Raw genomic sequence first — 136,899 nt, 5'->3', positions numbered from 1 at the left:
ATTTCCTATTCCCTCCGTGAGCCTTTCCAATTATGTTTAAGTTTATATACTAAAATACTAATGAATTAAAACGCATATAGCCATTTATATATAAACATAAGTGAAATAGTTTATTAACGATTAAAAGATAATTTATGAATATAACTTGTATATAGTGTTTTTAGCAATATAAAAGTAAAGGCTGAAAAATAAATTACGACGAAAAAAATCTAAAATCAACTCTAAATTTAAGTTTACAAATTTAAATTTTGATTTATAAGCATAAGAAATTTTGGTTGCCCAAATAAACTTTACCATCTATTGGCAATGCCAAATTTTGGTCAGTCGAAGATACGTAGGCTATGTATAGTTTGATACTTTATCAATCTTTGGTTTTTTTTTTTTTTTGAGTATAGGTTCTTAGAATTACCAAATATTGGTAAGGTTATGATGGTAATTTTTTAATTTAATTTGTTACTTAGAAACATTTTGGGACCGTCAATAGATTTTGGTAACAAACTAAACATGCCTTAAAAATATACATTTATCCAATAATAAATTTAGATAAGACTAAAAAATCTTATAATATAAAATAGAACCGTAATTGATTTAGTAGTTCTCAAATCTCAGCTTCTCATGGTCAGATACTGAGAATTGAGAAGTGCACATACAAGTTGATGTCAGTTAACGATGCTTCAGGTCGCGTGATACATGCACAACACCAGTTTTTATATTAATCCACTGACTGATTGTTTGTGTTTTTTTTAGCTTTGCAATACAAGAGATGAAGATGGTGATCGTCCGAAGGTTCGAGGAAATTGAAGGTGATGAATTTTGGGAATTGATTTACGACGGCACAACTGCCTTAATTACCTGCAGTTAGCTTGTTTGTTTAATTAATGGCATGCCCATAGCATTAGCAGTTCCTCCTCAGCCTCCACGAAGACGCCATGATATTTCTTCTAAATTTAGCCATTTAGATTGCTATCAAGTTTAGTTGTCAACGAGAATATAGAGTGTAGCTAGCTTGCTTTGCTTGTCTTATTTTCGGTGTCTTACATATGTCTGCGTTTTGAAATAAAAAAAATGCATGTATTTGCACCCTGCACACCAGAACATGGTTCCACGCTTATCACCATGATCTGACCGTCCAAATTTTAATTGGAGCCGTCAACTGTTAGACAATGAACAGATTCAATTTCCAGTTGATTAATCTTAAGCATGTCTGCATGTCATTCATTTATACTACGCCGTCTGTCAAGTCAGCTGTAACGAAATTAATTAAGCCTTTTTTTAAAAAAAAAGTCAGCGGTCGCCGATCAGCCTTTTTTTTTAAAAAAAAAGTCAGCGGTCCCCGATCAGCATGCTTGTTCAATCGATCATCGCACGACATTGCAAGCCAAAGGATGATGCGTTTCCCATGAGATTTCAGCTCCAGTTTTTTTTTTTAAAAAAAAAAGCGAAACTAAAGCTATATGTAGGTGTCCCGATGGATCGAACAATACAATAAGTATACTTAGGCGACGTGTATACAGCTTAATTAACAGCTTGTAACATCTGAAAATTGCATAGCAATACCGCTTTTGACAAGTACTATCCCCGGTCAGTTTTATTTGACGTTGTGGGCAAACACTTTGATTTGTTTTCTGTGCAATTTGGATATGCTAATCGTTAGTTAATTGTGTCCGGAGGGAGTGATAATATATCTTTATGCGACCAAACAAGATTAGGAAATTGCCGGTATCTGTCTGGAACATAGGAAACTTCCTAGCAGTAGCAGGTGTTCTACAAGTGGTATGCACGTACATACATGATGTGTGCTAACCAGATCCACACTCCCATCTTTCCGCTTCTCCTTATTTTTATAAACCAAATTTAAATTTATAACTTTAAATTTAAAATTAATTTTGATTTTTTTTACCGAAGTTCCTTTTTCAACCTTTGGCTTTTATATCGCTAAAAATACGTACATAAAGGTTTTATTCATATTTTCTATTTGCAAATATGTCATTTGCTTTTTTCATAAAAAAACAAACAATCACCCCCAGATGCAGTATAATAAGCTAGTTTAGTAACTATAGTCAGCTACTATAATCAATCTAATAGCCTATACATATTATATTATAGTTACATACAAATATATAATAGGCTCAACTCTAAATAATAATTGGCTCAGCTCTCGTACATAGGTAACATATTAGAGCATGCATTACCGGCTTATTACAAATTTGCAATATGTATTTATTCTTTCTTTCATTTAAACATAAATATGATGTAATAATTTTTAAAACTCACTTTATAAGCTTACTTATAAAAGCAACTTCATCAAGTTACAAATTTGTAACATGCGTTGCTGTCAACCTACTTATTAGCAAGTTCATCATGAGCAGGAATGCTTGCTCGGTTCCAGAAGCAGGTCGAACGACGTTAGGGAGTAGGCGCCAACCGACACGTCCATCTGCTGATTGGCATTGTCCATTGGGGTCGACACCGGCGCCACCTATACCAAATACGCATTCAATATAAGTAACATGATAACATCTGTTTTAGTTTGTTTTGCAGGATAGGATACATCAGCTGTCAGTACAGTTTTTTCCTTAAATAATGAAAGTTTTATTGATCTCAGCCAAGCATACCAACCTTTTGTGGCTGCTGGAATGAGTTCTCATCAAGCGGCCCGCTGGACGTAAGCACCGTCTTCTTCGACCCTGAGCTCTTGATGCCCTCCTCCATCCCAGACACAGATATGCTGAGATTCACTGCTTTGTTGCCAAAGTTCACCACCTGCAAAGCAAAAAAGGATTTTGTTTGTTTTGTGCTCCGTTGGTCATTCCAGATTATAATTGCCTAGCACTCTGAAACAAAGGGCTAGCTAGCTTAACTCGCACCTTTATTTTCAGGTAAGTGCTCTTGTCTTTGCTACTCTGCCAAGTGATGGCAGATGCAACCAGCTGGTTGTAGCTGGAGATCTGGACGTTTGATGGGTGAAGCATTCCGCCGCTTGAATCCTTGAAGAAATGTAGCATCCAGTAGTTTGGGCATCCATAGTTCTGCCATGAGTTGAACACAATGGCATCTGGACTCCACCTATGGTACATATCAATTTTATTTGTATATTTTTTAGGGTTGTGCATTATCAGATATGATGCAAGGAAAATCAATTCTGAAGAAAAATGAACTCCTGTTCCGTTTGGGGTCCTTACCTGCGATCATTGTCATTTACAAAAAGTGGTGCGCAGCTTGCCATCTCTACCACGTCGCTGCAGGAAATCAAGGTGTAAAACATTTATGTTTGTAATGCAATCAACCAGTGATGCAAAGAGCCCGCAGACTGATGGTGGCCTGAAGCCCTCAATAAGGAGCATGACATTTGATGCCCAAAGCTAGCAGTATCAAATCGGTGGTTCACCATGATAGACAGCAATATTGGGGCCAATTGATGGGAACAAGGTGTTGTCTGCAATCTCTTTGTATGCTGACAATGCCATCATTTTCTTCAGACCCACAGAGCAAGAGACGCATGGACTGAAGGCAATTCTTGATCTTTTCGGATCTGCTACAGGCCTCTGGGCCCAATTCAATGCTCCCAGGAAGAGACTGAGCTGGTTCAGAATATCCTTGACTGCAAAATTGAGAACTTTCCTATAACATATCTGGGGCTGCCACTCTCCCTTCGGAAGCTAACTAAACCAGAGATTCAACCTTTGCTAGACCGGTTTTGAAAAAAATTCGCCGGGTGGAAACCGAAGTTTCTATCCATGGGTGACCGGCTGACTCTCATCAAGGCCATCCTGTTTGCTTTGCCCTTGCACCTGATGACAGTAATGGAGTTACCACGGTGGGCTCTGAAAGAAATCAACCGAAAATGCCACGCGTTTCTGTGGAAGGGACAGGAAGAAGTGAGTGGAGGTCACTGCTTGGTGGCATGGAAGTTGGTTTGCATGCCGACCGACAACGGTGGATTAGGAATAAAGGACCTCGACCTCTTTGGCAAGGCGCTGCGATTGAAATGGAAGGCGCTGCAGCAAGACCACAGAGACAGACCTTGGACGAAGTACCCAGTTAAGCAACCAAGACTGATGGAGAATCTATTTTACTCGGCAACAAAGTTTGTTGTTGGCAACGGTGGGGCTGTCAATTTCTGGAAAGCAGATTGGCTGCCCGGGGGAAGTATCATGCACTCCAAGAGCTGTCTGTACAGTCACATAGAAAGGGCCAACATAACGGTAGCAGAGGGCATCCGTAATAACAGATGGGTGCGCGATATAAAGGGCGCCCCATCGAACAGAGCAATTGCTGAATTCCTAGCGGTCTGGGACGAGGTGAGACAGATTGTGCTCTCCCCAGATCAGGAGGATGTAGCAGTATGGAAGACGGCGACCAAAGGAAGCTATACTGTCTCAGAAGCTTACAAATTCTTCTTTGCATCCAACACAAGGGCCGTCTGCTCAAAGCTCATTTGGAAATCACGCGCTCCAGCCAAGATCAAATTCTTCATGTGGTTGGCGGAGAAGGGGCGGTGCCTGACAGCCGACAACCTGGCGCAGCGAGGGTGGCAGCATCAGGCGGGGTGTAGGCTATGCCCAGCAATGCAAGAAAGTTGTGCGCACCTATTTGTGGAGTGCCGTTTCACAAATGAAGTTTGGGCAAGATTAAGGAATTGGGTACAAATTCATTTCACGCTACCGGGGGAGGAGGACCTCCCACTGGGGGAATGGTGGCTGGACACAAGAGCCCATTGCCGGAAGGGATACAGAAAAAATTTTGATGCCCTGGTACAGCTAACGTGCTGGATGGTGTGGAAGGAAAGAAACAACCGCGTTTTCAATCAGTCACACAATTCAATGGAAGGCGTGGTGCAGGGTATTAGGGATGAGATTGAAGTTTGGAAGGTCGCGGGCCTGTTGAAATCAATTAGTGAGTAGTCGGTATTAGTTTTTCTCCACCGGTTTGTCGGCTGTGACAAACTAGGCTCACATCGACAGCTTCTTGTCGATCTCTCTTGTAAACGAAACACAATTGTACATTCTCCCTCTTAATGAATTTGGCCACCCACTCTGCGGTTGGCCCCGCAAAAAAGAAAAATAAATAAAAGTATGATTATTAACCTGTTTCTTTCTAATCCAACCAGAAATGCTGCCTCTGCTAGTGCTGCTACCAGTGTTCCTTTGCCAGAATCACTTCCGGTCACAGCATACTCACTTACAATAGCCTGAAGAACCATAGAGCTTCACAAGTCATTTCTCAGCATGGAAACTGGAAATATATACATATCATACATCGGAATAGCGTTTAGGCATACCTTTGGCCCACTGCGTGGTGTGTTGTCAAACATACTAGTTCTGGAAAACATATCACTAGATGAGGTATAAACCTGGGGTAAAGATGATGTTTTTGTCATCCAAACATGAAACTATAATTTGGAAGAAAAAAGCAATACGAAATTGTGGAAGTAACAAGGAACGGAACGTAATGAATAGACATTACATGAACATCATATAGATCGGCAGAGTTGGATGGAGAAATAGTGGATTTATCACAACTCGATATGATGTTGATGTCTGGATAGGCAGCTTTAATTGCAGAATAGAATTTTTGGTAATTGCCTGTTAATTGAAAACACAGATAATATGAGTTTTCCCTGCTTATTCACAAGATATAAAAGGCCGTCGAAATTATTTTATACAGGACAAAAATGCTATTGAAAGCTGATGTATAAGGAAAAAAGAAACACTTGGTCTATCAACTGCAAGCACAAACATGCAATAATTCGATTAACAACAGTTTTCAAGATGAAGTACAGAAATGACATCCATAAAGTTTAAATATCACCTTCAGATGTACTGAAAATCAATTCTTGGTATGAAGTTAGGAAGGACATGTGACTGAAGAACTACAGACCTCTGTAATAGAGCATCCAGCATTCTTGATTCCCTATTGAAACATAGTCAAGGTTAAAGGGTTTTGGATGGCCCATTGCTGTACGAACTGAACCCCATGTAGTCTCGGGCCCTCCCCTGGCAAACTCGATGCCATCAACAACGTCCTGAATATTACAAGCATGAAGGAAATGCAGGAAAGGGTAGCAATGTATTGAAGTTAGAGATTGAATGTTTTATCAAAAGATTGAATATTTTGGAAGAGCATACCTTCACTAGTGATGCAATTGTTGCGGTAGACACCTCTTCATTTTGGCTTGCTCCTGAAATGTTGAAAACAGTTCATAACACAACACGAAACAAAGTGTTAGTCGAACCTAATAATCCATGGAGATTCGAATTACCATCATTGACCACCCATACTGGTGAAGCACCAAGGTCTTCAGCTAGCTGCAGTATATAAATATCAATACGAACTAATGAATATTTTAAATAAATATTAGTTTTGAAGTCAAGGACTATGTTCCAATTACCTGAAGGAACTCAAAGAATCCAAGCCCATCATCAGTCCAGTATCCCCAGGCATCATTGAAGTGTCCAGGTCTTTCCTCCCATGGACCCACAGTTTCACTCCACCGAAATGCATTCCGCAGATAATTTCCCATGGCATAGTTACCACCTAAGTAATTTGGTACATATTATCAAAACTAATCATAATAATTATACTTATCTTCAGATGAAATATTAAAAGTAAAGTCTTCAAACCTGGAAACTTGAGAAATTGAGGGTTTAGATTTGCCAACATAGAAGCGAGATCTTTCCTAAAACCGTGTCCCTAGTATGAAAACATGTAGATGGCAACTCAACATGAATTTCCCTTATGGGATAAGAGCTATACAAAAAATTGATGAGTAGCTCTTTAAAAAAAATCAATAGTTGGAGCTTACTGATGAATAAATAAAAGGTAAATGAAGTATACCATGTACGTATCCAATGGCATAACTGACACCTGGTCGAGCCAAATCACCCCACTTTTACTGGTTGTAAGCTGGAGCCTTGAATTAGTATTGGTTTGGCTGGATTTCAAATGAAACTCTATCTTTGTCCATTTAGCAAATTGTTTCTTGCTAGCCCTGAAAGCGCCATGGAAGTACATGCACTTATTACACAAAAATCTATGCAGCGTTCTGGTGATATTAATGGAAACGTGACATTACGTTATAGTGTGAGAGGCCAATCTCTGGAGACCGTCAGAGCTTGTCAAAGAAACAGTCAAGGATACTGCATCCAAAGATCTAATGTGCAGGGCCACCTTATAAACCTTTCTTCTTTCAATGTTCTGGAAAACGAGAGGCAATAGTATATAGTACATTCCACGATGTTTAACCATATAAATACATGGCAGATGAAATTAAAACTGTCACATAAGCTAATATAAACAAAAAAAAGGTTGTAAATGGATGGGTAAATAAATAAGAAACACAGCGTACCATGCCCCAGTAACCAGGATTGTAGACCCCTACACCTCCAGAAGGGCAGATACTGGTTCCTTTAGAATCACAAAAAATTTCCATCCGAAGGGCCACCAGATTTCGCTCAAACCAGGATGTCCTATCAGTCCCAACAATGATACTTGATTCATTCCCAATTATCAGCCATGGGTCGATGTTTGAAGGTGTATTAGGTCCACCAGCCTCAAAACCTGGAAGTGAATTTGTGATAGCTAGAAAAATTCAGCAAAAGTACAATATCCTGAACTCTGTTACTTCTATCATCTTACGATCTCTTCTGTAGCACATATATGTTTTTCCTTACCCCTGTTACTTACGAGCTCTGCCCACAATCCACCAGCCCCAGCATGGTTGATCTCCTACAAGTAGAACCACAAACATATTCAAGCGCCCAGCATGGTATAGAATTCGAAGCAACCTCATCTGGTATGCAGGCACTCCATAGGAAAATGTTCAACTCCTACAAATCAGGACAATTTACTGTGTTCCAAACAGTACGTACTCTAATCATACGAGATTCAGTTCACAAATAGAAATGCTATCTGAACACTATGGTCTACAACTAGGATAAATGTCTGTGCTGGCACCAAGTTATTATGGTTCCTTCTACTATGTATACCCGTTAGATCAAAGAGCAACAAACTAATGTAGTTAAATCTTCAGTTTCAATCTCACCTCGAAAAAGATACCGAACATCTTATCAGGGATCTTCCTTGCATTCTGCGACGAGGCATCCACGTTCAACTGACCAGTTTGACCCTCCACAACCACAAGACTCAGTGACAATGCCCAGCACAAGGCATAAACAAGAACCAGCGCATGGAGCCAAGAGCCAGCGTCCGCTCTCTGCACCGCCATTGTGCTCAGCAAGCTCGCAGCTCAGGCCAACACAATGCACTGTCCATATATATGCCCGGAAGGCCGAAAGGCAGTACAAGATGAGAAGACGATCGAAGCATATGCATCATCAAATTGTGCAAAAGCAGTTGCATGAGTGGAAGCAAAGCTAGGACAAGGAGGAGAGGAGGTGGGATAAGAACTGATGGGGACGTCATCAGCATTCTGTTTGAAGCTTACTTCTCCATCCCATTTCCATTGTTGCACGTCGCGGGGAAGCAACAAGTGCCGTCATTTTCCTCCTCCATAAGATGGCGCACGAAGAACTATTCTCAGAGGGGAAAAAAAATCAATTGCTTGATTGCTTCGCTTAATTGTAAAGAAAATCGGCCTGAATCTTATCAAGATAGTTTATTTGTTCGTGCCTAAATTTGCCGTACCTGAACTGGAATATCCTCCGCCACGATGGCGGAGTAGGGAGCAGCCGGCGAATCTCGCTGTCTCACACTCTCACCACCACTTCCTCCTCTCAATTCTTCCCGTCCCCAATGCGCCTCGCCGCCGCCGCAACCGCCGCCTCTGCACCGCCGGTTCGCCGCAGTTGCTTCCCTAGGCCTTCTTCTTGACCATGCCCGCCACGATGGCGGACGGGAGTAGTTGCCCATCTTGTCACCACCTTCTCTCAAGCCTCGGCCACCGCCGCCGCCGCCACCACTGCCGCTGCGCCTCGACGGCGCCGGAAGCGAGGATGTATAGTGACGGAGTGATTCTCGTGGGCTTACTGGGCCTAATCTACCTATGCTGTGGGCCTACTGGGCTCAACTCTACCGATTCAGGTTTTGACATTGGGCCTCAACTTTGGATATTTTGCTCCGATTCAGAGAGCGAAAAGGAATCGAGCAGATGTTGAATTTTTATTATTTTTTGGAACACTTTTTTAAAAAGAATTTAAATCTAAACTCTCCCAAAAATTTACAGATCTAAACTTGTTGATCATGCTACCACGTCTATTGTAATTGTGGTCAAATAACATCGTCTTTCTGTCATGCCATGATCATGAGTAGTCACTGTCTCCCTGATGTAAATTAACTGTCTTCCCCTTCATTATGTCATTGTGTAGGGAAAAGAAATCCTCTTTTCATCTCCAAAAGGAAGCTATGTCATTGCACCATGAAGCGATTGTGATATTAGTCAACATACGGCCGTCGTCGTGATGAAATGGATGCGTGCAGTCAATATGTCACCAAGTTTGTGTGTGAATACTACCTTTTGAAATTAGAGAGTGTGAGCACTACCTTTTCAAAAGTAAAGGGGGTGATTGTACGAGCTTTTTTAGGAAAAAGCCTAACTAAATCTTTTATATATGTATTCTTAACGAGATTTTTTTAAAAAAAACTATGATAAAAAACCCTAAAATATACTCTAAATTTAATATTAAAAATTTAAATTTTGACTTGCAAGCATAAGCTGAGGGAAAAAAGACTCAAAGTGTGTGGATACGAAATTCGGAGTACTATCTATGTAAGAAAATGACCGGTTTAGCAAGTTAGACATACATTAGTGGGGTTAATTAATCAGCTCTTGCTTTTCTGAAGGATTTTTTAAACATAAACTCGAATGATTATGAGTCTTTTGTTGTTTTAGATCTAAGGGATTTGATTTATTATACTACACCGGTAGTAGGTGTAGTGTAAATTTTATAGGGATAAAACTGAAACTTAAATATATAACATATAAATTTGTGTGTTATATATCATGCTAAAATAGATGAATTGGTAAATATATACAACTAAAGTTTCAAATAAAATATTTAATATACTTATTAAAAATACATAGTTAAATTTAAAATTACTACACTGCTACCGCTAGTAGTGAATGATACCGTAACATTTCCCTTTCTGAAATGCAAAATTAGTCACGGTGAAAGTCAGACAGAAAACATGTACAATACACGCCTAATGTGTATATAGGAATGTAAGCTACTAATTGTCTATCGCGTGCACGTCTGGAACTTTGACTGAACCAACTGAAGCTGCTAATTACTACTTCGCAAAGTTCCCTAATATAAATATTTCTAAAATATAATTTTAGACCATAATATAAATATTTCTACATTTACTCCCTTTGTTTTGGAAAAAAGGACCAATTTTAGGGACAAAGACGGGGTAATTTCTATGATTGATCGTATGCCGATAATTTTACAGCCAGTTAAGTACTCGGAGTCTATGTAATTTAAAAACTAAATTAAAGTTTAAAATTTGATCAATAAAGAGACTTAAAAAATCTTTTAATTAAATTTAATATTTGCATATTTTGGAACGGAGAGGCAGTACATATGGAGTACTATGAAGTATGAACTAGTGTGCAACTCTGCATTAATTGAATTCAACGAATGGGCATGAGCAAACAAAAGCCTTCATTTGAGGTAAACAAAAATGAAAGCAAAACATGAGCTATGTTCTTGTCCAAACAAATTACGAATCCTCAATCGATCTCTACACTGATGCACACAAATGCATGGAATTCCTGAAGCTATATTCTACTTTAATTTGGAGCTAGAAATATATTAATTCACAGTTTTAATTCACACATGAAATGATCAACCTACTTACCTAGTATTGAATTACTAACTGGATGTTCATCGAATTCTTTTATCTGTATAGACACACATATATACCACACCATGATAATGAACAGACAATCGAGCTAGCTCCCTAGCCCTTGGAATGGCCTCGATCGGCGGGCCGGCTCCGGCGCCGACGAGGAGAAGGATGATGGCTTGGTGTTCTGCTGCAGTAGGTGCAGATGCGGCAGGACCTCGTCGGGCATGGCGGGGCGGAGCTTGGGGTCGTGGTGGAGGCAGCGGAGCGCGAGCGCGGCCATGTCCTGCGCCTGCTTCTTGGGGTACTGCCCGCCGAGGCGCGTGTCCATGATGCGGTTCACCTTCCGGCGGTCGCCGAGGTGGGGCCTCGCCCAGTCGACGAGCATCTCCGCCGTGGCGCCGCGGGCGGCGTCCAGCGCCCGCCGCCCCGTGAGCAGCTCCAGCAGCACGACGCCGAAGCTGTAGACGTCGCTCTTCACCGACAGGTGGCCCGTGGCGACGTACTCCGGCGCGGCGTACCCCCGGGTGCCGACGACGCGGGTGGACACGTGGCTCTTGTCGCCGGTGGGCCCGTTGCGCGCCAGCCCGAAGTCCGACAGCTTCGCCCGGTAGTCGCCGGCGAGGAGGACGTTGGACGACTTGAGGTCGCGGAAGATGATCGGGTTCTCCAGCCCGTGCAAGAACGACAGCCCCCTCGCCACGTCCACCGCGATGTTCACCCGCATCGCCCACGACAGCGGCTGCGTCCCTCCTGCATCATGTGCATGCCCATGCCCAACCAATCAATCATCGTCTACACATCATTACTAGCTCCATTGCAGCAGCTGATGAGCTAGCTAGCTGATTCGATGATCACTAGTGTAGAAGTGTAGAGCGCTCACTTCTGAAGAGGTGGTTCTCGAGACTGCCTCTGAGCATGTACTCGTACACCAGCAGCTTGTTGCTGTCGGAATCCGAGCAGTAGCCGACCAGCTTCACCAGGTTCTCATGGTGCAGCTGCCCCAAGTAGGTAACCTCTGCCTGCCACCAATCAGATTAATTAGTAATTACTTCAAATGTTACTGTAATTAATTAATCGGTGGGTTTGATTAAGTAGTAGGTTAATTACCAGCCATTCCTTGTGGCCCTGGAAGCTCTCCTTCTTGAGCTTCTTGATGGCCACCATCTTGCCGACGCCGGGCTTGGTCGGGGCGAGGGTCAGCTCGTCGATCCAACCCTTGTACACGCACCCGAACCCGCCCTCGCCGAGGAACGAGTTGGAGCCGAAGTTCTTGGTGGCCGCGCGGAGGTCGCTCATGTTGAACGACTTGAGGGAGGACAGCGCCGCCGCCGACGACTCGTCGGAGGCTCGCGAGAACTGCCCCGACGAGAACACCGACGAGCTGCTCTTCGATGCCCTCGAGGTGTTGTCCGTCTTCGTCGTCGAGGTGCTGTTTCTCGTAACCACTGGATTGAAATCAGATTGCACCGACGATGATCAATCAGCATGGATGCTAAATTAATTGCTAGTAATTTCCTATCTTGAAGAACGAACGGAAAGAAGCAGCATCGCAACTCCGACAAGAGCAGAAATTGGAACAAGAATATTAGAAAAAAAATATATCTTTTGATAGCTTCTCCATCATCCTGTTTCTTGGCTAATCAAACAGCGATTGAACAGAGAGATGATGCATATAATATCTTACTTGATTCAAGTGGATTCGACGCACTGGCGCACTTGGAAGAGCCGCCCATGCAGTTCCCCATTGGTTGCTACCTCTTGCTTGATCACCTGCTCTCCAGATGACCAGCTGCTGCGAACTCCAGGATGGAGTATAGTCCTAGGCTCTGAAGGAGGCATGGAAGAATATAAGGACAGGAAGGCATCTATAGTCAGGTTCATGATCAGATTGTGTTCAAAGAATTCAAGGGAGAAAGATAGAGATGACTTTCTCAAGCTGTCAGTTGACTGACTACCTACATGTCTACATGCCTACTTGGAGGCTTCCTACCGTTAGCCAGTCAAGGACAGTGTTTGATTCATTAATTACCTTTACACAGATATTTCCTTCGCTGTTAAACACCGCCAATTGAATTGCTGTAGCCAAGGCAGTCACCACTAAACCTTAAAAGGTTCAGAAAGGGAACTGCGTTAGGTGCAAGTCTTTCACAGCCTCTAACTTTTGAACCTTTCGAGCAAAAGAAAGTTGCATGTGTTTGCAGCAGAAAAGATGGTTACCTTGGTTTCAGACAGAAATGGATTGGTCTGGGAAAAGGATTGCAGCTACTTAGCATCGCATACTTCCTCCGTATTTGAATAGATAATATTCTTGATTTTTTATCATGTGTTTGATCATTTATCTTATTTTTAAAAAAAATTTAATTATCATTTATTTTATTTTTATTGGATTTATTACTAACTATATTTTAGTTATAACTTAGATGTTCACATACTTGCATAATATTTTTATAAAATAAATGATCAAACGTGTAAGTAAAAGTCAACTGCATCACCTACTAAAATACAAATATAAAGAGAATACATCACTGCTCGCTAGCAGGATAAAGTGTCGAGGAGGGAAAGGCCACGGTAAAATAAGCTTACTGGGGCAAAATTGCTGCTTTGTCAACTGCAGGACAGGGTAAAGTGTTGGAAGAAACAGAAAGGTAACTCTGTTTGTAACAGCTTAAACTAGTACTGTATCAGAAACGACAAGAACAGAACAGTGTTTCCTCTGATAGCTATCAACATTAGTGTGAAAAGGTCAGTAACGTTAATATCACATCATTTTCAGATTGTAGAAAATCTGCCTGCTTGTAGCTATGAACTGTTACCTCCTTGAAAAAAAGTCTTCAATTTTTTGGCTCCTCCTGTTTGTCTTCTAAATATTTTATTTTTAAGCAATTATTACATTGAAGTTTAATAAATTAGAGGACAAAGTATTGAGATTTAAAAAATATGAGACAAATACATTGGGATTAAAAATGCGAAGGGCATTCATTGTTTGTAACTTTATATATATATATATATATATATGATATATATGAGGTATGTTAAAAATAGTCTTTTTAATACTGAGGAAGTAGCAAAAAAGTTGACCGTGTCCTGCATTCAGTTAATCCAGACTTCCAGAGAGGATCGCTTTTGAGTTTTGACAGTTTCAAACTGATAGATACTGCTCCCATCAGCAGATTGTTGGGCTTTGACCGTAGAATACAGAATTCAGGCCATTTTAATCTCACAAGTGATAAAATATATTATCAATAACCTGCATTCTTAATTCTTATGTTCGCGAAAACGAAAAACCTGCATTTCTGCAATCTCATAGTCAGAGGTACATGTGCATTGATATGAGCTCCTGCTCATCTTTCTTGACCTGATCAGCACATGTTTCCAATTGATATTTTCTTTTAGGTAGGTCTCTTCTCCAAGTATGAGTAATGGAAGCAAGCCTAGGACATTATGGGCAGGCACTGATCCACTGGTTTAATTAAAAAAACATTTTTTTAGCCAAACTGGATTGACTTCTTTTGTGCTGAATGGCTGAAGGGTTTCACAGATTGGCATCTGCAAGTCCTGTACGCACGGATCATCGTATCTTCGCTGCGTCAAATAATTGCAGTCAAATGAGAGCGATCTGACGGTTTTATTTATTTATATACATGCAACTAGCGACCAGGTATAGAACAAGATTATAAATCTGTTTTCCATGGTACGGATCAGGATTAACACGACATACATGAGCTGGGCGACATAAATCATATTCTGCAAGGCGGTGGCATTGACTATGGATTAACCAGAGAATCTCAAGCAGACCAAATCTTGAATACTTGGTTGCTACATCTGCTAATGAAGCTTTGTATGCATCATGATGTATTTGGGTTGATCACGATCTAGTCGGTCAAAGCATGGATAAACAGGGTGCGGCGGCAGCGGACTTAGCGAGTGGCCATCTCCAATTTGTCGTACAAGACTCGTAGCTCTGATGTCTCACCAACCTGAAGAAAGTCTGAAAGTTTAGTACAGTTCATGCCAAAATTTGTGTCAACGCGAAGCTGCTGCGAACGCTAGATATTATCAATCTTGAAACGCAAACTGTTTTGCTGTCCTGTCCTGGCCTGGGTGCCAACAGGTGTATTATCAATTGCTGTGCCTTCATTTCTCATCTCTTTCTGCGAGCAGGAATTGCTGCTGGTCACCAGTCACCACGTTGCTAAAGTTCTCAGAAGGCAGAGCAGATGCTTCCTGGAAGGAGGACAGGCAGAGACCATAAGCAGCGCCGTCATCACAGTGACATGGAGAAGCCCACCTCAGCAGCATGGCAGGCAAAACCATATTCTGATTGTCTCAGCAGGTCCTCTACGGTAAGAAGATTATCCACCAGACCTCTTGCTTCCTAATATTTTCACAGCTTGGCTACCATTTACATGCTGCAATCCTTGTTGCCTCAGGCAGCTGTCGCTCTCCCTGGCATTCTTAAGCACTTCCAACAAGTATTGTGCATCAGTCTTTCTCATGTCTAACAATTTCAGGGAATCACTTATGAACGGGAAAAATGCTTCAGGTCTTAAACAGAAGGGCCTAAAAATGTGGAGAAGGGATCTTGTATCGACTCTAAGCCGTATAACTCCTTGGTCAGAGAATTTTATTTCACCCCACCGTATGCTGCTGTACATGAAATAGTCGAGGCCCTCTGCTATACTCCTCCACAGATCAAGGAAATCTTTGGAATTAAGATGTAGCATCAGTTTGGTGGTTCTGTCTCTCAGAACTTCTAGACTGGCAACAAATCCAGGAGATACTCCTAGATTTTCCTCATCCAAGACCTCATCAACTGGATGGATCTGGTCATTGGACAACCCAATGCTTTGGACATAGTCCCAGGATAGATCTTCAAACTCAAGTAGAATGGAAGACATGATCTGTTCCAGATAATCAGTCCCCAATTTAGCTAAGAAGGCAATTTCGTCTGAAAAGAAAGAACATGTATGTTGGGTACTGTGTTTGTTGCCTTGTTCCTGGCTCTCACCATCATGGTTCCCGTGGGAACCCATCTCCAGGAAAACAATTTCGTCATCCCATTCCCGAAGAACATATTCACAATATCGAGCAGCATTGATTGCAAAAGAAGCTTTCTGTAAAGAACCATCTTCTAACGCTGTATTTGTCAGTTGTAAGGCTTCACATCGTTCACGTAAGAGAAGAAAGAAACCATTCAGGAACTGGACTGAAGAGGATCTGTGATACTGAATTCTTAAAATCCTATTTGGCAGAGCATGGCCTCTTTCAATCATGGCAGATGCAGTTTTGACCACAAATTCAGAGACTGGTGGTGCTTTGTAATCTTCTCTTGTAGACAGAAGAAAATTACTAGTGATATCTTGGTGACCAAGCTCTTTAATACTGTATGACCAATTTGTTTCATCCTCCATCTCAGATTTGAGCTTATGTTGTGCAGAATTAAGCTCTACACCAGCCCACATGTGAAGCCAGTCAGAATGGTCACTATATATGGAAAAGACAGACAAGGACCTGGACAGGCCTTCAGAAATTGATGATATCTTCTGAATCCCTGAATCTGCAAGCAACTGCATTCTTTTATCAAAAGTTATCATCAGGTCATTCAAGTGCATCCATGAGGAATGCACTTCAAGTTTGTCATCAGTAGTCTGATAAGAGGTGACAAGGACTGGGAAAATTTGCCTTTCAAGGTATCCTAAAAGCATTTTCACCATTCCAGTTACCCAAGATTCTTTTGCACTTAAGCCCACAAGTCTCGCTTGATCAATCAAAGGCTGCAATATATCATCCACACCACTCATAAAATCTCTTGCTATTTTATAAACAAGGGCAAAAATGAACTCTGGTTGTTCAGACCATTTAGCAAAATGATATTCCAACCTGGAGGCAATAGGTTGAACCAACTCATCAATTGCCCAAAGTCCATTATCAAAGTGTGCGGTTTTATCAGAGTATTTTGAATCTGACAGGCTAGGAGTTGCTCCTGTTGTTCGGTATTGACGTGCTTCACGGTTGGCTTGCGCATGTTGCAGAGCACACAGTGCTAGAAAGCTTTGCGAATACTTCTCTTTATTTGCCTCATTCATTAAGACAAGGGGATTTGGAATTTGAGAGTACTTATCCTTCTCTGCATCTGGTGAAGACAAGGAAGGTGGCCAGCCAAGCGATGCAAGTAGAGCTCGGTAATCAGTTAGTGCTTTAGGCCTCAAAATGACTAGGGTTCTGTCCACTCTAGAATCAACAGCCATGATAAGATTGGTCCACTGTGGCCTAATTGTGCTAATCCGTAGCAACTCTTGTTCAATATCCCTCATGGCAGCAACAGCCTGGAGCAACTTTTCTTGCTTCCATTCCATTTCCTACATTTGGGAAGGAAAAAAAAAACAATCAACGCATCAAACAAACATATCGCTAACAGACGTCACACCAGTATAACTAATAATTTTAGGCTACACCTAAAATAACAATTAAGGAAGTCAAGGAAATATAAGGTTCTCACATTAGATGCTGGCCTAAATATTGAGGACAGGTTCAACTTTGAGGCCTGTCTAACGATGGAAAATGTTGCATCTTCTAGATTACCAACAAAAGCTTCCAACTGTAGAGCAGCTTCTGGAATGTCAGCATAGCAAAGTTACAGAAGTTACTACAAGTTCCTACATCATACAGGATATGATGCAGTAGATATAATATAATTTGCAGCAGCAAACAAACACTTTCTTGCAGCAAAGAATGGGATGTTTTCACGGAGCTTACATACTTGAAGTTAATCAGTTTAAAGCTATAAACTGCCACGGTCGATATTGCTCTCTACTAATACAATTATTAAGAAAAATAATGATGTCAATCCTAGGTATTTTGTTGACACATATTCTCCATTGACAGAAACTTTTTTTTTTTCACTTCGGTTGGCATCATCAAGCTACAGTAATGGAACTCGAGTGGTGGATGGCTGGGTATGTGAACTGTATTGCCAGGTTATTGAACCTAGTATCAACTTTCAACTAGTAGTAGTGCAATTATTTCAGGTTGGTATGAAGAAACAATATTGAGAGCTCAATATTGCATCGGTAAATCACTCAATGCTCAAGCATAACAGACTAACTGGATAGGTAACACCATTTACCCTACCAAATTAATTTGCAAAAGTTAGGTGGTGTTTGGGAAACAGGGACTTATTTTTAGTCCAAGATCGGGACTTGCAAGTTACCAAAAACCAATAACTTGCCAACGACCCAACTCAGAACTAATTTGATAGGTAAAACTACTAAATTTCTACGAGCATTTCCCGAACGGACCATTTTTCCAACATTTGAGCGCCCCATTATCCAATATCCGAAGTTCCGAACTTTCCATTTAGGAAAGCAGGGAGAGAGGAAGGAACGCTCACCGGCGTAGTGTCGAATGGCGTCGATGCGATGGATCTCCTGCACGAGCGCCGGCAGCTCCGCGCTCCCCAGTGCCTCCTCGCCACCATCCTCCGCTTCGATTCCCATGCCTACCAGCGATAAAATCCGTTGAAACCCCGCGCGGAATTGACAACGCCGGAGCAATAATAGTGTAACAGGGATGCGTCCCTACAAATCCAGAATGCTACACTAGTAGGGTTCTTCGGGGAGCCAACCTCGGGAGCGGATACGGCGGAGGGAGGAGCGAGCCCCGGCGGAGCGCGCGAGCCAGGAGGCGGATGCGGACGCGAGCTGCGCCTCGAGGCGGCCGAGGGAGGCCTCGAGCCCCACGCACTCGCGGCGCAGAAGCTCGGCGAGCGCCGGCGCGGAGGCGAGGTCCTCGGGGGAGGCGAAGTGCGCATCCAGGAAGCTGCGCAGGCTCGCCGGCGGCGCCGGCCGCGGCCGCCGGGGCGGGGGCGACATGGCTGGGCCAAGAGAGAGAAACGCAAAGCTTTTTCTCTCTCCTCTCTCTTTTTTTTTCCTTTTTTATTTTGTTTTTCGCGTGGAGGTGGAGTCGTGGAGACCGCTTCGCTTTTCGCATGGGCTAAACTGGGCCAACAGCCCACATAATATATGGGCTTCCGACATGTGGGCTTCTTCAGTACAGCTCGAGGCCCATGGTGAAAGCCCAGTACAGGGTACAAAGAGATCGAAAGGATGGGCCTGGCCCAAATGCGTGTCATTTCCTTCTTTCTTCGCTCGATCGAATCCATGGCGCCGTCGCCGTCAACGATGAATCATCATCCAATTCAGGGAGCGACCAGGTCAAATCCACCGACCCACGACGTGCTCAATTCCATCGACAGTGAAAAGGCGGCAGCATTAATTGTGTACGCTCCTTCATATTTTATTCTTAACAGATCTCCCTCTCGATCTTGCCTTCTTGCGACTAACTAATTAAGTAGTAAACTATAATGATCTCGACTAATATTTTAGCTTAAATCCAAACGGTGTCCAGATCATGGCTTGGAAGCTAGCTAGCTGCAATACGACTACGAGTACGCAGGTGTTGCGAGCCAATAAATTAGCAACGAACAGGTCGTCTATACGATGCATGGTTAGTGTGGTAGCTAGCTTACTGCATTCTAGAATTCACCAGATGAGTTGAATCGAAAAAACAACTGATGAACAGTTACCGCTAATTAGTAGTAGCTTTGACATACATGCACAGATTAAGTGGGATGAGCTAGACAGCTTGCAGCATGGAATATTTGCATGCACTGATGCACACAGATAGTTATCAGCTACACTCAGATTGACTAAGACGACATGACATGCATGCGCTGTACAGTACTGGTAATACCCTACAGTAAAATTAAGAACTTGATGTGATCATTCATGGATACCAGCATCAGCATCAGCATCATCATCATCTCCCCCTGGCTCCGATCGATCCAACAAATTAAGAGAGAAAAGGTAATGGGATCCATATCATAGAGATGTAGCTAGCGAGCTAGCTAGGCCGAACTCGTTCTAACTAGCAAATTAAGTGAGCAGCAGCTGGAAATGGAATTAATGGTCTTGTTCAGAGTAGGTCGCTGCCCTCGTACATGACGGCGCTCCATGATGAGTCCAGCGTGGGGAAGCACGGCTGCGTCTGCTGGCGCTGAAGCGCCGCCGCCTGTTCGGCGAGCAGCGGGTTGGAGGCGAAGGCGGCGGCGATAGCGTCGGGGGAGGCAGCGTCGAGCAGGTGGAGGGACGCGGCGTCGAACGGTGCGGTGGTGGCTGTGGGAAGCTGGATGCCGCCGTCGGCGAGGGAGGCGGGGTCGGCCTGGACGCCGGTGACCTGCTGCACCATGATGCGGAAGTTGGCCGGGTCGGTGCTGATGTAGGTGGTGGGCGCGCGCTTCGAGGCCCGCGACCGCCGCTTCCCGGCACGGCCGCCCGCGGGGCCTAATCTGAGCTGGTGCCGCTTCATCGGCGGGGCGCGCGCGCTGTCGGCCACGAGCACCGACTCACAGGTGATCGCAGGCATCACCGGCGGCGGCGGCGCGGACGAGGGCAGGAAGCCCCCGGCGGCGGCGAAGTCGGCGAGGAAAGGCGAGGAGGAGGAGGAGGAAGGGGAGGCGGAGTGGTCGGGCGGCATGGAGAAGTGGAGCGCGCGCGTGATGTCGGCGTCGGTGAAGGCGGCGGCGCAGGGCAGCGGCAGGCAGGAGAGAGCGTCCATGGTAGCTAGCTAGTGTGAGGTGGAGGAGGTGGGGGTGGGTGGGTGACTTCGGGAAGAGGGAGGCGGGATGGGTGGAGTATATAGGAGGCGGAGACGATGGCGGGCGGGCGAGGGGCCCGTCGGAAAAGGAAAACGCGTCGGGGTGTCGGCGAGGCTTTTGTCTCGGTGTCGGAGGCCACCGCCACCGCCTGCCTGCCCCCCGCGCGCGCCGCATCGCATCGCATCGCATCGGTGGCAAGTGGCAGCTAGCTATCGGCGCAGTTCTGCTGACCGCGCGCGCGTATCCGTTTCGTCTTTCTAGTAGCTCAACTGCATCCTTGTAGCGCGATGCGTTTATACGGACATTTTAGGTAAAATTTAGTTTACTTTAACTAGAGTAAACTCTAAATTACATGTGGCCCCATCAATGTTCATTCCTAGGTGGCACCCTTAATTGTCCAATGTTAAAGTTTTGTAAACTTTTACAATTCTTACGGGAGTACCAAAAATATTAAATTATAAAAATATCTTAGGTTAGTAAGTCCGTACATTTTAGCATAAATTTTGGATGTCTGTATATAGGGGTGTTAATGGAGCGGATTCGAACGGATAGTTGTTATACCATATCCTAAACCATATTCTTTTAGTGGATGCGGAGCGGGTGTGGATGTTTCCAGACGTGGATACGGATGCGGGTTGTTGCGGATGTCGGAAATGGTGCGGAGTCGGCTCAGAAACGAATTATTATGACCGGATGTGATATATACGTATAATCAATACATTGTCATCCAATATTGAATTAAAAATACTTGGGGCTATTGATGAGCTTTTGATTGAGTGCTTTATGGGCTAAAAATTGATTATCCGCTAAAATTTCTATCGGATAATCCGGTAAGAAAATTGGATAATCTGCATTCACCGGATATTAACAATACCATATCCGTATTCGAATCCGCAACTCACTGTTCGAATCCGAATCCGTATCCGTCGGATAGTTGTAAACCCATACCATATTCTCAATTCAAGCGGATTCGGATCGGATATTATCCGATCCGTTAACATCCCTATCTGTATGCCCTTCCCAGGAATATTAAAAATGCTTTATTAAAATTATGACAATCCTCGTTAAGGAGAGTAAAAAATATGTTTTGAGAATTATTACCTCGAATTCGCATACCAGTTTGGATCATCAATTGTTTGTACTTTGGAGTGACTGTACCGAGCATTGCAGGCTGAGGCCGGTCCCTGTGCCGCTGGCCAAGGATGCAGGGAACGAACAGTGCTGCTTTCCACTGCCTGTCGGCCGCAATATTTGCCCACCAACGTACGCTTGACTTGTGCCCTGATACTACTGAATTTCAAACTTTTTTGGCAGAGAAAAAGAACACCAACAGCAACAGGACGCCATCCTTGGCCGTCGTCTTCATGCAGCATACGCGCTGCTAAAATTACCAGTGCGTCCGTCCACAGATAAGCGCGATCAGATGGACAGATCGATGAAAAATTATGTATGCAATGTCACGCACAGTAATCAGCAGCAGCATATAGCAAACCAAGCTAGTATAAGGTAGGCGTACTGCCACACACTCCGCAGTATATCCAATTATCCAAGAGAGGATAGAGTAGAATAGAATAGAATCAGAATCAGCCATCCATTCGCGGCTAATCAGCAGTACAATCGCGGGAATAACGGGTGGGCTCCTTGTCGCTCTCACCACGATTTCTCTTCATGAAACATCTCTCTCTCTCTCTCTCTCTCTCTCTGGAGTCTAGACTACTACAACTATAGCTAGCTACACCCCTCTCAGAAATGGCCAAGAATGCTCCAGGCTGAATCACATCACACTCTGCATCCATCCATCATTCCATCCACCTCCGACTCCGATCATCGATCCATCGATCGATGCTGCCTCAATCACCTAAACCACTGTTAGCTATATCTAATTAAAGATTTCTTCTTTCAACAAAAAAGAATTAAAGATTTCTTCTTCTTTATGTTGGCTGCCGTCACCACCTGTATAGATTATTATCGTGCCAAGATCTAGAAGAGATTGATCGTCCTGCCCGTGGTGCGGTGCCAACTTTATCTGAAAGCGTTCGTTCGTTCTCTGAATATTTGTTTCTTCCTTGGTTTTCTTTTCTGACGGAGATTCTCCATCAACTGTAAAATGAGCGAGTCCTTTTCTTTTAACTTTGACCAGTTTTTCACCTATCCGGTGAAAAGGACCACCGGCCAACGATCTCACGCACGAGCTCCTCGAGTCTGTTTTGTTTTTAAAGTTAGGTAGTAAATTGGACGAGATGATGAAATACTAATCGCTCCACCTACTGTATCTTTGAGCTATACTGTGCTCTGTGTTCTGTAACTTTGTCCACTCAAAAAAAAAAAAAGAAAAAGAAAGAGAGAAGAGCTCTGTTACTGTGTGGAATCGGTCTCGTGGGCGACGACAACACTGAACTCAAACCAAATTACGTAATCCTCCTCGATGCTGTACCATTCGTTGACCTGTGCACAAGTCCAAATGTGTGTTCAAAATGCGACTGCAGATCTTCCATGCCCCGATCTTCAGTAGCCACTACTGAACTCTACTGTGCTGCGCAAGTATGTGTCGCATAAACCTGTAAATTAGATACTGAAAACTTTATCGAAATCGGTCAATTACATTAAGTACTATAATTAAACGCAGAATGCTTGTAATCTCTGGATAACTAAGATGCACATAATCAAACACACACATTCTAAAAAAAATATTTTAAAAAATTATAGTAATAGAAGTATAGGAAGGATTGCATGCTATCAATCCTACTAGATCGTACATACATGTTCCTCGGTAAAATACTATCTGAGCTACGTTCCAAGACATAGACCTGCCACAACAACGTGTAAATCAGTACAGGGGTAATCAGGAAGGATCAATTTGGTTATGCTTCTGACAGCCTTATTCTTTTTCGGAACACTGTGATTCAGAATACACAAATCAGTAACACAGTCTGAACTCACAAACAAGGCGTGAACAGACAGCTGTTCTCTGAACAAACTGATTCGCCATTCGTCAGTTATCTGAATGAGATCGTAGCAGCGTATGGCAGCACACAGGAACGGGAGGAGCACAGGATGATCATGGCAAAACTGACAGCATGGAAAGAGGCTTATAGATTACTACACAAAAACTGAACAAGTTTGACGGTTTCCGGCAGTTGTCAGCGTTGAAAACATTTCAGCAGCCAACCACTCCAATTAATCTCGAACCCACAAGCTAGCAGTCAACACTACTAAAAATCTGTACAAGTTGCTGTGGCATCAATCGAGAGAAGCATGGTGCTTAGTTTAATCAAGACATCCCATGAGGCATTCCCTGTGTAATTGAGTGCTTTCGAAGACTTTCTGTGTCATTGGGTCCATCAAAAACTTGATTACTTCCACTAGCATGTAGTATTACCTCACTAATCAGAATGACTCTCTCTGTTCATCTTACACAGGTCAGTGTCAACTGAAAAGCTGAAAAGCCTACTTTGACATAGGAGAAGTGTTTTACTTGTTCAATGATCTATCTAATAATCCAGTCATCCAGAATGCGATCCGTTGTTGAATGCTGATCAAGCAGACAAGTACAGAAACTTTGACATGAGAAAAGAAACGGAGAAAAATTACAGTATGATTGTTCTGACTTGAACCGTTTCAGAAACAGCCTGAAACTCTCATCAGTCTTTCCTCCTCACCAGCAAAATATAAAAGTGGCAATTAGCTTGGAAAAAGAAATGACATAAGTAATGAGGGCATGATGAGATCACCATATGGTGGCCATCCACTCTACATTATTTAAAGGTTTCTATACACATCAGAGAACTCTTCATGTGATGATACTACGCTGTTTGACTTATCACACCTGCTCCTCATCCACTTGTTCCTTGTAATAGCATCAGTCGTACATGTTTCAGAATATACTGATCAAGCACCTTCAAATTAACAAAGATTGCTAGCTATATATAAAACATAATCACCTGTGCAAAACTAAAATAACTGTACCTAACCATGCCGGATTCCCTAGGAATTATAAAGCAATTAAGCTTGGACCATCTCCTTGTCGCATAATTCCCTTTGACATGTAATATAATGTATTGTGCTGCGAGAACGTCCCTATCCCTAGGTCAATGCCTCATCAGAAAAATTCAGAACATGGCAAGCTGCTGGGTACGGCCCAGAGCTTTGTTTTTGCATGGTTGTTGCTTGTACATTTATAAACACTGACTCTCTCTCTCTCTCTCCTGCATTATTCTATTAAAACACTGGCGTTAAACTAATCAGCAGCATGACATCTCCTAATCTATTTTTCATATGCTGAAAAATGATATTGGGAATGGGAAGCACTAGACCATTTTTCTTTTGTTTTCAGTTTGAGCACCTAGGTGAGCTCGACAAACACAGGCTGCCTGTTTGCATCTATGAGAAACAAAGCGAACACTGCATTATGGTGAGTGCAATGGCTTTTGACTTTGCCCATGGATCAGCTTGGCTTGTCCTTTCCCGTGGATAAACAGGCAGGAATCTGCTCGACCTGTTTGTTCGTTTCCTAGAGGTCAGATGCATGGTCTGATTCCCCCTCCTGTATTATAATGTGCAACAGCAATCTGCATCACAGTTGAGGAGTTGAATGCCAGTCTAGCTAGGCATCCGTTTGCTCTGTCAGGCAAGTTGAATGTTTCAGCTCACATTACTTGCCCAGCTGGTGGCTGTGACATTGGAACAGGTAGTCTCAACCCATTTGACAGATAATCTTTTCCCTACATTGATGATGATATCATCCCAAAAAGTTACCTTAGAGGAGTTGTTTCTTACATAAGGGCTTCATACTAATCATCATCTGTGTTTTATTAACTCATTGTACAATCCTCAAATGATCAAAGGGACAAAAGATTGTAGATTTAGCTTTGAACGCTATACTGACAAATCACTGAATTGTTCTGGTGAATATAAAAGGTACATATCAGCATCTTACGGCGTCTTGTCTTCTCATTTTTCTATCTTTAGTGCCATACTACAGATTACACTTACTCTCCAACTGACAAACGGATTATACACAATCTCATCAAAACCAGAAATTTACATATGGAACATTTTACTCATCCAACTCAACAGGGATTATATTACTACGAGTCCATCTGAGATACTGGCAATCATGCTTTAATCCTCTCTCGGAAACCTCTCCTTTGCCTCGACGATGTTTTTCTGCAGATCAACATACTTCTGCAGTGAAACTGCTGAAAAGGCTTCAAGCTTCGCTAAGAATGCAATGAGACTCGACTGTAAATCAGCAGGGGCATTATTTCTCAGGATCTGTCCTCCTGTTTCACCATCTAGTAACTGCTCTTGGTGTGGAAAGGAATGACCTAAATCTGTGATTAGATCTTCAATAGCCTTAACCAACTCATTGGTTGGTAAAGTGTCAATGAATTTAATCCAGATTTCGCAAGTTGTAAATATTGGTGCAACAGCACACTCTGTTAGAGAAATGTCAACAGCATTTTGCTTCCTGGAGCTCTTCCTCTTTTTCAGTGGTTTCATGCACTTGTGCAGCCATAAGTTTAGGCTAGATAGGAAAGCCTTCTGGGATGCCACCCAGTGTTGGAAGTCTCTACATAATTTACTGACCTTAGCTGAGAGGAGAAGGGCATCTTGGCATTGAGACTCTGACTGAAATGATAATCTTACGTTGCATTTGCTGGCTAACAATTTCATGATCGCATGTTGAAGCTGATGGCACTCAAGCATTGTTCCCCACATCCTGGTTAAACTGCAGTAAAAACAGACACATAAATGTTTAATGCAAACTGCCTATTGTGATGGATGCATTTTATTAAACAACCTAAAGCAATTCTGAAATAACACATAACACTCCAGCAAATAAAGACTTTGTTCTAGTGCCCATCAAAAGCTATAAACTATTCCATATAACTGAATCGACAGACATACCTTCCAATTAGTTCATCCAGCTGTGGCTGAAGCTCTTTATCTCTTATGTCTTCTATGTTCTTAGAAATGAAATCTATTTTTTGAATAGCCACTAGAATTCTGGAGTGCAAATCCTTTACAGTAGCACGGGTAAAGTCAACATGAATTTGATGTTTCCCTCTTGATTCCTGGTATCTTAGTTGCTTGCATTTCTCATCATATCTCCTGCATATGGCACTGTTGACCTGAAAGCAGAATCCGGCTAATCATTAGGTGTGATATTTAAGAAGATTTATCAGTTTTTACCTGTCACTTCTTGACCACTGATCACTACCAATTGGCATAAACTGCATAAATTATGAACCATACAGTAACTGAATGGTCTATGATATAAAAAAAACAACTAATCTGTCCATGAATTTTAGCAGTCTAGTGGAGTGGAGAGAGTTCCAGCTAAGTTAACAATTAGAAGAATCAATGTACATTCCCTTGCTGCTGTGACAGTATATTCAGCGGTTTTTGGAAGGAAGGGAACAAGAAGTCAAGCTGTTAGAAGCAATCAGATATGTGGAACATACATCCAAATGGATTAAATTGTCAGTTAGAAAAATGATTTAACTATTCACATAAAGTAGTCGCAAAAGAGCTGATTACCTTAACTTCATCATAAAGCTTGTCCTCCCATGCATAAAGTTTATCTAGTGTTGAGGTAGGCATGACACTAATTTTCCCCAGAGGATTTCTAGATGGAGACCACTGTGAAGACACTGACCCATGCCAGGTAAGGTATTTTACCTCAGCTTGAGAAGGAGCTGCATTATACTATGGTACATTAGTTTCATTGTACAATTGGAAAGATCAGGTATTATCATTTACAACATAAAATAGGCACTAAAGGAACAGCAAGGTCAAATTACTATGAACAATCTTAAACTGTAGGATATGGCTATATAAGACATCATTCATAAGAACATAAAAAAATGTTATATCTAAGACCTAAAAACACAAATTTAATTTGATATCATCTAATAGACTAATACAATAGAAGGGCATGGCAATAAGAATAATTACACAGACTTTACAAGTTCATGTGATGTATCTACAAAAGACAGTGCTGCACAATGCAGGAAATATAAGTTCATACTAATAAATGCAAAAGAACAAAACTTACTTTCCGGGAGAGGGACATCCTCCGTGCAGCAGGCAAACAATGTTGCAACAAAGCTTGATGACTTTGATCCATGTGCTGCCAGAAATTGTTGTATACATCAAATTACAAGAGAAGATAGGAAAAGAAAGAATGCAACAGAAATAACATTACAAGATATCTAACCTGTTTCTTCAGGTAGTAAAGCACGAAACTGTAATTTATCTTCATCGAGAACCCTTGTGACTTCTTTTCCAGAATCGCAAGCTCTGGAAAATAATATCTCAATCTCTGCCATGCCTGAATATAAATCCTTCACAGATATGCTTAAACGAGGATACAGTTCCTTTGAACCCATCGGAAGGGCAGCTGAAGATGGTACCACATTAACTGGGGCTACTGCAGAAATTCCATCATTTTCACTGGTGCGAATGTCAGACATTCTCCTCTCATTTTTGGCCCTATCACTTTGGTAATCAGTATTTGAGAAAGCAATATCTTCTGATGCTACACTTCCATAACCATGATGTGCAGGTACCTTATCCATTGAAGTATTTTTAGCAGAGACATTGTTGTTTGAGACTGGCACCAGAGTTTCAACAGATGGACTGCTGAAATCATCTTTTGATTCTGTGAAATCCTCTTCCTTCTCATTTGCAAAATTATCTTTTGATTCTGCAAAATCATCATCCTCTTGTGAAGGAATCCTCTGTCCTTCCTCTTCGAGCTCTGGGATTGCCTCCTCTTGGAAGCATGTAAGATCATCGAACTTGTCAAAATTGTGAGCAGGTTTATTCTTGTTTTCAACTGAAAGCTGGTTGTCACCAGGGTGGATGTTGTCAAAATAGTCCCTCGGTGGAGTACCAGTAGGATCTTGAGATGAGGCACTGGTCATAGTCAGTGTCACAGGAACTGCCACCTTCTCTAGATAAGTTTTGATGGAATTCATCGCAGCTTTCATATGGCTGACATGAAAAGAAGATGATGATTTACTATTTGGTATAGATTCTTTCGTCGTTTCATGTCCAAAACATTTCCTTAGCAAAAAGCCGGTATCTCTTAGTGACTGAATATAATCACAGTGAGCAGTTGCAAGTGCGCATCTTCCATCAATTGCTTCTTTGACAAAACGCTTCCTCTCCTGGCATAACACAAGGGCCTTATCATCCTCAACCTTAGAAGGCGCCACCCCCATTTTGAAGTGCAGAAGTACTCAAAATTGTGCAGAGATTACAAGGACATGCAAATCAGAGGATCACCAGCTGCTACCCCCAGATAATCATGTCTGCATGCTGTAACGTTGTTCCTGTTCCTGTAGTGCTGCACGATTCTGAAACTCGGCCAGTTAATCCATGTGGTAGAATTGAAGCCAAGAATGATATCTTTTTTATGTTACAATAATGATATCTTGTGAAGCAACTTCGAAAAGAAAAGAAAAAAACTTTTTTTTTCCCGAAGGCAATCAGGATTCAGCATGTCAACCAATACTCCCTCTACGTTTTGATTTGACACCATTGATTTTAGACCAAAGTTTAACCATTTACCTTATAAATATTTATGTAATTGTCAATTATTATATTGTGATTTGATTTATTAATATAAAAACTTTAAGTATGAATTATAACTTTATATATTTAAATAAAAATTTTGAATAAGACAAACGAGTAAATTTAGATCTAAAAGTCAAACTAGTGTAAATAAAAAATCAGAGGAATGAAGTATAAAACACTGTAAAATAAAATTTAAAATTTTAAGAAAAAGGGATAACCTGTCTGGGTGGCGTCCGCTGTCTTGGACGGCGAAGGAATCCCCTTGCGCCGCCGGTAAAATTTGTGCGGCCGCACCCCGTAGGTCTTGGATGAACTCCCCGCGCCTCGCCGCTTTGTGAGCGGAACGGGAAACAGATATGGGGATGAGGAGGAGGAGAAGACAACGGGGCGCGGGCAGAGGAGTGGAGGAGGGCGCCATTGCCGTCGGCTATCAGCAACAGCAGCAGCGCAGCAATGGCGATGCGGCGAAGGGAGTAACTCCGGATGTGCACGCGTGTGGCGCACCCGCAACGGCGCGGGCCCACCTGACATCGACCCACACGACTCATTAATTAATTATCTGCACGGCCCATACAAACAATCCAGCCCATGTAAACCACTCGTCGGCCCATCATGAATAGCCCATTTAAGACGCTCCTCCCGCTCCCACCTCGGCTTTTTTTTCCCTTTCCAAAAGAAAAGAAAAGAAAAGCTGAGCTGTTAAATCGCAATCAGTGCGAATGATTCTGATTTTGATTTTGATTTCGGTTTCCCCCAAATTTCTTCTCGACCGTTGCTGGGCACGCTCCTCCTTCCTCTCCTCGTCCTCCCTCCCCCCGTCCCCCGCAAGGGCTTCGTCTCGTCTCCGGCGACTCGCCGCGGCTGGCTGGCTGGTTCCTGCAGGTTGGTAGCTTCCTTGTTCGGCGTCGGGTGCTTCGCGATTCTCGAGTTCTTGTGGTTAGGATTGGTCTTTAGCTATGCTCGTCACCTGCTCGGTCAATTTCCTGACCCGAACTAGTTTGATGGGGAACTGATCGGGCCTTCTTGTGCATATCGCTTTCCCTCGCTACTCCTATTGAATTATTGTTGCCGGCTACTCCTTGCCGCGAGAATTGTATTCCAATTTTTTCTTCTACCTGATTTGTTCTAGTTCCGCTGAGCAAGGCTGGGGCGGTTGAGAATCTGTGGGTGTTCTGCGTGTTTGTAAGATGAGAAGATTCTTTTTCTTCGGATCCTCTGCTGCAAACACTGGGAATGGTGGTGGAACACCGGGTGATGATGATACCAGGAGTAAGAAGAAGACATTGCACGGAGATGGGAGCAACGGCAGTTCCAGCTCCGGTTCCAATTCCCCTGCCACAAGGGTGTGTAGGTCAAGGAGCCGGCGCGGAAAACTAAAAAATGAGGAACCATCTCATCCGAAGCAGCTCAGGAGGTCTATGTCCTTCTCATCACCAGCCGGTGACAACTGCTTCAAGGATCGGAGTTTCAGCTTCTCGGGTGATATCCCGCGTTCTCTATTCAATGAATCCGATGTGCCCAATCACGCTGGAGATGCCAAGTAAGTGATTGGTTTACCTTATGATTACCGTCAATTGTGCCTAAACGTAGGTTGTTTGCCACCATGTCCCCCCCTTTTTTCCCCATATTACTAGAAACAAGAAAAGGAGAAGTATTGTGCACCTTGCAAACTCTACTTATGTCAGCTCATCAGCTATAATTGTTAAATGCTTAATTATTATATGGGGATTGCCCTCCTTATAAATTGTTCAGCCAATGCATGCAGAGCTTTCTTTAGGAATTTTAGTTAATTGTAAATCCCATTCCACTTTACTTCTTCACTCATTTTGACTGGAACAGTTTTATGATGGACCTTTAATCCTCACTCATTAAGTGAATCATGTGCAATTGCGTATCGCACTCATTAAGTGAATCATGTAGCTCTTAGTTCCCCTGTTTTTCTATTTGCCTCCTTGTTGCCTTTTGCACTCTTCTTTTTTTTTAAAAAGCATGTGCAATTGTCACTCTAGCATATTCATGGGCTTGACTAAAATGCTCTCTACCGGTAGTACAATACTACCAATATTATTGTCAATAGAGGAATCTTAAACATTGATTTAGAATTATACCATCAATAGACAAAAACGTTTAGTAGTAGTTGATGTGGTAGTACAAATAATCCGATCCATTGGATTAAAAACATAAACTGTCTAGATTGGTTCTACTACCAATAGAGAGCATTGCAGAACACCTATTCATCTAAAGCACAGATTTTTTTTTCAGTATGTGTTCTGCCATGCTCTGTAGACTAGCTAAACCGTTTATCTTTTCTAATCTAATGGATCGGATATTTTTATAACAACATATTAAATACTGGTAGTAGGAGAAAAACTCTAAATCAACGTTTGAGATTCTTCTACCGACGATAATACTGGTAGTAGAACATTACCGGTAGAGAGCATCATTATTCAAGCTCTTTTTTCGCTGGTCCTCACAGTGTGTACTGACTTGCAGCTGCTATGCATGGTCACCTGAAAGGCGTCCAGTCTCAAGAGAATACAAAATAAAGGTTCCGAAAGCACAGTCAGTCCTGCAAAATGATTCTCCTGGTTCAAGATGCTATTCATGCTCAACAGGGCACTCTCCTGTTAGCTCCCCCATTGCCATTCGATGCAGGTCAACAAGACTAACCAATTTATTGAGCAATAATGAAGTTCTAGATCGATACATTGATGGAGAGCAGGAAGCCACTATCCTCAGTGAGAGACAGAAGCAGTACTCTCCCACCAGATCTGTGATTTCGAATTTGGGAAGGCCACCTCGACCGCAGTCTACAGTACCATCTGTGCCAAGACTAACAAAAGAGATCCCTGAGACTTACCCATCTGAGGATGTAAAGGATGGCCATCTCCACCAACTAGCTCAAGAGGATACAAGAGAAACTTGCAAGATAACAACACTGTGCAATGCAAGTAGAAACCATGCAGTTCTGCCAGATGCTTTTGAGAGATTTTCACATTTAGAAGATTACAAGTCGGAACGTGTTACATCCGTTGAAGATATATATGAAGATATGCAAGAGATGCAACCTCCAGATTTTATTTTCTCCTCCTCTGAACCTATTTCAGGTATCAATTCAAGATGCTATATTACCAGACTCCTGTTTTCATTATCCCCCCCAATATTTTCCTGATGATGACTTGTATTTTGCAGCAGATGATGCAGAAACTGATGGCAGGTTGCTCCAAAGGTCAAAAGAGGTTGAGGCCAAGTTCATAGCCCCTTCTGAAGAAACTTATGAGCTTAACATGTCCAAATATAAGAGGCTAAGTGCAAATGACATGCTTCAGATGATCCAATGTTTGACTGAAGATAGGAGACAGTTAGCATATGAACTGTCTTCACAGATTAAGGCACGCCTTACAGAAAGGTTTGCTGCCAAAGAGCAATTTAGACAAACAAAGAAAGAATTGGATATCAGAACTAGAAGGCTAGAGAAGGAGAAGAGCGACGTGCAAATTACTTTGGAGAAAGAGATGGATAGAAGATCAGACGATTGGTCAGTTAAACTATCAAGATTTCAGTGCGAGGAAGAGAGATTACGTGACCGGGTGAGAGAACTTGCGGAGCAGAATGTCTCCTTTCAGCGAGAGGTTACTTTTCTTGAAGCAAAAAGGGTTGATGCTTCTGATAAGGTTTCTTGCTTGGAAATGGAAATCAAAAAGCTAAACGATGAGCTAGAGAAAGTCAGAAACGACCATGACAATCTCCAGAAGTCCTCTGTAGACTTGCATGCTCGTTTTACTAAAGTTGTAGAGGAAAAAGATCATCTCAGGGAATTCTTTGAAGATAAAGATGGTGAGAACAAAGCGTTGTATAAAGTGATTGCAAGGTTACAAACCATATGCAATGAACAAGAAAGAACGATAAGTGGCTTGAGACAGGGATACATTGCTGAATTAGATAAGAAATCTGTTGAGTGCGGTAATGAGAAAAAGAGTAGAATGAAAATGGAACTTATTAGACTGACAGGAGTTGAGCAGAAGTTAAGAGGTGAAGTTCAATCTTGTCATCTTGAGGTAGAGTCTCTCAGGCAAGAGAACATCACACTCTTAAATCGCATACAAAATGCTGGAAATGGACCGCGCTTGTCCTCAATTCGTCTTGATCAGGAGCTACAGGCCAGAGTGGATAACTTGCAGACACATGGTTTGTCATTGCTTGATAAGACTAGCCAACTATGCATCAAATTGTTGGACCTAATGAAATGCAAAAGGCGTGAAAATGAAGTTGACAATGGCATTGCTGCATTAACAGTCACTGACTACACTTTGGAGTTCCAGAGCATCAAAGGACGAATCCAGAATCTAAAACAGAGTTTGTGGACTATCAATTCTATACTCACTGAAAAGGAAACTACAAAGGAAGGTTCTGGAGAGATTGTAGTTGGAAGTAGTGTTTCCAGGGAGCATAAGGATGGGCGTTTACCTCTGGTATGAGCGCCTATTCCGTTTTACAGTAAATCTTTTTCTATTCAATCGAGATTTTCTCCTTTCTTTGGAATAATGAAAAATAGGGGAGCACTCAAGTAAAAATTAGTGTAGTAAACAGTGTTTATAAGTTGACCAAGTGCAGAACCTTGAGACTTTGTTTTCCATCATCTTATTCATGTAGGATAATCCTGAACTCAAGCTGAAAGAAGAAGCAATGCTCAATAGAGTACTAAAGGAGGCGATCCTTTCGAAGGAATTTCATATTGAACAATTAGAGTCAGATCTGGCATCTTCGCTTCGTGGGCAGGACGTCATGAGAAATGAGATCCAGAGAGTTCAGGATGAGCTATCTTGCATGAACCACAAAGCTAAGCACTTGGAGATTCAGGTAATTTCCAATCCTTATTACCCAACAAAATCCTCTTTCTTTGTTTCTCTCATACAAGATTGATTTTGACAACTAGTTCTCCTGTCATGCTGTATTAATGTAGTATCATGAACAAAATCTATTTTGCTGTTTTTTAGCCTTGAACTAGTCCTCTGAATTGTTTGTCCAAAAATGAAATGTGCTTTGTCTTAATAAGAATCAACTTATATTTTTGTTCATACATGCTACAAGGGACAGGTTAAACACTAATTAAATCACACTTCATATGACCTAAACTGCAAATATTAGTAAGAATCTGGGTCATGTATTAGAGTTTAGGTCTGTAACAAAAGTTCTTCAATATGCCTCTTGATAGGTTCTTCAACCTTGGTGGTTCAGATTATTGTAGAAGCAGTTCCAAAGTTATGACAATGTGAATTGGCGCATGAAATTATGTTTTTGGCGACTTCTGGTCAACAAGAATATCAATATCAGCATCACAAATCATAAAATAAGTGCTTAGACAAAATGACCAAACAATCAGCCCCCCATTTTCTCGGCCTTTTATACTTGTCTGTTCTACTCTTAATGAGATTGGGCAGCCATTCTTTGATATTCCCGGCAAAACTATTGTGTTGTTATACAAGTGCGGCATATAAATTCACCCGGGCCTGCAAATGCAAATCAAGTTATCGATAGAGACAGTCTGAGTCTGACATTTGGCATGCTATTTGGTCAGTACCAGGAGCCTCTAGTAGTATATTAGCTTTAAAAAGGCGTGTAAAAATTCTGTCAGACTATATGCTTGCGATCGTCCTTTTGCATCAATGTTATTCTTTTTTCAAATGTACTCCTTTAGGACCTGCAGTTTGTATAAATGTTTGTGTACATACTTGTTGCACTATCAGGGTTTGAAGAAAGACGAAACCATCAGTCAGGCCCAGCTGGATTTCCAAGAATCTGCAAAGGAGCTTAGTTCCCTTAGAGGAACGCTAAAAACAGTAACTGATGAGAGGGACCTTTTGTGGCAGGAAGCAAAGCAGATGAGAAAAACCATCACCGCCATGCAAAATGAGACTTCCTCGCTAAAGAAGAAGATCGAAGCTCTCGAGGAAGACATACTTGTTAAGGAGGGCCAGATTTCAATACTACAAGATAATATCAGCAATCCTCAACTTGATTTTATCTGCAGCCCTAGATCAATGAAGGAATTTGACATGGATGAAAACTGCACAGAGAAAAGGTTTTAGAACAGAAACTGTCAGATAGTCTCAAATAGTTTATACCTCTGAAGATAAAGATAGATGCTTGTGAATATAGTGTTCATATGCTTCTACAACATCTTCATTACACAATACGGATATATTCTGAAACTCATTACCCAGTTTATTCGTTTTCTAAAGCTTGTGCTGTTGTGCACTTCCATCTCAATTTCTGAAGCTTGGACAATTGTTCCTTTTCTCTCTTTGTTTTCGCTATTTTGTTCATGCCATTTCATGAATCCGGAAGTTGCGGCCAATTATGGCTTGGTTCCACTATCAATGTGTTCTTGTTTTTATCAAACTGAGTGAGAGGCTTTGTGATATACTCCAACCCGGCCAAAAAAAAAGGCTGTGATATACTCCCTCCATCTCATTTCATAAGATATTTGGTCATAGATCAATAAATATGTTTTATATATGTGTTCAGATTTATTAATATCTGTATAAAACTAGACAGTCAAAACATCCTAAAGTGTGAAATACAGGTAATAGTATATAGCAGTAGCAGGAGAAATGAAAAATAAGTTTATCTTGTTTTGCACTTGGAGATGGCATCATCATGCTCGTCTCGCGGTAATCGCCTTGTTTGACTTGCTGAGAAATGTTGCTTACAGTATTTTATCTTGTCCAAAGTCTGACCAAATTAATGGGTTTATGCAAGTGGTATCGTCAATTCTGGGACCATGGCTGACTCCGCGAGTTCTAAATCTTATCCATGCAACTGTCTGAACAGAGAGAAAAGATAAAGAAAAACAACATTTCTCCTTACCATCAGAACTTCTCGTCTATTTAAATCAAGCATTACAAATTAATGGGCTATTGGATTATTCATAAATTATTTTTCATCTGTAAATATACTTATTGGATTTTTTTTTCGTGATAAAGCGAAACAATCACCCACTTTGTCAACCTGTTGAATAGTTCAAATTGATTTTGTTGGTTTTAGTCACCTTTCACCTACTGGTCACTGGTGCAATGCTCTGTATAGACTGTATGCCAAATAAATATGGTCTTCGTCTGTTCATTAAAAAGAAGGGAAAAAAAGGGATTGTCTGACTTTGATATCTAAGGATCCATATAAATATGTTAAACATCTAAAAGAGTTACTAAAGTAGATCGGTCTGCTTGTTCTCTGTACATGTGGCTTTTAAGTTTGTGATCAGTGTCAACATAAGTTTGTGTCAGACAGAGACACTCTGAAGGCTGAACACTGTATATACATTGCCTGCATATACAGGTCATCTTTAGGTTTACTGGTAAAATCATATGATATATTTGTAAACGAAAAAATATACGAATAAAATTTTTATTTATGTGTTCACAACGATCTAAAGCTAAAACTAAATAATAAACTTCGATAAAAGAAAATCTTAAAATCAACTTCTATTTTTTTTCCTTTTGCCGTCAATTTGTAAAAGTGTTTCAGATTTGTTTATCAATTGAGCTAGTCATCGACAAACGACTGCATGAGTGCATGACCACTTCGACGAGTGTTACTTCGATGATTGAGTATTTTGTTTTTTTTCCCTAATAAGACAGGACTCTTCTCGGGTATTTTTCGATTTGAGCAGTGAATTTTCGGCTGCTACATATCCAGGTTGATCTTGGAACAGACTGATTGACGCCGCGTTTGGCATAAGCAACATGGGGGATTAGATATCTGGTGTAGAAAATATACTAATAGATTAGTATATAATTAATTAATTATTAGTTGTAAAAATTATAAAATAAATTAATAGAAAATTTTCATAAAAAACATATTGTTTAGCAGTCTGAGAAGCGTGCGTACGAAAAAAGAGAGGAATCTGGATAAGTTACACTCCTGCTGAACGCGGCTTGAGTGGTTGTAGTAGCTAGTTAGTATTAAAAGTATTTGAATGCTTCCTGATTGGGAAAATTTTGACGAGAACCAAATTCAAAATAAATTCAAATGAATTTCGATTTTTTTATAAAATTATCTAAATTTCACTACTTTTTTATTGTTTCTCATTAGTTTCCGTGGAAATCAAGAAACCGCTAAAAAGTAGTTTCCAATCCGATAACTGCTCTGTGAACCTTGTTACAGACTTACAACCATCCGCCATGCATGTCTTTTTCCTCCCGGAATTAGATCCTCTGCAATCGAATACACAACGCAATCCCCACTGACATGTGGGCTCAGGGTGTCGCTGGGCTCACATGTCAGTAATGAGACTATATGTAGTCAACCGCAGAGGATCTCAAATTCTTTTTTTCATGTTAGTACTACTCATGTTTCCACATGTAATGTTTTGACTTTTAGATTTGATGTTTAACTATTCATTTTATTTTAAATTAGTAGAAACATTCAAAATATATATTGTGTTTAAAATACTTTTAGGGGAAAACAAGTTATAATAAAATAATTAGAATAATATGAATGGTTAATTTCATACAAGTGCCATACATGTAAATATAGAGGGAGTACTGTTACACTGTCCAGGAAAAAAAAGGAAATCTTCCATTATTTGCAAGTAGTGGCCTGTGGCCATGCTAACATGTCCTCCAGTTTCTCTTGGGTTTGTTGGACCATATATGAAAATGCATCAACAACCTCTCAGAAAAGGAAAAAAAAAAGCATGATGAGCAGTGAATTTCGGATTGTACATATATATCCAAGAAAGAGAGAGATGGCTAGATAGATGGTGCTGTGAACAGGCAGGACTTGCATTGAATGACACGGTGACACGATCTCTGCCTGTTATTATCCTCCCTTTGAAGTCATTGTCCTGAAAGGATCGCATATTGAATGCGAAGATATCGATCGACAAGTGAGAAGGGAAGGATGCTTCCTGAACTAGCTAGTATTGATGTTGATTTGCATTCCTTGCCTCTTGTTAATGTTAGCTGCATCTTCCCGACGGCATATATAGCTACTTGCACAGGACGACGATTTCCATCGCAATTTGGTGGCACCAAAGACGATCCAGATGAAGTTCATCTGTAGCTACCGGAAACGAAACGAAAATTAAAGATAGATGCATGAGGCCTAGCACATTGCAAGCTGACATTTACGCTAGAGCTAATTATATAGTATATCGAAGAAAAATCTACACGGAATTCTGTGTCGAGAAAGAGGAGATACTGACAGCTCGCTGCGTCGTGGTAGCTTTCGTTCATCCTGTTGATCATGCTGTTGGACACGTACGTCTTCTGCACTCTGTGTACAAAGGGATAGAGATTAATTTTCAGATAATTCTACTCCAGTAGGAGTATTTATGAGTCGATCTGCAGATGCGTACAGCTCGTATATATATATACGTTTCACTGCTTGTCTCGCTATGCCATAGTCAGCTAGCTACTAGTTTTTGCGTAGTTTACATATGCAGTGTCATGGAGAGTGCAGTGCTGCTGCTCGTCGTCCCGGCCCTCCTCGCCGTCGCAGCGCGGAGCCTAGCCGTCCTTGCGTGGCCGGTGGGCTCGCCGTCGATGAGGAAGCTGATGGCCAGGAAGAAGGCGGCGCGCGACGAGCTGCTGCGCGTGGCGCGGTACAGCCGCACTACAGGTGAAGGCGGCGGCGGCGAGAGTAGGGATGCAGAGTGCGTGGTGTGCCTAAGCGGCATCGAGGAGGGCGACGACGTGAGGGAGCTCCGGTGCCGGCACCTGTTCCACAGGGCCTGCCTCGACCAGTGGCGGCGGATGGCGGCCACATGCCCGCTCTGCCGCTCAAGTCTGCTGACTTCGCCGGCCGGGGACGACGACGACGAGGAGGAGACGGACTCGGACATGGTGCTGTTCATGGCGTGCGTGCAGAGTAGTAGCACCTGGACCTGGCTGTGGCCGTGATGCCGCGCGGCGATCCAGATTGATGGAGGGCCCGGTGCAGGGCGGGCGCCACCGCCACGTAGTTGAGGAGCTTGGACGTGTGTCGGATCGCAGCAGGCAACCAAGCTCTACTCACCAACGCACGCCTCTGTTTTCTTGGATGAGGCCGTCCCACGCAACGCACCATGCATGCATGTGCTTTCAAATATCAGAATTATAGTTTTTTTATCGTCCTCGAAAAAAATATGTTAAATTATCATATTTTTTATATAAAAAATTATGGCATCTTAAGCTATCAAAAATCTGTATTAAGATTTTTAATACATTGAGATATTTTTTAAGGATGATAAAAAGACCCTTAGAATTAAGCTTTTCTAACAAGTTGAGATCGAGATACCTATTCTTTGCTATAATGTAATATTGTACGGAGTATTTACTTCACCTTTGTGTTAATGTTATTGAATTTTTTTCACCTTCGACAATGTAACACCCTAGCTCGTTTGAAGCTTAGTAGTAGTATATGTTTGGTTCATGTCGCTAAGAAATGAATGTGTGGTAGTGGTTTAGTATAACATTGAAAGTTTAGATGGATGAGGACCTGCTTATAAGTCTTGGTGTTTCAACCATGGTATTCTCATGTTGACCCTTTTACACAAAACGAGGACGAAAGTGTAAGCGGTATACTGAGCCGTTTTGAAGCCTAGTAGTAGTGTGTTTTGAAAGTTTAGAAAATTATTACTTATTTTGTTATGATTTAGTTATTCCTAATGTAATTTTAAACTTGATTTATAACTTATTATATTTGAAAACTATATGAATAAAAAAATTGTATTGTTACTAAAAGGAGGCAGTCGATCGAAGCAGAAGCATGGTCCACCGCGCGCTCGTGTCGTCTCGTCTCGACGAAGTTCGTCCAGCGCCCATTTCCCATCCGACTCTAACGGCTTGGTCACCGGTGGCGGGGAGGGGTTTTCGGTAGCCGGGTATATTCCGTAGTAAGTTAATTTTTTGTTTATATTTTTTTTCTCTGTGTGGCTCAAGAGATCGTCAGCGTCGAGAATCTTTTATCTCGGTGCAAAACCATGGTTATTGATCTCCTGTGGTGGTAGCTCCGAGTTTTCTCATGGCATCTTCAACTAGATGTGCTGCAGGTTTGCGTTTTAGCGAGCTGTGTCGGCCTTTACCTTCATCTTCGACGATTCATCCACAAGAACGTCAATCTTCTTCATCAACGGAGACGGATCTCCAGAGAGTTGATGAATTTTCCTGTTACAGCCAATGAAGCATCAACCTCCATCGGAAGTCTCTTTTAGGTTTGCTTCTTGGTGTTCATCTACAGTTGTCTGTGGTCTTCAAATCACCGTCATCGTCGTTATAGGTGTCTTTATCCAGGCGGAGAAGTAATGAATGGCCTGGTTGTTTTTTTAGATCTTCTAAAATTCTTTGTTGCAAAAGTCTCGGGTTTAGGTTAATTTGGCCATCCTTAAGGGTCATATTTGCAAAACTAATGGTGTATGTAGTTTAATCCTTGGCGTTGAGAACTACTGGTTATGTGTACTATTCTTTACTAAATAAAGTGCATTAGTTTTAAAAAAAATTAAGGAAGTCAACCACGGAATGCATGCCTTCCACGCGTTCGCGCTATGCAGATGACACGTGGCGCTGTAGCTGCAGGCTCCCCGCCTGTCCGAAGCCCACAAACGCGACGAGACAGGCCCAAAACTGTAGCAGAGAGGCCTGGCCTGACCACGACTTACGGCCCATTACTTTCAAAATGGCCAATTGGGTTCGGTTGATTTATTACTACCCTTCTACTCCTACAATGCTATAAAATGCTTACGGGCTATTTTGGATTATTGAAGACCTACCTAGAAAAAAATTGGTTGTTTCAAATCGGTATATTTGTTTCTTAACTCTATAGATTCGAGAAAAGTTAGCTCCAATCCAACAGCTACCAATTACCATCCAATTTTTTTAAAAAAAATAATCACTTTGTTTTATGTTGTAAGAATTTTTTGCTATGCCTAAATTCATGTATTGAGCGATGTGTATTATTTATACATATATCTATATTCATCAGCATTCATATAAATCTAAACATTTATAACGTACTCATCTATTGAGAGCGATGTATGTTATTTATACACATATCTATATTTATTACCATTCATATAAATCTAAACAATTATAGAAAGTCGATAGCACCAAATGATTGATAGGGCAAGAATTTTGGTAACCAAAATGTCACTACATTTTCAAGAGGACCATGACTAGCTCCATATGCTCCATAGGCTCTTCGATCAACGTCATAACACATCAATCCTCGCTTATCAATAGAAGATGCATTGCTTCTGTTCTGCATCAACACCCACAGTGAAATTTTTTTTTTCTGAAAGTTTCAGAGTGAAATTTGCAAGAGGGATTGTGAAACGTTCAGATCGACAGTTCAGAGTTCGTTTCAACTCTTGTTCACAACAGCTGACATCCCAAGTACAAGCCCATTGATTCCCTACAGACATTGAGTTTTAACAATTGCACTATGAACATTGTGGTTGATTAGAAAGAGGCCGAATTAGTTCGTCGCAGCTGCTGCTTCGGCTCCGGCTGTGGCACAATCTGCATCACTGGTTCCAGCTTCTGCGTCAAAAATGCTTTCAGGAAATCAACGCAGCTAGGGAATGTTGAGAAATCAGCAACAGCCTGTTAATAGAAAAACACACACACAGATGACAAGATTCAGTAATGAATGAACTGTTAATACCAAAGCTTCGGTTAATTAAGACGATCTTTCAGCTCGAATGGGGAAATTGGTACCACCCTGAACAGTCACAATCTGTCCTATAAGTGCGCATCTGGAGGAACTAGTACATTGAGAAAATATCCTATACCAACAAGATATAAAGAAGCATTTTGCAGGGTACATGATTGTCCACAATGTCACTTGTTAAAGACAAATTGCAACCTTTGCTCACCTATCTATGACCCAGTATCCCAAGGAGTAGTACTACCACATTTGCTCATAATATGCTAATCAAGTTTCATTTACCTCTCTCTCTCTTGTCCACTAACCATCAAGCTCAATTCTAAACCTTACATTTAAGAAAATCATCTTTCTAGCAGTTTGGCTTTAACTAAAAAATGACTTGCTGAGTTTGTGCAAACTGGGAGCCACAGAAAGTAAACACACACACACACACACACACAATGAAGAGTGAAACTGATGAAGCTCACATCAGGATCAGGTATTCAGGTGCAGTAGCAATTAGGAGGAGAAAGCTAGCTTTGGTTTGCGTTTTACCTTCTGCTCTCTAAGCCGCTGGTTCTCCTCCTCCAACCGCGAGATCTTGTTCTCCAGCTCGTTCGTGTATGCCTGCGACATCAGGGCATTACAAGTTGGTGGAGAAAAAGAATGCATTTTGAGGCGAGCTTTGCAGATTTGATGAAAGGAAACCTCACCTGCTTCCGTGCTCGGGACCGCGCCGCCGACTCGCGGTTCTTGATCATACGCTTCTGCCTGCGCTCCACCGTCTTCTCCACCACGCCGTCCGCCCCGGCCGACGCGCCGCGTTTCCGCCCGGCCACCTGCGAGAGGAACCCGGCGACGCCGTGCCCGTCGCGGTACACGGCGTCGAGCACCGGCGCGGGCCCCACACCGAGCGGCCGCGCCACGGGCCGCCCCACGTACTGCAGCGGCGGCGCCGGGTAGTGGCGCAGCCAATGCGCGCTGGCGCCCCCGTCGACAGCCACGCCGGCGCGCGAGAGGAAGTCCTTGAGCGTCATCTCGCCCATGGTCGTCGCCTGCCGCCCGCTGCCGGCGCTCTGGATGTCGCGCCACACCTCGTCCACCGTCTTCTTCCCCGCCGTCGCCGCCTCCCCCGCGGCGTGCGGGTCGGCGGCGGGGAGCACCGTGCGCAGCAGGTCGTCCAGGTTCATGCTCCGCAGCGGCTCCCCCAAGTGGCTCTCCACCTCGTTCAGCGTGAGGCTGTACACCGACCCCTGCCGCGAGAGTGCCCCGCCGCCGCCGCTGCCGCCGCCCGACATTGTGTGGACTCCCATCCGCCCTACACAGCTTCCCCTACGTGCGTCGCGATCACCTGGCTACAAAGAACATTCTAGAAACTTCAAAACAAGCAAGTGGCAAGATCGGAAACAGAAAGAAGAAGAAGGCAACTGAACTGAACCGATCTTGCCAGCGGCGGACGAAAGGAGAAGTCTTGGGGTATGCCAAGAAAGGGAGAATCTTGCAAGGAACCGGGGACAGGGGTGCACTTGTTATTACTACTCTTTTCACCTTAGCAGCAACCAATGGACCAGATCAGAATCTGGTGTGAGAGAGAAGCAGGGGAGGAGAATGGAGATGATGATGAGGAGGACATGGATACTAATCTAGGGTTGCCACAGAGAGGGTTTGGCCACTGAAAGCTACTGCTGCTACTAGTGGTGGGAGGAGAGGGGGGGGGGGGGTCCTGAGCTGAAAGGGAAGGGAGGAGGAAGGAAGAAGAGCTGAGAGATGCAAGCTGGGGGAATGGCAAGAGAGGCAGGCAGCCTTTTTGGCATGGCCAATGTTCCATGGCTGTAGGCATTGCTGTATTTCTTTTCCAACCTTCTTTTTGGGTTTTTAGGAGGGAGAACTGTGGAGGTTGGGGGGGGGGGGGGGGGGGGGGGGGGGGAGAGCAGAGTACTGCACCTCCACTGGGATGGCTGGGCCCACCCCCAAGGAGCCTAATCAATCTCAAAAGAAGTTTTTTGGGGGTTTCTGTTTGGGATATTTTAGTGTTTCTGCTGTAGAAATGTATAACATGGTTTTGTTTGTAGGAATAACAAATTTAACAGAATTTTAGTTGGTTTACACAGTCGTGGCTAACGTTCAGGAAAACGCTCACATAAATGGCATGCAAGTGTGTTGGTATGTCTTTCCGTAATAAAAAAATATGAAGAGACTTTAGAGGAGGAAAATGACAATGACTCATCCTTACTTTCCCTCGTCTAATTGTTATTGCTATCATCATTTATTAGGGAAGGTTTTCTCACACGCAGAATATCACGTGACATAGTCACTAAGATATGAGTATATAGTTGGTGAAACTCATATGTTAACCCATGAAATGATACGTGACGTAATCTTTGCTATATGGATTCGTGGATGGTATGACTACGTGTTAAACCCTATAATAGGAGATGTTTAGTAGGGGATCTTAATCTCTTCCATTGTTTAGTAGGGGATCCTAACCCCTTCCGTGTAATACTGCAAGTCAAAGTTATACTAGGATTGAACCTCACCGCCTTGAGTTGAGTTATAGGCCCGCATCACTATCTTTGTTGGCCACAAATTGATACAATTTCCTCGTATCCGTGGTTAGAGAGCTGGTGGTTGAGATTTGAGTTGCTATGAAAATTCAATGTTGACATATAATTAACAGTACGCAGTATTTACCACTCAAAATCGTAGTTGGTTATACCACCTCATCATGTTTTGTCATTGCTTATCTCTGTCTTTGCTCAGTCAATCTTTGTAGCTGTTTGTAAGGGAATTTTTTAAACCATACATTCTTTTCTTTCTATAGATAGAAAAAAACGAACATATACATATGCCGCGAAGCACTATGTCGCCTCGTTACTGGGCGGCAGGGGAGCTGCACTAAAGATAATGGGGACCCGCGACCCGAGACCTGATGGGTATTTACTCCATTAGGATATGGGTATGGGCTAAATGCATTACCCATGGTTAATTAAATGGGTAAATACATTCACCCAACGGGTACGCGGGTATGAGAACGTTCCTATGATACCCATATCCGTTTACCCGCGGGTAATAAATACCCGGAAGCCCAAATGAATATTCTGGCCTATATATAAAATTAGGTTAGCCCAATATGAAACCCTAGGTATTTAAGCCTTAACCCATATATGAAATTACGCGGATTTATGTATTGTCTATTACTATTTAAGTACTACTTGATGGGATTTATGGTATTGTGTGACCCGTGGATGCCTTGTCGTTGCTACAATTGGATCAAAACATTTTGTGTTATTTTTATTGTCATGTCAAATTTGGCGGGTAAATGGGTGACCCGCGGGTGAGCCTTACCCAGACGGGTACGGGTATGGGGAATTTTTTTATACCCGTGACGGGTATGAAGATTTTGGTGTGTCTAAATTTCAATGGTAGATATGAGTATGGGGTACCAATACCCGATGAGTATTTACCCATTGCCATCCCTAAGCAGCACCGGTCTATCTACGCCAACGATGTCAGCAACAAACTGTCTATCTACGCCAACGATGTCAGCAACAAACTCGAGTGCCGCACCAGAGCCATGTTCGTTTGAGCAGAAGGGTCTAGTTATCCGACGTGAAAAAATAGTAACAATACATTAGTACATAGTTAATTTTTGTCTCTTTGAACTAATATATTCATGTCCCACTTCGCAACACGTGTATATTTCCGTCTCTTTTAACTTATATATTCATGTAAAATAAATAAAAAATGTATATTTAAAAAAGTTCTAGTAAAGGCATGTTTGCTTCCAATGAGGGATTTTAGATATCCTCCTTGGTATGTTTTTCAAGCTCCTAAGTAACATGTTTCGTGAAAAAATTATATAAAAGCTTGTGATCTTTCTTAAGCAGAATCTTTTTTTCAGTACTTAAATTATTTATTTGTTCATATCCTCAAATAAATATATAAACTAAATAAACGTTGAATCATTCAATCTCAACTGCCTCAAACAGCGCATAACACCACCAATAATTGTACAGGTGTTGGTAACACAAATTACACAGGGCATTGCATGTTGAATTCAAATATAGTCAAGAAATGCAGCCCGATAATAGCAGCAGAACAGTAAAGGCAGCAATGGCAATGTAGGGCAGCCCATGTACTGTAGGAGTACCGTTGCATTGGTAGGAGTAGAACAGTCAGTGGTTATCTGCCGTGCATGGCCTGGCCTGACGACATGGACATCTTTTGCAGCAGTTTGGGCAAAGCTTTTGCTATGGCCATGGCTAGTCAATGGTGGATTGGACGTCCGATAAAGGCAAAACATTGGATGGAGAAGAGAAAGACGAGTACATTGTGAGTACTCTGCCCTATCATCACCTGCATTCAGATGCAGATGCAGAAGCAGTGACCAACACTACTACTATTGTGGATAACAACGTGATCGTCTGACAGTTCTAGTGTGTAGGAGTACATGTCTATCCAAACCAAACACTACCGGGCGAAATTGATTGGATTGGGCTCAAGGGTTTAGGCCAGTTTTTGTAGGGCCGGTTCAACAGTCAAACGATATGGATGGAAAGGAATATTGGGTGATCCTAGGTATCCCAAGTGAGAATCTCATTATCTAAAACAGTACCAGTGAATCTATTTGGCATTGTCATTATTTGTTGATTATGCTACTGAGGAGAAATCATGGATCAAAGTCCTCTTCCCAAGTCCTGATTAGCTGAAAATTGCATGATTCTTAACTAGACTGAAATTAGCATGAATGGATTGGCTTAACCTGGCACGCCCCACTGAGCCCTGAAAGAACGTCTCCCTTCTAAAAACTGCCTGGTTCGCTCTTTTAACTTTGAGCAATAATAAAACCGGAGTTCACGAAAGTAAGAGATAATAGTTAAATTGACAGAGTGCACTGGTATTTGAAAAATGGAGAGCAGTATAGTTTTTCTGATTTTGTATTTATAGGTGAGATGGGCGGAAAAATAAAGTTATTTTGAGAGAATACATATTATGGATTTTTACAACTATGTTTCTTATCTTAAACTTCTAAATGATCGTAGTATATACGTCATAATTTTAGTTTATCCTATCAAATTAGCTACGGTGATATTTAAATTATTAATTTATCCTCTTGAATAATAGTCATAAATTCAATTTCTGTTATAATCTATAAGGATAGGCCCGAAGTGTTCTGGTATAGCACAGAACATGAAAATCTTCATGATTGAACTCATAGGAGCAAATGCTTTTTAAGAGACTAGCTGCATTCCTTCCTGCCCAATCCCTTCGTTTGTCTTGTAGTCGGAATTCGGAAATACTTGTATTCTAAACTTTATAAGTGATTACTTTAGGTAAATGATATTTATGTTCCTATTCTCTTAGTTTTTATGATGGAAAAATGGGTTAACATTACTCCCCAACAGGTGTCATAATTACGTATATCTGTATTTACTCTGGTTTGTTTTCTTTTATATCCATAATAATATTTTTTTGGGATAATTTTTTTTCACAAAATAATCACTTATTTTAAAACTGAAGAAGAATCAGAGAAAGTAAACATGAAAATTGGTCCGGTCACATCCTGAATCAAGCCTGTCCGTCAAAAAGGAATCCGATTCCTTTCCTATATACATGGTAAAGATAGAAAAAGAAGCTGCCCAAAACGGCACGACGTACAATATCCTTTATAAGAAAATTACAGTAGTTAGGGGGTATTTGTTTACGGCGACTAAAGTTTAGTGTATAATCACATCGAATATTACTTATTATAAATTATTATAAATAGTAAACATAGATTATTAATAAAACTCATCCATACTTTTGAACTAATTCGCGAGATAAATCTAATGAGCCTAATTAATCCATGATTAGTCTATGTGATGTTACAGTAAATATTTGCTAATTATAGATTAATTAGGCTCCGCGGGTTAGCTCTTATTTATGAAATTAATTTTTTTATTAGTCTATACTTAATACTTCAAATTAGTGTCCAAACATCCGATGTGACATGGGGCTAAAAAGATTAGCCCATCTAAATAACCCCTTTAGTTCGCGAAATAAAAAAACTTTAGTTCATGTCCGACGTTTGATCAGATGTCGAAAATGATTTTTAGATATGAATGAAAGAACGAATTTCATAACTCATCTGAAAACCACGAGACGAATCTTTTGAACCTAATTAATTCGTTATTAGCATATATAAATTACTGTAATACTTATAGCTAATTATGGACTAATTAGGCTTAAAATATAGTCTCATGATTTTCCCCTTAACTACCACTAGTTTTTTCATCCGTGTTTAATTTTTTATTTATGTGTTAAGGATTTGATGCGACGTTTTTTAAAGCTGAACAGACGCCACACAAAGAGGCATCGATCGAGAAAATAAATAAAAACATTAAGTGTCACGAGGGAACATTTCATGCCTGCCCTGCGTCCCTGCCCGCATATATATGGCTGTCCATCGATCCACAGTGAACATCAGCCAAAGGAATCGAATTTGTACCATAGTACAAATTAACTGGTGATGAATGCCCCTTATGCAGGTTTCCATTAGCAAAGCACTAACTAAATATATTGGCAAAGATGCTGGCTAGTTTTTGGACAAGCAATTAATACTTGCTTCATTAGCAAGATGTGATGATACGATGGTCTGCGCTGGTAGAGAACTCTATCACCCATACGAGTGATCTCAACGGTTGAGTTATATTAGGGGAAACAATTATAATTCTGTTGTTATGGTAGTATAAATCAATATAATTATTTAGATTACAAAAGTGTAACCTGATTTCTATTGTCGGGACAAACCATCACCTTCATCTTTTCGTTTCTATTTATTTTTAGACCAGTCTCAATATATGTTTCATGTGAGTATCATGCACATTAAATAGATTGTCGCATCAACAAAATTGCTGACTTGGCAGGGCCATTAAATAAGGGAGTTTCACGAGACGAGAGAGGAGTTTCATCCCTATGAAACTTATCTGGCTCGGTTACCTAGTTTACAGTCTTGGTAACTATGACATGAAATTATGCATCAAGATTGGCCGTATAAGTCAAATTTGATTTTTTTTTTTAATTTATAGTTGATTTTAGGATTTTTTTTCAGCGAGTTTATTTTTCAGTCTTGGTTTTTGATCACTAGAAATACGTATATAAAAAAAATTACTCAAATATTATTTTTTGTTTACAAATATGCCGCCCCTCGTGTCAAAACATCTCTGGAATTAAAGAGCATCAGCATACAATGTCGTCGATATGTGGGAGTAGTAAGTAGCTACATGCGAGATGTTAATCGATTAGCCAGCAGGTGCCCGGCAGCACATCTTCTTCGTTCGGCAGGAGTTTGTTTAATCATTCACCAACACAACATCAACTTTGGCTGGAAGAATCTGAAAACGTCTTGCCTGGCCCAATCAGAAAAGCCAGATGCACTAAAAGCAGCCTCTCTTGTAATAAGCAAATAATAATCATGTTCATTGGCGAGCTTGTCTCCTAGGTAATGATGGTAATTATTGCGTAACGTCATTGATTTGTTCTAATAAGGTCATATCTTCTTTTTGCAAGTAGTACGTTAAAGGCCATGTTCTTTTTTTACGATTTTGGATTTTAGATTTTGATGGTACGCTTCACAAGGTATGTTAAAAAATTAATATATAAAAAGTTTCTCATATAATATTATTAAAGCAAAATTTTAAATTCATAGTAGTTAATTTATTCATTTACCTACACCATCTAAATAAAATCAACTTATGACATCTAGAAAGTGTTTATTGCTAGGGATGGATGGAGTAGACCATTAAAAAAATTACAAGATAATTTAGAAAACATAAAAATCACATGAGAAAATGTCTCATCTACCGGCAGCTAGCTGCTGGACCATGATGCTGCGTGCCCACTTACTATCTGATGATGTCCTGTTCATGTGTTGGATCTTGACAGTTGTTCTGTTCCCATGGCTCCGGAGTCTTTTCAACAACATAACTTTGGCAGGAAAACTCATCAGAGGTACTGCAGTACTCGAAAAAAAAAAGGTTTGGTTGGTCCACTGGAGAAAAAAAATAAATTTGATAAAACTATATAGTTAGATTATTAAACTACCATAAACTAAATATTTAAGGTTTTGTATCAGAAAACTACATGCCTCTTCGTTTCACAGGAATTCTATAAAAAACAGTTCATTTTCTCCAATTTTCCTGTAAAAATTCTTGGAAACGAATAGGCCCTACATGTATAGCAATATTCTTTTATAAAATATAGATTTAAGGTATTATATAATAAAATTATAAATTTAACATCAACTTTATGATACAATTATAACTTATGTATCTTAAAAAATGATAATAGTGAAACTCTATAACATGTTACATGTTACATTGATACAGGAAATCTGTACTTGTCTGATACAAGAAACTGAATGTTAAATCTATGGTTTTAGGATAAATCAGCAGTTTTATAATAATATGATCAAATTATATGTGATTTTGTTAAATTTACTATTAGAAGAAAAAAGGACAACACGCATGTTCCAGAAGTACTCCTATTAATGCAGAAACTGTAGCGATTATTGGTCCCAAATGTATGCACCACAATCTATTTTGTTTGATCACAGGTAACGTGCTAGAGTACTCCTATTATTGACTTGACCACTGACTCCATTTCGGACTCATTCGTCAGCATCTGACGAAACAACAGTGTTTACTGTTTCCACCGCCAGCAAGCTGCGTATATGTTTTAACCGTGAACTGAAAGGAAAATTTAGCCTTCGTTTAAGTTATATGATAAAAACGGATAAAAAAAATTCATTTTAAGTCTTATGGCCTATTTGAACTATTTGACTTAAAGAAATTTCATAAGATTTTAGATGAATTAAACTATTTACCATGAGAATCGTGTAAAATTCATGTGTACTATATCTTCATAAAAAAAACCTACTCGCCCTGTTTCAAAATGCATTATTATCGGGATTTAAATCTTGTATCAAAATATAAGTGTTTCTAATACTATTTATGGTATTACTTATCACATTAATCACTCATTATTTACATTTCTTTTTTCCTCACATACACTCTCATATATATCATTTTCTCAATTAGCAAGGGACAATTTATTGTCATTTTTTAAACTTATTATTGCTAGACAACAAAAGGTAACCGTATTTTTGAGATGGATGTGGTAATTTCTAAAAATAAATCTGGATAACTGGACTAGTACTCCGTAAGATGGTACTCTCTCCGATTTTTTTTTGACGCCGATAACTTTTTGATGTTTGACCCTTCGTCATATTTAAAAATTTATATAATTATTAATTATTTTATTATGATTTAATATTTTACTAAAGTAACTTTAAATATAATTTATAATTTTATATATTAAAAAAATTTAAATAAAATGAATGATCAAAAGTAAATTAAAAAAACGAATGGAGTACTAGATGCTTTTCGAAGACAGAGCAAGTTGGAGGCGCCTGCGAAGCCTTCGCTCTATGCACGCCACGTGGCGCTCCCCGACAGGGCTTGGCTGTTAAAGCAAAGATTAGCAAAAAAGCAAAGTGCTAAACAGCTAATCGTGCGTGACACGTGGCAGTCCATCTTGTCCTTCCTTCACCAGGAAATTCCCAGCAAGCACATCTCACGTCTCTCTAGTAGAAGATGCTCTCTCTCTCTAGCAGAAATGGCAAGAATCAATTCTCTATCCCTTTTTCTCCATTAGCAGAATCCGGCAGCAAATTTGGCCTCATGGACATTCAAAATTCTCTCTTAATAGTTTTGTTCATTTGCTTTAGCATAAAGCATGTCTTAGAGTAGTTTGATTACTTGTGCAACAGCTTAATTTGGCATCATCTTAGAGTGACTAGCTAGCATAGTTTTAATGAGTAATTGTGCGGGAGTTTTTGTATTAGCAATCCCTGTTAGTTGTCTGCGACATTGTTTAGTGATGCTGGCTTGGACAAGCGTATGCTCAGTTCATGTGACACCATGATGAAGAATAAAGTTGGCATTCTTTTCCCAGCTTTTGTGAAAGTCCTACTCTTTTCTTCCACACCACAGTGTTAATTAAGTCTGTAGCAGCGTTTTCTATCACCAAAATGTAATGGAATATCAGAATCCTACTGATCCAATTGCCAGGTTTGTGATTTAGCCCTACCTTGTAAAGAGAAAAAAGTATCAAACTTATAGCAATCAGGACACATATTTCCCAGAGGCCAGAGACAAGAGTTTTGTAGTGCTATGGAACTGACAATAGCATATCTGAAACTGAACTGAAGAGTTCTTTCTGAAACTGAAGTGCGTGGACATGCACGGCCCCATAGAACCAGCAGAGATAAGTAAAGAGTACTACTAGTAAACTCCATTGATCTTTTTGATCTTTCTGTGAACACAACTGGATAGGAGTATGTCCTTGAAGCTTTCCTTCTCTCTCGATTCCATCGAAAGCCTAGCAATAGCAACACGAGCAAAGCTTGCTGTCAGATACGCTCTATGCCAATGAGAACTTCCCCTATACCTTGATAGCTGAGCAAAAATTATTCCACTTCAAGTAGACTACTCCTTGCAGCTTGCAACACACACTAGATTTAAAATTTCAGTTTCTTTTTACTGCTCAAAAATTTACATTTTCTTCAGCAATTTGGTAGTAGCTGCTGCATCTGCATGCATGCCTCAGAAATCTCCTGGGTAAATGAATGGCTCATTGCTGCCTCATTGGACAGGGTAAATACTAATGACAGTGTTGTTCCAGGTAATTGACTGTTGAATTGTTTACAAGTTGTTGCCGTAGTGACCTCGATGTATGGAGACCGGAGATTACTCCTCTGTCCAAAAAAAAAATGAATTCTTCGGTTTCCGTATCCAACGTTTGATCATTCATTTTATTTAAATTTTTTTAGAAAATTAAAAAAAATTAGTCACACGTAAAGTATTATTCATGATTTATCATCTAATAAAAAATATCAATCACAATTTTTTTTAATAAAACGAAGAGTCAAAAATTAAAGATAAAAATAAAAAATTAGTTTATTTTGTAACAGAGGAGGAGTACCGCGAGGAGATGGCGAATGATAGGCCAGTCAAGAGTTCAAGTTCCAATGTTTGTACTCGTTTTCTTTTTCATTTTTTTTTTTTGTTTGAAGCTCCGTTTGTACTCGTTTTCTTTTTCCTCTGTCTAGCAACTCAGAACTTAAAATTTGTAAATAAAAAATGATAATTTAGTAATTTATTTAGTCTTAATTTAACATTAAAATCAACCTAACTTTAAGACGTCTAATGTTAAATAAATCCACCGGCAAGCTACATATGTAATGGCAATACATTAGGGTCCGTTGGAGCTTGTCTGAGCTGCAGTTTTTTTAATGCTTCTTACGGCAATACATTAAAATATGCAGTTCGACCTCTGAACCAATGACCAGAGCAGGTCCATCTATGATCTGGTTTTTTGTAAGCTATTATCATCAATGGCCTGCATGATGAATACACGGTGCCATATTGATCACCTAAGTTCATGGGAGCATCACCTCCTTGGATAGATTCAGTTGGTTATATTTGTACCAAGGCCATTTCTTACGGAACAGGATCCTCTGACTTAAGTCATGGTGTCTAATATATAGGTCTATGAATGACGGAGTCTACATATCAGCCACCCACGTCCCTCTTACTTAAATCAGAAAAGTCACGTTTGTTTCTCTAGGGGCTTCATTTTTTTTCATTCTTAAGAGTACCACTTAAGTTTTTTTATTCTTGAGAGTACCACATTAAGTATAACATAGCATTCAGTTGATTATTAAAATAGTTTACATTATGTATAAGATTTATTTTGTTATTTTATAGGCAATACATCATACCTGCAAGAGACAAACTACATTGGTTGCAGTGTACACAGTTTCATCTATATAAAACACATTTTATCTCTCTCTTTAATAATTCATTCATTGTCACACCATAAAATATGTTGACATAGCATCCTATGTAATAGTGAAACTTGCACTAAAAATAGCCTAAGTGCAAAGCTGTAAACTTTTGTAATTAGAGTTGTAGATAACACAAGTTGTGGCTGAATCTTTTGAGTATCAAAGATACATTTTGTATAGGAAGATGGTGGGTCCATGGACACGTTTGGTAGAGTTGTTTGTAAACTTTCCATGCCCCTGCTCAATCATGACAGGCACCCTTGAGAGCCACGACGGACAGCCAAATAGGTTTATAATCGCAGCATCAGGGAGCAGCACGCCCAGATTTGAAAAATCTATTTTTCATCATCACACACCACTGTACCTCATTCAAACACCGAGCTTTAAAATTTTAAGACTTCAACATTTTATCAAGGGGTCCGTACATCACCAAACTTATTGACCGAAAGTCAACAAATTTCATGAAAATCTAGTGAGGTTGTGTTCAGTTTGCAAAAATATCATATCGACGTATACGGTAACACATTTGAAGTATTAAATGTAGTCTAATTATAAAATAAATTTCAGACTCCACTTGAAAACCGCGAGACGAATCTTTTGAGTCTAATTAATCCATCATTAACACACGTTAGTTACTGTAGCCTTTATGGCTAATCATGTACTCCCTTTATCCCAAAACAAATCAACTTTTCAATTTTTGATACAATATTTGACTCTTTGTCTTATTAAAAAAATTACGATTAATAATTTTATTTTTATTAGATGATAAAACATGAATAGTATTTTGTGTGTGACTAATTTTTTAAAAAAATTTTAAATAAGACAGGTGGTCAAACACTCGACAGAAAAACCGAAAAATTGATTTTTTTTGGGACGGAGGGAGTCCTAATTAGACTCCAAAGATTATCTCACACCAAAGTGCCACAAGCTTGACCTGAACGACGAACCCAACCTGGGTACTGTGGCCCCAGGTGCTGCTGCCAAGAATCGAAAATTTAAATCATGCTTATAGGTCAAAATTTAAATTTTTATCTGTAAATTTAGAGTTTTTTCTTCGTAGGTTATTTTCAGCTTACTTTTATATTCCTAGAAATACATATATAAAAAATATATTCATAAATCATTTTTTGGTTATAAATATGTCATCGTTTTTTTTTCTTCTGAAAAAACAAAAAATGAGCCCCTAGAGTCGAGTCAGCTGAAACCACAAGCGCAAAAGGATGGTGACCATTGGAACTACAGTCCTGATGGATCGACGAAGTGGGATGATTAAGAGAGGACCTGCATCTCGCAGCTAATGAAGGAGCTTGTCCTTGGCTAGCTAATGCCAACGAACTTCCCGTGCAGAACGTGTATGAAAAAGGAAAGGTATCCCAGTTGGTGTGATGCTAGGCTCCTAACCCAATAACCCATGTTGCAGAGTACTGCTTCCAACGTCCTAAAATCATTTTATTTTTACTCATTCTACCCGTACCCCAAAAAAACAAAAAATATAATGGTTAAGTTCTTTTTTAGTTGAAGATGAATGATTATTTGATTTTTTATAACTATTTAATAGTGTAAATGATAGAATTAGCTACTACTACTATAAAATAAAAAATTTATTTTACAAAAAAAGAAGATGACGAATTTTTTGTATAGAAACCTTTTGTAAAAAATACATTATTTGTAGTTCAGAAAATGTATGGAAAAACAGAGGAAAAATTTAAGAATATTTAGGAGAAAATAACACAACCAATATCTTTTATTTTATGAAATCCAAGTATAATTATTTATTACCTTATCTAGTTTAAATTCATTTATGTTGTACTTTCATAGATTTTGATGCAGTGATTGCTTGGAGTTAAACTTACTTTAGGGATATAGGCTATAGTCTCATGCTTAAATTATTCCTCACTTTCTAGACACATGTTTTCCGAACTAATAAATAATATATTTTTAATAAAATATTTATATATAAAATTAGATCATCTCATATTTCTAAAATATATTTTTAATTTTATAATATTAATTCTATTATTTATACATAAAGTAGGTATTATAAAAATCAAATAATCTTTGTGCTGTATATTTTGCTTGGAGAAGGCTAGAGCATAGCATCACATGTACATATGCAAGTGGCAGCCGCGATGGCTGCTACTTTTGTGCGGGCCTGACGTGGTAATGCATGCGGGTTTGGTCTTACCTTTCTCTCTCTCTCTCACGTTTTGATACTGTTCTGACCTTTATAATCCATCATGTGTTTTACTGACGTCTGAAATTCATCTGATTCGTTTCTTTTTCTGTTCGGCATTTTCAACCAAGCGTTCAGTTCTTGAAGTTTCTCTTTTTCTTGTTACCTGTACTGAAGGCGCGACCAAACAGAACCGAACTGTACTGAACTTAAAACTGAAGAGTAGCTGCTTTGCGTTTAACAGCGAGCAGTTGTACTACTAATAATATCTCTGCACCGATGCTGACATTCTTTTTTTTTTTTTGCCAAGGAGTAAGGACGCATCTTCCTGTAGCTAAGCTGCAGGTGCTCCGTGGGCTTTGTCCCGAGTTCAAGCATTCTTTACGATAAGTTGTCCCAATATAACTGTATTTATAGATTTTTTTATAATACATTGTCCCAATATAATTGTATTTATAGATTTTGATTTATACTTCCTCCGTCCCAAAATAAATCAATCTTTCACTTTTACCTGTAATGTTTGACTCTTCGTCTAATTTAATTTTTTTACAATTAATATTTTTATTTTTATTAGATGATCGATCATGAATAGTTTGTTTTGTTTTGAGATGGAGGGAGTATTGGTTTGGTATTTGGGGATGCTGTAGACCCGGTTTTATGGCAAGAGACGTGAATGAACTTTGACCCATAGTTGCGAGCTGCAGAATGCACCTTTTCTTATTAGTTCGGTTTTACTGACAAGCACATTGGGCTGGCCCAAGTGAAACTAAGTGCGAGAGTAATTCGAGGCCAACTAAGATTCTGATGAAAAATCGGCCCAGTTATTGTTACCATATCCACAATAGTGCTACTAGTATAAAAAGCCCATGAAGAAAAATTCAGGCCCAGCTACCATCCGGTGGCGGCGGCGGGGCGGCGGCATAGCCGAGGATGACCACCACAGGGCTCCTCACGACGTGCTTCTCGGAGGCGGACACCCAGCTCAGGCTCCCTTCCTCCACCACCACCGTCCCGCTCGCCCTCCCGGTCACCGTCACGCTGAACGTCTTCTTCTCCCCGGCCCTGCTGAACTCCAGCGTCTCCGGGGTCACGCGCACCGTCGACGACGCCCCGGGCATCGTCAGGTTCGCCCTGTACGTCGACCTCGCCGGCCCCACGTTCGTCACCGTCCGTCTCACCGTCCACGGCGACTGCCTCAGCGGCACCGAGATCGCCGGATAGTTCAGCTGCGTGTCCTGCACCTTGGGGAGGTCATGGCAGCTCAAGCTACCGTTGCGCACGATGATCGCCAGGGCTTTCTCGCCGAGGAGCGTGCAGATGTAGCCGGCGTAATCGGTGACGCCGAGGTCGTAGACCAGGCCTGGGTCGGCGGCTCTCGTCGGGTTCACGTGGCCGGCGCCGGCCAGCAACGCTCCGGCCTTGGCGTGCTGCTGGTCCAGGATCGGGCCGCCGGTGTTGTCGACCGCGTCGGATGTCGTCATGATGGCCGACTTGATGGCGGCCGGAGACCAGTCGGGGTGGGCGCTCTTGACAAGCGCCGCCACGCCACTGACATGCGGCGTCGCCATGGACGTGCCGGATATGATGTTGAAAGTCCCGGCGCCCTTGCCGGTGCCGAGCGGTAGCCACGCGGCGAGGATGTTGAGCCCCGGCGCCAGAATGTCCGGCTTGAGCACGCCGGGGTTGAGGACGCTCGGTCCCCGGGACGAGAACGACGCCACCGTGGGAGCTGGACGAACACCGAGCAGCGTGTTGTTGAACGTGATGGCGGCCACCGGCTTTCTTGACGCCGCGTACTCCGCGATGCTGGCGCCGCCGTCCCCGTTCACCTGCACGACGTCGGAGCCGAAATCCCGGAGAACAGTCGTGTAGCCATCGATGGCACTGTTCATCAGCACCACGCCGGTGGCGCCGGCGAGCTTAATGTCGTCGACGGAGTTCGCCTCGGCCGGGTCCACTTCGCAAAGCACGATCTTGCCTCTGACGCTGCCTGTGTCCACGGACCCGCAGACACTCTGGTTGCTCGAGTAGAACAGAGGATACGATCTGCCGCTTGGATTCCTCGTCGTCTGATGAAGCCCCTCGCCGTCGATGAGCTTGCCGTCGCCGAGCCGGGTGACTGCCGAGAATTGCCGGTCGACTGAGCCGGCGGCGACCGTGAGCAGCCACGGCGCTTCGTTGCTAAGCGTCTCCAGCTCCGGGCCACGGTTGCCAGCGGCGCACACCACGACGATGCCCTTGGACACCGCGCTGAACGCGCCGATGGCGATGGGGTCCTGGTCGAAGCTGAAAGGCTCGTTGCTGCCGAGGGAGAGGGAGAGCACGTCGACGCCATCCTTGATCGCCTCGTCTAGTCCGGCCAGCAAGGACCCTCCGCTGCACCCGTCGACGGTGCACACCTTGTACATGGCGACGTGCGCGCCGGGAGCGATCCCGGAGGCCGTGCCGGCGCCCAGGCCATTCATCGAGGCGCCGTCGACGAAGTTACCGGCGGACGTCGATGAGGTGTGCGTGCCGTGCCCTACGCCGTCGCTGGTGTCATTGTCGCCGACGAACGACTTGGCGCCGATGAGCTTGTTGTTGCACCGGGCGGCGGAGCCTCTGCACGAGCCCTTCCACCTCGCCGGGGCCGGCGGCATGCCGTGGTCGTCGAAGTAAGGGTGCGGCGCGTGGATGCCGGAGTCAAGAACCCCGACGACGACACCCTTCCCGTAGCCGTGGTCCCTCCACAACCCGGCGTCCTTCCTCAGACCGAGGAACTCCGGCGTGTGCGTGGTCATGAGCTGCAGCGTCCGGTCCGGGAACGCGTGCACGAACCCCGGTTTCTTGGACACCGCGCCGAGCTCCGCGTCGGTGAGCCTCGCCGCGAAGCCGCTGAACACCTCGGTGTAGGAGTGGACGAGGCGTGGCGGGTCATCGGAGTCGGCGAGCTGACTCAGCGGCAAGAAAGATTCATGCCACCGGCGGTGGTCGTCCTCGGCATCGCCGTGGCCAAGCGGCGGCGGCTCGACGAGCACAATGAAGTCTCGACGACCTGAATGCTCCGTCCCATTTCTCTCCAATAATCTTGCACCTGGATGGACATAGCAGAGTGCAGGTTTAGCCGAGAGGAAGGCGGTGAGAAGCAGGAGTGGGAGGAAGGACGCCATAGCCGGGCATGAGGGCTGGAGCTGCTGCGAGGAAGACGATGGCGCGATGAAGCATCCATGGAATGCAATGGTGCTTATACACACCTGGATCTGGATGGAATGCTTGTTTTTTTTGGAAAGATGTTATTAGCCCGTATCAATCATCTTCATCTATAAACCAATCGCCATTAGGTTATGCCAAATTCGGCTGGACGTATCATCATGGGATTCATGGTATTAATACCTGCTGAGATTTGGGTGGGACGCATCCTCTGTTGGTAACAGGAATGCATCCAGGTTTTGTATTTCTGCATGAATCTAGACGAGTTTTAGCTTCCATGTGCCACGTTTGAAGTTTATTTTTGGAAACCTTTGCTTATCGATCTGTGAAATTAAGTATTCCCTCTGTACGTGGTACATGGTAAGATGTTTTAGTCACTCGCTCTGTTTTATATTATAAGAACACATACAAAGACTCTCATTACTGTCTCTATCACTGCATGCTCGCTGATGTGGAAGAGAGACCATAGGAGAGATAAAATTGGTTGTTTTGCATGGAGTCAGCAAAACATCGACTCTTGACGCATAAAATAGTAAAAAAGCAGAAAATCTTCTTGGTACGTGTGCCGACTCTAATTAGAGGCGCTGACTAGATGAAATATGAACGAGGAATTAATTAGTCTATAATGATAAGATTCGGCTCGAGAGACTGTACTTTATATGAGGAGTTGCCCATAGTAGGTTTTACCGTTGAATATGCTCTAAGACGTTTTAGCTATACCTATATATATATATATATATATATATATATATATATATATATATATATATATATATATATATATATATATATGCGCGTCTAAATTCATTAGTATCTATATGAATCCACGTATTTATCTCTTTGTGTACTAAATCAATATAAAACATGGCATTGTCTTACATGTAGGATTGTAAAGGGTCTTTCTTACCCCAAAAGCTAGCCATTGAGGTGATGAGCTCCTCCAACGGTCCACGGTCTATCAGGTATACGGGCCCCGTAGACACCCACAGTCTATCAGTCCTTCACACATTGTGTCTATCGGGCAAGATATGTTAAATTAGCCGGGCTCTGATACCAATTATATGATCATGAAGGGCATTTCTCATCCCAAAAGATAACCATTAAGATGAGGGGTTCTCCCACTTATATCCTAGGTCATTTGCCCCTCAATAACCAATGTGAAAATTACATGTATCTTTTTTTTTAAAAAAAAAAGATAAACAGCTAGTGAGAATTTATGTATTTATCGACTTCTAACTTATCTTTTTATTCTACCGCTTCATATTCTCATAATCATAAAACTAAAGATTCTGAAAGAAAAATACATTCATAATCTCGTCAAATATTTTGGCTAAATGGGGAGGCTTACCACCTTGTATTAACATAGATAGTAGATCTGGACATACATGCTTTCTCCATTTCACAATATAAGTCTTTCTAACATTGTCTAGATTTATATATATGCTAACTAGATGCATAAAGACTTATTATAATATGAAAGGAACATGGAATTCGGCTGGATCGACCTAGGCCTACTTATGCGTACCTGGGCCAGCCTTTCTGGGCCGGCTTGGCCCAATAGAGATTACGCGCTATGCTCCCATGCTGCCTTGGTGTCGTCTGTGTGCTCGCCGCTGGCGGCGCTCACGACGGACCTCGCGCCCTGATGATCCTGATGCGCCGTCTCCAGGAAGTCGGCGCGGCGGTGCTCCTCCTCGCCGACCACGCGAGCGCGCTCGGTGCGCTCGTGCGTGATCTCGCGCGCCGCTTCCCGCGCGCGCGCCTCGGCGGCGAGCGCCTCTGCCTCCTCGCCTCGCTTCTCCTGCCCCGACGACATGATCACGCCCAACTAGATTGATGGTTTCCTGTTCGTCTAGTCTAGCTTCAGTAGTATATGCACCGCTGCCTGCGACGATGAGCCCACACGTTCCTCTTCGCCGGCGACACGTATGAACCCGTGTACAACCATTGACACAATGACACGTGTCACGTGCTCACGTCTGCTTGTTCGCTCTCACCAGACGAGCAGCGCTGCGCCTGATTGTTCCCTTGTTTCTCATGTCCCTACAAAATAATAAAAATATTTTAATAAACATACGCTACTTTCTTTCCTAAATATTTCCTAAATATTTGACGTCATTGATATTTTTATATACGTTTAACTATTCATCTTATTTAAAAGTTTTACATATTTATTAATTATTTTTATATCATATCATTTATTGCTAAATATATTTTTATGTATATATATAGCTTTACATATTTAAAAAAAACTTAAATAAGACGAATAGTCAAATGTTTACAAAGAAGTCAACTAATTTGATATATCAGTCAACAAATATTTGTGTCTAAACTCGATATGTACAGATTATAACATGAACTCTAGTTGGTATACGAATATCTACAGTCGTATTCGTTTACCGAAGCATGCGAAAGTCAAATTTGATACTGCATAAATATTTATACAGTGATATATCATATTAATCTATATTTTAAAACCTTTCTTATTTAAAAGAGCTCCCATGTTGACCATTCCATGAGAATCTCTGAGAATCCATGCAAAACAACTCAAAACTGATTCTAAGCATCCATACACAAAGTCTGGAAAATTATGTGGTTGCTTGCCCAAAAAAAAAAACTAATTATAAAGCTAACATGGAAGGATGGTTATTTGGCATGCTTATTTGGCGGTGCAATCTTGTGCTACCAAGCTTCTCCCAGCTCTGTCTGATCGAAGTAGCAACCGGATGGTCCATCCTGAGGAAGCAGAGCTGCCTTCACTGCTCCTCTCGCGCCTTCTTCAGGAGGGATGATGCCCGTATTCCAGTTGATCTCGGTGTTGACAAACCCAGGGTGAACGCAGTTGATCCGCATCTCAGGATGCCTCCTCGCTAGGATCCTGGTGTACAGGTTCACAACAGTCTTGGACATGCTGTAGGCCGGCAGCATTGTTGGCCACCCTGCCTCCTCAAGCCGTTCCTTCTTCAGGTCAGCCAAGAACTCATTCAGCATCGCCTCGATCCGTGCTTCGTCCCACATTTCGACGTTGCGCAGATCATCACGGAGCTTCTCGTTGGGCATTCTCTGTGGCAAGTTGAGCACAGGAACTATCATGCATTAGGGTAGTAATTTATTTTTCCTGCTTTACAAGTACAGAAGTTTTTGTTGTAATATGTACCTTCAACTCTGACCGAAGAGAGGTGGTGTTAACAATTCTTGCTCCTGATGTCGATTGCTTCAGTAGCGGCAGGAGAGCTTCTGTTACCCATTTCAATCCATAATAGTTGGTGTTGAGGCATTTTACTGCCTCGTCGTATGTTTGTACGATCACTGATTGGATCAGATTGACTGCTTTGCCGGATAGCTGAATTGCAAACACGTTTGTGGTTGAGATGCTTGCTACCAACTTTTCACTTGTGCATATAAAAAAATAAAACTCTTGATTGAACAAATAACCAGTGTTCAAAGCTCCCTATGAAACACTAAACATGAAAATAAAAGTATATTTGGACAGAAAAGCTACTGACAACTGTAGGGGCATATTAAATACTGTATAACTTACAAGGGAAAAAAGATAAATAAAATAGGGCATTCATACGAAGCTATGCTGGTCGCTGATTGCAACAGATTATCTACTTGATTATAGTGATAAGTTAAATATTTTGAGAAAAAACTTCACAAATAGCTTAGAAGAAAGTTTTTGAGAAAACATATTATATATCTTATTTTTAGAGGTGTGGAGCAAATAATTCAAGGTAATAATGCGGTCAAGTAGCTAAAAAGAACAGGGATAAGTCTACAAACCCAAATCTTGGGATCAATGTTGAGAGCTCTCAGGGCATCCTGGTCTACTGCAACCCCTCCAACACCTGCATTGTTCACCTGCATTTCTGATGTGATCTTCTTATATGTTCTCATGATAGATTGATCAGACTTAGTAGTAGGGAAGGAAACAGCATTTACCAAGATGTCAAGCTTCCCGAATCTACTCTTGATATATTGGGCTAATGAAGCACGACTGCTATCATTGAGTATATCAAGCTGATGGAAGATTATGTTGGAGAGGTTAGATCCATGGCGAAGGGACTCCACTGCATCTTTTCCTCTTTTCTCGTCCCTTGCTGTCAGAATGACAGTCACACCTTGGAGAGCAAGCTGGCGGCATACCTCCAGGCCTATTCCTCTATTTCCACCAGTGACTACTGCAAGCCTAAATCCCATAGGCCAAATTTTAGCATCCTGTTCACAAGTGCACAATTTTTTTTATGTATGGCAAAATACCTTTCAGGAATTGTTTTGTTGTCATGAGTTGCTACCTCAAGCCTGTGGAATTAGCAACATGAGTTTCGTTGCATCAGATAAAACAGTAAAAATAACTAGGATCTTTTTTGTGCTGAAAAGCACTGGTGGTACAGGGTAGTGTTCTTGCTATCAAAAGAAAATTGCAAAAAAAAGAAAATTGCAATAGCTCATTTTTTTATTGATTTACTTGGTATCTCCTGACAGCATGAAAACAACAGAAAAACAGAATGCTGCTAGACTATCAAATCGTTCTTTAGAAGTTCAGGCTATGTTGCACCTAATCAGCTGACCTTTTCTGAGAACTATGAAGCAGAAAGGAATAAACAGGCAATAGCTTTTATTGCCGTGGAAAAATATACTAGTCCAAGAATGACTGATTCACTGCCCCTGTTATCAAAATCTTAAAAAAGAGTAAAAAATTAATTTATTTGAACAAGGAAAGTTATCCCTTGTTTTGTTGAAAGCAACACAAGCTTTTGGGTCAGTAACTGAAGTTACAGTACAGCTCCAAATACCTTGAAAAAAATTTGCAACCTTTGTAATGCTGTATTCAGGGCAATTTCAAAAATTCAAAGTCTCAGGCATCTGTGGCATCGACAGGAATACTGCATTTTACAGTGAACCAGTCCTACATCAGACAGACTGACGAAATGGAGTACCTGTGCAGCGCTGAAGACGACTGCATCGCCGAGGGCGCCGCATGCGAGCGCGACTCCATGCGGGCGGCGAAGATGGCTATCCGATGTGCTCGTCCGTGTGGCTGGAGCTGGAGAGGGGAGCGCAATGGGGTTAGGCTGGGTCGGACCCTCCAAGAACTAGATGAGTAGCTCGCGGCGGCGGCGGCCATCGCACCCTGCTGCTTTGGATCGATCGAGATAACCGAGAGAGGCACCAGCCGTCGGCTTTTGCTTAATAAATTTGGCCGGCGTTCCTCCGCCGGCCCCGCGAGAGGGAAAAAAATGGAGAGAGAGGGAGGCGGCGGCGCTTGGGGCTGCAGGGTTTGGTGGATGGGCTAAACCCTAAGCCGCACTGCCCCCTTTTTTTTTCCTACCAAGACCTTCCTTGCTTACCACCTTTTAGGTCTTCTTGTCTTGTCGCCTGCAGGTTCGTCGGCCTCGTCTTGCGATGGCCGACGTGATGGCTCCGTGCGCCGCCGCTCGCTGGACTGCCGCCGGCGCCGTGGACGACGACGGTGCTCACCTGGGAAGTCGGACCCGGGCTTTGTTTGCGGTGGGACCCACGTGGCAGTGAGCGCGACGGGAGTCTGTGTCACCGAAGACTGCTTTGACCGTTCAGCGGAATGAGATGACGGGGCATTGACCGGTCAACTTTAGACCCAATCCTTCCCCATTTTGACCCATTAAATCAACATGAAAAATTCCCCCAAAATTCCCCAATCTTTCTTGAATACGGCTCTCCGCCATCCTACAGGATTTGAAGTCAGACAGATAGAAAATGGAGAAATAAAATGAGAAATATCATGACTGCCAATGATTTCACAACTAATGTCAACTTAGTGGATTGAACAAGACGGTAGAATAGATGGTACCAGTAACGTACCTAAGGAATTATGAGATGGTTATGAATTGACGTTACTTCAACAACGCTACCAAATATGACGCCTTTGGTTTTTTGTCACACATTTAATCATTCATCTTGGTAAAAAAGTTTATGTAAATATGCAAAATTTTAAGTTAAAATTAAAACATATTGATAATAAATTCAATCACGGCAGAATAAGTAATAATTACATGTTTTTTATAAGACAAATCGTCAAACATGTAATAAAAAGTCAACAACATCATCTATTAAAATATGGAGTGAGTATTTATTAGCATACGTAATATCTGGAAATGTACATTTGTCGTATTAAAAAAAAACTATTTACATTTGTTATATTAAAAAAACTATGTAAATATGTGGAAATGTAAGTTATAATTAAAATAGATTTAATAATAAATCTAACCACAATAAAAAGTGATAATTACATACTTTTTCTATAAAAAAATGATTAAACGTGTGTCAGGAAGTCAACCACCTCTCTTGTTAAAATTGAAATACGGAGGGAGTGCAACATTGGAGGTGTCATTTCCACTTCAAGACAAAACTCTAGTCTTCAGGCTATAAATCCTGTAACAATCTAAGCTGATGTTCATCCTTCAGCTTAGAGAAGGAGAGTTCTGGCAATAAAATGAGCACCGATCTGAATATAGACGGGGGAAGTGTTAGAACCTGTCAGCAACAGAGATGCGCTCAAATTTTATTAGACATTTTGAGATGATTTTGTCACTTGTATTTAGTAAAGTTGTAGTCTTGTAGAGCCAGGCATTCATGGAAAATACCTTCCCAAGTCCAAATATGTGAGGCACCACGAATTCAAGATTCGAACTTAATAATTTAGTTTAATATTAAGATTAAACTAAGTGCTAGTCTGTTTCATGGTATAAAAGTGATAAAGAGATAGATTTATGACCTATGGTGTGAGTCATTCAGAAAGACCATAACCCAAAGTGATTTGAACATGGACAAACAATAGCACACAATCCAAGCAATGACTTGGAACTCCAATGTTCAGATTATTATTGCAGTTTCTTCAGCCCTGTTCAGTGAACTGAACACCATTGACGAGGAGATTTGCTCCTGAGATCTTTCCAAGTATCTATCTAGATTCGAGATGATCCAAGGAGATCCTTGCCTTATGAGTAGGGAGCACATCCTTGTCATCGGCAATTATATGTAACTCTTGTAACTTTGCTGCTGTGTGAGACATCCTACACATGCAACACTGCGAGGTTTTCTGCTACCTGTTCGTTGTTCAGAGAACCTGTTCGCTTTGGGTTTTGGAGAGATGGCATGTGCTTCACAAAGTGAAAGTGATTCTCCGTGCATTGAGCCACTGAAATAAGCATTCCTTATTTCTCATTACTAGTATGAATCATCTTGTTCTGTTCCAAAACTCATCAAGAATTTCTTACTTCAAGTTTAGTTTACTGAACTTGAGACCACAAAAACAACAGAAGGTAATAAATTCAGTCGGCATTTGCAACTAGCTGATTGTAACAGCGACCGGAAATAGAGCTATCAAACTGGATTAAACAAGTAGGAAAACATTGCGTACAATGTAGTGTATCAGATCAAAGGATTGGAGGAGATGTCAATAACTGAATATAACTCTAGAATACTTGCACCAATCATTACTACTGCTACCGGAAACATGGTCGACGCAGCATTTGATATAGTATTCTCCCAGCTTGCAAGTTGCTAATAGTTGACTTGCTTTTGTTGTCAATCAAAGCATCAGGCACAAACACGGTGCAATCCTTCTCTCTCTCTTCTGAAATCTTGCCCTGAGAATTCATTCTTTATGTTACAACTGGATCACTCCAAAACTGAATGTACATGAGGCGCCTTACTGTTACTGATTAATTGCAGCCACAACTTTTCTGAATATTCATACAGCAAGAAGTAAAAACAGCACAGATCAAAGAGGTATCTTTCAATGATCCTTTATTAAACGCGTAGATCGCTATCAAGGTGATGGATTTTTGCGAAGGAAGTTACAGAGAGCTAGCTGGCCAAACCTGCCGACACCTCCAGATAAACATGGAGAAATGGAGCAAGGAGCCAGCGTTACATGGGGCCTGGAAACCTGAAATTAATCGATCTTTCCATGTCCTTCTCCGATCGGCCTCGGTCATCATCTCAAGAGTTAGAGGAAGCAACCAAAATAATGGCCGACTAGCTGTGAGATAAGGCTTAGGATTTAATTGTGTGGTCTCCATCTCCATGGAGACGTACCTCCCCAACAGAAATTGCAGACCTCTTGTAAACTGCTACATGTGGGTGGTAGGGCCCTGATTGCGTTGCTCCTTTTGGCCATTAGCGTCCCCTATTGCTTTCCAGTTTTCCATCCATTTCCATGGACTAAGCACGGAGAGGTGCCACGTTGCGATTTGAAGGTACCTTGTCACATTAGTGTGCCTTTAATTTCCAGCAGGAACTAGGAACCACTCCTAAAGCTGCTGAACAGTGTGCTCCTTTTTGCAAGGGGGAAAAAAAGTTCAGAGCTTTGCAATTGTTTCTCGGAGAATGAACTATGTGCTGTGCAAGTATCTGAGTATTGAACAATCTGAAAAAGAAGATGATGAAACCATCAAGACATGTGATGCTGATAAATTTGCTTGGGATTTGTCGTTCACTGACCAAGTAGCGTATGCAGCAGTATTGTGTATTGCAAGGCAATCGTTGTTTTGCCCGAAATTAGCCGCCTTGGTTTGGTTGTAAAATTCTTTCCTCGACGCACGAGGGAGATACCACTCAACACGTGGTTTTAACGACGAGGACATAAACTGTAGAGCTGGTATTTCTCAGTACTAGTGTAAGGCAAAAGGGGTTAGTAGTGAAGAGACATTATATATGGTAGCTGTCGCTGTTGTTTCCCAGCACCTCTCGCTCGTAGCCCCCACTTGCTGCTTCTTCCTCCTTTCCTCCTCCTCCGATCCTACAGTGGAGCCGCGGCTGGCAGCATCACCCCTCTTCTTATCCTTTTAACTGCTGGACTTCTCCTTCTTCCTCTTGTTTCGAGCTGACTGCCAAGCTTATGGAAAGAGAGAAATCAGCAGCAGAGCAGATAGACATAGAGAAAGAGAGAGAGAGGTACGCTGTTCTGTGCTTCTACGATTTAATAAAGATTTCATCTTGCTGATGTTTTTGTGGTACTTTGAGTTCCCTAATTTTGATGTGTGTCTGTATACGGCCTAGTTTCAGCTTCACTTGTTCTATTCTCCTCTCTGTCTTTGTTCATCATCTCGCACATGGGTGCATGATCTTGTTTTCAGTTCTGACAAATTACGCCCTTTGTTAATGGAAATCATCATTTGAGTTACAGAAAGTGTATGGTCATTATATGAGTATCATAGTAATTACTGTGAGCAAATTCTGATTTGAGGATGGTTTACGTGCTGCAGGTATAGTTTTGCTGCTATAAGTCTGTAGCGAGAGGAGAAGACGATTGCTTGAGTGTGCACGGCGGCGATGATGGGAGCTGCGGTGACCATGGTGGATCGGCGCATGTCGTTCGCGGCGGAGGCGGACGGCGACAGCAAGGCCGCCTTCGGATTCTTTGGGGGCGAGTGCTTCATGGGGGAGGGCGACCTCGTGAACCCGGCGCCGGCGCAGCAGGTGCACGAGGGGTTCGGCGACGACGAGAGCGACGACGACGTGGACGACATCGAGGAGCTGGAGCGGCGCATGTGGCGCGACCGCGTCCGGCACAAGCGGCTCAAGGAGCTGCAGCAGAGCCGCGGCGGGAGGGAGAGGGGCGGCGGCGGCGGCGAGAGGCAGCAGCGGCAGTCGCAGGAGCAGGCGCGGCGGAAGAAGATGTCGCGGGCGCAGGACGGGATCCTCAAGTACATGCTCAAGATGATGGAGGTGTGCAACGCGCAGGGCTTCGTCTACGGCATCATCCCGGAGAAGGGCAAGCCGGTGAGCGGCGCCTCCGACAACCTCCGCTCCTGGTGGAAGGAGAAGGTCCGCTTCGACCGCAACGGCCCGGCGGCCATCGCCAAGTACCAGGCCGACAACGCCGCGCCGGGCACCGAGGGCGACGTCGGCGGCGCCGCGCCGGCCGGCCCGCACTCCCTGCACGAGCTGCAGGACACCACGCTGGGATCGCTGCTCTCGGCGCTCATGCAGCACTGCGACCCGCCGCAGCGCCGCTTCCCGCTCGAGAAGGGCGTGCCGCCGCCGTGGTGGCCGGAGGGGACCGAGTCGTGGTGGCCGGAGGCCGGCGTGCCCAAGGAGCTCGGCCCGCCGCCGTACAAGAAGCCGCACGACCTCAAGAAGGCGTGGAAGGTCGCCGTGCTCACCGCCGTCATCAAGCACATGTCCCCCGACGTCGAGAAGGTCCGCCGCCTCGTGCGGCAGTCCAAGTGCCTGCAGGACAAGATGACCGCCAAGGAGATCGTCACCTGGCTCGCCGTCCTCAAGCAGGAGGAGGACCTCTACCTCAAGCTCCATCCCGGCGCCTGTCCCCCGCCGCTCTCCGCCGCAGCGGGCGCGATCTCGTTCAACGCCAGCATCTCCGGCGAGTACGACGTCGACGGAGTCGACGGCGACGAGGCGGGAAACCTCCAGAAGGCACCTTCCGACGCGACCGCGTTCATGGACCTTACCATGGACGCTGCTCTGAGCAACAAGTTCCTGATCATGCCGGCGGCGCTGATGAAGGAGGAGGCCATCGACGTCGACTTCGTCCAGAAGAGGAGCGCGCCGGCCGCCGACGAGCCGGAGCTGATGCTGAGCAACAGCAACACCCGCATCTACACCTGCGACAACGTGCAGTGCCCGCACAGCAACTACGCGCTCGGCTTCCTCGACCGCAACGAGCGCAACGCCCACCAGTACGCCTGCAAGCACAACAACGCCGCCGAGAGCAAGGCGCCGCCGCACCTCTTCGAGCCACTCGCCGGCTTCGACTTCGACCTGCCCGTCGACGGCCAGAGATGCCTCGCCGGTCTGATGACCATGTACGACGCCGACGTCGCCACGCAGAGGAACGACACCCTGATCAACAATGCGATGCAGCAGCAGCAGCAGCAGGTTAATTTCTTCATCCGCGACGACGCGCCGTTCGGAGGCGACGTCGCCGCGGCGGCACCGGCACCGGAGTTCAGGCTCAGTTCAAGTTTCAACGTGTCAGGAGGTGGCGCCGTGGAATACGGTGGCGCCATGCAGCAACCGCCGGCGAAGTACGCGGGATCCTACTGGTTCTACTGAAACGATCAAATTGAATGGAGATGAAGAATCGCCATCGATAGATCAGTAGCTTGTAGCTGTAGGGCATTAGAACTCATAATTAAGCCTGATTAAATCTCAGTGTGCTTGTAAGAATTGTTGGTTAATAATTTTCAGTGTAGATCCATGCAAAATGCAAGCTTGCAAACCAGATAGCTGCAAATGGTTCATGCCATCAAACCTCTTTATGGAAACTTTCATGTTGATTTCTGCCGTTGTGCTTGCTCGTTTACTTGATAGATTTCTTGTGATCTTTTCTGATCAACCTATATGGGCACGAACTGGAAATTGAGCCATGAACAAGGTCAAAGTTTTGCTCGTGCAACAGCTCAAAGATCCAATCTTTTAGTCTAAAAATACAATTTTTACTCCGAAAATACAGAGAGATATTGGTGTTCTTTAATCTCCCGCCAGCCGCGTGAAAGGTGTTCTTTCCTTTATCTAGAGAAGTGATGTTGCCCTTTCGTGAGCACAGAGGCTCTTTCTTATGCTTTGCTTGGTGGCGATCCATCATCTTGTGCCCTTTTTCTTTCATTCTGTGACCCCTCACTCACATGTTCCTAATCCTGCATATCATGGAGGAGCTATGAACTGTTGAGTCATGATAAGGACTGCTTACCTGACGGGCAGGGCAGTCCAGCACACGCAGCACTCAGTTTGATCAGCCCTTCGATGAGGGTAACTCGTTTTTCCTTTTTTATTTGCTTACATAAAAAACGAGGGTGGCTGATTTCTGTGGCTTAATTGGTTGGAAATGGCCTTCAAAACGTATGAGAAACAGATATCTCTACTAAGTAAAAGTAGAGTTGTCCGTTCTATTCCCCACTCCACATCACGCGAAAACCACTACTTTCTCCTTATCACAAGTGTCGCAAAAAACGCTGCATACACAAAAGCTTGAAAAAAATCAAGTGAATTTCTTAAAAATTACAATTGTATGAATCTATATACTTGTGCAGTCTATTATCAATTATACGGGATTGCCATAATGCACAGATATATTAAGAAAAAATATGGTTGCTCCCCCTCATATTCAGAAACCATACAAAGGAGTGAACATTTGTTACTGAGGGACATTGGAGTCAATTGTAAGCTTTAGATTTATAAGCTAACAGTATCATGCAGAGGCCACCAAATCTGGTCCTGTCGGCTCCAAATCGTTCTTGAGATCTACCTAATCTGCCTCTTAAAAATGAAGTACCTTACAATTTTTTTATGTAAACGTTTGGTTTGTGAGGATTAAAAAAAATGACTAGTGTGACCAGAGATAATTTAATATTCCCATGACATGGTTCACCAATTATCCCTATACTTTTGGTAAATGTTTTTTTGTTTATCGGAAGGACGAAGAACAGTTGGAGGTATATACAGTATCATTCACTAAAGTATACTAATATAGTACTAAGCATGTGTTTTTTGTTGATAAAGCATGATATATTATCTTTTTTATAGCTACTTAATAGAATAAACAATGAAATTAACTATTATAAATTTAAAAAAACTAATTTATAAGATGAAATGATTAACTTCTATATAGAACTTTTTTGGAAAAAATACACAGTTTTACCGTTCGAAAAATGTATATGTAGAAGCCCATAAAAAATTGACAATGTTGTCTTTTTGTAGCATATTTAAAAAGATAATATGTAAATGAAATATTTAAATATGCATTTACTCAAAGTAAGTGACAGGAGCATCATAAGTAAAAAGTAGTCAATTCAAGAAACCAACGAAGAGGGCAGAGAAAATTATCGCTGGGAATTCTTCGGTCGTCTCTCTTGGGCGTCTAGTTCCTAAATAGACACATAAATTAAGCATTAAATATATATGAATATTAAAACTAATTATATAGTTATGGAGGAAATCGCGAGACGAATCTTTTGAGCCTAATTATGACGTGATTAGCCATAAATGCTACATTAACCAACATATGCTAATGATGGATTAATTAGACTTAAAAGATTATCTCACGGTTTCTAGGCGAAATCTGAAATTTGTTTTATAATTAGACTATGTTTAATATTTCAAATATGTATTTAAAAGTTTGATGTGATGTTTTGAAAAAGATTCTGTGAACTAAAAATGTCCTGAATCTGAAGGAGAGAGAAAAAAACCACTGCTTTTTGAAAGACTGAAGAAGCACTAAGCCACTAACTCCCGACCAAAAACCTCGCATCGCATTCCGCAGGAATAAATACGGTGGGACAAGCTGAGGAACGCATGGAAAACTCGTGGCCAAAGCAGCGAAGAAACGAACTTTCCCTCCACCTGCACAAAAAAACACTAGTAATGGCTTCGAGTACGACGCCCCCAGCTGCGCGCCAAGTGGCCAGCCACGAAGAAATTCAGAGGCGAGCTGCCGGCTGAAAGCAAGGGCAGCGGCATGGCCCCCCACGGCGGCCGGCGCCGGTGGTCCTCGCCATTGCAGCTAGCTGCAGCTCGATCGACAGGATCACACGTCGCGTGCCTCCGATTGGCGAGAGCTCGATCTGTGGATTACAGTAGTAGTAGATATATGATCATACTACAGTGGCGCATTTGCAGTGCTGGGCACATCCACATGGATGGATATGAGACAAGTGCTGGGCCCGATATGATCCCTGTACTGCACTGCGTCCATCTCAACACCGGATCGGGTAGTGCAGTGCCATACTGTTGCTACTAGTACTGTACAAGACTCCGAGTGCCAGTGTGCATCTTTTTGTGTGTGTTCTCATTGCTCAACATTCAGGCAGGCAGAGTGCACGTACGTAGTCGTACAGGTGGTTGAACAGTGACTGAACTAAGCTGGTGATCAACAAATTATACGCCTGCAGCTCAGTTTGTAGCAACACCAATGCTGCCTAAAATATCTATCTGCACTACGTAAATGCTGAACTTTCTTTTGTACGAAAGGCAAATTCTGAAACAACATGAAGTCTTTTGAAGTAGTTGTATATATGCTTTGCTTATGTTACGTAACACGTCGTGTCCTTGGAGCTCTCTCTCTTTTAGCAGTGTTCGATGAATGATCAATCTTTCATGTTCTCAGATCTTGTGCAGAATCTAGCTAGGATGACTATACATGCTACAGCAGTACTCGTTTTGTTCTTATCCTTTCTGAATAGTAACGTTGATAGGCTGGAAGAAAACACTTGTCGCCTTGTCGGCCACCTAGCTTTGCCCATCCGAGCAACCTCTCACTCAACCCGACTCATGTTCAGGCCTTTTTAATCATAGGAATAAAAAAATAAAAAAATATGAAAAATATAGAATTCTGATAGAAATATAAGTGTAGAATAGATGATTGTAAAACACAGTAAATACGGAGAAATTATCGTTTAATTGGACCACAGGAAAAACACAAAAATTTAAGGAGAGATAAAGACTCAAAGGATTTTTTCTATGAGGTTCTAGCTCTTGTTAAATTTACTCCAAAACTTGTATGGGAAGAGGCATTCCATAGGAATTTCATAAGATTTCATAGGATTCATTCCTTTGATTCAAATGATTTTGTAGAAAAAATTCCTATAAGAATAAAATCCTATAAATTTCCTATAAATTTCCTTTGAATCAACACGTTGGTTCACATGTCAGTAAAAAATATTAGCATGGTAGATGATCCTAATCTACGTACTTAGCTAATAATTCATACCGTCATATTCATATCCCTATTCAAGCTGCCAACTAGAGAAGTACGAAGTAGCAAGTAACTAAATACATATTGAAGATTCCTTTCTGAAAAGGATCAATCAGATTGTAGTTTTGTAGTGATTGTCGTCATGGTGACCGAATCAAAGTTTTCAAAAAATGAAATTGAGTCTCCTTGTGACAAAGGAGCATATATCATTTCAAACCTAAATACCTAGATTAAGATTCCATGATTTAAAATCAAACTTAGAATTTGAGATTTGGTTGGGGTGTGCCAAGCCTCGACGATAGTGCAACACCAAGGCAACACAAGAGTGTTCTAGCGGCAAGCCACTATGATGACAGTCCTCCCCTAAAAAAATAAATTTAATATCACATGAGGATATACCTCATATATCAGATATTAAACTGATAAGAACAGATACTACACTTGATCTTAGCCAAAAGGCCGAGAAAGGTATGAGTTGCAATGGATTCCAACCCCTCCTCTTAATACCCTGGGCGTTCTCCCTATTCCTCTCTGCTGAGCGATGTGGTACAAAACAAAAAGGGAAAAAAGATTAAATGATTTATCGGACGGCATGGGCCACCAGCTAGGTCTCTAACGGGCCTATCGGCCCAGTATGCTAGATTTCTCGTGGAGTCATGGGCCAGGCCCGTTATGACTCCCTGACATCGAGGGCCTCCTGGCCCCGTATACATTCATTCAGTATCGAAATACATACATACATACAGTAGTATAATACGGAGTACCGGTGTAGTATATTATTATTCATACTACTATTTGGTTACATCTTCTCTTAGATGAAAGCGTAAGATTACTACTACATTGGATTGTGTTTGGGTCCTGGGGAATTCAGCAGTGCATGGCGCCGTTTGCGAGTGCACGGCAAGGAGCGGCGGGTGGGATCTTGAACATGGTGCGTCCGGCAATCCAGGCCTTCCCCTCCGTCACCGGCGCAACTGCACGATCCGATGCAAGCATCGAAGAAGCAGCAGCAGCAGCAGCAAACCGTTCATGGCAGGCAGTGATAATGTGATATACGTAGTACGTAGGAGGATCGCTTCAGATATGTAGCGAGTTGCTCACCAGGCACGATGCTGTAGCCTTCGCGCGCCGCCGGCGCGTGCTCCTGCTCCTGCTCCTGGACACCGGCGGCAGGAAGAGGAAGGAGGGCGTCGCCGGTGACGAGCAGAACGGCGGCGAGCGCCAGAAGCAGCACCCGACCGGCGGTGGCCATATTTTCGTTGATCGATCGGCTTGGTACGTCTGCAGCAAAGTTTGAGCTTTTCCGTTGGTCGATGGATCGATCGTGCTGTATTTGTAGGCTCATGAAAAGCTATTTCATAACAGACAACTCATTCGGCATGGAGCTGGATTAAAGTTATGCAATTGTTCTTGTTATCGTCGATAGGGAAAGGAATCTGTATCTCCCAAGTCCATATGATGATATGAACGTGCGCGCGTGTTTGGCAGGCCAAACTTCATGCCGTTGTTACATCACGCACCCCATCTTTTCTGCTTAACCTAAAGTTTGAATTTTCAACATTACATCTGAACTTGATTTTGAGATTTTTTTTCTAATAAAGTTTATTTTCTAATATTGATTTTTAGATCGGTGAGAATACGTATATAAAATTTTAAGTAAAATATATGTCCGGTCAAGTAACATATGTCATCTAGATCCGTAAACTTAAAAATTAGGCATCTAGTTTTTTAAACTTAGGAGCGAATATCATTTTGGTCTATAAACTTTTAGATTATATGTGTAGGTTCACTATCTTGGTTTAGTAAAATTATAGCCAGTTCAAATCTCATTTGACTGAAGTTTGACTGTTGACATGGCATTCCACATATGTACTACATTTGAAAACAACTCCATGGTCAACTTCAGCCAAATGAGATTTGAACCGGCTATGATTTCACTAAACCAAGACAGTATATCTAGATATACAAATTTCAAGTTTACGGATCTAAATGATATCCACTCTTAAGTTTAAGATCTATCTATGCGATTTAAAAGTTTACGGACATAAATACCATTCGATTTCAAGTTTAAGGACTTAGATATGTAGTTTTTAAGTTCACGGATCTAGATAACATCCGCGCACAAGTTTAAGGATCGACCATGTATTTTAATTAATTTTTTATTTATAAATTATTTATCGTTTGTAGATATTGTCTTTGCCTTTTTCATTAAAGAAATCAAACAATCGCCCCATCGTTTCTCTCAAACTCTGCAGACAATCTGTATACCTAATATACAACCACTATTGACAAAATGGAGTGGATATTATTTGTGAATGGACGCTTAGTCCATTAGTGGTTGCAGTGAAGTAACACACTAAAGTCAAGAGTTCATATATATGCGTATGAGCAAATTTCAGATTATGTTGGTTGCGTGACTAAATTCTCAATTTAAAATTATTGCATATATCCAGTTGGACATAAAAGTAAGGTAAAAAAAAACACTTCTCTAACAAAATAAAAAAAATCATACACCGAGGTTAATCAAATCCGTTAACCTGCACGCTGTGGTGCAGAAGTAAGTTGCTCGTTGGAGTGGGAGGCGGACCAGAAGGCTCTGAGCTCCTGGGCGAACTCCTCCCTGCCGAAAACCACCGTCTTATGGTCGCACCCACCCAAGACACGGAGCTCCGCGCCGGGAAGCCTGGCCTTCAGCTGGCGGCTGCACTCCACCGGCACCACCTGGTCGTCGCCGCCGTGGATCACCCGCACCGGGACGCCCCCCGCCTCGACGGCCTCCAGGTTCCCGTCCTGCAGCCTCGCGCCGCCGCAGATCACGTTGTGCATCGTGTGCCACGCCGAGTGGTGCGTGTGCTTCGTCAGGTCACCCAGTAGGAAGTCCACGTCCCTGCATCATCGAAGCTCTGATTCTTTTCCTTTTTACTGAAATACACCAACCTGAGCTGCAGTTTTTAGCATCACGAATTCGATGCCTGATGAACCATGAACTGGGTTACCTCTTTCCTGTGAGGAGCTTGAAGAGGCGCTCCCAGAGCAGGTGGTTTTTGCAGACCAAGAAGCAGACGGTCCTCCCAATGTGCTCGTACCATGACATCACTGCGGACCCAAACTGCAATGGCGGCCACAGCTTCTTCTCCGCCAGCCTCTTCAGTGCCACTTGGCTCGCCTTCTCTTCGCACGCCGGAAAGTACGGCTACAAAACCAAAGCAACGGATCCAGCGAGCGATCAGATCTGACCAGTTCAGAGCTCTGACGACTGATCGGTTTGGGTATGTGCTTACCGGTGCAATCAGTGTGATTGATCTGACTCGTTCCGGGTGCTTTGCGGCCAATGCAATGGCGATGATGCAGCCCATCGAGTGGCTGACGAGATGGAAGGAGCTCAGGTTCAGTGGATCGATGAGGCTCCGTTCGATCATCTCGACGTGGTCTTTCAGCCTGTACATGCAGTTTGCCGGCTTGGGACTCTTGCCGAAGCCGAGGAGATCAACCGCGAACATTCTGCAGTTGCTGAGGACGGAGGAGGATTCATGGAACACGGTCTCGGACCAGAAGGAAGACGACGACGTGAAGCCGTGGATGAAGATGGCGTCGTCTTGATCACTCCGCGTCGTCGTCGCTGGTCCATCTGCAAAGCTAAGCTTGTGGCCGTTAACAATGTCGCCGAGCCGACACGGCAGTTGGTTTCGTAACTGAAATAACGGAAGGAAGTTGAGACCGTTTGGCGCCGGTCGGTTCACGACGAAGTGCAGCCGGCCGTCGACGTCGTGGTGGCGCTGCCATTCGCGGCACGACTCGCAGCCGCAGTCCGACCACCTCGGGCTCCGCCCCTTGCGCCGCTCCGTCTCCGCCGGCGACCCGCTCCTACCCCTGACAAGTCCCATGAGCGCGTCTCGGAAGGCGCTCCGCCGGAGGTACAATGTGTCGGAAACCTCGTCGTCCTCCATCGCCGCTGTGTGCCTCCCGTGGCAGTAGCAGCTGACGGGGCTGTCCTCGAGGACGCCGTCGAGGAAGCCGTACACGAAGCAGAGGAACACGTCGACGACGTCCAGGAGGGCGAAGACGGCGGCGGTGAGCGCCGAGGAGGCGGCGCCCGCGACGACTCTCGGCCACGCGGAAGGCGAGAGGTTGGCGAGCGCGAGCATGGCCGCCGACCTCCGTAGTTCGTCGGGGTTCGCGAACGCGAGAGGAGGCGCGGCAGAGGGGGGGATGGAATGGAAGGAACACGATGCGAGTCGTGAGGCTGGAAACGCGCGCGCGCGTCGTGTGTATGGCGTTGCTCCACGTCGCTGGTGTGCGCGTTGGAGAAGGAAAAGGCAGCAACGACTTGTCGGTGGTCGGTGCGCGAGTTTTTCCGGCGGTAGCTTCGTGTTCGGTTGCCGCGGTGTCACTGTCGCGACCTCGCCGGAGTCGTCCTCACCTCCGGTAGCTTCACGCGCCTTCTTACCGTGCCCGCGCCAAGACGCGAACGGAAGGCCCAGTAAAAAGAAGCCCAATTAACACAAGCGTTAGGCCCAATAGAAAGCCCAATTGACCCGCGAGGCCATGACAAGAGCCCACTGTATTCAGCGCCACCATTCGCCTCCGGCTCCGGGAAGCGAAGCGTCTGCCCTGCCTCCCCCTCCGCCGCGCCGGCGACGCTGCTCCGCTTCCACTCCCACGCGAAGCCCTCCGCTACTTGCGCTCTAGTTAAGTTCTACTCGCTCCAGGACAACCCCATTTGCTCCCTCGCCGCGCTGTCCCCGCCCCGTTTCCCGCCCAAAACCCTAGGTCCCGGCCATGGCGCCGCCGCATGAGCTGGACCTCTCCGACGAGGTCGAGGGAGAGGAAGAAGGCACCACCGACTTCGTATTCCGCCTCGCCGGTGACCCCATCCCCCTCCTCCCTACCACCTCCTCGCCTCTCCCGCTCTTCGACCTCCAGTCGCCTCCCTCGCGGCCGCTCACCGTCTCCGACCGCCACGGCGCTGTCTTCCTCGCCCACCCTAATGGTAATCCTCAGAGAATCGCCATGTCCAAGGTCCCGATCGGCATGCCCGTCTCCATCTCACCGCCTGAGGTTTTCCCTTCGGTTTCCAGGGTTTATGGCTGCGAGGACCAAGGCGTTGATCGAAGCTAGCAAGGAGGCACGAGAGAAGGGCAAGGGGAGCACCCGCTGCGCGCAGGACTGCTGCGTCGCGGACATTCCTCTTCCCGGGGTCTCCTTCCTCGAGCTCTCCCGTGATGAATCGGTGTTAGCTGCCTGCGCTGGCAATGTGATGCACTTCTTCTCGGCTTCTTCCCTGCTCACCGACAAGGTTATATCATCTCCTTCTCTCTGCCACAACTACATGTGGATGATAAATTTCACCCGCATTCCAGCACAACTCATAGGAAACTGGAGAAATGTTTTTGTCCAAGTGATTTGCATTTTTCACACAAAAAAATCCTGATACACTGTGACCTCTTATAGATTTCATGTATCCTCTCCTCATGCTCTTCATAATTATGCTGCATAGGATGCAGAACCATTGTCAACATGTACCATGGAAGGATCCAACACTATTAAAGATTTTAAGTGGCTAAATCAGGCCTCCAAAGCCTTTATTGTACTCTTGAAAGACGGGTTGCTGTCTCAAGGAAGTTTGGGGGAAGGTCTTAAGGATGCAATTGAAAATGTTGATGCTGGTCTGTGCCTTCTACTATTCCTAATAAACTTGAACCCCTGTCATGCAATGAATAACTGTTAGAAATTCTAGCCAAACATTCTTAAATCAGATGTGAGATATAGCATACACAAATATATTCTGAGTTCATGATGTAAATTTTCTTTGTATTGGTTATTGTACTGTGAATTTCAATACTTAAAACCTTATTTCGTCATTTTACTATTTGGACAGGAGATCATGTTCTAGGATCTGTTTTTGTTGTTTATTTTAGAAGTGCATCTGCACAGTTGTTAAACATGCAGTGCTTTGTAAATGGTATACAATTGTATTATAGATAGTAGGATCTGCTAAGTTATCCATGCTACATTTGTGCGAGTGAAAATAACCAGAACATCGTGCACTTGTGCTTTGACATATATATCTCTTTGGGGACTGCAAGTTCATTCAATAGATCTATTTCTCGGAGTTATTTTCTATACATCCTCAGTCTCTACAAAAGACAAGACAAACTATATTAATCTTGTTTGCGGTTGTATAGTAAAGATGATGTCATACTTAATATTTATCTTTGGAGCGTTCCTGCTTTCACTCCTTGGCCAGTACATCCTCCGTTCCATACTGTAAGGTCTTCTAGTTTTGTCCTAAGTCAAAGTTATTTGACTTTTACCAAGTTTATAGAAAAGTATATTAACATCTGCAATACAAAATAAATACATATCAAGATACATTTCATGGTGGACTTAATGAAACTAATCTGATGTCGTAGATGTTGGTGCATTTTTCTACAAACTTGGTCAAAGTTAAAGAACATTAACTTAGGACAAAACTAAAACACCTTACAATATAGAATGTAGGGAGTATGTGTTAGCAAATTTCCTGATCAATGTTTCATTGTTGTAATTGAGGTTACTCATCACCGTACTAATTTCTAAACTGAAGTTGCCTTGAAATGTATACAGTTGACTGCTGCAAGGAAGGGACTCACATTGTTCTTTCAAAAAAGAATGTTCTTAACATATTGTCGTCAGATCTTAAGGAAATGTGTTGCATGTCCCTCTTGTTCCAGCTATGGTCTGATGATAATGATTCAGAAGATGCTAGCATCAAAGGTAAGCACCCTGCGGTTTCTTATGTATCTCCAATCCTCGGTTACAAAATGAATTATTCGAGTTTTTTTTGTGGGAAAATGAATTATTTGAGTTGCACCAAGTTCTTCGCTATTATTATTAATTGCACATTTTTTCTGTATGGTTTAGAGTGTGACTATTAGAAAAAGTAATCATCATCAGACTTGTTTGGTTGTGTTCTCACTCTGATATGCTACTGTGTTTTAACATGTAAAAATTGATTTTAGTCTGAAGTAAATGAAACAGTAAGCTTGTTACACATCGGGCCCAGATGAGGAGCACACAGGTGATTAATCGTTGCATGCATCACAGATTCACAGAACGCTGACACACTAAACCTACCTGTTTCATATTTTTCAAAAAGTTATGAGCAAAGCACAGTCCTCAAATATGATTGCCACCTGTAGAATAGACTGACTAATGGGTGTTGGGAAAAGTGCTTATGAGGTGCACAAGAAATAGTATTCTTGTTGTAAATTGATGTGAACCAAAAATAACTAATCATTAAGATTAGGAATTTCTTGGAAACTTCAAGATGTTTGAAATGTTGTGGTGAAGTTGGGTTTCGACCTTTGTTCCATGCCCTATGAAGTTTATGCTCTATCCCTTACATTCATCTTTTATTATGTTACTGCTGTCCTTGTAGACATTCACTCATATGCATTGGATTGTGTTAAGTAGGTGATCATTATGGTTTGTTACTAATGTTGTATTTTTTTTATTTTTCATCAGTGGATTCAATTGGATGGGTGCGCGATGACAGTATTGTTGTTGGTTGTGTAAAATTGAATGAAGAAGGCAATGAAGAGGGTTACCTTGTCCAAGTTATAAGAAGCTCTGGAAACACATTTTTTGAGGTTAGTTGATCGTTTAGTTCTGGTCACTTCTGCTATGTAGATTTTTATATCATGATATTTTTTTTGTGAGTGTCTTATCATATGCTTGTATGGAACAAACTACCTCAAACAGTCAACTATTTAGTTTAAAGCATTTTTTCATGTGGCTGTGTGGACAACATTTGTATACTTTTTAAAATGAAAATAATGTCTTCAAAGAAGAGACAGAAGGAACAACCCATCACCATTTTCTGAATGTTGTAGCCTTAATCTCCATCATGTTGTTGTTTCGATATGTTTTTGTCAAAATGTACGTGGATATATGCACGAGTTGTGCTAATATCTTGAAATGCTACAAGTCCATTTTGACATTAATCAAGTGGGTGGTTCCTTAGTTCCATACTATACCACTGGCCAATATTTCTTTGGCTTTTGAGTTGTTATGGATTGGCTATATATTGATAGTTTTATGCTTTGATCTTAGTAGTTCTTATTTATGAGAACTAACCTTCTGAAGGTACAATCAGAAGTTCACAGAACTCCTAAGAATGAAGTCAAATTTTTAACCTGCCCTACATTTCTATGTTTCCCAAACTGCACTACCAGTAAACTAATGCTAGGGCTTGCAGAAAATTTGTTATGATAAGGATGTTAAAAAATGTTGCATGTATGCTAAAGTGTTTGGTTCTGATTATCAATAATAAGAACATGTGCATAAATAATAGCCTTAGTTTGAAAAGTGGAACTTTTACACTCGTCTATGTGATAATTTTTGAATTGCGGATCACAAAATTTCCTAATTCTCATGGCATTAATTGCTGAGGTTGAAAACTATAATAGTTTGAGTTGGCGACCTCTTAACACTCAGCAACCCAACTACCCAGTTCATTAAAGTGCTTTCTCAATGCCCTTATAGAACTCAGACAAGCCAGTTGTTTTCACCTATGTGGATTTTTTCCGAGGAATCATGGATGATGTTTTACCACCTGGAGCTGGACCTAATCTGTTACTGGGCTTTCTGCATCGCTGGTATGCAAACCTGATCTATCTACTGTATTAGATATGGAATATTTTGTGGGCATATATTCTGTCATTCTACAATTGCATGATAAAAGTTTCTGTTACACTTATAAGAATCCAACATAAGTGTTCATGTTGTGAGAGCAAGAAAATACTTGATCAAGGCATTTATTCAGCTAAAATTTTATCTGTTTCTATGCCACCTCACGAGAGTCTAATAGGTGGATTTAATCTTGTGTGATAAAGATTAGTTTGTCAATAGCATGAGGTGAAATAATACTCCCTCTGTCCCCAAAGATAGTGGATTCTACTCCATCCGTTCCAAAATGTAAGCATTTTGGGGATTTGAATCTTGTACCAAAATGTAAGCTATTCTGACACTATTCACAGTATATGTCCCATCAATCATTTCTCATTCATTTTTTTCCATTTTATCTCCACCTACCCTCCCACCTCTATCCATTTGTCATTTATTAAGGGGCACTATAGTCTTTTCTTCCCAATCTTAATCCCTGTTAAATAACATAGAAGCGATTACATTTTGGGATGGACATAGTTGGTTGTTTGGATAAATTAAGGTTGGAGGAAAAAGACTATGATGCCCCTCATTAACGAGGGTATATGAAAATGGGTGGGTGGTTTGAGGGAAAAGTAGTACTCTGAATAGCTTATATTTGAGGACAAACTTTTAGCGCTTGAATTACTTATGTTTGGACGGAGGGAGTATATGTAATGAAATGTTAAACCATATGGGCTAAACTTGCACAATGCACCTTTTCTAATTGGATATGTTACTGCTGACCTTAGATTGGGAGTTTGGGACATTGGCTATCAATATCATAACAAAGTAATCCTGAACAAAAAAAAATAGTTAGTGCATCCCCTGAAAAAAAAAGTTAGTGCAGGATCTGCTTAGTTCTGCCAATTAGCATCTATGTAGTAATATCACATTTCTTCTTACGTTTATGTTCTTCCAACATTTGCATGCTATGATTTTTATTTGACAGGGATCTAATGGTGGCTTCCAATAGAAAGAGCATTGACGAACACATTTCACTCTTGAAATGGTCATCTGCAACTGATGACGAAAAATCCGTAGTATATCTTGAGATGTTGGAGGATAAATATAGTCCTAGGATTGACCTACAAGGTAAGGCATAATTCAGCTACAACTAGAACACACTGTTTCTTTGTGAAAATGAAGTATAAACTCGATCTGTTTACTCTACTCTAATTTACCATTTCAGAGAATGGTGATGACAATGTTACATTGGGGTTTGGTGTCGAGAATGTGTCATTATATCAGAAGATCACTGTAACAGTTGGTCCTGAACAAAAGGAGGTTGCTCCTCAACATGTTCTACTTTATCTGACTGGTGAAGGGAAATTGAATATATATTTTCTTGCCAGGTAGTCACCCTCTATTTGCTAGTGCAAAATCACAAGCAAAAACATGTTCTCTTTATCACTGATTGTAATTTCTATGCACTAACATTTGTTTGGGAAAGAAATTCTGATGTACTGCCACCGATCTCTTCTCTAGAATTTCTGATCCTTCTGAATTGACTCAAATGAAGCTATCTGCGGCTATTGAAGATAGCAATGTGAAGAAACTAATTTCACCTGCAACTGTTTCTGGAAAAGAGTTTACTCCAAGTGTTACCAGTTCATTGGGCAGGAGTATTCTCACAGAAAGTGGGGCTGAGCTTTCTAGTGCACAACCAGGTGAAGGACTGTTATGCAGCGCTCACATAGTTATAACTTTTAGGGGCTGTTTGTTATATTGCCAAGTGCTTTTGAAACTTAATAATTATTCCTTTCATATCTTGCAGATAGAGACCAGCATGGATCAACAGATGTGAAAAACATTTCTCCAGTTTCAAAAACCAAGGAAATAGTGGCTTCCCCACTTGCACCTGCCTCCTTAGCACCAGCAAGCAACATGAAGCCTGGAATATCTTTCAGCTTTCCTACTGTTAATACCGTAGGTATGAATACAGCAGGAAGCAACACATCTAGTGAATTTGTTTCTTCTTGTCAACAAAGCAGCAGTAGCACTTTCATAAATAACCAACTTGGTAAAGGAAACGTCGGTTCCACCCAACCGGTGGGAGCACTCGGGGGATCTCAGAACTCAAAGAAAGATGGTGGCCTTAATTTTAAATCATTGAAGTTCAGTTCTGATGGATCCACCCTGGTTAAGTCTGGAGAAAGGAGTGAAAGTGGTTTTGGAAGTCACCCACTGCAAAGCAGCTATACTACTGATAAGAAAATTCCTAGTTCAGTTGGCTTAAGTTCTGAACCATTGCCATCAATTTCTCCAATAAAACCTTCCTCAGCTGGACCTTCATCCACTGGCTTTCGTACAGGAAATATTGAAGCATTTCCTACCTCACGTGGATCACCTCTACCACAGGAAAGCATTGACAAATCACATAACAGAACACATGCAGCAGTGGACTATTCTAAAAATTTCAAGTCAGGCACAATGCTCGATACTGAACAAGATTTGTCTAAAAAATTTTACAGTGTAAGATCAGCAAACCATTTAATTACAGTGTTTTTTTTACTGTCATGCCTCATTAAGGCCTGTTTATTATATCTTTCTTTCCTTTTTTCTGATTCGTCATGCAACTGAATTTCCTGAATATTGTCTTTGAAAATAATGTTGTAAACCCTTTCATTTCGATTTGATATATTAAATCTCCTTAGGATATAAATATAGATAATTCTATGTTTGCCCTCATTGTTTTAAGATAATTCTCCTTAGGGAAAAAAAGCTAAACGAATATTTGCAAACGAAAAATAATTGTGAATAAAAATTATATATACATGTTCTTAACGATCTAAAAGCAAAGACTGAAAAATAAATTAAGATAAAAATTCCCTAAATCAACCCCAAATTTAAGATTGAAAATTCAAGTTTTGCTTATAAGCATAAGCGAAATGATGAGGGTGTTCTTTTGTGCCCATGCTGGACTCCTGTTTTATTTCAAATCTCTACTCGTTTGATTGTTCCATGTTAATACCTTACTTACCTCAACTGCTGTGCGGTACTGTATGAAACATGTTCTTCAACACTGAATATTTTAAATATAGAAATTTGGGTCTACCTTTTGGTATCTATATTGTAACTAGTGAAGTTCTTGTTCTTGTTGAACAGATTAATGATATGGCCAAGGAGCTAGATACACTCCTAGCATACATAGAGAAGGATGGTGGTTTCAGAGATGCCTGCATAACCTTCCAGGAACGCCCTCTTTCTATGTTTGAGGGTGATTTGCAAAATTTTCTGGAACTGTTGCAGATCTTTAAGGTATTATATTAAAATTTACATGTACATTCTTTTTCTTTGTCTTTATCTTTCTCATCTTGCAAGTCTACCTTTAACCTGCTAAAAAATTCCTGCTTATTTTGATCTCCAGAACAAGATAGTAGAACAGTGTTCAAGAGCTGAAAACCTGCGGAATAAGATGTTTCAAGGCATGTCTGCTACTCACGGTTATTATTATTATTTTTTTGCCAGTAGACACAGTACATATAGTACTTTAATATATACCTGAAAGAAATATAGATTGCATGGATCACCATAGTGCCTGTTTTTATGATAATTAGCTAAATATTGTCCACACCTGCTTTGGTGCCATTGTTTGGTAGTTAATATTGTTAATTAACCAAGACCAACATTCTTTCTTTGCATTTGGGATTTTTTAGATACTGATTATCTCTGAATAATTCCATCAATTGATGTCTGTCATTACTTTGGTTGCCTCGCAGTTCATAATGCATGCCTACCGCACATTTATTGATATTCTATATTTTTGGATTAATAAAAACTATTCGAGCCAGAGGTAGGTTTAGAAGACTGGTTTGCTGTGCTGGTATTTTAACACTTTGTCAACATTGCAATCATGGAGAGTGGGGATGACATTTATGGCTGTATTCATTTCAAAATTGTTGTTCCGGCAACGTTTTTGTGCATTCCGTATGTAAAGATTGAGGAAACCCTTGACAGCAGAAAGACTGAGTGCTTGCCCTTGACTTATGTTGCGAGTCCAAAACAAGTGAATGATTTTGTTGTGGGCTTGTGGCCTGACAAAAATGTTCTCGTCAGGCTTGGATTTTGTCAGTTTCTTTTTCTACTGATGTTATGCTCTATATCTCTGCTGGAAACCAAGGGTTTAAAATGAACCTTGAAAGGTTCCGGCCCTCTAGGCAAGACGTGGTGACTTCACAGTTAGCCCACAGCCGTTCTCAAACAAAAATTTGGCTAGCACATTAACTAAGAATCTTCTTTCTGTTTCTCTACAGTCTCTGCTAGGCAAGCTTACATGAAAGGAATTGTGGATCAATCTTCAGATACCCAGTACTGGGACATATGGAACCGTCAGAAATTGAGTCCAGAATTTGAAGTGAAGAGGCAGAATATTCTCAAAGCTAACCAGGTACTGATATCTGACTCTTTCTGTCCTTTGTTTAGAAAAAGAATATCAACAAACTAATACGAGGTTCCTTTGTCATCTAGAATTTGACAAACCAGCTGGTAGAGCTGGAGAGGCATTTCAATAATCTGGAGATGAACAAATTCGGAGAAACAGGAAGAATTGCTTCTAGTCGCAGAGCTATTTATTCTAATAAGTCACGGTCTAGGTATTCAATACTAGACCACCTCACTAGCAATTCCTGTGTGTTTGGCATGTTATAGTGATAAATTTATATTCAATATACTTATTGGATATAGAATATTAGAGATATTTATTCTTATCGGATTTTTCTCTTATTATGCAGTCAGATGCAACTATCTAGTGTGTACAATGCGCTGAATTCACAATTAGCAGCAGCTGAACAACTGTCAGATTGTCTCACAAAACAAATATCTGCACTAAATATAAGCTCTCCTTCTACAAAACGAGGGGCAGTGGCCAAAGAGTTGTTTGAATCAATTGGTCTAGATCACAAGATGGATGCATCCAAATTTTCAGGTGGTACTCCTTCCAATTCAGTGAAGAGATATCCATCAACAAGAGAACACATAACTAGCATATTAGGGCCTTCCAAGAGTGCTGAGCCTGAGACTGCAAGGAGGAGGAGAGAGTCGCTGGATAGGGTAAGTGTTTAACCCAGCCCAAACTTTGCATGTATACGCATTATGCATATGATCAAGGGATGAAATTGAGGATCTTTCTTCTCCATTTGATCCCCTTCTTCCTGCACTTCTTTTCTTTTGGCATATGCTTACCATATTTTCTTGTTGATCTATGTATGGTAGATTGGCAGCAAATCTAACTGCAAAATACTTATCAATTTTTTAGAGCCTGGCTAGTTTGGAGCCTCAGAAAACTACTGTTAAAAGAATAGCGCAACAACAGCGCCTCAAGATCAGCAGTGACCTGCCATTCAGGTCAAATAAGAAAATATTTGATTCCCAGATGGCGGCTATCTCCCAGGAGAAATCTAGTGGTAGCCCCACTTCTTCCATAGTAGAATCATATGCAAACAAGCTGCATTATCCAAGTGAAGGTACACTATTTATTTATTTATTCTTCAATTTTTTTCTTCAATAGAAATTTCGTTATTTAAGAAATTTTGAGTATAGACTAGAGTAGACTTCCTTATTGAAACAATCTTTACAGTGCTGCATGAGAAAACAAAACCGTCAAGTGCCCAGCACAACACATTGTTCAAATGGGTAAAAGAGTCAGCTGGACCATCTCAAGGCCCTCAGCATAAGTATCCTGACTTAACAGGGCAGCTGAAAAGCTCTGACCAGCCACCAAAGTTAGCGCCATCTTCACCATTGTCATTCAGTTATTCACATAAGGATGTCCGGGAGAATATCAGCTCATCCAATGTTTCATCCTCTGGAACAACTCACACTGTACCAAAGCCAAGTACTTTGACCTTTAAAACCACTATCATTCCTAAAACTAATTCCAGTACACTCCCAGATATGTCACCTTCGATGATGGGCTCAAAATTCTCTCAGTCTCCGCTTTCTGTTAAAACTTTATCTGGGGATTCTGGAGGCGTATCTTCCATGATTACAAAGAACAGACAGGGTGGACAGGCAGTGCCATCTGCGGGAAGCACAAAAGGATTGGATGTTTCTCCACAGAGTGTGGGTGGTGCATTTAGAGATCTTAACAAACCATTGTCTCCTGAACCTTCCAAGTCTGCTCTGTTACAAGGGAAGACTGTGCAACTTAGTAAGATTACTGATACAGTGCAGATCCCAGCGAAAGGTAAACCTGAGGTGGCATTTCAACCTCCTGCATTTTCTCCAACACCTGTTGCACAATCCTCTCCATATTCTATTAAGACAGCTGCCCCCTCTTCAGCTACATCATCCTCATCAACTATGAAAGAAGCAGCTACAAAAATTTCAGATGCTTTGTCTCCAACAGTTCCTTCCGTTTTTCCACCAAAGGAATCAATGCCAGAACCTTCATCACCATTACCTGATAGTCCTATATCTAGCTCCCTACCATCTATTCCAACCCCTGTTAAGGAGTCATCAACTGGCTTGAATAAAATTGTATCTATGCCTGAAGTGGGTACATCAGAGGTAACTGGAACAACAGTTTCTGCAAGTACTAGTTCGAGCATACCAATCACTGAAGGCAAGCCTCCATCGATTCCAGAAACTAATGGAAGCTTACCTTCAGTACCTATCTCTGCGCCTGAAGTGGCACCAGCGGCCACAGAATCTATTGTTGTCACTTCCACCGGAAAAGATGTAGGACCAAACAATCTCTCATCAGATGAAGATGATATGGAAGAGGAGGTTCCTTCTGCAAGTTCGGATCTCAACTTGGCTGCCCTTGGTGGTTTTGGTCTTGGGTCTGTGCCTTCTTCAAGTCCTCAAAAGTCCAATCCATTTGGGAACTCATTTACTACCTCTGACAATAAAAGTTCAGGTTCGTCATTTACTCTGACAACTAGTCCAGGACAGCTTTTCCGTCCGGCATCACTGAGTATTCCTTCATCTCAGCAAGCCCAGTCATCCCAATCAGCTAGCTCCACTACATTTTCTAGTGCATTCTCAAGTGGGCTTAGTGGATTCGGGCAGCCTGTACAGATTGGATCAGGGCAGCAGTCTGGGTTTGGGCAGCCTGCACAAATCGGAGCTGGGCAGCAGTCAGGATTTGGTCAGCCAGCACAAAGTCAGTCAGGATTTGGTCAACCAGCACAAGTTGGAGTTGCGCAACAGTCAGGATTTGGGCAGCCTGCGCAAATTGGGGCAGCACAGCAGTCAGGATTTGGGCAGCACGCACAGTTTGGTGCTCAGCAAGCTCTTGGATCTGTCCTAGGTTCTTTTGGACAATCACGCCAATTGGGAAGTTTTGGCGCTGGAGGATTTGGTGGGTTTGCTAGTGCTTCCACTTCTGGGGGCTTTGCTTCTTTATCTTCCAGCAGTTCTGGATTTGCTGGTGGTGCAACAGGTGGTAGCTTTTCTGCAGCTGCTGCTCCTGCTGGTGGAGGGTTTGCTGCTGCTGCTGGTCCTGCTGGTGGAGGGTTTGCTGCTCTTGCCTCCAAAGGTGGAGGTTTTGCGTCTGCAGCTTCATCTGGTGGCGGTTTTGGAGGTGCAACCCAGGGAAGTGCCTTCAGCAGTGGTTAGCTCTCTGAATTTTTGCTCTGTTTTCGTCTTTTAGATAATGATGACGTGCTATAGCCTACATTAATAACATGTTCATGGTTAGATGTGTCCACATTTTTCTGTTTGAGACATGCCAGTAGATTACTAGCTAATTACAGTTATCCAACTGGTGATGATCAACTTGAGCTTGTTGATTGATATATATTGACGATGTTGTGAAATTTCGATAAACTGGTACGTCCCCACTATTCTTTGAACTTGAACTGCTAGCATACAACCAAATGTGGAACTGACCTTCCATATTAGGAAAGTTCATTTTTGACTTTTGTGGTAAGGCTTCTCTATTAGGCATTACTTTTTTTTCCCTTGTGAAAAAGAATGTTAGGTCTTTGCTCTAGTAAATGTCATGCTAAATTAAGTTCATTCGTTCTGCATGCCCTTGATTACCCAGCTCGATAGCGTATAGTGGATATGTCCATTGTTGATCGAGCAATCACAGATCATTCTGCCTAACCATGTTTTCTGATCTATTTTATAACTTAAACAGTGTGTTGTCATTTATAACTTCTAAGTTCTCGTTGTTTTTGCAAGTGATATATGCCTAGCCATTCTTTACTGGCAAAAAAATGATTAAAATCAAGGTATTCCTTTTAATTGAAGATAAATAGTCGATTACTAGTTAAAAGCAGTTTGACCGTCTGGATAAATGTGACTTAAATAGTAAATTTTATGCCAATTCGCCCCACAGCTACTGAAGCTTTAAGGTTCTTTTTTTTTTCTTATAGTTTGTTAATCTCATCTTCATGTTTCTGACAATTAACTATATTTGGTTGAATTGAAAGGTGGATTTGGAGCTTTTGGTGGTAATCAAGGGTCTGGCTTCTCGGCATTTGCGGGGAGTGGCTCTGCTGGATCTGGAGGACCCCCAGCTAATCTTTTGACACAGATGAGAAAATAGTAGAGTTGTAATTCCAGGTATCCTAGTTCTTCATGCCTTTCTGCTGCAGTGGCCCATTTGCATGCACCAAAATTTGTTGTTCGTGCTTCATCTGGTTCAAATTCAACTTCAACATTTGTATATCGAACGCAGTAGCTAATACGAAAGAGCGTTTATGAACCACTTTCTCCTTCCAGCAAGAGAAGATGGGTAGTCTGCATCCATAATCAAAATTCTAAGTTAGCAAATGTTTTATATCGTGGTAACGGTATGCTAAGTTGGTTATTGGCTAACCCCTAGTTAATTCATGTTATTGATGTTTGGTTTATTATGCTTTGATTTCAACAGTTAAATGGACATGTGAGCATCAAGAGTTTTTCGTTCTGTCACCCCTTTTGCTTTGCCTTGCCTTCCTGCCTCTGCCTAGCATTCAATAATATGCATGAAACTGTCAACAGAGGGTACGGCCGGACAGATGGGCAAAGAGAGAACAAAAGCATATGATACCAAACATTTAACAAGTAACAACCGAATGTATTCATGTAATCTTTTCCCAAATATATATATAACAGCATAAAAACGGACTTAGAAAAAGCTAAGGGCACAAGGACTGAAGGAGTTTGTTCCATATTCTAAGGTACCGTGTTATACTTCTTTTTTTTTTTCTTCCACGAACCGATGCTGTTGGAACATAAACATGGTTTTAGTTTCTCCCGTATGATCATTGATCGGTTCTCTTTGTTGACAACTCACGATCAACCAAAGCTGGAGAATCAGGCAGCTATCAGCAGGAACAGAACATATTCAACTTCAATATATAGCTGAGGAAATACAGGTATATATACCATATCACAAGAGCACTTTGCTTATCTTACTATATAAGTGATTTCATTCCGTACCTGGTTACTCACCATGATTCCCTTACAAACTTAGATGAAATTTTATCGGCACACGTAACAGCAACAGGCACAATCCCAAGAAAAAGTGCAAATGCAAGAGAACTTTGAAAGAACAGCGAAGAATACTGATGTGCTCTCTTCCTTTGTATGCCCATACTCTTGTCAATCCTTTTTCAACAAGCCCCTGCAGCATCTGAATATTTTGATGTGTGGTTTCATCACTCTCCTGGCACATGTTACGTTATTAACTTTGTAACTACCTATCTTGGTACCTGAATAAACATTAACATAAGTCTGGATAAACTGTTCCTACTTAGTAAATGGTCTGCCGTACTAGTATGACTGTCTTCTTTTTAATGATATTAGAGTAGGATAAAAACTACTACCTGCATTTTTTGTGATGAATATTTACAGACCTTGCAATTAGTAGCAAATTCTCTTCTAGAGTAGTAACACCAACTTGACAAAAAGTGAGTTGGTGTGTCAGAAAGCTGGTCATGAGGATCGAACTCTAATCCACTGCACCACTAGTTTATCGGCTTAGATTCCCCTCGTTTTCACATGGCAGGGGTCTATGAACTTCGGAAGGATTACAGATGCTGATGCAATCATGAAACGCACATGACGTAGCACTGTTGGGAGCATGCATGGCAGTTGCCCGTATGATCATCTATCTCCCTTTTAGATCTGACAAGAAGCTCCAGCGTTCATTAAAATTTATAGGGTTTCTAACGCACGTATCATGTTCCTCTAACCCTGAGTCATGGTGACTTTATCCTTGTTCAGATTTTGTCCGGCAGGCCCACTATGTCAGTGATAAAAATCATGTGACTTGGATTGCATAGGAAGAAGTAGGACCTTATTTTGGATTTAAACCGGGATGGGCGAGGGTGGGAGTACTACCATAGTGTGTACTGGAAGTTCTTTTAAGTGCAGGAATAAAGGGAAAGCAGCAAAAGAGTGCTTAAAACCTTGGAACTAAACCTTCATTTTAAGCCCACTTTTGGATGCCATATGAAGAACAGCAGCGAAGTTACGGCAATGGTTTAAAAGTCACACAGACACAGCCCTATTAGATTGCCTTAACCCTACCAGGCCAGCAGGATGCTTTGGCCTGCAGGTAGCTGAACAGGTGCCAAACTTACCAAAGAGGACAAAAGGGAATTCTATGCTTATTCCAATATTCCATTCCATACCTTTGTACAGCCCCAAGAAGGCATCAGAGGGGTTGGCTTATAGAATGGGCACCTTCACTTTCACTCTATGCTGAACTTTGCACAATTCTTCTTCTGGATGCCTGAAGCTGCAGTCAAAAGAGCTTTGCCCTCCCTCTTACCCACTCTATTCCTTAACCAAGTGTGTCTGCCTGAATTCTGATGGAGAAACAAGTTGGACATACACATATACACCGCATCCGGGCAATGCGAAACTAGTCATGTGACAATACAGCAGATCATATGGAATCCTAACCAATGCTGATTGACCACAGATGTTGCCCTTTCATTTCAGCACATATAGGCCTCCAGAAATGCAGTGGAGACCAGAATTAGTTCTCAAGTATGGTATGGATATCATTCAGGAATCCAAGCCGGAGAGGCCGGCAAGTTCTAACACCATAGGTTTGCAGACCACAGCCCCAAAGTTGCCATGAGAATAAGGTGCTCCCTCCCTCCCCTAGTTTCTCAAAAGAAAAGAAAAGAAAAGGAAAAAAAGAAGTGAGCCAAAAAAAAAAAGTAAAGGATTGTTCTTCGCCTTTCGCCCTTCTCATGTGCCATGTAATTTCAACCAAAGTTGGTACAAGTGTATAATCGGAATGGGAGAGCGTTTTTGGAATTTACAATGGAAAAGATCGGCGAGGTTAGGGTCCACGGGTACCCAGAGAGAATAAGGATAATATCTCTTTTCAGTTGCTGCAAAGATTGGGTCAGGCAGGCAGAGGCTTGAGTGAGTGTGTTGTCCCAGTGATTCCACATTCTCTTCCCTTCCCTTATAAAGACTCAAGAGACTCTGCTTGAGACCTTGACATACATGAGCAGAGGCAACTAGTCATTGGAGGAGAGTTAGTTAGTCTGAAGAAGCCAAGGTTGTCTCACTCTCACAAGACCATACATAATCCAATCAAAGTCTTTGGTTACTACAAATAGAGGCACTGATAAAGCTGCAGAGGATCTTGTCAGTACTGATAAATGTGCAGCCTATTACAAGCAGACATTTCAGTGCATGACTGGAACTGAACAGGTCAGAGATCTGCATGTACTACTACTGTTTAGTTTCTTTGAACCATGCAAAAAAAGAAGAGAAGCCCTCCCATCATATGCATGATCACCCAGGATGATATATTCAAATTAACATGACATCTTTGATGGCAGATGTATCATCAGCAACAAATTCAGAGTGAAAACCAGCACCTGTCTTCACGGCCAGTTTTACCTCCGGAGAAGCAATTTCTCCTGCAAGGAGGAACGGATTCATCATCAGGGCTTGTCCTCTCAACCGACGCTAAACCTCGGCTCAAATGGACGTCAGAGCTGCATGAGCGTTTTGTCGATGCAGTAACTCAGCTAGGAGGGCCGGACAGTGAGTATACACAAAACTCATTCACCTGAAACCATTCGTGTTCAGAAGCATCAGGAGAATGGTAAAATTGCATATCTTACAATGGCTAACTTGTGCAGAGGCTACGCCGAAAACAATCATGAGGCTCATGGGAATTCCTGGATTAACCCTTTACCATCTCAAGAGTCATCTTCAGGTACATTTTTAGACGTGTTTAAACTGTAGGTGTCTACTCTAGCATTATTCATGACCTGAAGACAAAAACTTAGTTGATTGCTTCTATCGTAGAAATACCGACTTAGCAAGAATCTTCAATCTCAAGCCAATGCTTCCCGTGCACAAGGTGGTAAGCACATGATTCTGAACTCTAAAGTAACTTGATTACAGTGGTAATAAGTGAGGTAGTAAACTTGCTTTTACACTTCAGTGTTAGGATGTAGTGCGATGGAGACAGATAAACCATGTGAAGGAAATGGATCACCAGCTAGTCACTTGGACCTAGAGATGCAGACAAGCAGGTGATTAATAAGCAAACAAAGTTGTTTTTTTAAAAAATTCTAATGAACAGCAACACCAGAATGAAACTTCTATCTCGCATTTTGTAGCAGTTCTGTGCACATAAGCGAAGCCCTCCAGATGCAAATTGAGGTGCAGAGACGACTGCATGAGCAACTAGAGGTATTTTTCTTTTATAAAAAAAATACTTTCAGTGCATGAACTGGATGATATATTTTCCCCGAATAAATTCTTTATATGGATCATGGAAAAAAATAAAGGTACAAAGACACCTGCAGCTTCGGATTGAAGCACAAGGCAAGTACCTGCAGTCAGTGCTGGAGAAGGCTCAGGAGGCACTCGGCACCATCGGCGTAGCAGAAGCTGCTGCGAATACCTCACCATCAAAACGCCTCCAGAACGAGCACAGCCATCGCCATCAGCAACAGCAGCAGCAGCAGGTCGGCGATGGATCGGTGGACAGCTGCCTGACGGCCTGCGACTGCGATGGCTCGCATCACAGAGGAGGAGGAGGAAGAGGCGGCGATCAGGACGTGCTGTCCATTGGCCTGCCGCCGTTTGAGCCGGCAAGATCAGGCAGGGACACGGAGCACTACCTGCTGTTTCCCGACGAGCCGAGCACACGACGACCATGTTCAGAGGAACGGCGGCGAGAGATCAGGAGAGACGGGTTCAACAGCGGCAGCATCACGCTGCAGGCGTCGGAGCTGGACCTCAACATCAACGACGGAAGCAGCAGCGGCAGGTATCACTCTCACAGGCGCGAGAGGATTGACTTGAACGGATCAGGCTGGAACTGATCGATCGAGAAGAAGAAGAAGCAAGCAAGCATGCAGTAGCAGCAATATAATTGGGCACGTGATATGATTCTTGCCTTGCTACGAGCACGATGAGATTAAGCCAAAGGTGGTGGTGCATGCATGCATTGCCATCATGCTGTATCCACTGTATGATCAATAACGAATGTGTCCTCTCTGAATATATGTAATCTAGTAGCAAATGTAGAGATTGATCATCAGGCAGTTTTTTAACGTATGATTTTGCCGTAACCTTGTATTATATAGATGATGATGTTTCTGTCATATACGTATTACTAAATTACTCAGTTTTTCAGTGCATTTGCTTAGCTTTTCCAATCTACTCACTTCTTCAGAGTTCAGACAGCCCAATTTGTGTACCATAAGGCCTCCTTGTTGATATGGGCCTCAATCTTGGTCAATTCATATATATGGGCTTTAAACCTCCGGGCTATAAGCGAGGAAAAGGTCCATCTTGACTCCCTCATTATTGGCTGAGTTCAACTATTATCTCTTAACCACAAAACTGGTACAAAGACTCCCAAAACTATCAATACTGGGCCAATTTAACACCCTTGGACGATGGTTTTACCTTACTTGATACCTATGTGGTCGTCCCGTCAGCAAAAACATAATTTAAAAGCATATGTGGGCTTCATAATTAATGAATATATTTTTAATAAAACGAAGAGTCAAACACGTTGTTCGAAAATCAACAGCATCGTAAAAACGAATAGAGTACTTAATTAGGGAGTGCCTATTTGCACCTGCTAGCTTTTATTGACAACGTACTCATCTGGTTCATTTGAGCCTAATACTAGTTGTCTCAACAATTTTAACACATGCATAACAATAATTAATCGGCGTTCCCTAAACTAAACCTACCATAATAAAGAAACACACACACAACCTAGCTACTGTTTGAAATGCATTGGGCTTGGGATTATCAAGTGATTCGTCAGTAAAATATTCATCAGGAGTAGACTTGCAGCAAAAGAACCCTGGATAGAGCTGAATGCATGGTTGACACACTGGTCGGGCAGGCACGAATCATGGATGCCATTTACAGAACCGAAAAAAAAAAGGAAATTGAAACTTAAAAGTACACTGTACGTGGCCACTCTTTTCTCTCTCTCTCTTTGGATTGGGCCTATTAGATCTTTTTTTTTCTTTGGAAAGGGCAGGACCTGAGTGGATGCACACGAATATTTCTTTGCTTGCCACTTGCCGTTCAACTGGAAAGCTAACTGCTTGTTGGTAAATGCACCACTACTGGTCCTACCTCCGTTAAAAAAACATTATTTTTTTATTTTTTCATATTTAAAAATTTATAAAAAACTTAAAAAATAATCAGGTGTAAATTATTATTTATATTTTACCATCTAATAATATTAATAACAACAATATTAATCGTAAATTTTTAAATAAAACGAAAGGTTAAATATTATATAAAAAACTGAAAAACTAAATTTATTTTGGGACGGAGAAAGTAGTAATTACAAGTTAATCGGCTAGGGTACATTGTTTGTTTGGCAGCTACCACAATTATATATCATGATTTCTATTATAGTCGGCTCCACTAGCCTATTTTGATTTAGCGAAACCTATCTCGATCTTGGTTGAGATGTTCAACGACTCTAACACCACAAAGCTTTAGTTTACTGCGTGTTAGTCAGAAAAGGCGTCCACACATTGTATAAAATTAAATAGTGGCAGCGTCAATTAACCGGAAAAATAAGAAGAGGCATATTTTGAGGAGACGGCTGGATTGTCAGTTGGCAGCGGATGACGAGACTCCTTCCTCGGCCAGATAAAAATATCCAACACTACTCGCACCATATTTGCTTCTTCTTCTTCTTTTGTTTTGTGGTACCAGTGTTCTCTCTTGGTCTTATATATTCCCTCCACTGCTCTCTCTCTATTTATTTTTGGGATATGTTTATTTAACTGTTTGATCCACCTACCTTTCCTTTTAAATATGTTTATGCTTATAAGCTAAAATTTAAATTCTCAATCTTAAATTTTAGAGCTTTTCTCATCCTAGTTTATTTTTTGGCTTTTGCTTTTAAATCATTAAGAACACGTATATAAAAGTTTTATTTATAAACATGTCATCCATAAGGGATAATGTTGATAGTAGGAGATAACATTAAGCAGTAGCTAGTTGTCTGAATTATGTTGTGCAAGGCATGGTCAGAAGTCTTCATGTGGCCAACAGCATAGTTAAACTGAATTTGTTTAGGCAGCCAAGGCAAAGAGGGACCATCAAGGATGCATGCATGGTCCATCATGTGATGAGCAAGTTGCAAAGAGCCAGATGCAAACTGTATGCATGCATGACCATTACATTACATATATAATAATATTGCCAAGAAAATAGCAGCACAGCAAAAGATCTTTATTGTGTGGCTGCAGAGGAAGCCAGGGTGGATGTGTGGATAGCTGCAATACTATATATATATGCCTTGTGCTGAAAAGGTACTAAATAGATTTTGCTTGCATTTGCATGCTTGGAGCAAAGGGAAAAAAAAAAAAGAAATAGGCGCCATTGAATACTGAGAGAACAGCGTGTCCATGTCGGCCAGAATGCCTTTTCTTCAGACAGTTTGCCATTCATTCATACTTATAGACGTTATCCAGGTGAGGGCCTATCCTGTCCGTAGTTTGCCTAACATTAACATGTATTTTTTTTTTCATTTTTCCAAGACACCATAGAAAGTGTACTTGTATTTTGTTTATTGTTTACTTGTATTTCACGGAAGTGGAGTAGGATCCCTGTCAATCTTTTGTTTGTGGAAGCAAAGTTTATTGCATTGGATACTTTTTTATAGCAGTATGATTAATAGCTATATGCAGCCTGTTCTTATAAAGACAAAAATTTCTTAAGGCACTGCATCTGTCTTTAAATATATTATATTTGAGGATAAATTTGTACAAAGTGATCGTTCGGACTTCAGACTTTCTCACTAGAATTTTTTACATTCTACTACGGAGGGAGGGAGATCATTATCTCATAAATGATAATTAAACATCATTAAAAAAAAGAGAGGGAGGGAGATCAAAATAAAAAGCAAACGAAGAGGGTGGTGGGGCCATCGTGGAGCTCCAATAACCAAACCCTCCAAAAGCTCTAAAATAATAAAAGCCGAAAGCGCCTTTTGCCGTCCTCCATTACTTTTCCTACGCACAAAACCGAGCCTACCTTATCAGCCCACCCAACCATCACAGACACGTGGGCCACAGATCCCCTATGGCCCACCTGTCATTGACTGCCATTTCCCAGTGGCACGTGGCGGGAAGAGTTAGGCCAGCCCACGTGTAACCTGGTACGGGCACCCGGGGCTTTGTACACCGGGACGAGAGAGAGAAGCAGCGACCGGGTGATCTGGCAGCGGTGGGCCCCAGTGGCAGGGGGATTCGTGGCCCAGGATCGCTTGGGGCCGCGCTGACTAGGACCCGATCGACCACGCCGGTCACCGTGTCACCGGCCTTCTCCGGTGAAGTAAACACCAGCTACCTCTTTCTTCAATCCACCCCTTCACTATCTCATAACTACACCAAAACACACTCTAGTGGATGATGCTTGTTGGTAGGTACACATGCAACCTTCTGCTCTGCGGGAGTTTATTTCATTTCTTCCACTTTTTTATTTTAAAAAATAAATCATCCAAAAATTTATTTCTAAAATATACACCGTCTTACTATATCAGAGGGTATAAGGGTATACAGACGACATTATTTTGAGATTACATCATTATTCTATAAGCAGTGTATCTCAAATACATGTATTTTTTAATTCAGAAAAACTACCGTACGGTGTCCCGTTTGACGGGATAACACCGCACGGACATGCCGCGTGTGGGTTGGTGAGGTGCGTTCTAGATTTTTTTTCACTAATACATCCCGTGGATCCCATGGACAAAGGATTCCATGATGTAGCAACGCTCTTTTTAATTTTATGTTTTTTCCTGTCCTGTCTGTTACTTTAATAAATAATAAAAAAATCTTATGTTATTTGTGTTGGTTATAAACATACCATAAAATTATGCTATTTTCTAAAAGAATCGGTGAATTATGGTATTGGGATCAAATTTGGCCGCTAATGGAGGCAGCATGGCCCATGGCTGCACCCATGCAGGCAGCTGCGCAACGCATGAAATTCGTTGAGAGAAACGAGGGACTATAGTGTAATTTGATGAACTTGCAGGGACATGGCTGCAAGAAGGCAAGAGCAAATTGGGGCAAATCTTTTTCCCCTTTCTGGTTGCGTTGCCAATGGCAGCTCCACTTGTCGGATCTTGCCCATGTAGCAGCAGCGTGCCCATGGACCTCGCCGCCGGAGCCGCCTCCCATCGCTCGCCGGACTCCCACGTGGCTCCGCCCCCGCACCCGCCAGAGATGGTGAGCTCGCTGTTCCAATCCCTCTTCCCTAGTTCTTCTCTTTTCTTGTTTTTTTTCTTAATCTCCTCTGTTTCTCCCCCCTCTTTCATCAGTTCATGGTTTCTTGCTTTTTTTTTTTAAATTCGTTTTGGCGATTTGATTCGGGTGAAAGGTGAGGTTTTTATGATCCGAGAGGATTTTCACGCTGTTTTGTTTCTCGTGTGCGTGCAACTGTTGTAATTTTGGTGAAGTTGTCAGGAACAGCATCTGTGTGCTTGCTTCAGTTCTTGTCACCGAGCTATAAATTGTCTAGTTAATAGTACTTCATATGAGGTCAATTGCTTAGTAGTATCCTCTAATCATGAATATAATCATATGCTGGATCTTAGCGTGTGCTCTTTAGTATACAGTCGATTCCTTCACTTAATTTGCATCTTCCGTGGTGATTGATTAGTTTGGCACCATGGCAGCCTTTCGGATTAAGTTAGATAGTTATAAAAGTTGATTTTTGATTGGGTCTTATGAACTCTGATCCTTCGTTAGCTCAATTTCTACATAAATTCTGGGTAGAAAAAGCAAGAGAGAAGTCCAATTTTTTACTCCATAAAGCATTGAAGTGAAGCAACTCAGCTCTCGGATAGTTCTTGTAGTCTTTTAGTGTTTGCCAAGCAGCTCTCGAGTAGGTACTAGGTTGGTGCTGTTTCTAAGTAGAAATTCCTCATGAGGTTTCCTGAAGTCTGCTCCTCTGCTCTTCTGTAGACAGAAATGACTTGTTTTGTGCTAGCATGATGTTTGCTTTATCTGTGCCTTTGCTTCTGCATACAAGCACAAATACGTTTCAAATGGGAATATTTATCCTCTAGATCCTAACTGGCTTAAACTGTGCTCAAACTTCCTAAATTTGTCTGAGGAGAAATGAAGTTTGACTATCGCAAAATATGCCTGAGAACCATGTGCTAAAATACTGCTGAAATTACCAAAATTTGCTGATATGTAAAAGATGTGCTATGAAAATTATATGTTGTTTGCAACAAAAATAATTGCCATGCCCTTCATCATCATGGAAATCTCCTAGATCAACATGGAGCATATTACACCACCACTGGGATCCAGCCATTTATGTTTTCCTTCGGAACAAATCATCATGGCAATCGCCTAGATCAACATAGAGGATATTACACCACCACTGGGATCCAGCCATTTATGTTTTCCTTTGAAACAATTTAGTCAATTCTTTTAGACCACTTGAACTATAGCAAGCCCCTTTATGCTGACTAACTCTTACTACCAAATAAGATTATCCACAAGATTACCTTCAAAAAAAAAGATTATCCACAATAGATTCCTTCGATGCTTAGTTTCCAAGAATTTTTGCCCATATGCAAGTTATACATCTGTTATAATATTATTAAGAGAGGCTAAAATGTGCCATCTCGTTCTCTCTGAGGCCTCGAAATTACCAAACCAGGAAAAGAGAAAGATCCATATCATATTATCATTGATCATGATGGACCCATATTATAACAAAAGTTTATCAATAATAAGTGTAATACAATTTCATTTATGGTAATTGAAGCAAAACTTGTATATTAAATAAAGTGCAGTTTCATACAAGTACTAATTTAGCTTTGGGCCAAAATATGCGGGAAATTCGGCTAGTTGAAGATAAACATTGAATGTAGTGTTTTTTCTGTGCAGGGAGAATGTACTGAGTTTGGTGTTTTAAATTCATACTACGTTCTGTTTTTTCTTCCTTCCAAATGTGTAGAATTCAGATTCCCTTGCTTGTAATTGTGTGCTGTTTAATAAGATATTATCTTTATCAATGGTTTATATTAGTGAAGTGCTTTAATTCGTTGAATGTATTGTTTGAGCTTTTAGTTTGGTAACAAAAACTGCTTGTTGCTTCTGCAATGCAACTTGTTTACATGGTCATTATGTGATCGTCAGGATTCATGTGAGGATGCAGGAGAGATGAGGATCAGTGAAGAAAAGCCATGCGCAGATCAGGAGTTAGACACAGAACAGACGAATAGTTCTAGTCTTAATAGTTCCAGTGAGTGTGAGAACCAAACACCTAGCAATGATGAAATGGCTGGATCGGAGTCCAAATCGGAGGCAGCCAAGACGGAGGGTGACGGATCGAGTGGAGAGAAGGTCCTGAAGAAACCAGACAAGATTCTGCCCTGTCCTCGTTGCAACAGCATGGATACAAAGTTCTGTTACTACAACAACTACAACATTAACCAGCCAAGACATTTTTGCAAGAGTTGTCAGAGATATTGGACGGCAGGTGGAAGCATGAGGAACATCCCTGTCGGTGCCGGTAGGCGCAAGAGTAAGAGCTCCACTGCAAACTGCCGCAGTATATTGATTCCAGGCAGCAGCCTGGCTGCTCCTGCTGGTGATGCTTCCGTCTATCAAGTGTCTATAAATGGAAATCAAAAGGCAACATCAGTTAAATTTGGACCTGATTCCCCTCTCTGCAACTCCATGACATCTGTGCTGAAAATTGGAGAGCAGGGCAAGAATGCCAAGCCGACCTCAACAGAAGAACCCGAAACCCAGACCTGCAAGGCTCCAGCAACAACTTCAGATAGTCCCCGGAATGAAACGGTTAGTGGGCATCAAAATGGACTTGTTGGGCACAGTGGAGTCACTCCCATGCATCCCATACCATGCTTCCCTGGCCCTCCTTTTGTGTACCCATGGACTCCAGGATGGAATGGTATTCCTGCCATGGCAGCACCGGTGTGCCCAGCACCAACTGACCCAGCAAATTCTTCAGACGGTGGAAGCACAGGTAATGTTCAATGGAGCATGCCGCCGGTGATGCCGGTCCCAGGATACTGCGGTCCGCCGATCCCTTTTCCTGTAATGCCATCTTCTGTTTGGCCATTCTTTTCTCCCTGGCCTAATGGTGCATGGAGCTCGCCATGGCTTGGACCCAGTTGCAGCGTGCCGGCATCGTCTCCCACAAGCACTAGTACAGCATGTTCAGACAACAACGGCTCTCCTGTCCTAGGAAAGCACTCCAGGGATTCCAAACCACAAGGAGATGACAAGGTAGAGAAGAACTTGTGGATTCCGAAGACGCTTCGGATCGATGATCCCGATGAAGCTGCAAAGAGCTCAATTTGGACAACTCTTGGCATTGAGCCTGGCGACCGTGGCATGTTCAGACCATTCCAGTCGAAAGCCGGAACCAGAGAGCAGATATCAGGTGCTGCTCGAGTCCTGCAAGCGAATCCAGCAGCTCTATCTCGATCGCATTCTTTCCAGGAGACAACGTGATATGGAGATTGTTCGTCAAACATGTTATTGTTACTACTATTTAAGGAGGTGCTACAGCCTGGATGACGATGATTGGCGATGTAGGCGCTGCTGCTGCTAACATGCAGGCAGCGCGACTGTACTATTGAAACCTGATGAAGAGTACTGTTCTTGACATTTTCTGTAATCTGCCTGTAGAGCATGCACCAGTCTACTGGGTTCATGATCAGGCTGTCAGCATGGTGTTTTGTTGTACAACAACAATGATAATAATAACAATAATTGTTAATAGCTTTGCCTAAAGGATGCCGCTATGCTTCTGATCCATTGGCTTTTTGAGTCACTGACATGTGGGTCTATTCCATGGGCCCACATGTCAGTGAGTTTAAACTCACCTGATATCATTAAAATACCATATGACATGGCCTAATTACCCGACAAGTTTCAGACAAATGCTGCCTGATAGGAGGTTCAGCACTGAAGAAACGGGCAGTATGTTTGTAGTAAGTGATGTTTACTTGTCGCTGCCTTTATGACTTGCATTGTGATTAGTAGTTGACGTGCCCTCTGTCCTTTGTGTTGCCTTTATATCAGCATCTATCTAGAGTCTACACTCAAAAGTCTGAAGCATACAAAGAACATCACCACCTTGCTCTATGATTTCAGTACGCTAATCTCTTGGTGGAAGTGACAAGCTGACTCGATGCAGCGAACGAATGTGCATCATATGCTAGAACATGCCGCCTCCAACGCCGTTTTCAGTTGCATCCCTTGCTTTGGCATTCAGACAAATTGACAGCCTTGGATCTTAGATTAGCACATCAGTGCACTGAAAATGCGTAGCTAGCTGCTTGTTGGAGATTGAAAAAAAAAAAAAGAAACAGCAGCTACTCCATGAGGCTGTGATATTAGTACTTTGTGATGGGTGTTTACTCAACTAATGCAAGTTAATTAGTATAGTATTAAACAATACTCCATGATGCATCCCACATGTACATGGGAATAGAGTAGAAAGCTTTTACTGTTTTGGTGATGTCTGCCTGCAATCCCCCAGTCTTCAATTCCCAGGCGATGTTAGGCAGGCAGCAGCATGCTTCCATTCATTCATTATTCAAAGTATATATGTTCCTAACTGCATGCTTGAAAGCATTATTCAAGTGCTGTTCTTTTGACTGGCAATGCCTTCTGCTTGCTGCCAGAGTTGGGCATCGCCAACCGTTGAAAACACGTACTACTAAGATCGATCAATGCAATTTTAATTTGCTGCTAGTAGGCTTCTAGCTAGACTAGAATTAATAAAAGAGAGCGATGAATTAAGGAATGTGTGCGTGTGGTATGTTTTTCTCTCTTTTGTCCTAGAAATTTATTTATTTTGAAACAGAGAAGGTTAGTATTAAGTCTTTTATCATCTTTAGGAAGATATGTAATTTTTTATATAAAAATTGATATTTTTACGCTTAAAATTTAGAATTTCTGAGTGTATTATCAAGGACCAAAAGTATTATTTTTCTCATTTTTAAAATATAAGTAACTTTTAGCATTTAAAACACCACAACTTATCCATTTGCTTTCTCTTCAAACCAATCACCATATCTATGTATTTGATTCCATCGACTTTCTTAGTAGCAGGTACAATAGCAGATTATAAACAGCTATAAACATGTTTTAAAGAGATAAGAGAGGAGACAGAAGAGTAGTGAGCTACAGATTTGTAGCTAGCTATAGCACAGATTCCAAGACACAATATGTGTATGACAGATGGGACCAGGTATCAATAACATAGTATATGTTTTATAAGTAACTATTGTATGAATTAATTATTATATTAATAATAGATGATTTAGAGCTAATAGTTAGCTATACATCCTATTAAACTTGCTCTATACCTCCATCTGACCTCAAAAATATTCTTAATATTTCAGTAGAACAGATAAAAGTAATAGGTAGAGAAACAATTAAGTGACACGTGGTGGTCTTCTTTTGGTGGGTAGAGGCGGTGAGGCCACCACTTGCGACCTTACCGAATCCATCCATGGCTTTATATTAGGCCACCTCAATGGATAGAGATAGTATGTAATTTAAAAGACAATCTCTTTTTCAATTGTCTAGCTCTTAACAAATAACTTATAATACAAATAATCCTATAATTTATTCTTACTTGATATTAAAATATGTACAAGAAACTATCTTGATTACGAGATAACTTTTATCTCTCTTGTATTAAAAAAATATATAGTATGCTTATAGATACCTATCGAAGGTGGCCTTGGCCTATACTTAATTTATCTCAATCTCTCTCTCACGCACAGAGAAGATGTGGCAGATGGCGGATACATGCATTCGAAACATGAAATAATTTTGTTTTCATTAGTAGCTTGTAGCTGGCTATAGCAGTGTGATTCAGATGGCTAGTTGGTTCCACACACGCTACCTCTGCTCCTGAATCTACATGCGGCGCTAGCTGCACGATCGAGACGCTTAATTACTTTTATAAATGTAAAGTATACATATAATATATATTCCGATACGATGAAAAACGGGATAGGATACATACAAGTACACACGGAGAGATCGATCGCTCGATCAGCTAGATGAAAAGAAAGAAAGAAAGAATATATAGTAGCTCTCTCTATGTATGGCCACGTACACATGCAAATATATGTATGCATTGTGGTAATTAATTTGGTTGGTTACATACATATGCGTGGCTCTCTCATGCATGCATGAATTATCTGTATATATGAACTAGTTGCTGCAGCAATTAATTAGTAGCAACACACTTACTGTCTGTATACACATAGACATATATATATATAGTGGTATATATATGCTTAATTAATTGGTCTCGCTAGATTGACGATCAATGGATCGTTGATACATATATATGCAGGCTTGACGGACGACGCAGATCGCAGTGACAATTGCCATGCGTGCGTAGGCCGGCCTGCCTGCATCTCCTAGCTTGCTTGCATATCTGATACTATCATGCATGCATGCAGGCAGCCGATCGATCGACGACAGATATATAGCTCAAGACGATCTGGTGACCTGTCAATTAATTAATATAAAGATGTTTATGCATACATAGACATTGTTAAATTAAGATGAGATCGATTGATTAATGAATAATGTGAAAGAAAGCATATATGCATCGATGGAGATGGAGAATTGAGTTGAGACGTACCAGGAAGTAGCTCTCGCCCATCTGGAGGGAATGGAGGAGGATGCCGTAGTCGTTGGCGGGAAGAAGAGCGCCGGTGGAGTGCACCAGCATCACGTCCTGCCCGAACATCGACCGCAGATCGATCGGCCCCCTTGGCACCTCCGTCGCCACCCCGTTTATGAACACCGTCATCGTCGCTGCACGCACCATTTTAATTAATTATACTCTCCCTTAATTAATTACATCGTATCTAGCTCATTAATTCACTGTTAATTAATTTCCAACTTATCACATTAGTTACCTCGATATCTAGCTATATATCCAATGTCACTTCGGACAAGGACCGGTACTTCTCAATTATTGCTAGCTGGAGTAGCTACCTAGTACTACACTACTGCAATGCAACTGGAGTGATATATACATGGTCGACCGATAGGTGACTTAATTAACTAGTGAGTTACCTCCATCGATCGTCCGGCCGGTAGTTAGGAATTCAGTGTCCTAGCATCATCCCTATCTAATTATATATAAACTCTTTTATATGTACGCATACAGCATGACAAAACATGTACTAATTAAGCAGGCACCTTGTACGCATGTGTGCATATATAATAAAGTACATTTGCATTGAATATGTGCATAATGTAGTACGATTATATACGCTTATATATGGAATGCATGCATGGCTAAATTTGCACTACTTGTTAGTTTAGAATGCATGCATGAAGCATATTTGCTAGATAAAGAATATGGACATTATCTAATTTTGCACTTAATTCTCTTTATTTTAGTGCAGTACACCCTTTTTTTTTTTGCGATCAGTGCAGTACGATAGTACTGCAGGATTGATTGATCGAATAAACATTGATCGTTCCCAATCTTAATTAATTACTGCAAAGGACAAGTCAAAGTCTCCAGGAGACATTGAGCGTGGAAGATCAAAACGAGGACTAATTAAAATTAAGAAGGACACAAATTGAGCATCTGGCCAGAGATGAGATGATCAAGTATAAACGCAGTTATATGATCGTATGTACACATTGTGATCACTTTATGTTCCATTAGAGAAGCCAATAAATTAAGGAAAATGGTATTCTTTTCCCCCTCTGAATTTGTACTAGGAGAGCAAGAATTAGCAAAATTCCCCTCCATCTGCATGCGTAATTGCGTGTCCATATATGTTCTCGGGTATAGATATCGATGCATGCAGATGATTAATAATTAGCTAATACGTATAATGTTGCGGATCGATGCATGTTTAATTAGAGGTGAAAAGAGATAAATTAGAGGCAAATCAAACCACCGACGGATGAAAATTCAGGGGACATGCACCATGCATGGCGGGGGCTGGGCTCACCTGGTTGGCACGACGAGTAGTAGAGCTGCTGCTGCTGCTGACCGGCCGCCGCCGACGAGGAGGAGCCGCCGCGGTCCATGTAACCCATCTGCCTCGAGATGGCGAACAGGTCGTCGCCGCCGCCGCCGCCGCAGTCCAAGTCCCCCATGATCCCCACCGACGGTGGCGACGGCGGCCACGACGAGGACGACGAGGAGCTGTACCCGGCGCCGTGCGCGAACAGGCCGAGCGACGAGCCCGAGCCGGCGCCAGGCGCGAGGCAGGAGGAGGCCGGGGGAGAGCCCGACGACGCAGCGGCCGCCGCCGCCGCGGCCTGCGCCTGCGCCTGCAGCTGGCGCTGGCGGCGGCGTGAGCGCGACCGGCGGTTCTGAAACCAGTAGAAGACGTTGGCGTCGCCGACGGCGCCGAAGCGCTCGAGCAGCTTGCGGATGCGGACGGTCTCGTCCTTGGGCGGGTTCACCATGCCGCTGTTGAAGATGGACTCGAGTATGAGTATCTGCTCCGGCTTCGGCGTCCACCGCGACCTCACCGGCTCCCCCGCCGCCGCCGTCGCGTGCCTGTCCGGGCTGTGGCCGCCGTCCATCGATCACCGGCCAAGCTAGCTAGAGATCGAGACTTAGAGCGGCCGCGGCCGGCGGCGAGAGCGAAAGATGTAAGCTCAAGGATAGGCTTGGTCAATTAATGTGTGCGTGTGCGTCAGTGCTTAATTTTGCTGCCAGAGTGAGTGAGATATAATGCCCTACTTATAGGAGAAGGAGAGACCTGTGATGAGTGACAAGGAATCTAGTAAGTGTCACTGAGATAATTAATTAAGTTAATCTCGCTGGAGAATGAATTGATGAACGAATGGCACACATGCATGCAAGGACACTAGAATCTTTACCGCCGCTCTTAGTTTTATATTTGGCCCCCGGTCGATCCACTTGTTTGGTTAAACATGCATGCATGTGTTAAATTAGCATTTTGATGTCACTTCACTGCTTTGGATGGGAACTCAAATGGTGCCTGTCGTTTTCAGGAGAGTCCATGGAAGTGACAACTAATATTTGGGGAGTGTACAATGTTAATGTTGTTAATTATTATATATACTACTACTACTCTTTAATTATACATGATGTATGTCATTTTCAGGAGTGTCCATGGAACTGACAATATGGATGCACGAGAGCGTGTTGTTGGCAAATACTACTTACTACTTTCAACTCCGTATATATATATATATATATATATATATACACGTGACGTACATGTAGGTGAGTATCTGTGGACTTTCTACTTTAACCACAAGTATGCTCTTTTTCTTCGTGTATATTGTGAAAAGCACTGCTCTATCCTTTCCACGATAAGTACACTTTTATCATTTTAATTTTGTCCAAAATAAATGTGATTTAAAGCATTGTTTTCCTCCAAACACCCCTTATTAGAATTTCTTTCCATCGCAGCCTTTGTTTAGAGGTGGTTGACTGTACCGCACATTTGTCTAGTAAAAAATGTTCTTGTAGTAGTGAGTGTGCTTTTTTTTTGGCATGGAGTATTTTTTTTATAGTGACGGTACATCCATTTGGCAATCTTAATCCTACATAAGTTGAGATGAAGCAAAATCTTGCTAGCAAGATGACCAGATGCGACCGTCACCTAGGGTTTGGATATGCGACAATAAAACTCGGTTTTCATGCTAATTACGTTCTTACTACCAAGTTGGTTTGAGGAAAGAAAAACCGCTTGGTGAACTGACAAGTTTTCAAAAGTAATGGAATTGTATTTTCTATATAATTTTATGAAATTTAAATTTACCGCTGCTCATTAATTCATTGATAACCGAGTGGCAATTGTGGTTATGGACGAAACCACTCTATAGCGGTATGTGATGGCTGAATGGTTTTTGAAATCCCCCGCCCCGCGTACTAGTGCCTCTCTCTCATATGGCATGGCATGTGCAGGCACCGATTGATGATACGGAGGACAAGGCTTTTGTGTTTTACTCCTAGCTAGCAGCTATGGTAGTTAGATCATCCATCCCTTTGCTGAAGATAGGGAGGATAGGAGCTGGACAAAGGATTTATTTGAGTGAGAGATTCTAACATAGTTTTTAAGATATAAAAAACTCTTCTTAACGATCAATTATATTGTTAGAATATACAGGTATATATATATATATAGTCAAAAACAAAGATAAATTAGAATTTTAAAAATAATAAAGAAAAAGAATTTTAGCTATCATCAGTTGGTTTCAGTAATCTTAAGCGGTATAAGATGGAGGGGTGGGGGGAGAGAGTCCAAAAAGCGGAGGGGAAGTGCACATGCAGGAGGCGTGGGAAGGGGGAACACATGTGGCCCACGGTTCGGCCCCTGCACTGCATTCACCCTTGCCCGCTGAGCTTGGGTTTGCTTGCTTGCTGATGGATGCTTCTATGCCTATTTGAAGGGCAATGCAATGCATGCAGTTTATTCGATCAGAGAGAGATGGAAGCTTAGTTCGTCCTGCACCATCGATAATCCAGCTGCTGTCTGCATGCCCTGCGGTTGCGAGCATCACATATCGATCGATCACCGGCCGGCCATTGGCGCCTTGTGCCGGTCGTGGTGTCTGATTAATCGCACACTGCTCAACCTCACACCGGCCTCCTCTCTCGACCCTTCCTTCCTTGCAGTTCATTCTTGATTTCATCCATGCCGTCCATGTGTAAGCTAGCTAGCCTCCATGTGTCTTCACCAGGACGGACGCCCACATGCATGATACTTGGATTATTTATTAACAGCCCATTCCATTCCCGACAACAATAGGTAGTAAGAATATATATATATATATATATATATATATATATATATATATATATATATATATATATATACATACGCACTTTAAGCAGCAAGTGTGTCGATCAACTTAAAAACCACCTATTAATTAATATAATTAAGTTCACTGATAGGCAGTCTAAAGTAGCTGCTGCAGCCTGCTGTGCTGCCACGTCACATCCATCGGGATCGATTTCGGCGCCCGACAGTGGCCGGCCGCAAAAAGGAATTCCATCTCCAGCTCCAGCTTCAGCTACTACCTCTCTACTACTCATCATGTTAACCAAACCAATCATGGGAACCTGCCTAACACCTCCACTTTAATCTGCCTCCCTCCCTCTCTTTTCTTAATTACTGCAAATTAATTGCTACTGCATCTAGCTAGCTTACTCTCATGACAACATCTGCATGCGTGCAGCTTCAATTCTGGTGGTTAATTAGGGGGATTAGTTACCATCTATACTGTGTACCAGGGAGTACTGTCAATCTAAAAATAACGTCAAACATTTCATCCCAGACGATTTAGGCCCAACTTACAACAGCTTTTAGTAAAAGTCAATATATCGGAATGTGTCTTCTCCGGTCTCTACCGTCAGGCACACGGTCTCTGCATTAATTGTTTAACAAAAAAATAATAATCCAATGTCGTCGTATACCACGTTCATATGTGCAAAGCACACAGTGATTATATTGTTTTTTTTATAAAAATTAAGCGGTATAAAGCAATGTCATATTTAATGTGTCTAATTGTTGTGTCGCAAAAGGCTAATCTAATGTGTGTGTGATAAATTTTTGAGCATGTCCTCCTCCTGGCTAGTTGCTGACAGAGAGAACCGTTACACATCACCTCTGCTTTTCTGCCGTGCAAAAGCCCACCGCACAGTTGCTATTATTTAATCAACTATAGGTAGGCTTGGCCAAATGCATCGCACCATGCATCTTCTCATCTCTATACAATTGCCGGCTTCATATTTAACAAACTATGCCAAACAACCCGCTCCGCTAGATTTGATATTATAGCTAAAAAAAGTTTTTAAACTTTAAATTATTCAGAAGATGCTCACACATACTTTTTTTTTACCATCCATGAAAAAGATCCTGAGGTACAAAAAATTTTAATATAAAATTATGAATACATTACCACTCAACTTATTAAATTTTTACTTTAAAAAATATGATAACTGGGAGTTTTTTTAAAAATGGTAAAAATGCTCCACACATATACACCACCGCACATTCCGGGAATTAAGCATAAGCTCAACACACATAGATAGGATATGAGCAATAAATCAATGATACTCACAAAGTTCTTACAAAGTGTGATTGTCACTAATTGCATAATCATATTGTCTCGAGGTCCAAAGCTACACAGTTCATGTGTGAGCCAATCTTTGTTCCTTGTCGTTATTAGCTTAGCTGAAAACAGAGGAAGAGACAAACATCGTTTGGAAATTGCACTTGGAGGACATGCCTATATATACACGTAGAGTAAAATTCATCGCATCCCCGGAGAGAGAAGAATGATCACAGCTATTACGGTGTTGCCAGTTCCATAATAAAAACACTACTTCGCATAGTTGATTATGGATGAAAAACGCTAAAAAAGATACCCTGGGATAAAATTGGTACTACCCCCTGTTTCTGGTTATAAGACTTTCTAAATTTGTCTAAATTCATCCATATATTTATGTATATATTTTGGATAGGTATCTAGATTTATTAGCATACAAATAAATCTAGACAAAACCAAAAAGTCTTATAATCTCATCTCGTACGTATGACTTTGTTTAATTATATAGTTCAGCCTGAAAAAGGGAGAGAAAATTAACATTGCAATCTTACGGTTTTCAATAATTGTGATGGTACCAACCAAATTCGCTCGATGCCACAAACGCATCACTAGTGAATTTTCGCCAATTTTACGTGGCTGGGACGATTAAACGATCCAGGAGTTCAGGAGAGGAGCATGAATAATGCGCATGTGTTGTGTGTACACTTAGCTTCATTGTCGTGTCGGGTAATTAATATTCTTTAAGCTGTCACTTGCCTTCTTAATGAACTTTAGGAGGCATAATGATGCTTAACTTTGATCCAGGACAATCAATTGGTGGCGAGATGATTAGTGTGTCGTACGTACTTAGCTTACATGCATTGTCGGATTGTGATGTTTGCTGCATATATATATATATATATATATATATATATATATATATATATATATATATATATATATATATATAGAGTTTTGCTACCCTGAGTTGCAACTCAGGGGGTCTTGCGTGCGTCAGGATCTGGGCCGTCCGCCGTGCGCCAAGATTCGTGCGGATGGAGGCTGAAAAATTGAATCCCGGAGGCGTCCCCTTCCTCTGCACCTCTCTCTCATTTCTTTTCTTTTCTTTCTCACTCTTCCTTCCCCATCTTTCTCTTTCTTCCTCACCTAGCTGCAGCGTCCTCGCACTCACAAGGAAGCCCTAGATCTGAAGCCTACCGGGAAGCCACCGCCGCTGGCGGCGGCAAGGTCCGGTACAGCCGACGCTAGCTCCGGCGATGAAGCCCAGCTGCTGCCACCCCCTGTCCCAGCCGTAGAAACCCAGCGCCTCCCTTGGACGCGTCGTCGCAACCCACCCAGCGCCTCCTCCGGCAAGCGATGCAGTGAAGTCGTCTGCCTCCCTCCGTAAGGTATGATTTTATACAATTACAATATGGGTTTTAAATTTTAGTTAATTAAATGCTTATTTAAACTAGGTATTTAAACTGCTCAATTAAAATGTGGGTGCAGTGAAGCCCAACTGCTGCCACCCTTGTCCTAGTCGTAGCAACACACAACAATCGAGTCCAGCACCCTGCCATCCATCTTATGCAGATTGATGCCATGGCCTCATTTGATGGTTATATTAGTGCACCAACATTTGAAGATGGTCCAAGAGTTCCATGGCAGGTAATTAATTTATCTACTAAGCTCTGTTACAAATTGGGCATTTTAATTACTTCATTATTTTGTTCACTTATGATTATTTTTCATGACATAGTTAGATAGCACGGACCCATATGTGGAAAATTTGGACGAGCTATTAGTGGGATGCATGACTCCACATGAAATTGAAGATAGCATTGAAATCATCGCAGACGAGGTTGCTCACGGTGATAAATCTCAACCGTATGTTGGCATGGAGTTTTCAACACCTGAGGAGGCATACACTTTCTACAATGATTATGCATACCGTGTCGGTTTTAGTGTGCGGAAATCCTCTAAGACAAAAAATAGGGACGGTGTGTCGTCAGTTAGATTTGTGTGTAACAAGGAAGGGTTTTCAGATAGTCAGAAAAAGAAGGAAAAGCCCATTGGAAGTGTGAATGATCAGAGGACGCCTGAGAAGGAGAAAGGGATGACAAGGACAGGCTGCAAGGCCTCCTGCAGAATTAGACTTTATAAAAGTGGTGTTTGGCGCATAAGTGTGTTTGAAGAGAATCACAACCATGTTGTTATCAAGAGCCCATCGAAGAAGCGAAATCTGAGATCCCATAAATGTTTGTCAGAGGAGGATAAGAAGATTATACGTAACTTGAGTGCTCAAAATATGAAGCCTTCACAGATTTTGGAATATTTGGCTGTCCAATATGGGGGTAAGCAAAACATCAGATTCAAAAAGAAGGATGTTAGCAATGAGGTATCAGCTGAAAATCGCAGTCTCCTTGGTGTTGATGTTGATACGACATTGTGTTACTTTCAGAAGAAGAAGGAGAAGGATCCAGAGTTCTTTTATGCGATAGACTTAGATGAGAATGGTGCTGTTAAGAATATTTTTTGGGTTGATGGCCGAGGTAGAAGGTCGTATCAGGAGTTCGGGGATGTTGTCACTTTTGATACAACATATCAAACCAATATTTACAGCATGCCGTTGGCACCATTCCTCGGTGTAAGCCACCACCGACATACAATTTCCTTTGGTTGGGCTCTTCTTAGGCTAGAGGATGCACCAAATTTCTGTTGGTTGTTTAAGACATGGTTAGAGGCAATGTATGGGAAGCACCCAAGTGCAATAATAACTGACCAAGATCCAGCAATGAAAAAAGCTATTGTGCTTATTTTTCCAAAAACTAAACATCGATGTTGTCAGTGGCATGTGATGAGGAAGGCAAGAGATCACCTTGGTCTATTGTACAGCCAAATGGAGGGTTTCAAAGAAGAATTACAAGCTGTTATTAACCGAAGCCTCACTGTTGTAGCATTTGAAAGGGATTGGGAAGCCATGCTAGTGAAATTTAAATTAACTGACAATAGCCATCTCAAGCTGATGTTTAGCACTCGGACACAATGGGTCCCAGCCTACTTTAGAGACACGTTTTTTGCTAATATGTCAACTACACAACGTAGTGAAAGTATGAATGCTATTCTCAAGTTGTGGGTGGACAGCCATAAATCGATTTACCAGTTTGTGAAGCAAATTGAGAAGTTGACCGATGGCATATGGCAAAGAGAAAGCGACGAGGATCTCAAGTCTATGAATGAGCAACCACACTTGTATTCACCCTACCAAATGGAGATTGAGGCACGCATGGTATATACCAGAAATGTATTCTCTGTGTTTAAGGATATTGTACAGGAGAGTTTCTTGGGTTTTGTCACTGAGATAATTAAAGATAAATTGTACCATGTCAGAATAAGTTTCAATCCTCAGTTTCGTAATTTCAAGCCAGAGTCATACGAAATTGAGGTTGATATAGAAACTTCCAGAGTTTCTTGCACATGCAAAGGTTTTGAGGTTAAGGGTCTTATTTGCCCTCACAGTATCAAAGTAATGCACCATATAGGCATGGCACACCTCCCTGCCCACTACATTTTGACACGCTGGACTAAAGGTGCCAATGCAAACTCCAAGAAACATTTAAGTGAGAGAAGCATGGATACGGGACAAACAATAGAATTACAAGCATTGCGATTTGCTACGATCAAGTCAAGCTTGATGGAAATGGGCAAGGTTGGTGCATTATCTGTTGAAACATTCAATTGCTTAAAACAGATAATTATTGATGGCATGGCGAAGTTGATGACCATGGAAGATGCAAAGTTAATGTCTATGGGACAAACCATAGTGACAGTTGATCCGCCAGAAGATGGAACGAAGGAGGTGTCAAGCAAACCTTTGTATATTGATCCACCAGACGCACAATGCAAGGGCAAGAGGAAGAAACTTACCAGATTCCAACCTCCTGCTGACAAGAAGGAAAGAAAAATGAGAACTTGTAGTATCTGCAATGCAAAAAAAGGCCACAATGCTAGGACTTGCCCACAGGTCTCTTTCTTTGTTAAAGTTATTTTATCCATTTTTTATCGATTTTTGAAATCCTCTAATTACTGTGTTGCCATGTTGTGTAGAGACTAAAAGGATTTGGACAAAATAAGGAAGCAATAGACAGTGAATACAGTGAAGATAGCGAAGACGAAGTTGAGGAAGGGGATTGTGAAATTTTTTATTAGACTATGCTTTGAAAATATTTCCTAGTACCGTTGGAAACATGAACTTATGTTGACTATGTTTCTTTAGTTTTTGAGGCTATCTTTTCGTTGTAAGCGACTAAGGATATTATGATCCAATTTTAATGTTTGAATTCGTTTTTCTGCGTGTATAACCATACTCTACCAGTGATGGACTGACAGGGGACAAACAAATGTTGAACACTGTTTCAATTCCGTGCGCTAAATTACAGGAGTTCAACAGAAAATGATAGAACACATGGATACCACCTACATCATAACTAAACGCAGAGAATACATCTAAGCTAGCTACATTACACTATTTAAAAAGCATAATAACATTCACCGCCATGAATACAATCAACACCACCAGAATTTTGTTAAGTATTCCAACGACTTTAGCTTCAAATCGTTGCAGCTGATATTTAAGTTCAAGTGGACTGAAATTGGCATCATCACTCCATCCCAAGAAAGCATTGCAAGTTGGGTTTGGACAGCTAAAAAATTCTCTCTCAAAGTTCTTCTTTGTTCGTGACATCCTGACAGTGGCATAGCTGCGGCACCTCATGCAAATTGGGCCTGGTGCACCTGTATTCCAGCCATGATTCCTGCTAGTCTGGCTACTCATTTTATCTATTCAAGTACAACAATAAACATGAATCAACAAACACAATTTACAACTTTTATACAATTATAACTCATTTTAAATACAGAAAGTTAGACTGCTAGTCACCTTGCAAGTCAGAAAGTAAGACAATTACTTGATGCAAGTAAACAACATGTGCACAATTTTCATTACTTGATTTAAGTATTCACGGTGATCAGTAATATGTTTCTCATCATAAATTGAATAAGCAAAGATTAACACTTTTTCACTGCAGCGCTTGCCGGGGCGTGGGCCACATTTTAATTAACCAGTTTAAATCCCAAGTTTAAATAAGTATTTAATTAACTGAAACACTGCACCCACATTTTAATTGAGCAGTTTAAATACCCAGTATAAAATCATACCTTACGGAGGGAGGCAGACGACTTCACTGCATCGCTCGCCGGAGCGTGCCCACCGTTTGCGACAGCAAGAATGAGGCAGGGAGGGGAGGACCAGAGCTTGGGTTTCGATTTGCTCGGTTTTTGGATGGGAAGACGAAATCAAATCGAGGTGGGTTGCGATGACGCGTCCATGGGAGGCGCTGGGTTTCTACGGCTGGGACAGGGGGTGGCAGCAGCTGGGCTTCATCGCCGGAGCTAGCGTCGGCTGTACCGGACCTTGCCGCCGCCGGCGGCGGCGGCTTCCCGGTAGGCTTCAGATCTAGGGCTTCCTTGTGAGTGCGAGGACGCTGCAGCTAGGTGAGGAAGAAAGAGAAAGATGGGGAAGGAAGAGTGAGAAAGAAAGGAAAAGAAATGAGAGACAGGTGCAGAGGAAGGGGGCGCCTCCGGGATTCAATTTTTCAGCCTCCATCCGCACGAATCTTGGCGCACGGCGGACGGCCCAGATCCTGACGCACGCAAGACCCCCTGAGTTGTAACTCAGGGTAGCAAAACTCTATATATATATATATATATATATATATATATATATATATGAAACATCTATCCTACTATCAGGTGTATCTACTCCTTTCACGTCTGAAAAAAATTTACATTGTTTCTGCTCTCACCCAATAAAAAGTATGGACACTATTAAATCTCATATGAATAATATAACTATAGATGTGTTTGTACTTTCTGTTGGAAGAGAGAAAAAATATGTATAAATGTGTTTATGCACCTTAGACGTGAACGGAGTAGCTACACCTGGTAATAGAATAGATGCTTCATATATATATATATATATATATATATATATATATATATATATATATATATATATATATATACACACACACACTCCTGGTCCTATAGATTGATGTGGAAAATTAGAGAACATGGTGCAAGTATTGCAAGTATCTCAAAAAACGATCTATCTCGATTGATCATTTGTACTGTATAGCAAATAAACAACATGTACAACCTAGAAAGTACTCCCCTCCGTACTTTTATAACGTAACGTAGTTGACTTTTTATTACACGTTTGACCATTCGTTATATTTTAAAATTTATATAATTATTGATTTATTTTATTGTGATTGCATTTATAACTAAATATGTTTTAAAAATAACTCAGTGTTTTTAATAATTTTAAAATAAGACGAACCGTTAAACGTGTAGCCGAAAATCAACGGAGCTATCTATTATTAAAATCAGAGGGAGTATTTAATTATTATGGTGTTGCTGATCGAGTGGCTGGACCGATCGATCGAATAATTCATCTTTGCACTGCAGAATATTTTTGGAGCAGCAGCAGCTTGTGCTGGATCCTAAAAGCTAGCAGCGAGATATCATGAGGGGGACATGCATGGCCCCTTTATCTCTCCGTATGTTCGGGTCATGTCGGAACAATGGATCATGGATGAAATGGGGAAATTAACTTTGGACGAGAGTGGAATGAACTCCAAGGTCAAGACATGCCCTTATGAAAGAGGAAACCCTAAGTGGCAATACCATACTTCACAATTCCCATTACTTTCAGAGTGACTAAGCTGAGCTGTACCATCCGCTCATTACACTCTAATACCTCCGTGACAAAATATAATCATTTCTACACTGTCTAGAAACTACTATGGTTTAGCCGAAATATTCTCTTCTGGTCACTTCAATAGTTAGAATTTAAAATTTTGAATTGTTCATATTATCTTTACAATCGCATAATTGGTTGTAGAACATCGGGATTAAGGAAAATCATAGGTATCATCGTTTGGATGCTTATATTATGGTGCGAATTTTAAATCTAAAAAATACGCATATTTTGGGATTGAATTAGTGCTTTACAATGGCATATGGTATTAGATGATCACGCCAAGCTCTTTGAATAAGGGCTCTGACGTGATTTTCAACGATCTATAACCATCTCCGGCAAGGCTACTAAGTTCAAGATGTAACGATGTGGGCGTTCTACGATGTGGGCAGAACGCTTTAAATAGAAGATCGCTTTGTAACCTCCCATTGGAAGGATGTATTGTGCCGAGCTGTAGCAAATACGGCAAATGTACATTCTTTTTAATCTGTTATAATTTAAATGCAGGTGGGGAATCTCTCCCCCCGTGAAAATTTTAAAAAAAAATAGCATTGTGGAAGAAAAAGAAATATTTTGGAATCTATTATATACCAAAAGTCCATTAAACATACTCTAGAGCGCTCCTGCGCCCTTAAGTGGAAAAAAAATAAAATTTATATTAAATTATTGACCATGTTTTCATTTAAGAAACATGTGGAACCATATTCAAGCCTCTTGCATGTCATTCACATCGAAATAAACATAAAAAAAGTTACAAACAAATTTGAGAACTTTAAATATTCCATTCTATATTTGCCCACAAGCATGCAAACATACTTATATGTATGCTTCCCCACGGGTGCCATGCATAGATATAGATCAGCTCGGTGTGACAAGGGTGACCACCCTATGGACGAACAGTTTTGGTGATGGAATGTACTGCCTCTAGTTTCATAATTCCTGTTGTTTGGATAAGTATATGATTAAACTTTTAAAACATTGATTATTAATAATTTTAAATTATTTAGTTTAAGAAAACTAGGACAATATGTACAGATATATCATAAAGAGTGATTTAATAAAAATAAATAATATATATATATGTGTATATATATATATATGTGTAAAATCGTAGTAAAATAGAAGATCGTGTCGTTGTCCAAAACGGAAAAATCTATCTGTAGGGAATAATTGACTTGCTCACCGTTGCAGCCCTCAATGAGTGAAGAATGTTAAGTTGCCAATTAAGACTAGCAAGTGCGAGCACCTGATGGGTGTGGTGATGAGGAGCTAGAGTGGGCCGGGAAGGTAAATATGTAGATCACGAGGAGCGCTTCAAATCGTAAAATTATTATATTTTGGAACGGATCGAGAGGTGGTAGATGGAATGAAATCTGGATGAGGAGAATGGGTAGAACAGATGGACAGCAATGGCTAACGGTAAATCAGAGGTAGTTGGCGATGCTCCTGGCTCAACTATAACACAGATATCCCAGTTGGCAGATGCAGTGGAGTGGAGTGATGGACAGTTCCCTGTGTTGCAGCTTGCAGTGTTGATTGGATAGAAGGAAGCCGGCCATGGTACGTAGCGCAGGGCAAAACACGGCACGATCCGCTGTCGCGTCCAGACACACCGCTAGCAGCATGCATGCGTTCGTGCGATATATTCCCTCTCAATTTTACACGGTTTAATTAATTTTTTCGCTGCAACATCGATCAATCGATCTAGAGGAAGACGAAGGGATCGATGAACAGCAGTGTACAAGGGAATCATTGGACAGGAGGGAGGAGGAGGAACTCCCTGGTGGGCAGGGCAGGGCACCGGTTGCTCCCCAAAAGCCCAGCACACAAGCTGCCCTGATGACCCAGCTGCTGACAAATTTTAATTCATTTCTTAGCGAGAGAGGTGATCAGCAAGAGACAAGGAACCTGAGGGCCGACTTGCCTTTTGTTTTTGCTCCCCGCCAGACGCAGCAAAATGCATGCATGCTGTCATCACAGCAGACTAAGTCTATATGCATGCTTTCATGCAGCTGCAGACAAAACCAAGGTGACCCCCCCTCCTCCTCCTCTTCTTCATTGCTTTGATAATGCACAGGCACAGCAGCTTGCTTTTCGCGCGCGTATGACTATCAACAGTTCAGGCTCCAGAGTTGTAGTAATCACTGATAATAATGTACAGTTTATCATCATCTGGTAAGTGGTAAAGTGTCAGGCAGTCAGCAAATGCTGCTTGGCCTAATCTGTGTCATGCCCATGCCCATGCAGCAGCTGCCTCTCCATCGCATTCGCCTAGCTCTCCCTTTTTGGCTACGAGTAGCATTCTTTTATATTGCAGGTTTTCCGGTAGTTGGTGCAAAACTGATGATTGTTCTTGTTCGTCAGCAATTCAATGCATGTGTGTGAGTGTAAGATGACAGCAATGTAGCGACAATTGTTTGTACAGGCAGACAGACAGCGTCCAGCCGGGGTGTGTTTGGGATGCAATGCATCGATCAGCGATTGAAAAACACACACCAGCGAGTGTCCGCTTCACATCTGAAAAAAAAAAGGAGATGGATCGATCGGGTTCAGTGTCTGCTTGCTTGAGCATGAGACAGGCAGACAGGCAGATGCCTGGATCATGAGATGAGATTACAGTAAGTAGGTTGCCGTGAGCTAAGGCTACTGAGGACGGATAGCTGGTCGCGGTGTCGCCTGGCCGGTTCATCCACGCACGCACGCATGTGCCTCTGCTCTGCTTGATTAGCCGTCGGCGCGGCGAGCTTTCGCTGTTAAAACCGCTCGACCACAGGTCAATTCACCAACAGTACCCTCGCTGGTTAATTACATTATATTAAGCCAGCGAATATCTGCCATCAACAGGGTGCAGCGGTAGATCTAGAAGCAGGAAAAGCGACGGGAAATGGACCGCTTGTCTGCTGCCTGCTGCTAGCTGTGAGCAGAGCTACCAAGCGCCACTGTACTTCCATATCTATCTGCTCCAGATATCTATCAATCATTCGCACGAGTCGATCTCCTTTTCTGTTCTTTTTTCCAGCCGTGTTCGTTTATTCTAAAATATGCGTGTATATTGCGACGCAAGCAACAATGTAACGTAGGAGTACTATATATTAGCATGCGTTGGTAACACGACAATTAAATTAAATGAAGTTATTGCTTGTGGATAAAAGTGGTGCCGGGAAAAAGCATTATTGTCGGGCAACGTGTCTTATACTTTGCAACTTTGCAGTTTCATTGTCCTGGCCGTATGCGAGTGCGTCGTCGCATGTGGGGTTTTGGATTTGCCCATGGAACCTTCAGGTTCAGGTTGGTCAGTTTGGAAAATATCAGGTACTAAAAAGAAACACATTTGGTTAATCTGTACATATTAGGTCTCTTACCTGGTAAACGAATTCGATTTTCGTCCTCCGATTAAAAAAACTAGATAAATTGAGTTTATCAACTATCAAAACTGGTGTAAAATAAATCCAAAACGGTTTGAACATAGTTTAAGCCAAAATGGCACCTCCATAGTTAATTTGACTCGATTTTATCTGATGTGGCACCTGAAGGAAAATTTAACAATTAAAAAATAAAACAAAATATGTGGGGGGCAAGGATGACTAGGAGGAAGAGAGGAGGCGGCGCCAACTCACCGTAGAGATAGAAGGGAGCGTGGGCCCACCGATAATTGTCTAATTGGTATGGAGACCATATTTTTAAAATCTTTATTTTTATATTTTACTTTTAGTACCACATTACTGCCACGTAGGACGAGGAGTAAGTCAAACCATTCACATAGACACCACATCAGCTAAAACCACTGTCTAAACCACCGATGAATCTCGTCAGTTTTAAAGTTGAGGGACATATTATATTATTTTTGTAGTTTACGGACAAAAACCAAACTTGTATCAAGTCTAAGTGACTTATTCTGCTTCCTCTCTTTGGATCTTCCAGTCCGATGCTGCAAAACCAGGTGCTTCACGCGGCCCACCTCGAGACGAGCCGCCCCACTTTCTGTTCGACACGTAAGAGACGACCCACGAACGTTTGTGGCAGCACGGCTTCGGCCCGGTATCGATCCATACATAAAGAGAGGCACCGGCCCATGCAAAGAGGTGAGGCCGAATTTCCTGGGCTGAACAGTTTCATGGGCTCGGAAATTATTGGGCTTTCACAGATGGCCCAAATTGGGGCAGCCGCAACTAGCGGCCCAAATAGAAGCGAGCGTCCTTCTGGCCCTCCTCCCCGATCGCCGGCGGTGGTTCCCTTGCCTTCGCCACCGTAGCAGTCAGGATGAAAGATTATACCGAATTTTCATGGAAGATTTTAAGATCCATGAAGAAAATTGAGCGTTCCACAGACCACACGATCTATCGATCTTGTTGAGTTGAAGACTCTGATGCAGTATTTTCATGAAAGATTATACAAGTTCCATCTAAAATTGCAGATTGAGCATCCCAGACAAATCTATCGGTCCTATTGTGCTGAAGACAGTTGGGATATTTTTCAAGTCAGTTTCATGGATGATTCAGACACACAGGAAAAGACGATGGGCAACGAGTTAAAGAACCGTCAACAGCATGACTGCATCAGAAACTGACGATGCACTTGCGAATTGGAAGGTTGCTCCCTTTCTCTCTGTTGTTGGTTTATCAGGCTTCAGATATTTTTCGCCACTCAACTGCTACTCTTTTCAATCGCTGTTCTTCGCCAACATGAAGTTCTGTAATTGTGCTCCAAAGTCTCTATCGAGATAAAACACCCCAACATCACGATTTTACCCTTATCTATCGGAACAGCAACATCAGAGTCTTCTGGTGGTACACAGGTGTATTGCCGGCCGATTCATGCCTATCATCAATACCTGTAACATGACAAAGCTGGCACCCTCATGTGCAAATGACAACGACCTACTACAGCCTTACCTTGCAACTCGCAATAATCATACTCTACCTTATCCATCATCTCTCAATTAGACTTGAGAAAACAATATAAATCCCATCTCATCTTAGTTAAATGATTAGGCACTAATCTCCGTTCCTGAATCATGCCGCAACCAGGATTCCAGGTTCAGGTACCAACATTCTGGTTTTTGGACACCAAAAGGTAAATTCAGAATTCAACATCCAAGACCTGAATTCAGGCACGAAGAGATTCAATCATGAATGAATCCAGCATTTGTTTAATTCTCGATGCAGACAAGAGCATGACGCATACATGTCAGCCAGGCAAGGAAATTTTCATGCCCGAGCAAGGACTTGGTACAACACAATTGGAGTAGCACTCAGCAGGCTCACAAAATAAAAGCTTGGTCCTGCACATCTGCATCTCATACAACGGGGCCAACAATAAGCGAAAAATCTGTACAAATTGAAGCGACCTTGCCGGTCGAACCGCCGACTATCTTCCAGAGGACAACAACGAATTCTCAGATCCGTGAGTGAGCAGATGCGTCGTCGATGAGGGCAATGGCAGCCATGGGCCTCCAGGTGCAGCAGCCTCCTTCAAGATGGCATCAGCAATCGGGACAAGGTCTTGTTTTTGGCTGTAGGTGAAGTTCAGGTCCCTGTTTGCAGCCAACGCCATGAGCTCCGACTCCTCGAGCCCCTTCGCCGGACCAAGGCTACACCTGTCCGGACCATGCTTCGCGAGCGCATCCTTGAACTTCTTGATCTGCAAAGACACACATTCCAGCGAGCTGGTTAGCACATTAATCCACTTCTAGTTGCTGTTGGTTTGGTTTCAGAAACAGAATTTGGGGAGACCGACTTACAGTTGCGTTGGTGCAGCTGAAGCTGCTCACACGGCCCTGAGCTCCCCTGTAGAACCTGAAGAATGGGAGGACATGGACATGGAGGCTGTAGCACATTGACTTGAGCTTCTCGTAGTTCACTTGCAGGAACAGCACCTCCGGGTTCTTCTCGGCTAGTTGAGCAATCTGCACGGCAATCGAACAAATTATCATCAGCGAAACGAACCAAAGAAAAGAATCAAAGGAACATTTGCTGTTCTTGGAAACTGAATAAAAAAAGAGCAGAATTTGGGTGTAGTTCTCTTCTACCTTGGGATGTAGGGCGCGGCAGCCACCGCAGCCGGGGGAGAAGAAGTCGACGACGACGAGCTTGTCGCGGGCGTTGAGGAGGGAGTCGGCGAGGTCTTGCGCCGACTCGATCTCCCTCATGTTGGGCTGCAGCCCCCTCTCCCACCACCTCATGGCCTTCCCAATCGTCAGGTTCATCTGGAGAAGCCAACAAACAAACAAAAAACTCAAATTTTAGCATGCAAACTCCAACTGCTAAAACTGAATCCCAACACCAAAACGGTTAAAAATAGCATGTTTGTTTTATCCAAAAGCATAGAGCTAAAAAAATAAATCCAAAAGAAAAATCTGATGAAGAACACGGATTGAACTGACGAACAGAACAGACCTGCCCAGGCGCCGCTTCGAGATTCCGTGGCAGGAGCCTCGCCTTCTTCTCCGTCAGCGCCACCCTCCCACCGGGGAACGAGCTCCTGCTGCTGTACCCACCAATCGGCACGGACTCCGCCAGCGCCGCCGCGCCCCTCACCACCCGGCCGCCGACCTCCCCGCCGCACGGAGACGCCACCACGCTCCCGCTGCACAGTGCCTCAGCCATGGCTACCACCTTCTTCTTCTTCAGCGTGCGAGCGCGCGAGAGAGAACAGAGATAGAGGTCAGAGAGGAGATTAACAATGGCGGAGGGGGCGATGCGGCGAAGAACGAAGAACGAAGAAAAGAAGCGCCTTTTTAATGGAGGAGAGAAACAGAAACAGATGGGGAAAAAAAGGCGCACGCTTTTTACCCCTTTCACCTTTTCACCGCAACGGCTTTCACGTGCGAGGTAAATCGTGGAGGCCGTCGGATGATAGGTGGACGTTGGGATGGGGATCCACGTGGCGGGGCAGTTACTGCGCGGTGGTAAAAGGTCTCTCCGAGTGGATATATATTTTGGATAAGATTAAAGCTGGGCCTCACGAGCGGTGGGTAGCTGTAGGTGGTTGGGATGCCACGTGTGATTGGGCCGTCTCGTGGTGCACTCCGGGGACGTGTGGCAAATGTGTTTTTTTCGGTCAAGAGGAGCTTGTCCGGTGGGGACCACGTTACAGCGAAAGAGAGCGTTGATGGTTGACCCACCGCCACCCCAACCAAATATCCGTTGTAATTTACTACTCTAGTTTGTTTAGCTCAGATTACTTAAAAGATTTCTCACTTTAATTTTTGAATTTTTAATATTGGTTAATTCTCTTTGTAAGTATTGATTGGCTCTACAATCATTAAAATGATTGAATCATGGTATCAATGAAAATATCTATTGTTACATGAACTGATTCTATAAATTTCCTCTCAACTGATTGACCGTTGGTGCAAATTTCATGTGGATTTGTTTGGAGTAGGTGGTGTGCGTTGCCGTCGGTGAAGCGATTTTTCTCGTTGAGTACGTTGACTAGAATATCGGTTACCAAAGCTCTCAACTCCAACTTAACTGGAGTCAGAGTTGTGCTAAATGGTACAGATTTTAATTTTTTTAGAGCGGAGTTGACGGAGCTGCTCTTAAAAAATAAACTACAGAGGTGGAGCTGGTTTTTTGCTGTTCCACAGCCCCACTCCACGCAAAAAGACCCACTACCCTTTATTATTTTATTGTAACTATTTAAATCTGCCACTCATGCTACTATATATTATTAGTAATACTTATATTATGTGTTAACTATCATATAGTATTTTATAACCATATAATTGTGTTGTTGAAGTTCAAAAGAAAAATAATCAATATTCAACTATATGAAAAGAAACATAATTAAATCATGGTTTAATCATGACTAAACATAATCCGCAAAGCTATTATTGTCAATCTACTTCGTATTCTCTCTTTTAGGAGTTCTGGAGCAGACCAAGCTAGCCAAATAGTTTTGATCTGCTCTCCAGCTCCCACAGGAGCAGCTCTCACTGGAGTTAGAGTTTGGATTTAGGATCCGGAGTTTAGAGCTCTACCAAATAGGCCCTTAGATGTACAAATTTTCTTGGTGTGAACAAATCATGCCTCACATATTTTTCCTGTGGTTTAAAATTTGTTCTTGAAAAATCAGTTAACCTAGCAGCAGCAGGAGTAAGAAACAATACGGTGGAACAGTTATGATGACATCTGGTAGACTCTATTGTTGGAACATTAAGTGGATGCGAATGGGTCATTTTCCCCTATTGATAGCAAACCTATACGCCGAAAAGGTTACTGCGAATGAATGGTAGGAGTGGATACCATCTCATTTTGCTTTTTTGAATTAAAAGGAAATATTTTTTATAAACAAAAAATAATTTACTGGTAAAATTTTATAGACGTGTCTATAGCAACTTAAAAACAAAATAAACCAAATTTTAAAGTTTCAGATTGATTTGGGGATAGTTTTTACCGATGTTTATTTTCCAGTTTTGTATTTTAGATAGCTAAAAATACATATATAAAAATTTTATTCATAAATTATTTTTTTACAAACATATTGTTTGTAATCACCCCATTGTTTGAAATCACCCCTTTGTTGATTGCGGTGGTGGCAGAGTTTTCATACTCCCGTTCCATTGTGGGAATTGGGATGTGTGACTTTGAGACGAAGAGCATAGGGAGTATATGAATAATTGTGAGATCGGATTAGGCTACAGAGGGGGTGAATATAGCTACAGTGTAACTATCCCCAAAAAAACAAAATCTCAATTCGATCGCAAAACTCCGAAAAGATATCTCCGTGAAAAATAGGAGGACAAGAATGGAGATATCAAAAATAAAACAGAGCAGGAAATATCGACAGAAATTTAAATGCGGAAGACGTAAAATTTAAATGCGGTAAATAAAATTTCATTTCATAAGTAAACTTCAATTTTCATTTGAAGTTTACAAAGCTTGGTTCACAAGCTTAATAATAACAATTCATGAGAGTTATTGTCACGTCTAGCCAACACAAGCTAGAGTAACAAACCACTCTCGAGAACATTTTCCGTTGCATCCCAAAGTTGCTAACTCAAGCAACCATCTCTTCCCTATTTATAGGGCTAATCCTCCATTGCAAAATGACCACAATACCCCTGAAACTTGGCGGCTACTCCAAGTCCTCACAACCGTTGGATGCAAGACAAGGCCTCAGAATGAGCCACGTCTTCACTTTCAGGATTTTCTCAGCTGATCCCACGAGCCACAGAAGATCCACCCTTCAACTGCCTCTGGTGCGTGCACGAAACAGCCAGCTCGGTCATGCGTCCATCACCGATTGGTCTGCGATTCCCCCGGGGCCCATTCTCAAGCGAGCTCCCACGCCTCAGCTTGCATGCGCCGAAACAGCCGCGCGCAATCCAGCCTCTCCGGCCCGCACGCCAGCGGCCGAGCCGCATGTATGCGCGCTGGGATGTAGGCTTGCGCTGCCCTGCCACCCGAGCGGCTCGCTTGTGCACAGCACGCGTGCATGCATGCACACAATACGTACTCCGGCTAGCTAGCTCGCACAAGCATATTCATAGTGCATGCAGGTACATGACCATGCATGTGTACACATGCCGCTATGCATGCATATGTGTTCCTCCTACTCTTCGATTTTCTTCGTGAATATCCCGTGGTTCCGCACGATGTTCATCCATTGTGTACGTGTCCGTGTCTTATCTTGTCACCCGACGTCCTCGACCGTGTTAGATCACAACTCCCACTGAGTTTGATCGTGATCTGTCGTTGACCAAGGTTGATCCAAGCACCTGCACACAAACAATCCAAACCATCGTTTTATGGACACAGATTTCGCGACCTGACCCTTATTAGTCAACACACACGCTTCACCCACACTTACCAATTTTCCATCACAATTAATACAAACCACTCATGGTTTCAAAATAATTAGTGGTCTTATGATCAATCAAATAGTTGCAAGAGTGCGGCCGAAATTGGAGACAGGACGGGAGGCAACGCACGCAGAGAGCAGGAGTACCCAAAAACCGCAGGCAGGGATGTGGGTGTGCTGCTGATGGAACCACCTTTTTTTAAAAAAAGAATATTATGGACCGAAACAACAAGACGAAGACGAGATGCAGAAATGTTTTTTTCTAGGGAAAAAAAAAGGTGCAGAGCAGAGCAGATGCATGGCCAAGAGAGGAGAAATGCAAAACCGTGCGCGGCATCCAGAGACCGCCGCGCCGAGCGAGAGAAACGGACAAGATTCGAGACAGGCACACTGTACTCACTGGTCCTACTAAGGTCTTGTCTAGTTCCTAAAAGATTTTTTCAAAAACATTAGATCGAACTTTTCGAGACATAAATAAAGTATTAAATATAGGTGAACTAAAAAAACTAATTACACAGTTATGGAAGAAATTTTGAGACGAATCTTTTGAGCCTAGTTAGTCCATGATTAGTCATAAGTGCTACAGTAACGAGCATGTGCTGATGCCGGATTAATTAGGCTAAAAAGATTCGTCTTGCGGTTTTTAGGCTAGCCGTAAAATTTGTTTTTTCATTCGTGTCCAAAAACCCCTTTCGATCAAACAATTAACGTGACATTTCTCCTAAAAGTTTTCCGAATCTAAATATCACCTAATACTACTACATATGAATTGGATTAGATTGGATAGGCTGCAGGCTGGCGCTGACTCGGATTCCAGTCACCACCTCCATATCCATTGCCTACTCCCCCACATTTCACAGCACACGACGACGGAGTGTCTGTAGTAGGTCCGCCCTGCTACCAGCCTGGGTTTACGTCATATAAGATCCTAGTTTTGTTTTTTTCATACAAAAGCTAAATTTTTATTATTTCCGTCCTAAAATAAAATTATTTTTTAGTTTTTAGATACAATATTTTGACTCTTCATTTTGTTTTAAATTTTTTTGTAATTAATATTTTTATTGTTACTGGATGATAAAATATAAATAGTACTTTATGTGTGATTAATTTTTTTTAAAATTTTATATAAATTTTTTAAATAAAACGAATGATTAAATATGGTGTTATTACGAGAGATGTTAGTACATAGCTAGCCATATAGCTAGCGAGGTTTACGTCGTGCACGCCTATGAGCATGGGGCGCATGCGCGCGCGCATCCAAGCAATGGTCCGGGTGGGCTTGGGACCATCTAAAAAAATGAATGATACGGAAACAGCTAGTTCAGTGTGTTTAGTTTGGGCTTGGCCTATGGGCTCCTCCGATCCGGCTACTTCGTCACTTTGGATGGACCGTCTATTGAGTCACGATATATCTATTCAAAAAGTTCATTTTATATCCCTCGTAAGGCTTGAATTTGATTCGCGCTTTTCATCCATAAAATTGGATAGAAATATCCTCCATCTTCTCAATACAATACAAACTATGCAGTATTGAGAGTGATTTTCATTGATGTGGCGGCCATCCTAGTAAGCAAAAAGAAAAATAAAAACCATGAAAACTTCATACGTTGAATTTTATGTCTACAGACATTTGGTATAAATGCTCTATACATAGAAACATAAAAATATAAATATAAAAAAAAGATTCGGTGTAGAAACATTGTACATGTAAAAATTGAAATTGAAAAATCATGACAAAAGAAGAAGGAAAAAGAACATCCATGGGTTTGACCCGACATCCTAGGCTCTCTCAGATCAGGCTGGGTTTTATTGGGCCTTTTAGGGTTTTATAATTTTTGGGCTTTTTCATGCTTTCGGGCTCGTTGCATGCTTGGGGACCTATGGTGCACATTTTCCTACATCTATTTCTCGCTTATGTATGGCCCAATACTACGAGATGAACTGGGCCTTGTAGTATTTGGGCTTCCTGAAATAGGCCTTACTTTCTTTTTTTTTTAATTTTCTTTGCAATCTGTGCATGACCGTAATGAAGATGTTATTGTCGTAGCTCAAGTCTGATTATCTAAGTAGACTAATGTTCGTTTTAAATTTGTTGGGAGGGGAGCAGTGTATTATTGGTCTACCCAGTTATATTATATATGCCTTGGCCTAATTCATCCCTTTCTACATGTTCTTTGCGTTAAGTGCTTTGTGAGGCAGCCGGAAATCCTGTTAATATGAAAAAAAGCCAAACAAACATATTTACAAATGAAAACATATTTATTAAATTTTTTTATATGGATTCTTAGCGATCTAAAAGTAGAAACTAAAAAATAAACTTTAACAAAGAATAATCTCAAAATTAAATCAAAATTTTAGGTTAAAAAATTAGAGTTTTATAAACACACGTAGAAGCGAAAAAAAATGAGTTCAGATACGCTTTCTCCAAGCCGAAACCCCGGCACCGGGCGGCAGTGATGCATGGGCTCCCTCGATCTCTCGTCTCCATACCCTTTGCTAGCTAGCATAGTCGCACTAGCTAGAGTACAACTGATATCCAGTTCATCACAGCAAAGATAGAGATAGATATTTAGATAGATAGGCATTTGATGAGCTCACTTTACGGTTACTTAATTGATTCCTTCCTGAAGCGCAAACATGGCATTTGCTCCCTCGGTTTGACTCCCCTGCAATGCATCTCCGGCTGGCACTGCCATGCCATCATCCATCCTCTCCGCGTTTCAGCCACCAATTATCCATCAGCGTCACCAGCTACCTTCATACAGATCACATTAGCACTTATCCCTCAGTGCTCTACGTGCTGTGCATATATATCCGTTTTTTTTTTCTTTTTGCGCAAAAGATTTGCACGTCAGTATATATATATATCCGGTTTCACACCACTAATCTGCTCAGTTATAAAGTCATTGCCAAATTGGAAAGCCTTCTCTTGTCACTTGTGCCTGCAATCAGCTTCTGTCTGCACTGCACTTTCATTTGCATATATATGTATGCTTGCTGCTAAAAACTACTACTGCTCCAGTACTCAACTTGATTTAATCACACCACTTTATAAACAATCATCAGTAACTTGACTTGTGTCAAGGATATTCGATCCTGATTGCATGCATATTCTCCTTGTTTGAATTAATGGGAACCGGGAACTGGGAAAGGTTGGCGTTGTCCATTTCGACAAGTTTAATTTTGAGTGCCTTGGCTGAACTGAATACCTCTCTCGAGCCAGGCACACATCAACCCCCGTTGCATCTGTCTGTCTAATCTTAAATTCCTGGATCAAAACACTGCGTAGCTGAAAGGGATTCGTCAGAGCAGCACACCCCTAATCTAATGTCACATTAAACAAATACTGCCTTAAAAAACAATTGGAAACATGCAGCATGCTTTCCGTTGCTTGTCCGTGTTCACGGAAAGAGAACGAACACATCTGCTTGGAGATTAAACTAAAGCCTTTGCTTGTCAAACTCTCGAATGGATTAGCAGCAGCACTATGCTGCTGCTGCTGCTGATGATGATGATGCTATCGGCAGCAACGCCCCAAGTGTGTGCCACTTGTTAACCGGATGGCCACGAAACGGAGCCATCACGAGTGCCCAAGTGGCACACTCAAGCATCACACGTGGCATGGCTGCAAGAGAGATCAGAGATCGATCACACATCTCTCCCCAACTCCTTGGATCAGAGGAAGAGAGATTCCATGCACCTGGGCTGTTCTCTTAATTTTCAGGATAGGATCATCCATAGGACTAGGAATTAATATTTATCCTGACAAGCATGATGTTCCTCCTGCTACACAACAAACCAATCATTTAATTTTATTCCCTGATGATTTGGCAACGGAATGTGTGGATGGAGTAGTGCTATGACAAGCCAAAGCAGCTGACGTGCCAACAGCAAAACGGCACATGTTTCTTCTTCCCAGGTACTGCCAATTATGAAGCAGTATTTCAGATTTCTGAAACTCTGCTTAAATACGCTGGAGCAGTCAATACTCAAAATGATGAACTGGTAAAAGCTCTAAAAAATCACATCTTGGTAACGGATTAGCCACTAGCCAGCGAGTACTTTTCACAAGTTCACTTGTTCTTTTTCTTCTTCTCACAAGCTCTCATCAGTTGCTTTCAAGATCTTTTACTCGAGCAGCATTTGGCTGGGACTTGACAACTGAAATTAGCCGTCATTCAATTCTCTCATCAGGCAGGCATGGACAAGAATATCAATTCACTAGGTTTCTTTCTCCCATTTAAACTGACAGTGACAAATGCAAACTAAACCAGAGAGGGCAAAAAATTCAGCAGAGACCAGGTCGGTTTTCTCGGGGTGGTTCACTTAATTCTCCAACTAATGTACTACCAAAACCAATCAATATGAGTATTGTCTAAAAAGAGAAATAAAACATCAACCTAATTAGTTGGTCCTTTTTAGAAGACCAAGAATAAATGTGAGTGAAAACATGCCGTAGATGAGCATGTCTACGTAGTGTGGAGGACAAATACTGCTAGCTAGCTAGTACACATGGACTTGGGGTACACTCTAATACATAGTAAAGGCATTGTCCAGTGTCCATTACAATCTTACCTAATACTAATTAAATAAATAAATGTAGACATGTTGGTGATGCAATGGGTGGTCCTGATGTGCAAGCTAGCACTAGCAAGCAGATATGGCTAGCTATATAGGCCATGAGATTATGCTGGTAATAAGCCATGTGAAGAATGCATGCATGCTTAATGGTAGTTAGATAGATGTTCCATGGAAGCCAAGCCAAGGCATGTGTGTTTGTTGATATATCCATGGCTTGATCCTATCTAACAGTAAGCTTGTAGCTACAAATATCTTGGAGATGCTTTGCACTTTTCCTATCTCGCACTTTTTGCTATCTGCATTGATTGCAAAAAAGATCACCTGGAGCTAGCAGAGATCAACATGGTACTTGCGCTTGCGGTCCTGCAAATATGGAGTACTGTACAACTCACACCAAATCTATATATCTCGATCAGCTCGTCCTCCTTTTATTAACCAAGCAACATCCACCCAACAATATATATATATATATATATATATATAGGTTGCAAATCAAACTTATAACATAAACTGGAGGGATTTTTTTAAATATACCCTTCGATGACCGTGGACCGTCCGTTACTTTAAATCCAACGGTTCTGATTTTCTTATACTATATTGATAAGATGTGTAGTAGATATTTTATAGGATAAAATTAAAACTAAAGTATATAACATTGTAATACATTTATGTATAATATATCATATTGAAATAGATGAATCGGTAAATATATAAGTTTCAAATAAATATAATATACTACACCCATACTTGTAAAACATAGTAAAAGATACTGTAACAATACTGGGTACTGAAATGACAGGGCTCCACATGGAAATACACATCCCTATCTGTAATTTAGTAGATACATTCCCTCGTCGTCAATTAATCTGATACAGATGGAGATGGACGCATGCATGGGGCATGAGTCCAAGATGGCGTCCGCATCGATCTACTCCCAACTTTGTATTTTTCTTCAACACAAGAACGACCCAATGAGTGGTGCCACGTGGGACCCAGAGCTCCACGTGGTTGTGGATTTAAGCCAGTACACGTCGACACGCACGCGTGGCGTGAGTGAGTGCAGCATCCACACACACACGTACGTATACATGAGCTTAGCTTAGCTGGCAGCTGGCCCATGAATGATACGTCCAGGCTTCAACTTTCTCCCTCGTGGCGTCGCCTACCAAAAACTCTCTTCGTACGCTACTATGGCTGCCCGGATTATTGTGATCAGCTTTTTTTTTGCGATTCATGCACGTATATTTTTCAAATAATTAAATGATATATTTCTAAAAATTATATATAAAAGTTTATGATCTCATATTTTTATAATTTATAGTAATTAATTATACCCAAAATTAGGTAGTATTTCATCTTTCATTAAATAGATATTATAAAATCAGATAATCTTTCATCATTCGTCAACAAAAGGACACAATCATATATAATTGCATTCATATGGCCATCTACGATATAGATTTTTCTCGGCTTTTATGCATATATTTTCCTAAATATTAAATGTTGTGTTTTTTCTTTAAAAATTTCACATAGAAATTTATTGTCTCATATTTATAAGGTAGATTTTAAATTTATATTAGTTAATTTTATTTTTACACCATTAAATTACTATAAAAAATTAAATAATCTTTGTTTGTCATTCCTACACTAAAAGAAACACATCCTACGTATACTTATGTATGCATCGATCGTAGCCTTTGTCAAAGCCGTTCGTTGTGGTGCTGACGACAGACTGAAAGTTACTTTCAGGTCAATCAAAAACCACAAGCTGGTGGCAACGAGTAGTAACAAGCAAGTTTGATTTAAATATATTTCGTCTATAACGTGTACCTACTTCTGGCTACATTCATTCATAGTTCAAAGACTTGCAGAGAGGCGGTCTACAACCTTAAACTTGTAGTAATATACGTAGATTAATTACCTGAAAAGCACCAGTGATACCGTGGTTGAGTAGTGCTCAAACACAAATATACGACTTCATCTATTAGGATTAAATCTTAGTTTCACAAACATTACGTGCATATGTGGATATATAATTTTTGATAATATTATATAGTGGGATGGATCAGCGACAGATTTACCATTGAGCATGTGTTAAGTATAGGGGGTGATTGTTTGGACATATTTGTAAATAAAAAATAAATTTTTATGTACTCTTTGTTTGCGATCTAAAATCTAAGGCTGAAAAATAAATTACGATGAAAAACCTTAAAATCAACTCTAAATCTAAAGATAAAAATTTAAATTTTAGCTCATAAGCATAAGCAGAAGAGAAAAGATGGGGCTGATACATAGGTGGGTACGTGAAAGAGGTATGCATGCTTAGTGAGGTGCATATACACCTTCTTTGTAATCAGGAAAAAAACTTAGATCAATACCATCAATATTTTCTTATGTTTATAAACCAAAATTTAGCTTTTCAACATTAAGTTTAAAGTTGATTTTAGTTTTTTTTCACCATATTTTATTTTTTAGTCTTGGCTTTTAATTAGATAATTAAGAACACATATATAAAAGTTTTATTCATAAATTATTTTCCATTTGTAAATATATGGTTTGACTTTTTTTTCTAAAAAAAATCCAAACGATCACCCCTAACACAATTTGGATTCAGCTAGGTAGCAGTTAATAACAAAGAGGGTGCAGCGTGTGGGTTTGGCCTCGAAGCTCTCAACGCTAGACTAGACTAATTAGAAGAGGGAAAACTACCATTGAAGAAACATTATTAAGAATCTCGAAATTAAAGCAACATCAAAGTAAAGTCGTTGTTTGGAAGGATTTGTCTTGTGACACAAGGATTTCAGGTAAGTACGATATCAACAGAACAGAGTACTGTCTACACATGCAGCTTGTACTGGTACTTACACACATACATGCAGTTGCCTAGCTACGGACATAAATATCCCAGGAATTATTGACAATTACTCCAATTCAATTAATGGCCTCACCTTGAAGAGAGAACGCGTAGATTAACCTGGAAGATACACACACCCTCGTCATTGATCTCTCTCGTGATTACTACGCGATTAACTGGGAGCACGTTTGTTTTCCTTTTTTTTTCTCTTGTCCTGGGGATAATTAATTAATTAATAAATAAATATACGGATCTACTGGTATATTTGTACGAGAATGGTACGTAGTATTCCGTACTGATCTGGTCAGCCAAATGACAAGTACTGTACTGTTCTTTTTTTTGGAGAAAAATTAATTAAATGACAAGTACTAATACTTTCTATTACTGTTATATATGTGTTGTAGTAGTTAGATTGACGGGCGAGTCCTCTGCTTGAAGACATCAACCACTACTCTTAGCTGTCTGCAAATTGCCCAATACGCAAACTTAATTATCCTATGACTGCTAACTTAGTAGCTGAAAATCCGACTAAAAACAATGTAATTTAACTAGAAGGAGTTAATTACAAGGCTGGGCTATTCAAACTCGCGATTACGTACGTTTCATATTCATATATATGTACATTATGCATGGGATCGATCGATCGATCACGCATATAGATACATACATCAAGTAATTAATGAACGCTAATGCTGTGCAAGTTGTGAATTTTCAGCGCGGAAATGTGACATGTGTAAGGCATGCATGGTGTTGTTCAAGTTTGGCGAATTTGAAGTGGTCGTTAGGCAGTCATGTCAGGTTCGTAGCCGTATATGCAGCGATCGAGTAGCCGTCGACAGTTGTAGCATCTGATCTGATCGATGAGAGGATGCATGGACCAAGCTACTACTACTAGTTCGCATGCAATTCACTAATAGACAGCAAACATCTTGTTGTGTTGCTGCACTTGTGCTCGTATGCATGCAATAATATACTATATCCGTCTCATAATAATTTTTTTTTGTTTTTTATAATGTTTTGATTCTTTGTTTTATTTTAAAAAAATTTA

The 136,899-nt window shown here is 41.8% G+C and overlaps 18 protein-coding genes and 1 non-coding gene across 31 annotated transcripts; 7 read left to right on the top strand and 12 right to left on the bottom strand.

Annotated features, from left to right (window-relative positions):
• Positions 1-2,134: 2,134 nt before the first annotated feature.
• On the bottom strand, positions 2,135-8,874 carry LOC102720723 (alpha-L-arabinofuranosidase 1-like). Its single transcript, XM_006658093.2, has 19 exons — positions 8,647-8,874; positions 8,447-8,532; positions 8,045-8,266; positions 7,674-7,728; positions 7,349-7,560; positions 7,076-7,197; positions 6,838-6,991; positions 6,624-6,693; positions 6,392-6,537; positions 6,263-6,308; positions 6,129-6,181; positions 5,881-6,025; positions 5,467-5,585; positions 5,282-5,353; positions 5,088-5,191; positions 3,183-3,239; positions 2,868-3,066; positions 2,620-2,763; positions 2,135-2,479 (listed from the first exon to the last, which is right to left on the bottom strand). Exons 3-19 carry the CDS (start codon positions 8,225-8,227, stop codon positions 2,360-2,362), a joined length of 2,001 nt encoding a protein of 666 aa, XP_006658156.1. The 5' UTR covers positions 8,228-8,266; positions 8,447-8,532; positions 8,647-8,874; the 3' UTR covers positions 2,135-2,359.
• A 1,701-nt stretch (positions 8,875-10,575) lies between these two features.
• LOC102720443 (probable serine/threonine-protein kinase PBL2) lies at positions 10,576-12,784 on the bottom strand. The gene is made up of 4 exons (XM_015839478.2): positions 12,494-12,784; positions 11,917-12,254; positions 11,690-11,828; positions 10,576-11,559 (listed from the first exon to the last, which is right to left on the bottom strand). The coding sequence occupies exons 1-4, from the start codon at positions 12,552-12,554 to the stop codon at positions 10,913-10,915; spliced, it is 1,185 nt and encodes a 394-aa protein (XP_015694964.1). The 5' UTR covers positions 12,555-12,784; the 3' UTR covers positions 10,576-10,912.
• A 1,127-nt stretch (positions 12,785-13,911) lies between these two features.
• LOC102720163 (RINT1-like protein MAG2L) lies at positions 13,912-18,726 on the bottom strand. Its single transcript, XM_040526282.1, has 4 exons — positions 18,434-18,726; positions 18,200-18,307; positions 17,309-17,421; positions 13,912-17,168 (listed from the first exon to the last, which is right to left on the bottom strand). Exons 1-4 carry the CDS (start codon positions 18,678-18,680, stop codon positions 15,162-15,164), a joined length of 2,475 nt encoding a protein of 824 aa, XP_040382216.1. The 5' UTR covers positions 18,681-18,726; the 3' UTR covers positions 13,912-15,161.
• A 647-nt stretch (positions 18,727-19,373) lies between these two features.
• On the bottom strand, positions 19,374-20,451 carry LOC121054964. The gene has a single exon (XM_040526215.1). It carries the CDS (start codon positions 20,422-20,424, stop codon positions 19,783-19,785), a length of 642 nt encoding a protein of 213 aa, XP_040382149.1. The 5' UTR covers positions 20,425-20,451; the 3' UTR covers positions 19,374-19,782.
• Positions 20,452-25,144: 4,693 nt separating this feature from the next.
• On the bottom strand, positions 25,145-29,508 carry LOC102719689 (protein ROLLING AND ERECT LEAF 2-like). Of its 2 annotated transcripts, none has more exons than XM_006658089.3 (6): positions 29,269-29,508; positions 27,687-28,830; positions 27,525-27,599; positions 27,008-27,165; positions 26,375-26,598; positions 25,145-26,195 (listed from the first exon to the last, which is right to left on the bottom strand). In XM_006658089.3, the coding sequence occupies exons 2-6, from the start codon at positions 28,693-28,695 to the stop codon at positions 25,586-25,588; spliced, it is 2,076 nt and encodes a 691-aa protein (XP_006658152.1). In that variant the 5' UTR covers positions 28,696-28,830; positions 29,269-29,508; the 3' UTR covers positions 25,145-25,585. The 2 variants fall into 2 exon arrangements, with proteins under 2 accessions (XP_006658152.1, XP_006658153.1); XM_006658090.3 differs by having other exon boundaries at positions 27,687-28,820.
• Positions 29,509-29,852: 344 nt separating this feature from the next.
• Positions 29,853-35,510, top strand: LOC102713481 (paramyosin-like). Of its 2 annotated transcripts, none has more exons than XM_040525710.1 (6): positions 29,853-29,932; positions 30,180-30,590; positions 31,544-32,157; positions 32,246-33,522; positions 33,704-33,910; positions 34,798-35,510. In XM_040525710.1, the coding sequence occupies exons 2-6, from the start codon at positions 30,238-30,240 to the stop codon at positions 35,137-35,139; spliced, it is 2,793 nt and encodes a 930-aa protein (XP_040381644.1). In that variant the 5' UTR covers positions 29,853-29,932; positions 30,180-30,237; the 3' UTR covers positions 35,140-35,510. The 2 variants fall into 2 exon arrangements, with proteins under 2 accessions (XP_040381644.1, XP_015694891.1); XM_015839405.2 differs by having other exon boundaries at positions 32,243-33,522.
• A 2,965-nt stretch (positions 35,511-38,475) lies between these two features.
• On the top strand, positions 38,476-39,166 carry LOC102713202 (E3 ubiquitin-protein ligase RHA2A-like). The gene has a single exon (XM_006658919.3). The coding sequence runs from the start codon at positions 38,503-38,505 to the stop codon at positions 38,953-38,955; it is 453 nt and encodes a 150-aa protein (XP_006658982.1). The 5' UTR covers positions 38,476-38,502; the 3' UTR covers positions 38,956-39,166.
• Positions 39,167-41,188: 2,022 nt separating this feature from the next.
• LOC102712924 (ABSCISIC ACID-INSENSITIVE 5-like protein 3) lies at positions 41,189-43,344 on the bottom strand. 3 transcript variants are annotated; one of them, XM_040526222.1, is made up of 4 exons: positions 43,111-43,344; positions 42,391-43,032; positions 42,233-42,304; positions 41,189-41,634 (listed from the first exon to the last, which is right to left on the bottom strand). In XM_040526222.1, exons 2-4 carry the CDS (start codon positions 42,988-42,990, stop codon positions 41,491-41,493), a joined length of 816 nt encoding a protein of 271 aa, XP_040382156.1. In that variant the 5' UTR covers positions 42,991-43,032; positions 43,111-43,344; the 3' UTR covers positions 41,189-41,490. The 3 variants fall into 3 exon arrangements, with proteins under 3 accessions (XP_040382156.1, XP_040382157.1, XP_040382155.1); XM_040526223.1 differs by having other exon boundaries at positions 42,391-43,028; XM_040526221.1 differs by lacking the exon at positions 43,111-43,344 and having other exon boundaries at positions 42,391-43,096.
• Positions 43,345-56,514: 13,170 nt separating this feature from the next.
• LOC102712650 (subtilisin-like protease) lies at positions 56,515-58,886 on the bottom strand. Its single transcript, XM_006658917.2, has one exon. It carries the CDS (start codon positions 58,884-58,886, stop codon positions 56,616-56,618), a length of 2,271 nt encoding a protein of 756 aa, XP_006658980.1. The 3' UTR covers positions 56,515-56,615.
• Positions 58,887-61,302: 2,416 nt separating this feature from the next.
• On the bottom strand, positions 61,303-64,411 carry LOC102719406 (short-chain dehydrogenase/reductase 2b-like). Of its 4 annotated transcripts, none has more exons than XM_015839429.2 (7): positions 64,060-64,411; positions 63,867-63,973; positions 63,187-63,228; positions 62,869-63,115; positions 62,710-62,787; positions 62,084-62,269; positions 61,312-61,989 (listed from the first exon to the last, which is right to left on the bottom strand). In XM_015839429.2, exons 2-7 carry the CDS (start codon positions 63,923-63,925, stop codon positions 61,609-61,611), a joined length of 993 nt encoding a protein of 330 aa, XP_015694915.1. In that variant the 5' UTR covers positions 63,926-63,973; positions 64,060-64,411; the 3' UTR covers positions 61,312-61,608. The 4 variants fall into 4 exon arrangements, with proteins under 4 accessions (XP_006658151.1, XP_015694915.1, XP_015694917.1 ...); XM_015839431.2 differs by having other exon boundaries at positions 64,278-64,411; XM_015839430.2 differs by having other exon boundaries at positions 64,281-64,411.
• A 3,248-nt stretch (positions 64,412-67,659) lies between these two features.
• LOC102712377 (protein ETHYLENE-INSENSITIVE 3-like 2) lies at positions 67,660-70,212 on the top strand. Its single transcript, XM_040526047.1, has 2 exons — positions 67,660-67,863; positions 68,175-70,212. Exon 2 carries the CDS (start codon positions 68,242-68,244, stop codon positions 69,982-69,984), a length of 1,743 nt encoding a protein of 580 aa, XP_040381981.1. The 5' UTR covers positions 67,660-67,863; positions 68,175-68,241; the 3' UTR covers positions 69,985-70,212.
• Positions 70,213-73,896: 3,684 nt separating this feature from the next.
• LOC121055078 lies at positions 73,897-74,093 on the bottom strand. Its single transcript, XR_005812296.1, has one exon. It is a non-coding gene; the product is annotated as a U2 spliceosomal RNA (small nuclear RNA).
• Positions 74,094-75,902: 1,809 nt separating this feature from the next.
• Positions 75,903-77,831, bottom strand: LOC102719131 (probable lysophospholipase BODYGUARD 4). The gene is made up of 4 exons (XM_006658087.3): positions 77,340-77,831; positions 76,903-77,249; positions 76,618-76,814; positions 75,903-76,508 (listed from the first exon to the last, which is right to left on the bottom strand). The coding sequence occupies exons 1-4, from the start codon at positions 77,764-77,766 to the stop codon at positions 76,154-76,156; spliced, it is 1,326 nt and encodes a 441-aa protein (XP_006658150.2). The 5' UTR covers positions 77,767-77,831; the 3' UTR covers positions 75,903-76,153.
• A 394-nt stretch (positions 77,832-78,225) lies between these two features.
• On the top strand, positions 78,226-92,090 carry LOC102712099 (nuclear pore complex protein NUP214). Of its 4 annotated transcripts, XR_005812273.1 has the most exons (21): positions 78,226-78,611; positions 78,700-78,917; positions 79,119-79,287; positions 80,228-80,377; positions 81,128-81,252; positions 82,148-82,260; positions 83,259-83,401; positions 83,499-83,661; positions 83,795-83,976; positions 84,084-84,781; positions 85,415-85,567; positions 85,677-85,734; positions 86,563-86,696; positions 86,777-86,901; positions 87,040-87,358; positions 87,564-87,771; positions 87,885-89,864; positions 90,691-90,823; positions 91,244-91,422; positions 91,551-91,620; positions 91,719-92,090. XR_005812273.1 is itself a non-coding variant. In XM_040526507.1 (19 exons), the coding sequence occupies exons 1-18, from the start codon at positions 78,401-78,403 to the stop codon at positions 90,804-90,806; spliced, it is 5,265 nt and encodes a 1,754-aa protein (XP_040382441.1). In that variant the 5' UTR covers positions 78,226-78,400; the 3' UTR covers positions 90,807-90,823; positions 91,134-91,233. The 4 variants fall into 4 exon arrangements, 2 of the variants coding, with proteins under 2 accessions (XP_040382441.1, XP_040382440.1); XR_005812274.1 differs by lacking the exon at positions 91,244-91,422; XM_040526507.1 differs by lacking the exons at positions 91,244-91,422; positions 91,551-91,620; positions 91,719-92,090 and adding an exon at positions 91,134-91,233.
• Positions 92,091-93,721: 1,631 nt separating this feature from the next.
• On the top strand, positions 93,722-95,854 carry LOC102718472 (myb-related protein 1-like). Of its 3 annotated transcripts, none has more exons than XM_015839694.1 (7): positions 93,722-93,922; positions 94,054-94,261; positions 94,360-94,436; positions 94,529-94,583; positions 94,668-94,758; positions 94,846-94,918; positions 95,017-95,854. In XM_015839694.1, exons 1-7 carry the CDS (start codon positions 93,905-93,907, stop codon positions 95,554-95,556), a joined length of 1,062 nt encoding a protein of 353 aa, XP_015695180.1. In that variant the 5' UTR covers positions 93,722-93,904; the 3' UTR covers positions 95,557-95,854. The 3 variants fall into 3 exon arrangements, with proteins under 3 accessions (XP_015695180.1, XP_006658148.1, XP_015695179.1); XM_006658085.2 differs by having other exon boundaries at positions 94,529-94,586; positions 94,849-94,918; XM_015839693.1 differs by having other exon boundaries at positions 94,529-94,586.
• A 3,958-nt stretch (positions 95,855-99,812) lies between these two features.
• Positions 99,813-103,539, top strand: LOC102711821 (cyclic dof factor 1-like). Its single transcript, XM_006658914.3, has 2 exons — positions 99,813-99,954; positions 101,884-103,539. The coding sequence occupies exons 1-2, from the start codon at positions 99,829-99,831 to the stop codon at positions 103,225-103,227; spliced, it is 1,470 nt and encodes a 489-aa protein (XP_006658977.2). The 5' UTR covers positions 99,813-99,828; the 3' UTR covers positions 103,228-103,539.
• A 2,311-nt stretch (positions 103,540-105,850) lies between these two features.
• On the bottom strand, positions 105,851-108,410 carry LOC102711550 (WUSCHEL-related homeobox 11). The gene is made up of 3 exons (XM_040526421.1): positions 107,727-108,410; positions 106,391-106,566; positions 105,851-106,254 (listed from the first exon to the last, which is right to left on the bottom strand). The coding sequence occupies exons 1-3, from the start codon at positions 108,307-108,309 to the stop codon at positions 106,237-106,239; spliced, it is 777 nt and encodes a 258-aa protein (XP_040382355.1). The 5' UTR covers positions 108,310-108,410; the 3' UTR covers positions 105,851-106,236.
• Positions 108,411-113,394: 4,984 nt separating this feature from the next.
• Positions 113,395-116,001, top strand: LOC121055014 (protein FAR1-RELATED SEQUENCE 5-like). Its single transcript, XM_040526348.1, has 4 exons — positions 113,395-113,460; positions 113,552-115,081; positions 115,544-115,816; positions 115,900-116,001. Exons 1-4 carry the CDS (start codon positions 113,395-113,397, stop codon positions 115,999-116,001), a joined length of 1,971 nt encoding a protein of 656 aa, XP_040382282.1.
• A 7,732-nt stretch (positions 116,002-123,733) lies between these two features.
• Positions 123,734-126,216, bottom strand: LOC102718193 (thioredoxin-like 1-1, chloroplastic). Its single transcript, XM_006658084.3, has 4 exons — positions 125,008-126,216; positions 124,641-124,817; positions 124,353-124,517; positions 123,734-124,252 (listed from the first exon to the last, which is right to left on the bottom strand). Exons 1-4 carry the CDS (start codon positions 125,215-125,217, stop codon positions 123,980-123,982), a joined length of 825 nt encoding a protein of 274 aa, XP_006658147.1. The 5' UTR covers positions 125,218-126,216; the 3' UTR covers positions 123,734-123,979.
• Positions 126,217-136,899: the final 10,683 nt, after the last annotated feature.

This window comes from Oryza brachyantha, chromosome 7, assembly GCF_000231095.2.
Source record: "Oryza brachyantha chromosome 7, ObraRS2, whole genome shotgun sequence".
Lineage (NCBI taxonomy): Eukaryota > Viridiplantae > Streptophyta > Magnoliopsida > Poales > Poaceae > Oryza > Oryza brachyantha.
This window is presented reverse-complemented; position numbering and strand designations above follow the sequence as displayed.

Coding starts and splice junctions, on each gene's coding strand:
- LOC102720723 (XM_006658093.2), bottom strand. CDS start 8,227: ATGGCGGTGCAGAGAGCGGACGCTGGCTCTTGGCTCCATGCGCTGGTT. Junction 7,561..7,673: donor AGAGCTCGTAAGTAACAGGG/GTAAGGAAAAAC, acceptor ATTCACTTCCAG/GTTTTGAGGCTGGTGGACCT. Junction 2,764..2,867: donor GCACTTACCTGAAAATAAAG/GTGCGAGTTAAG, acceptor TTTGCTTTGCAG/GTGGTGAACTTTGGCAACAA.
- LOC102720443 (XM_015839478.2), bottom strand. CDS start 12,554: ATGGGGAACTGCATGGGCGGCTCTTCCAAGTGCGCCAGTGCGTCGAAT. Junction 11,829..11,916: donor AGGGCCACAAGGAATGGCTG/GTAATTAACCTA, acceptor GATTGGTGGCAG/GCAGAGGTTACCTACTTGGG. Junction 11,560..11,689: donor CGAGAACCACCTCTTCAGAA/GTGAGCGCTCTA, acceptor CACATGATGCAG/GAGGGACGCAGCCGCTGTCG.
- LOC102720163 (XM_040526282.1), bottom strand. CDS start 18,680: ATGTCGCCCCCGCCCCGGCGGCCGCGGCCGGCGCCGCCGGCGAGCCTG. Junction 18,308..18,433: donor CCGCCGTATCCGCTCCCGAG/GTTGGCTCCCCG, acceptor TATCGCTGGTAG/GCATGGGAATCGAAGCGGAG. Junction 17,169..17,308: donor TATTTAGGCCAGCATCTAAT/GTGAGAACCTTA, acceptor TCCCAAATGTAG/GAAATGGAATGGAAGCAAGA.
- LOC121054964 (XM_040526215.1), bottom strand. CDS start 20,424: ATGGACGCTCTCTCCTGCCTGCCGCTGCCCTGCGCCGCCGCCTTCACC.
- LOC102719689 (XM_006658089.3), bottom strand. CDS start 28,695: ATGGGGGTGGCGCCTTCTAAGGTTGAGGATGATAAGGCCCTTGTGTTA. Junction 27,600..27,686: donor TTTACTACCTGAAGAAACAG/GTTAGATATCTT, acceptor AATTTCTGGCAG/CACATGGATCAAAGTCATCA. Junction 26,196..26,374: donor CTGGATGAACTAATTGGAAG/GTATGTCTGTCG, acceptor TTTTTACTGCAG/TTTAACCAGGATGTGGGGAA.
- LOC102713481 (XM_015839405.2), top strand. CDS start 30,238: ATGAGAAGATTCTTTTTCTTCGGATCCTCTGCTGCAAACACTGGGAAT. Junction 30,591..31,543: donor AATCACGCTGGAGATGCCAA/GTAAGTGATTGG, acceptor ACTGACTTGCAG/CTGCTATGCATGGTCACCTG. Junction 32,158..32,242: donor CTCCTCTGAACCTATTTCAG/GTATCAATTCAA, acceptor TGTATTTTGCAG/CAGATGATGCAGAAACTGAT.
- LOC102713202 (XM_006658919.3), top strand. CDS start 38,503: ATGGAGAGTGCAGTGCTGCTGCTCGTCGTCCCGGCCCTCCTCGCCGTC.
- LOC102712924 (XM_040526222.1), bottom strand. CDS start 42,990: ATGGGAGTCCACACAATGTCGGGCGGCGGCAGCGGCGGCGGCGGGGCA. Junction 42,305..42,390: donor GGTCCCGAGCACGGAAGCAG/GTGAGGTTTCCT, acceptor CTGATGTCGCAG/GCATACACGAACGAGCTGGA. Junction 41,635..42,232: donor AGCGGCTTAGAGAGCAGAAG/GTAAAACGCAAA, acceptor TTCTATTAACAG/GCTGTTGCTGATTTCTCAAC.
- LOC102712650 (XM_006658917.2), bottom strand. CDS start 58,886: ATGGCGTCCTTCCTCCCACTCCTGCTTCTCACCGCCTTCCTCTCGGCT.
- LOC102719406 (XM_006658088.3), bottom strand. CDS start 64,054: ATGGCCGCCGCCGCCGCGAGCTACTCATCTAGTTCTTGGAGGGTCCGA. Junction 63,229..63,866: donor TCGTCTTCAGCGCTGCACAG/GTACTCCATTTC, acceptor CTAATTCCACAG/GCTTGAGGTAGCAACTCATG. Junction 61,990..62,083: donor CTCTTCGGTCAGAGTTGAAG/GTACATATTACA, acceptor AACTTGCCACAG/AGAATGCCCAACGAGAAGCT.
- LOC102712377 (XM_040526047.1), top strand. CDS start 68,242: ATGATGGGAGCTGCGGTGACCATGGTGGATCGGCGCATGTCGTTCGCG.
- LOC102719131 (XM_006658087.3), bottom strand. CDS start 77,766: ATGCTCGCGCTCGCCAACCTCTCGCCTTCCGCGTGGCCGAGAGTCGTC. Junction 76,815..76,902: donor CAATCACACTGATTGCACCG/GTAAGCACATAC, acceptor TTGGTTTTGTAG/CCGTACTTTCCGGCGTGCGA. Junction 76,509..76,617: donor AAGCTCCTCACAGGAAAGAG/GTAACCCAGTTC, acceptor TCGATGATGCAG/GGACGTGGACTTCCTACTGG.
- LOC102712099 (XM_040526507.1), top strand. CDS start 78,401: ATGGCGCCGCCGCATGAGCTGGACCTCTCCGACGAGGTCGAGGGAGAG. Junction 78,918..79,118: donor CTTCCCTGCTCACCGACAAG/GTTATATCATCT, acceptor TATGCTGCATAG/GATGCAGAACCATTGTCAAC. Junction 83,662..83,794: donor AATATATATTTTCTTGCCAG/GTAGTCACCCTC, acceptor TCTCTTCTCTAG/AATTTCTGATCCTTCTGAAT.
- LOC102718472 (XM_015839693.1), top strand. Junction 94,759..94,845: donor CTAGAGATGCAGACAAGCAG/GTGATTAATAAG, acceptor CGCATTTTGTAG/CAGTTCTGTGCACATAAGCG. Junction 94,919..95,016: donor GACTGCATGAGCAACTAGAG/GTATTTTTCTTT, acceptor AAAAAAATAAAG/GTACAAAGACACCTGCAGCT.
- LOC102711821 (XM_006658914.3), top strand. CDS start 99,829: ATGGCAGCTCCACTTGTCGGATCTTGCCCATGTAGCAGCAGCGTGCCC. Junction 99,955..101,883: donor CCCCGCACCCGCCAGAGATG/GTGAGCTCGCTG, acceptor TGTGATCGTCAG/GATTCATGTGAGGATGCAGG.
- LOC102711550 (XM_040526421.1), bottom strand. CDS start 108,309: ATGGACGGCGGCCACAGCCCGGACAGGCACGCGACGGCGGCGGCGGGG. Junction 106,567..107,726: donor CTACTCGTCGTGCCAACCAG/GTGAGCCCAGCC, acceptor TGGTGCGTGCAG/CGACGATGACGGTGTTCATA.
- LOC121055014 (XM_040526348.1), top strand. CDS start 113,395: ATGGCCTCATTTGATGGTTATATTAGTGCACCAACATTTGAAGATGGT. Junction 115,082..115,543: donor TGGAGATTGAGGCACGCATG/GTATATACCAGA, acceptor TGCTTAAAACAG/ATAATTATTGATGGCATGGC. Junction 115,817..115,899: donor ATGCTAGGACTTGCCCACAG/GTCTCTTTCTTT, acceptor CATGTTGTGTAG/AGACTAAAAGGATTTGGACA.
- LOC102718193 (XM_006658084.3), bottom strand. CDS start 125,217: ATGGCTGAGGCACTGTGCAGCGGGAGCGTGGTGGCGTCTCCGTGCGGC. Junction 124,518..124,640: donor GCCGCGCCCTACATCCCAAG/GTAGAAGAGAAC, acceptor ATTGCCGTGCAG/ATTGCTCAACTAGCCGAGAA. Junction 124,253..124,352: donor TCAGCTGCACCAACGCAACT/GTAAGTCGGTCT, acceptor GTGTCTTTGCAG/ATCAAGAAGTTCAAGGATGC.